The sequence below is a fragment of the Paroedura picta genome, unplaced genomic scaffold, assembly GCF_049243985.1.
Source record: "Paroedura picta isolate Pp20150507F unplaced genomic scaffold, Ppicta_v3.0 Ppicta_v3_sca19, whole genome shotgun sequence".
Classification (NCBI taxonomy): Eukaryota; Metazoa; Chordata; class Lepidosauria; order Squamata; family Gekkonidae; genus Paroedura; species Paroedura picta.
Genome location: NW_027518616.1, coordinates 5,182,814 through 5,326,992, shown reverse-complemented (window position 1 = coordinate 5,326,992; position 144,179 = coordinate 5,182,814).

Below are 144,179 nucleotides of genomic sequence, written 5' to 3'. Positions count from 1 at the left end.
CCCCCAAGTCTGTGGCCACCGCTTTGCGCACCAGTGGTTCCCGTAAAATACGCCAAATCCTATTCCGCCTGCTGCATCAGAATGAATTTGTAGGCATTCTCCTAAACAGAGTTGTGATTGCCAGATGGCCACACCGTTAAATTTGACCAAAAACTCACGCCAGATCTTGATATCTTCCTTTGTTTGTGCGTTTACCCGTATTCGATGATGCGGTTTTCTCATCCCTGCAGTTGAATGTGCCATTCGAGCGCAAAAAGCCCTGCCCGGCACAATCACTTTGCAGGCAAAATTTAAATGGCCTATTAAGGACTGCATTTCCTTTAACGTACATTTTTTTCTATGAAACATCTCATCCAATAGGCCCTGCAAAACCTCCAACTTACCCCGCGGCAACCTGGAAAGGCCTGCCTCGGAATCCAACTCAATTCCGAGGTAAGTCAAACAGGGAGACGGTCCTTCCGTTTTTTCCTCCGCGAGAGGGACCCCCAACTCGGCGGCCAATGCCTGAAACATGGCCAGGCGATCACCGCACGCCCGGGATTCGCGGGGCCCCACGAAAAGGAAGTCATCGAGATAGTGCGTGACTTCTCGAAAAGACCCCTTCTTCTTAACCGCCCATTCCAAGAATGTACTAAATGTCTCAAAGGCAGCGCATGCCACTGCGCACCCCATGGGCATGGCCTTATCGACGTACCACTTACCTTGGAAGCGCATCCCCAAAAGATTGAAGTCCTCGGGATGCACTGGGAGAAGCCGAAATGCGGATTTTATATCGCATTTGGCCATTAGGGCTCCCTTCCCGCAACCCCGAACTAATGACACTGCCTTGTCAAAAGGAGCGTAACGCACTGAACAGAGTTCTGGTGCGATCCCGTCGTTAACCGAACTGCCCCGGGGGTACGATAGATGCTGTATTAAGCGAAATTCCCCTGGGGCTTTCTTGGGTACCACTCCCAACGGAGATACCCGCAGGTTAGGGATGGGAGGAAAATCAAACGGCCCTGCAATGCGCCCTTCAGCGCATTCCTTTCTTAACTTCTGTGCCACCACCTCAGGCATTTCCCTTGCAGATCTGAGGTTATCACATTGGGTAACTGCCCGCTCCCCCACGTAGGGAATGCGAAAACCCAACTCAAACCCGTTCCGTAGATATTCCGCACCTTCTCTGTCTGGATAGTGCAGTAACCACTCGTTCAATTTTAATAAACTTACCGGAGAATGTGCCATGCAGGTAAGTGAGGGAACTGAGGTCTTACGAGGTTTTGGATGTGCCAGCAGGTGCAGTGGTTCCCGATCCCCCGTCCTTTTTCCCAGAGGATCGGGCCCCGCGAAAGGGCGCCTGGGAAGTGCCTCGTGTGCATGCCGGAAGCGCATGATTGCCACCGCATGCCTCGCATCTATGGTCAAAACGACACTTGCGCCTACGGCATCCCTTATTATTGTAGTCCCAGCATGGGAGCGAGGAAAAACGTCTGCCTTGCGTCCTCTGCTGTCCCTTTTCCCTTGGGCGACGGGCACTCGAGCCCACATATACCATCCAGGTATCTGTGTGCTTCAAGTCCCATCTGACGTCCTCGTTTTGTGAGGCCAGCTCACGGAACACTCGATCGTATTCCATGGCGGCCTCTTCTCCGGCCAGATCTTTTGCCTCCAAAATGTGGCACATGTAACGCCCCAAGTGCCACGCCCGTTCTGGGTAAGCACCCACAATCAATGTGAAGTACTCCCCGAAGCCCCTCATCCAGTTGTCGAAGGAATATTCAACTGGGGGAGATTCCCTCCTCCGTTTTTTATCCCTTCGGCTACCGGTGTCTCCCCCTTGGGTCTGCCCTTTTATCAAAGAAAAGAAATCGATAAAATACCCTTCCAGGGCTCTTTCCCGGATTTTCGCCGGCAAATGCACCCCCGGTGGCGCTTCATTCGCCCTGTACCTAACCGGGGGTGCTCTGGCCTTTTTTGGAATCCCGGCCTCGTCCAATAATCGCTCGGAATTCAAGCGGCGGTGGTTCATCCACTTTGGGATGCCGGGCACGTATGCCCCCTCTAACCAGTACCAGCCTTCCCGCCGGACAAAGTTACCCTCATCCCCAGAGGTGGACTCACCCGATGAGGGGCTGACCTGGACGGCTCTTTTTCGCTTGCTGCCCACCGAGCCGTGGTGCTGCCGTTCCTTGGCTTCAGCCTTCCTCAACGGCTTTGGTGACTCCTCTGGTGAAAGGCTTCCTGTATCACTTGAAGCCGCACCAAGATCAAGTCCTGTACTAAGCCCGCTTTTTTCTTTTTTCCTTGCCATATGTTCCACGGCGCGAGCATAACCCCTACAATAAGTGTCCAGTTGACTGGCTCTGGTAGATGATGCTCGCTTGCCGTGTGTTTGGAAAACCCCTTCAGAGCTGCTGCCACTCTGCATTGAAGCCTGCTCATCAGAGCTCGATGAAGCAGGACTGCCACCCCTCAGCTCCATAGCCGCCCTGCGAAGACTCCCTTTTGGGGCCTTGCTGCGGCTTGCGTTTTTGCTTCCCATCCTCTGATGACCACTGCTCTGCTCTACATGTGCTCTTTTATCTTTTCTAAGCGCCCTGGGGCTACTAGAACTATCGCTGGAGGATGCCTCGCTCAGCGTGTCCCCGGTTGCCTGTGCTCTGCCAGAAGCCCCTTTTTGAGGCCTCTTTACCATGCTGGCAAAGCGCTCTCCCGTGGCCCTCCGCCTGGACCCCTTGGAAGCCAGTAAGCTCCTGCCCCGATATTTTTCCGGGCTGGCCTTTTTGCCCCGAGAACTGCTGTTCCGGGGTTTCGGCTTGGACCCGGAGCGGTCCCTAGGCCTGCGGACTGGGCTCCTCCCCGTTCTACCTCCCCCCCGAGTGGGCCCAGTTCTGACCCGTGAGGCCGGTGTAACTGCCACCCAGGCCTCGCGCGCCTTTGACGCGCTTGCTCTGCGAGGGGTGCGGCCCTCTCGGCCCGCGCCGCCCTCGCCCCCGTCCGCCGCCGTCCGGGCTTGTCTCCCGGTCCTGCTGGCGGCTCGGCCTGAAGCGCCGCGTCGTCTCCCCGCCATTTTTTTTTTTTTTTAATCGCAGTAGCGAGGAGGAAGAATTCCACCCGCGAGCCTCTCGCCCCGAAAGCAACCTATAGAGGTAATTAGAGGCGTGAAATTGTCGGAGCCCTCAATAGCCCAATAGCTGGCCTACCGCGTCTCCCAACCGGCGAAGCCGAACGACCGTTCAACTCGTCGCCGTCTTGGCAAGAGGCGGGAAAGACACCCAGGCAGCGTCCTATATCAGACGCTCCTGGCCCCGCCTCCTGCCGCGCGCGCTGCGTTGCAGCGCGCGCGAGAAGCCTCCAGCTGGGCCCGCCCGTGCCGCCTCCTTACCCGCTCGCCCTCCACCCGCCAAATGGCGACCCGGGTAAGTCCCGGCCTCCTATTGTTTCGGGTGGGCGTTGTATTGGTTTTTCAGAAGTGTTAGACCTGTAAAAGAAAAATTTAAATGGTTGGGAAAGGCCATGGGATGTAGAAATATTTTTTTCACATTTTATTTCCTTTTAAAAACAGGTATATCAATAGGGATTTTCGTACGGATAAGTACCCAGTGAACGGTTCGTTTAGCTTTATATATTGTTCCGGGTGGGCATTGTATTGGTTTTTTGGAAGTGTTAGACCTGTAAGAGAAAATCTTAAATGGTTGGGAAAGGCCATGGGATGTAGAAATATTTTTTTCACATTTACTTCCTTGTAAAAACAGGTAAATCAATAGGGATTTTCGTACGGATATGTACCCAGTGAACGGTTCGTTTAGCTTTATATATTGTTCCGGGTGGGCGTTGTATTGGTTTTTCGGAAGCGTTAGACCTGTAAGAAAAAAATTTAAATGGTTGGGAAAGGCCATGGGATGTAGAAATATTTTTTTCACATTTTACTTCCTTGTAAAAACAGGAAAATCAATAGGGATTTTCGTACGGATAAGTACCCAATGAACCGTTCGTTTAGCTTTATATATTGTTCCGGGTGGGCGTTGTATTGGTTTTTCGGAAGTGTTAGACCTGTAAGAGAAAAATTTAAATGGTTGGGAAAGGCCATGGGATGTAGAAATATTTTTTTCACATTTACTTCCTTGTAAAAACAGGTAAATCAATAGGGTTTTTCGTACGGATAAGTACCCAGTGAACGGTTCGTTTAGCTTTATATATTGTTCCGGGTGGGCGTTGTATTGGTTTTTCGGAAGTGTTAGACCTGTAAGAGAAAAATTTAAATGGTTGGGAAAGGCCATGGGATGTAGAAATATTTTTTTCACATTTACTTCCTTGTAAAAACAGGTAAATCAATAGGGTTTTTCGTACGGATAAGTACCCAGTGAACCGTTCGTTTAGCTTTATATATTGTTCCGGGTGGGCGTTGTATTGGTTTTTCGGAAGTGTTAGACCTGTAAGAGAAAAATTTAAATGGTTGGGAAAGGCCATGGGACGTAGAAATATTTTTTTCACATTTACTTCCTTGTAAAAACAGGTAAATCAATAGGGATTTTCGTACGGATAAGTACCCAGTGAACGGTTCGTTTATCTTTATATATTCTTCCGGGTGGGCGTTGTATTAATTTTTCGGAAGTGTTAGACCTGTAAGAGAAAAATTTAAATGGTTGGGAAAGGCCATGGGATGTAGAAATATTTTTTTCACATTTACTTCCTTGTAAAAACAGGTAAATCAATAGGGTTTTACGTACGGATAAGTACCCAGTGAACCGTTCGTTTAGCTTTATATATTGTTCCGGGTGGGCGTTGTATTGTTTTTTCGGAAGTGTTAGACATGTAAGAGAAAAATTTAAATGGTTGGGAAAGGCCATGGGATGTAGAAATATTTTTTTCACATTTTACTTCCTTGTAAAAACAGGAAAATCAATAGGGATTTTCGTACGGATAAGTACCCAGTGAACCGTTCGTTTAGCTTTATATATTGTTCCGGGTGGGCGTTGTATTGGTTTTTCGGAAGTGTTAGACCTGTAAGAGAAAAATTTAAATGGTTGGGAAAGGCCATGGGATGTAGAAATATTTTTTTCACATTTACTTCCTTGTAAAAACAGGTAAATCAATAGGGTTTTTCGTACGGATAAGTACCCAGTGAACGGTTCGTTTAGCTTTATATATTGTTCCGGGTGGGCGTTGTATTGGTTTTTCAGAAGTGTTAGACCTGTAAGAGAAAAATTTAAATGGTTGGGAAAGGCCATGGGATGTAGAAATATTTTTTTCACATTTTATTTCCTTTTAAAAACAGGTAAATCAATAGGGATTTTCGTACGGATAAGTACCCAGTGAACGGTTCGTTTAGCTTTATATATTGTTCCGGGTGGGCGTTGTATTGGTTTTTTGGAAGTGTTAGACCTGTAAGAGAAAAATTTAAATGGTTGAGAAAGGCCATGGGATGTAGAAATATTTTTTTCACATTTTATTTCCTTTTAAAAACATGTAAATCAATAGGGTTTTTCGTACGGATAAGTACCCAGTGAACGGTTCGTTTAGCTTTATATATTGTTCCGGGTGGGCGTTGTATTGGTTTTTTGGAAGTGTTAGACCTGTAAGAGAAAAAATTTAAATGGTTGAGAAAGGCCATGGGATGTAGAAATATTTTTTTCACATTTTACTTCCTTATAAAAACAGGAAAATCAATAGGGATTTTCGTATGGATAAGTACCCAGTGAACGGTTCGTTTAGCTTTATATATTGTTCCGGGTGGGCGTTGTATTGGTTTTTCGGAAGTGTTAGACCTGTAAGAGAAAAATTTAAATGGTTGGGAAAGGCCATGGGATGTAGAAATATTTTTTTCACATTTACTTCCTTGTAAAAACAGGTAAATCAATAGGGTTTTTCGTACGGATAAGTACCCAGTGAACGGTTCGTTTAGCTTTATATATTGTTCCGGGTGGGCGTTGTATTGGTTTTTCAGAAGTGTTAGACCTGTAAAAGAAAAATTTAAATGGTTGGGAAAGGCCATGGGATGTAGAAATATTTTTTTCACATTTAATTCCTTTTAAAAACAGGTAAATCAATAGGGATTTTCGTACGGATAAGTACCCAGTGAACCGTTCGTTTAGCTTTATATATTGTTCCGGGTGGGCGTTGTATTGTTTTTTCGGAAGTGTTAGACCTGTAAGAGAAAAAATTAAATGGTTGGGAAAGGCCATGGGATGTAGAAATATTTTTTTCACATTTTACTTCCTTGTAAAAACAGGAAAATCAATAGGGATTTTCGTACGGATAAGTACCCAGTGAACGGTTCGTTTAGCTTTATATATTGTTTCGGGTGGGCGTTGTATTGGTTTTTCAGAAGTGTTAGACCTGTAAAAGAAAAATTTAAATGGTTGGGAAAGGCCATGGGATGTAGAAATATTTTTTTCACATTTTATTTCCTTTTAAAAACAGGTAAATCAATAGGGATTTTCGTACGGATAAGTACCCAGTGAACGGTTCGTTTAGCTTTATATATTGTTCCGGGTGGGCATTGTATTGGTTTTTTGGAAGTGTTAGACCTGTAAGAGAAAATCTTAAATGGTTGGGAAAGGCCATGGGATGTAGAAATATTTTTTTCACATTTACTTCCTTGTAAAAACAGGTAAATCAATAGGGTTTTTCGTACGGATAAGTACCCAGTGAACGGTTCGTTTAGCTTTATATATTGTTCCGGGTGGGCGTTGTATTGGTTTTTCAGAAGCGTTAGACCTGTAAGAGAAAAATTTAAATGGTTGGGAAAGGCCATGGGATGTAGAAATATTTTTTTCACATTTTACTTCCTTATAAAAACAGGAAAATCAATAGGGATTTTCGTACGGATATGTACCCAGTGAACGGTTCGTTTAGCTTTATATATTGTTCCGGGTGGGCGTTGTATTGGTTTTTCGGAAGCGTTAGACCTGTAAGAAAAAAATTTAAATGGTTGAGAAAGGCCATGGGATGTAGAAATATTTTTTTCACATTTACTTCCTTGTAAAAACAGGTAAATCAATAGGGTTTTTCGTACGGATAAGTACCCAGTGAACCGTTCGTTTAGCTTTATATATTGTTCCGGGTGGGCGTTGTATTGTTTTTTCGGAAGTGTTAGACCTGTAAGAGAAAAATTTAAATGGTTGGGAAAGGCCATGGGATGTAGAAATATTTTTTTTCACATTTTACTTCCTTGTAAATCAGGAAAATCAATAGGGATTTTCGTACGGATAAGTACCCAGTGAACCGTTCGTTTAGCTTTATATATTATTCCGGGTGGGCGGTGTTTTGGTTTTTCGGAAGTGTTAGACCTGTAAGAGAAAAATTTAAATGGTTGGGAAAGGCCATGGGATGTAGAAATATTTTTTTCACATTTTATTTCCTTGTAAAAACAGGTAAATCAATAGGGTTTTTCGTACGGATAAGTGCCCAGTGAACGGTTCGTTTAGCTTTATATATTGTTCCGGGTGGGCGTTGTATTGGTTTTTTGGAAGTGTTAGACCTGTAAGAGAAAATCTTAAATGGTTGGGAAAGGCCATGGGATGTAGAAATATTTTTTTCACATTTACTTCCTTGTAAAAACAGGTAAATCAATAGGGTTTTTCGTACGGATAAGTACCCAGTGAACGGTTCGTTTAGCTTTATATATTGTTCCGGGTGGGCGTTGTATTGGTTTTTCAGAAGCGTTAGACCTGTAAGAGAAAAATTTAAATGGTTGGGAAAGGCCATGGGATGTAGAAATATTTTTTTCACATTTTACTTCCTTATAAAAACAGGAAAATCAATAGGGATTTTCGTACGGATATGTACCCAGTGAACGGTTCGTTTAGCTTTATATATTGTTCCGGGTGGGCGTTGTATTGGTTTTTCGGAAGCGTTAGACCTGTAAGAAAAAAATTTAAATGGTTGAGAAAGGCCATGGGATGTAGAAATATTTTTTTCACATTTACTTCCTTGTAAAAACAGGTAAATCAATAGGGTTTTTCGTACGGATAAGTACCCAGTGAACCGTTCGTTTAGCTTTATATATTGTTCCGGGTGGGCGTTGTATTGTTTTTTCGGAAGTGTTAGACCTGTAAGAGAAAAATTTAAATGGTTGGGAAAGGCCATGGGATGTAGAAATATTTTTTTTCACATTTTACTTCCTTGTAAATCAGGAAAATCAATAGGGATTTTCGTACGGATAAGTACCCAGTGAACCGTTCGTTTAGCTTTATATATTATTCCGGGTGGGCGGTGTTTTGGTTTTTCGGAAGTGTTAGACCTGTAAGAGAAAAATTTAAATGGTTGGGAAAGGCCATGGGATGTAGAAATATTTTTTTCACATTTTATTTCCTTGTAAAAACAGGTAAATCAATAGGGTTTTTCGTACGGATAAGTGCCCAGTGAACGGTTCGTTTAGCTTTATATATTGTTCCGGGTGGGCGTTGTTTTGGTTTTTCAGAAGTGTTAGACCTGTAAGAGAAAAATTTAAATGGTTGGGAAAGGCCATGGGATGTAGAAATATTTTTTTCACATTTACTTCCTTGTAAAAACAGGTAAATCAATAGGGTTTTTCGTACGGATAAGTACCCAGTGAACGGTTCGTTTAGCTTTATATATTGTTCCGGGTGGGCGTTGTATTGGTTTTTCAGAAGCGTTAGACCTGTAAGAGAAAAATTTAAATGGTTGGGAAAGGCCATGGGATGTAGAAATATTTTTTTCACATTTTACTTCCTTATAAAAACAGGAAAATCAATAGGGATTTTCGTACGGATATGTACCCAGTGAACGGTTCGTTTAGCTTTATATATTGTTCCGGGTGGGCGTTGTATTGGTTTTTCGGAAGCGTTAGACCTGTAAGAAAAAAATTTAAATGGTTGAGAAAGGCCATGGGATGTAGAAATATTTTTTTCACATTTACTTCCTTGTAAAAACAGGTAAATCAATAGGGTTTTTCGTACGGATAAGTACCCAGTGAACCGTTCGTTTAGCTTTATATATTGTTCCGGGTGGGCGTTGTATTGTTTTTTCGGAAGTGTTAGACCTGTAAGAGAAAAATTTAAATGGTTGGGAAAGGCCATGGGATGTAGAAATATTTTTTTTCACATTTTACTTCCTTGTAAATCAGGAAAATCAATAGGGATTTTCGTACGGATAAGTACCCAGTGAACCGTTCGTTTAGCTTTATATATTATTCCGGGTGGGCGGTGTTTTGGTTTTTCGGAAGTGTTAGACCTGTAAGAGAAAAATTTAAATGGTTGGGAAAGGCCATGGGATGTAGAAATATTTTTTTCACATTTTATTTCCTTGTAAAAACAGGTAAATCAATAGGGTTTTTCGTACGGATAAGTGCCCAGTGAACGGTTCGTTTAGCTTTATATATTGTTCCGGGTGGGCGTTGTATTGGTTTTTTGGAAGTGTTAGACCTGTAAGAGAAAATCTTAAATGGTTGGGAAAGGCCATGGGATGTAGAAATATTTTTTTCACATTTACTTCCTTGTAAAAACAGGTAAATCAATAGGGTTTTTCGTACGGATAAGTACCCAGTGAACGGTTCGTTTAGCTTTATATATTGTTCCGGGTGGGCGTTGTATTGGTTTTTCAGAAGCGTTAGACCTGTAAGAGAAAAATTTAAATGGTTGGGAAAGGCCATGGGATGTAGAAATATTTTTTTCACATTTTACTTCCTTATAAAAACAGGAAAATCAATAGGGATTTTCGTACGGATATGTACCCAGTGAACGGTTCGTTTAGCTTTATATATTGTTCCGGGTGGGCGTTGTATTGGTTTTTCGGAAGCGTTAGACCTGTAAGAAAAAAATTTAAATGGTTGAGAAAGGCCATGGGATGTAGAAATATTTTTTTCACATTTACTTCCTTGTAAAAACAGGTAAATCAATAGGGTTTTTCGTACGGATAAGTACCCAGTGAACCGTTCGTTTAGCTTTATATATTGTTCCGGGTGGGCGTTGTATTGTTTTTTCGGAAGTGTTAGACCTGTAAGAGAAAAATTTAAATGGTTGGGAAAGGCCATGGGATGTAGAAATATTTTTTTTCACATTTTACTTCCTTGTAAATCAGGAAAATCAATAGGGATTTTCGTACGGATAAGTACCCAGTGAACCGTTCGTTTAGCTTTATATATTATTCCGGGTGGGCGGTGTTTTGGTTTTTCGGAAGTGTTAGACCTGTAAGAGAAAAATTTTAATGGTTGGGAAAGGCCATGGGATGTAGAAATATTTTTTTCACATTTTATTTCCTTGTAAAAACAGGTAAATCAATAGGGTTTTTCGTACGGATAAGTGCCCAGTGAACGGTTCGTTTAGCTTTATATATTGTTCCGGGTGGGCGTTGTTTTGGTTTTTCAGAAGTGTTAGACCTGTAAGAGAAAAATTTAAATGGTTGGGAAAGGCCATGTGATGTAGAAATATTTTTTTCACATATACTTCCTTGTAAAAACTGGTAAATCAATAGGGTTTTTCGTACGGATAAGTACCCAGTGAACGGTTCGTTTAGCTTTATATATTGTTCCGGGTGGGCGTTGTATTGGTTTTTCGGAAGTGTTAGACCTGTAAAAGAAAAATTTAAATGGTTGGGAAAGGCCATGGGATGTAGAAATATTTTTTTCACATTTACTTCCTTGTAAAAATAGGTAAATCAATAGGGATTTTCGTACGGATAAGTACCCAGTGAACCGTTCGTTTAGCTTTATATATTATTCCGGGTGGGCGGTGTTTTGGTTTTTCGGAAGTGTTAGACCTGTAAGAGAAAAATTTAAATGGTTGGGAAAGGCCATGGGATGTAGAAATATTTTTTTCACATTTTATTTCCTTGTAAAAACAGGTAAATCAATAGGGTTTTTCGTACGGATAAGTGCCCAGTGAACGGTTCGTTTAGCTTTATATATTGTTCCGGGTGGGCGTTGTATTGGTTTTTTGGAAGTGTTAGACCTGTAAGAGAAAATCTTAAATGGTTGGGAAAGGCCATGGGATGTAGAAATATTTTTTTCACATTTACTTCCTTGTAAAAACAGGTAAATCAATAGGGTTTTTCGTACGGATAAGTACCCAGTGAACGGTTCGTTTAGCTTTATATATTGTTCCGGGTGGGCGTTGTATTGGTTTTTCAGAAGCGTTAGACCTGTAAGAGAAAAATTTAAATGGTTGGGAAAGGCCATGGGATGTAGAAATATTTTTTTCACATTTTACTTCCTTATAAAAACAGGAAAATCAATAGGGATTTTCGTACGGATATGTACCCAGTGAACGGTTCGTTTAGCTTTATATATTGTTCCGGGTGGGCGTTGTATTGGTTTTTCGGAAGCGTTAGACCTGTAAGAAAAAAATTTAAATGGTTGAGAAAGGCCATGGGATGTAGAAATATTTTTTTCACATTTACTTCCTTGTAAAAACAGGTAAATCAATAGGGTTTTTCGTACGGATAAGTACCCAGTGAACCGTTCGTTTAGCTTTATATATTGTTCCGGGTGGGCGTTGTATTGTTTTTTCGGAAGTGTTAGACCTGTAAGAGAAAAATTTAAATGGTTGGGAAAGGCCATGGGATGTAGAAATATTTTTTTTCACATTTTACTTCCTTGTAAATCAGGAAAATCAATAGGGATTTTCGTACGGATAAGTACCCAGTGAACCGTTCGTTTAGCTTTATATATTATTCCGGGTGGGCGGTGTTTTGGTTTTTCGGAAGTGTTAGACCTGTAAGAGAAAAATTTAAATGGTTGGGAAAGGCCATGGGATGTAGAAATATTTTTTTCACATTTTATTTCCTTGTAAAAACAGGTAAATCAATAGGGTTTTTCGTACGGATAAGTGCCCAGTGAACGGTTCGTTTAGCTTTATATATTGTTCCGGGTGGGCGTTGTTTTGGTTTTTCAGAAGTGTTAGACCTGTAAGAGAAAAATTTAAATGGTTGGGAAAGGCCATGTGATGTAGAAATATTTTTTTCACATATACTTCCTTGTAAAAACTGGTAAATCAATAGGGTTTTTCGTACGGATAAGTACCCAGTGAACGGTTCGTTTAGCTTTATATATTGTTCCGGGTGGGCGTTGTATTGGTTTTTCGGAAGTGTTAGACCTGTAAAAGAAAAATTTAAATGGTTGGGAAAGGCCATGGGATGTAGAAATATTTTTTTCACATTTACTTCCTTGTAAAAATAGGTAAATCAATAGGGTTTTTCGTACGGATAAGTACCCAGTGAACGGTTCGTTTAGCTTTATATATTGTTCCGGGTGGGCGTTGTATTGGTTTTTCAGAAGTGTTAGACCTGTAAAAGAAAAATTTAAATGGTTGGGAAAGGCCATGGGATGTAGAAATATTTTTTTCACATTTTATTTCCTTTTAAAAACAGGTAAATCAATAGGGTTTTTCGTACGGATAAGTACCCAGTGAACGGTTCGTTTAGCTTTATATATTGTTCCGGGTGGGCGTTGTATTGGTTTTTCAGAAGCGTTAGACCTGTAAGAGAAAAATTTAAATGGTTGGGAAAGGCCATGGGATGTAGAAATATTTTTTTCACATTTTACTTCCTTATAAAAACAGGAAAATCAATAGGGATTTTCGTACGGATATGTACCCAGTGAACGGTTCGTTTAGCTTTATATATTGTTCCGGGTGGGCGTTGTATTGGTTTTTCGGAAGCGTTAGACCTGTAAGAAAAAAATTTAAATGGTTGAGAAAGGCCATGGGATGTAGAAATATTTTTTTCACATTTACTTCCTTGTAAAAACAGGTAAATCAATAGGGTTTTTCGTACGGATAAGTACCCAGTGAACCGTTCGTTTAGCTTTATATATTGTTCCGGGTGGGCGTTGTATTGTTTTTTCGGAAGTGTTAGACCTGTAAGAGAAAAATTTAAATGGTTGGGAAAGGCCATGGGATGTAGAAATATTTTTTTTCACATTTTACTTCCTTGTAAATCAGGAAAATCAATAGGGATTTTCGTACGGATAAGTACCCAGTGAACCGTTCGTTTAGCTTTATATATTATTCCGGGTGGGCGGTGTTTTGGTTTTTCGGAAGTGTTAGACCTGTAAGAGAAAAATTTAAATGGTTGGGAAAGGCCATGGGATGTAGAAATATTTTTTTCACATTTTATTTCCTTGTAAAAACAGGTAAATCAATAGGGTTTTTCGTACGGATAAGTGCCCAGTGAACGGTTCGTTTAGCTTTATATATTGTTCCGGGTGGGCGTTGTTTTGGTTTTTCAGAAGTGTTAGACCTGTAAGAGAAAAATTTAAATGGTTGGGAAAGGCCATGTGATGTAGAAATATTTTTTTCACATATACTTCCTTGTAAAAACTGGTAAATCAATAGGGTTTTTCGTACGGATAAGTACCCAGTGAACGGTTCGTTTAGCTTTATATATTGTTCCGGGTGGGCGTTGTATTGGTTTTTCGGAAGTGTTAGACCTGTAAAAGAAAAATTTAAATGGTTGGGAAAGGCCATGGGATGTAGAAATATTTTTTTCACATTTACTTCCTTGTAAAAATAGGTAAATCAATAGGGTTTTTCGTACGGATAAGTACCCAGTGAACGGTTCGTTTAGCTTTATATATTGTTCCGGGTGGGCGTTGTATTGGTTTTTCAGAAGTGTTAGACCTGTAAAAGAAAAATTTAAATGGTTGGGAAAGGCCATGGGATGTAGAAATATTTTTTTCACATTTTATTTCCTTTTAAAAACAGGTAAATCAATAGGGATTTTCGTACTGATAAGTACCCAGTGAACGGTTCGTTTAGCTTTATATATTGTTCCGGGTGGGCATTGTATTGGTTTTTTGGAAGTGTTAGACCTGTAAGAGAAAAATTTAAATGGTTGGGAAAGGCCATGGGATGTAGAAATATTTTTTTACATTTACTTCCTTGTAAAAACAGGTAAATCAATAGGGTTTTTCGTACGGATAAGTACCCAGTGAACGGTTCGTTTAGCTTTATATATTGTTACGGGTGGGCGTTGTATTGGTTTTTCAGAAGTGTTAGACCTGTAAAAGAAAAATTTAAATGGTTGGGAAAGGCCATGGGATGTAGAAATATTTTTTTCACATTTTATTTCCTTTTAAAAACAGGTAAATCAATAGGGATTTTCGTACGGATAAGTACCCAGTGAACGGTTCGTTTAGCTTTATATATTGTTCCGGGTGGGCGTTGTATTGGTTTTTTGGAAGTGTTAGACCTGTAAGAGAAAAATTTAAATGGTTGAGAAAGGCCATGGGATGTAGAAATATTTTTTTCACATTTTACTTCCTTATAAAAACAAGAAAATCAATAGGGATTTTCGTACGGATATGTACCCAGTGAACGGTTCGTTTAGCTTTATATATTGTTCCGGGTGGGCGTTGTATTGGTTTTTCGGAAGCGTTAGACCTGTAAGAAAAAAATTTAAATGGTTGGGAAAGGCCATGGGATGTAGAAATATTTTTTTCACATTTACTTCCTTGTAAAAACAGGTAAATCAATAGGGTTTTTCGTACGGATAAGTACCCAGTGAACGGTTCGTTTAGCTTTATATATTGTTCCGGGTGGGCGTTGTATTGGTTTTTCGGAAGTGTTAGACCTGTAAGAGAAAAATTTAAATGGTTGGGAAAGGCCATGGGATGTAGAAATATTTTTTTCACATTTACTTCCTTGTAAAAACAGGTAAATCAATAGGGTTTTTCATACGGATAAGTACCCAGTGAACGGTTCGTTTAGCTTTATATATTGTTCCGGGTGGGCGTTGTATTGGTTTTTCAGAAGTGTTAGACCTGTAAAAGAAAAATTTAAATGTTTGGGAAAGGCCATGGGATGTAGAAATATTTTTTTCACATTTTATTTCCTTTTAAAAACAGGTAAATCAATAGGGATTTTCGTACGGAGAAGTACCCAGTGAACGGTTCGTTTAGCTTTATATATTGTTCCGGGTGGGCGTTGTATTGGTTTTTTGGAAGTGTTAGACCTGTAAGAGAAAAATTTAAATGGTTGAGAAAGGCCATGGGATGTAGAAATATTTTTTTCACATTTTACTTCCTTATAAAAACAGGAAAATCAATAGGGATTTTCGTACGGATATGTACCCAGTGAACGGTTCGTTTAGATTTATATATTGTTCCGGGTGGGCGTTGTATTGGTTTTTCGGAAGCGTTAGACCTGTAAGAAAAAAATTTAAATGGTTGGGAAAGGCCATGGGATGTAGAAATATTTTTTTCACATTTTACTTCCTTGTAAAAACAGGAAAATCAATAGGGATTTTCGTACGGATAACTACCCAGTGAACCGTTCGTTTAGCTTTATATATTGTTCCGGGTGGGCGTTGTATTGGTTTTTCGGAAGTGTTAGACCTGTAAGAGAAAAATTTAAATGGTTGGCAAAGGCCATGGGATGTAGAAATATTTTTTTCACATTTACTTCCTTGTAAAAACAGGTAAATCAATAGGGTTTTTCGTACGGATAAGTACCCAGTGAACGGTTCGTTTAGCTTTATATATTGTTCCGGGTGGGCGTTGTATTGGTTTTTCGGAAGTGTTAGACCTGTAAGAGAAAAATTTAAATGGTTGGGAAAGGCCATGGGATGTAGAAATATTTTTTTCACATTTACTTCCTTGTAAAAACAGGTAAATCAATAGGGTTTTTCGTACGGATAAGTACCCAGTGAACGGTTCGTTTAGCTTTATATATTGTTCCGGGTGGGCGTTGTATTGGTTTTACAGAAGTGTTAGACCTGTAAAAGAAAAATTTAAATGGTTGGGAAAGGCCATGGGATGTAGAAATATTTTTTTCACATTTTATTTCCTTTTAAAAACAGGTAAATCAATAGGGATTTTCGTACGGATAAGTACCCAGTGAACGGTTCGTTTAGCTTTATATATTGTTCCGGGTGGGCGTTGTATTGGTTTTTTGGAAGTGTTAGACCTGTAAGAGAAAAATTTAAATGGCTGGGAAAGGCCATGGGATGTAGAAATATTTTTTTCACATTTACTTCCTTGTAAAAACAGGTAAATCAATAGGGTTTTTCGTACGGATAAGTACCCAGTGAACGGTTCGTTTAGCTTTATATATTGTTCCGGGTGGGCGTTGTATTGGTTTTTCAGAAGTGTTAGACCTGTAAGAGAAAAATTTAAATGGTTGGGAAAGGCCATGGGATGTAGAAATATTTTTTTCACATTTTATTTCCTTTTAAAAACAGGTAAATCAATAGGGATTTTCGTACGGATAATTACCCAGTGAACGGTTCGTTTAGCTTTATATATTGTTCCGGGTGGGCGTTGTATTGGTTTTTTGGAAGTGTTAGACCTGTAAGAGAAAAATTTAAATGGTTGGGAAAGGCCATGGGATGTAGAAATATTTTTTCACATTTTACTTCCTTATAAAAACAGGAAAATCAATAGGGATTTTCGTCCGGATATGTACCCAGTGAACGGTTCGTTTAGCTTTATATATTGTTCCGGGTGGGCGTTGTATTGGTTTTTCGGAAGTGTTAGACCTGTAAGAGAAAAATTTAAATGGTTGGGAAAGGCCATGGGATGTAGAAATATTTTTTTCACATTTACTTCCTTGTAAAAACAGGTAAATCAATAGGGTTTTTCGTATGGATAAGTACCCAGTGAACCGTTCGTTTAGCTTTATATATTGTTCCGGGTGGGCGTTGTATTGGTTTTTCGGAAGCGTTAGACCTGTAAGAAAAAAATTTAAATGGTTGGGAAAGGCCATGGGATGTAGAAATATTTTTTTCACATTTTACTTCCTTGTAAAAACAGGAAAATCAATAGGGATTTTCGTACGGATAAGTACCCAGTGAACCGTTCGTTTAGCTTTATATATTGTTCCGGGTGGGCGTTGTATTGGTTTTTCGGAAGTGTTAGACCTGTAAGAGAAAAATTTAAATGGTTGGGAAAGGCCATGGGATGTAGAAATATTTTTTTCACATTTACTTCCTTGTAAAAACAGGTAAATCAATAGGGTTTTTCGTATGGATAAGTACCCAGTGAACGGTTCGTTTAGCTTTATATATTGTTCCGGGTGGGCGTTGTATTGGTTTTTCGGAAGTGTTAGACCTGTAAGAGAAAAATTTAAATGGTTGGGAAAGGCCATGGGATGTAGAAATATTTTTTTCACATTTACTTCCTTGTAAAAACAGGTAAATCAATAGGGTTTTTCATACGGATAAGTACCCAGTGAACGGTTCGTTTAGCTTTATATATTGTTCCGGGTGGGCGTTGTATTGGCTTTTCAGAAGTGTTAGACCTGTAAAAGAAAAATTTAAATGTTTGGGAAAGGCCATGGGATGTAGAAATATTTTTTTCACATTTTATTTCCTTTTAAAAACAGGTAAATCTATAGGGATTTTCGTACGGATAAGTACCCAGTGAACGGTTCGTTTAGCTTTATATATTGTTCCGGGTGGGCGTTGTATTGGTTTTTTGGAAGTGTTAGACCTGTAAGAGAAAAATTTAAATGGTTGAGAAAGGCCATGGGATGTAGAAATATTTTTTTCACATTTTACTTCCTTATAAAAACAGGAAAATCAATAGGGATTTTCATACGGATATGTACCCAGTGAACGGTTCGTTTAGATTTATATATTGTTCGGGGTGGGCGTTGTATTGGTTTTTCGGAAGCGTTAGACCTGTAAGAAAAAAAATTAAATGGTTGGGAAAGGCCATGGGATGTAGAAATATTTTTTTCACATTTTACTTCCTTGTAAAAACAGGAAAATCAATAGGGATTTTCGTACGGATAAGTACCCAGTGAACCGTTCGTTTAGCTTTATATATTGTTCCGGGTGGGCGTTGTATTGGTTTTTCGGAAGTGTTAGACCTGTAAGAGAAAAATTTAAATGGTTGGGAAAGGCCATGGGATGTAGAAATATTTTTTTCACATTTACTTCCTTGTAAAAACAGGTAAATCAATAGGGTTTTTCGTACGGATAAGTACCCAGTGAACGGTTCGTTTAGCTTTATATATTGTTCCGGGTGGGCGTTGTATTGGTTTTTCGGAAGTGTTAGACCTGTAAGAGAAAAATTTAAATGGTTGGGAAAGGCCATGGGATGTAGAAATATTTTTTTCACATTTACTTCCTTGTAAAAACAGGTAAATCAATAGGGTTTTTCGTACGGATAAGTACCCAGTGAACGGTTCGTTTAGCTTTATATATTGTTCCGGGTGGGCGTTGTATTGGTTTTTCGGAAGTGTTAGACCTGTAAGAGAAAAATTTAAATGGTTGGGAAAGGCCATGGGATGTAGAAATATTTTTTTCACATTTACTTCCTTGTAAAAACAGGTAAATCAATAGGGTTTTTCGTACGGATAAGTACCCAGTGAACGGTTCGTTTAGCTTTATATATTGTTCCGGGTGGGCGTTGTATTGGTTTTACAGAAGTGTTAGACCTGTAAAAGAAAAATTTAAATGGTTGGGAAAGGCCATGGGATGTAGAAATATTTTTTTCACATTTTATTTCCTTTTAAAAACAGGTAAATCAATAGGGATTTTCGTACGGATAAGTACCCAGTGAACGGTTCGTTTAGCTTTATATATTGTTCCGGGTGGGCGTTGTATTGGTTTTTTGGAAGTGTTAGACCTGTAAGAGAAAAATTTAAATGGCTGGGAAAGGCCATGGGATGTAGAAATATTTTTTTCACATTTACTTCCTTGTAAAAACAGGTAAATCAATAGGGTTTTTCGTACGGATAAGTACCCAGTGAACGGTTCGTTTAGCTTTATATATTGTTCCGGGTGGGCGTTGTATTGGTTTTTCAGAAGTGTTAGACCTGTAAGAGAAAAATTTAAATGGTTGGGAAAGGCCATGGGATGTAGAAATATTTTTTTCACATTTTATTTCCTTTTAAAAACAGGTAAATCAATAGGGATTTTCGTACGGATAATTACCCAGTGAACGGTTCGTTTAGCTTTATATATTGTTCCGGGTGGGCGTTGTATTGGTTTTTTGGAAGTGTTAGACCTGTAAGAGAAAAATTTAAATGGTTGGCAAAGGCCATTGGATGTAGAAATATTTTTTCACATTTTACTTCCTTATAAAAACAGGAAAATCAATAGGGATTTTCGTCCGGATATGTACCCAGTGAACGGTTCGTTTAGCTTTATATATTGTTCCGGGTGGGCGTTGTATTGGTTTTTCGGAAGTGTTAGACCTGTAAGAGAAAAATTTTAAATGGTTGGGAAAGGCCATGGGATGTAGAAATATTTTTTTCACATTTTACTTCCTTGTAAAAACAGGAAAATCGATAGGGATTTTCATATGGATAAGTACCCAGTGAACGGTTCGTTTATCTTTATATATTCTTCCGGGTGGGCGTTGTATTGGTTTTTCGGAAGTGTTAGACCTGTAAGAGAAAAATTTAAATGGTTGGGAAAGGCCATAGGATGTAGAAATATTTTTTTCACATTTACTTCCTTGTAAAAACAGGTAAATCAATATGGTTTTTCGTACGGATAAGTACCCAGTGAACCGTTCGTTTAACTTTATATATTGTTCCGGGTGGGCGTTGTATTGTTTTTTCGGAAGTGTTAGACCTGTAAGAGAAAAAATTAAATGGTTGGGAAAGGCCATGGGATGTAGAAATATTTTTTTCACATTTTACTTCCTTGTAAAAACAGGAAAATCAATAGGGATTTTCGTACGGATAAGTACCCAGTGAACCGTTCGTTTAGCTTTATATATTGTTCCGGGTGGGCGTTGTTTTGGTTTTTCGGAAGTGTTAGACCTGTAAGAGAAAAATTTAAATGGTTGGGAAAGGCCATGGGATGTAGAAATATTTTTTTCACATTTACTTCCTTGTAAAAACAGGTAAATCAATAGGGTTTTTCGTACGGATAAGTAGCCAGTGAACGGTTCGTTTAGCTTTATATATTGGCAGGTAAGAGGGCAGTGTTGGCGGAATAAGGACGCGACACTGTTTAGTTTGGCTTAAATAGGCCACAGCTTTTTATTTCAACCTGCCTCCTTGAGGAGGGTTGGCACTGCCTGGAACAATGAGCCACCTAAGCAGCCAGCCGGCTGCTGCCCCACGAACCAGCAATAAGGAGCCCATCACTAATCCCCGCTGGGATACGGGTCTCCTTATGTGGCCCTGCTAAATGGGAGGCGACCCTGATGGGGGAGCCAAAGGGCGCAAACCTCCTTGGCATCCCCCGGAGTCGCCCGGTCAATAACGAGCCGCATTAACCTACCCCGCCGGGCAGGCCTGCTCGTGACTTACCACCCCTTTAAAGGGGTCCCAACCCTTGTGGGGAGACCGATCGCACACCGGCTCCCCACTAAACAGGCTCATTATCCAGTGCAGACCCCGCCACTGAACGGAAGTATTGACGTTCCCGCCAACCCCCGACCTCAGCTAACCACAAAAGGAGTGCACCTCTGATGTCGTGAAGCCATAAATCATGACCCCAATCAGAGAGGTGCACCCCGTCCGGGCGATAAAGAGCATCCAGCTGATTATCAATATCCGGATGCCATATCACTCTGCCCCCCAGTTGTAACATCAATTTAACGATAACGCGATTAACTTTACTCTTAACACGATTAATAACCGCGGGACGTTTTTCGCTCTTCCAACATTGCCGGCTCAACATTTCTGACCACATTAGCGTTGTGTTAGGGAGACGTTGATGCAGAATTTTTAAATCGTCGCACATAATGTTTATCAGACGTCGACCTGGCACTCCTGGAATATCGTTTTCCCCTAACTGGATGATCAAAACGTTGGGTGTCCCCCATCGAAAAACAGCTTGAGCAGCGACGTCCAGAAGCGAGCGCCATTTTAAGCCGCGGTGGCCGTTCCAAGTGAGCTGCAGGCTCTCCTCCAACCCGAGGTGACAGCCCCAACCGGTTGAATCGGCATACCGGCCGGCCCAATGGACCACGCTGTGCCCCAGCAATAAGACCGACCGCACCTGGGGCGATGTTCCTGGAACAAAAAACTGATCAGTCCAAGGCATTTGGGCGAACATAACATTTATAGACATTAGAGCGCCACCTCCCTAGATTACGAATCCTGGCAGGTGAAGCCCCATCCATGAATGCCTGTGTGGCCGCGCCGATTCTAAATGAGTGCGTTCCAAAATTTAAAGGGTTCATTCCCAATCGGATAAGACAAGCTTTCAAGATGGCGTGAAACTGAAAGCGAGAAAAATAAGACCCGTCCTTATGTACGAATAAAGGACCTCCGCATCCAGGACGGGCCTTCATATATTGTACCATCCACCATCTTGGGCATATGAATTTATTTTTGGACCTTTTAAGAAAAATGGAAGTGCCGCGGCCTGTTTTATCGGTCTTAGATTTTTGCAGCCACACTGAAATCCCGTCCCTAGATACTGAGACGTCTGTCAGCTGCACTGTATTGCACCCAGGGCCATGTCGAGATGGGGACACCAACTCCCCACAACGAAAGGCCCCAAAATAGGCCATAGTAAAGGCAGCCCCTGCTAAGGAAATCTCATAGTTATCAAAACAAACGTCTGTTAACCGTCTCAACAAATTTTTTAATAACTCCTTTGTTATAGGATGCCTAGCATCCTTGGTGGCCGGTTTTTCCCGCCTCCAACCCTTTATCGCTTGTAGGGCTAGAAATGATGAACTAGGGTCCCAACCCCCGATAAATTTGCTGAAAAAGGATAGTCCTGCCAGCTGAACGCGCATGGTTCTGGGGGACATGCCGGACTCCTTAAGGGAAACCAAATAACGTAATAAAAGGCTTTCCTTCATGGGCCAACGATCTCTGTGCCCTCTGGTGGCGGCAAACGCTCGAAATCTCCTTGCCGCTCCCTCATAAGCTCGACGTGTGGAGGCGGCCAATGACCCCAACGCGCCCTGGATAATCACTTGTTGCCAAGCTCCCAAAGTTCTTCCGGGAAGATGTCCGGATCTGGGTTTGCCTCGGGGGCCAGACGACGAAATCTCTCGTCCTGGAAACGAGAGAGGGCGTCGGCCACCTCGTTGTTGACCCCTGGCACATGTTTTGCGCGAAAGGTAATATTAAGCGAGAGACAGGTCAGCACTAGACGACGGACCACTCCCATGACCCGCATGGATTTTGAAGACAACTTGTTCACTATGAGAACCACGGCTTGGTTATCGCACCAAAATGTTACCTTCTTATCTTTAAAGTGCCGACCCCAAAGAACCACCGCCACTAAAATGGGAAACGCCTCCAAAAATGACAGGTCCCTGCGGACCTCCTCCCCCCAAGTCTGTGGCCACCGCTTTGCGCACCAGTGGTTCCCGTAAAATACGCCAAATCCTATTCCGCCTGCTGCATCAGAATGAATTTGTAGGCATTCTCCTAAACAGAGTTGTGATTGCCAGATGGCCACACCGTTAAATTTGACCAAAAACTCACGCCAGATCTTGATATCTTCCTTTGTTTGTGCGTTTACCCGTATTCGATGATGCGGTTTTCTCATCCCTGCAGTTGAATGTGCCATTCGAGCGCAAAAAGCCCTGCCCGGCACAATCACTTTGCAGGCAAAATTTAAATGGCCTATTAAGGACTGCATTTCCTTTAACGTACATTTTTTTCTATGAAACATCTCATCCAATAGGCCCTGCAAAACCTCCAACTTACCCCGCGGCAACCTGGAAAGGCCTGCCTCGGAATCCAACTCAATTCCGAGGTAAGTCAAACAGGGAGACGGTCCTTCCGTTTTTTCCTCCGCGAGAGGGACCCCCAACTCGGCGGCCAATGCCTGAAACATGGCCAGGCGATCACCGCACGCCCGGGATTCGCGGGGCCCCACGAAAAGGAAGTCATCGAGATAGTGCGTGACTTCTCGAAAAGACCCCTTCTTCTTAACCGCCCATTCCAAGAATGTACTAAATGTCTCAAAGGCAGCGCATGCCACTGCGCACCCCATGGGCATGGCCTTATCGACGTACCACTTACCTTGGAAGCGCATCCCCAAAAGATTGAAGTCCTCGGGATGCACTGGGAGAAGCCGAAATGCGGATTTTATATCGCATTTGGCCATTAGGGCTCCCTTCCCGCAACCCCGAACTAATGACACTGCCTTGTCAAAAGGAGCGTAACGCACTGAACAGAGTTCTGGTGCGATCCCGTCGTTAACCGAACTGCCCCGGGGGTACGATAGATGCTGTATTAAGCGAAATTCCCCTGGGGCTTTCTTGGGTACCACTCCCAACGGAGATACCCGCAGGTTAGGGATGGGAGGAAAATCAAACGGCCCTGCAATGCGCCCTTCAGCGCATTCCTTTCTTAACTTCTGTGCCACCACCTCAGGCATTTCCCTTGCAGATCTGAGGTTATCACATTGGGTAACTGCCCGCTCCCCCACGTAGGGAATGCGAAAACCCAACTCAAACCCGTTCCGTAGATATTCCGCACCTTCTCTGTCTGGATAGTGCAGTAACCACTCGTTCAATTTTAATAAACTTACCGGAGAATGTGCCATGCAGGTAAGTGAGGGAACTGAGGTCTTACGAGGTTTTGGATGTGCCAGCAGGTGCAGTGGTTCCCGATCCCCCGTCCTTTTTCCCAGAGGATCGGGCCCCGCGAAAGGGCGCCTGGGAAGTGCCTCGTGTGCATGCCGGAAGCGCATGATTGCCACCGCATGCCTCGCATCTATGGTCAAAACGACACTTGCGCCTACGGCATCCCTTATTATTGTAGTCCCAGCATGGGAGCGAGGAAAAACGTCTGCCTTGCGTCCTCTGCTGTCCCTTTTCCCTTGGGCGACGGGCACTCGAGCCCACATATACCATCCAGGTATCTGTGTGCTTCAAGTCCCATCTGACGTCCTCGTTTTGTGAGGCCAGCTCACGGAACACTCGATCGTATTCCATGGCGGCCTCTTCTCCGGCCAGATCTTTTGCCTCCAAAATGTGGCACATGTAACGCCCCAAGTGCCACGCCCGTTCTGGGTAAGCACCCACAATCAATGTGAAGTACTCCCCGAAGCCCCTCATCCAGTTGTCGAAGGAATATTCAACTGGGGGAGATTCCCTCCTCCGTTTTTTATCCCTTCGGCTACCGGTGTCTCCCCCTTGGGTCTGCCCTTTTATCAAAGAAAAGAAATCGATAAAATACCCTTCCAGGGCTCTTTCCCGGATTTTCGCCGGCAAATGCACCCCCGGTGGCGCTTCATTCGCCCTGTACCTAACCGGGGGTGCTCTGGCCTTTTTTGGAATCCCGGCCTCGTCCAATAATCGCTCGGAATTCAAGCGGCGGTGGTTCATCCACTTTGGGATGCCGGGCACGTATGCCCCCTCTAACCAGTACCAGCCTTCCCGCCGGACAAAGTTACCCTCATCCCCAGAGGTGGACTCACCCGATGAGGGGCTGACCTGGACGGCTCTTTTTCGCTTGCTGCCCACCGAGCCGTGGTGCTGCCGTTCCTTGGCTTCAGCCTTCCTCAACGGCTTTGGTGACTCCTCTGGTGAAAGGCTTCCTGTATCACTTGAAGCCGCACCAAGATCAAGTCCTGTACTAAGCCCGCTTTTTTCTTTTTTCCTTGCCATATGTTCCACGGCGCGAGCATAACCCCTACAATAAGTGTCCAGTTGACTGGCTCTGGTAGATGATGCTCGCTTGCCGTGTGTTTGGAAAACCCCTTCAGAGCTGCTGCCACTCTGCATTGAAGCCTGCTCATCAGAGCTCGATGAAGCAGGACTGCCACCCCTCAGCTCCATAGCCGCCCTGCGAAGACTCCCTTTTGGGGCCTTGCTGCGGCTTGCGTTTTTGCTTCCCATCCTCTGATGACCACTGCTCTGCTCTACATGTGCTCTTTTATCTTTTCTAAGCGCCCTGGGGCTACTAGAACTATCGCTGGAGGATGCCTCGCTCAGCGTGTCCCCGGTTGCCTGTGCTCTGCCAGAAGCCCCTTTTTGAGGCCTCTTTACCATGCTGGCAAAGCGCTCTCCCGTGGCCCTCCGCCTGGACCCCTTGGAAGCCAGTAAGCTCCTGCCCCGATATTTTTCCGGGCTGGCCTTTTTGCCCCGAGAACTGCTGTTCCGGGGTTTCGGCTTGGACCCGGAGCGGTCCCTAGGCCTGCGGACTGGGCTCCTCCCCGTTCTACCTCCCCCCCGAGTGGGCCCAGTTCTGACCCGTGAGGCCGGTGTAACTGCCACCCAGGCCTCGCGCGCCTTTGACGCGCTTGCTCTGCGAGGGGTGCGGCCCTCTCGGCCCGCGCCGCCCTCGCCCCCGTCCGCCGCCGTCCGGGCTTGTCTCCCGGTCCTGCTGGCGGCTCGGCCTGAAGCGCCGCGTCGTCTCCCCGCCATTTTTTTTTTTTTTTAATCGCAGTAGCGAGGAGGAAGAATTCCACCCGCGAGCCTCTCGCCCCGAAAGCAACCTATAGAGGTAATTAGAGGCGTGAAATTGTCGGAGCCCTCAATAGCCCAATAGCTGGCCTACCGCGTCTCCCAACCGGCGAAGCCGAACGACCGTTCAACTCGTCGCCGTCTTGGCAAGAGGCGGGAAAGACACCCAGGCAGCGTCCTATATCAGACGCTCCTGGCCCCGCCTCCTGCCGCGCGCGCTGCGTTGCAGCGCGCGCGAGAAGCCTCCAGCTGGGCCCGCCCGTGCCGCCTCCTTACCCGCTCGCCCTCCACCCGCCAAATGGCGACCCGGGTAAGTCCCGGCCTCCTATTGTTTCGGGTGGGCGTTGTATTGGTTTTTCAGAAGTGTTAGACCTGTAAAAGAAAAATTTAAATGGTTGGGAAAGGCCATGGGATGTAGAAATATTTTTTTCACATTTTATTTCCTTTTAAAAACAGGTATATCAATAGGGATTTTCGTACGGATAAGTACCCAGTGAACGGTTCGTTTAGCTTTATATATTGTTCCGGGTGGGCATTGTATTGGTTTTTTGGAAGTGTTAGACCTGTAAGAGAAAATCTTAAATGGTTGGGAAAGGCCATGGGATGTAGAAATATTTTTTTCACATTTACTTCCTTGTAAAAACAGGTAAATCAATAGGGATTTTCGTACGGATATGTACCCAGTGAACGGTTCGTTTAGCTTTATATATTGTTCCGGGTGGGCGTTGTATTGGTTTTTCGGAAGCGTTAGACCTGTAAGAAAAAAATTTAAATGGTTGGGAAAGGCCATGGGATGTAGAAATATTTTTTTCACATTTTACTTCCTTGTAAAAACAGGAAAATCAATAGGGATTTTCGTACGGATAAGTACCCAATGAACCGTTCGTTTAGCTTTATATATTGTTCCGGGTGGGCGTTGTATTGGTTTTTCGGAAGTGTTAGACCTGTAAGAGAAAAATTTAAATGGTTGGGAAAGGCCATGGGATGTAGAAATATTTTTTTCACATTTACTTCCTTGTAAAAACAGGTAAATCAATAGGGTTTTTCGTACGGATAAGTACCCAGTGAACGGTTCGTTTAGCTTTATATATTGTTCCGGGTGGGCGTTGTATTGGTTTTTCGGAAGTGTTAGACCTGTAAGAGAAAAATTTAAATGGTTGGGAAAGGCCATGGGATGTAGAAATATTTTTTTCACATTTACTTCCTTGTAAAAACAGGTAAATCAATAGGGTTTTTCGTACGGATAAGTACCCAGTGAACCGTTCGTTTAGCTTTATATATTGTTCCGGGTGGGCGTTGTATTGGTTTTTCGGAAGTGTTAGACCTGTAAGAGAAAAATTTAAATGGTTGGGAAAGGCCATGGGACGTAGAAATATTTTTTTCACATTTACTTCCTTGTAAAAACAGGTAAATCAATAGGGATTTTCGTACGGATAAGTACCCAGTGAACGGTTCGTTTATCTTTATATATTCTTCCGGGTGGGCGTTGTATTAATTTTTCGGAAGTGTTAGACCTGTAAGAGAAAAATTTAAATGGTTGGGAAAGGCCATGGGATGTAGAAATATTTTTTTCACATTTACTTCCTTGTAAAAACAGGTAAATCAATAGGGTTTTACGTACGGATAAGTACCCAGTGAACCGTTCGTTTAGCTTTATATATTGTTCCGGGTGGGCGTTGTATTGTTTTTTCGGAAGTGTTAGACATGTAAGAGAAAAATTTAAATGGTTGGGAAAGGCCATGGGATGTAGAAATATTTTTTTCACATTTTACTTCCTTGTAAAAACAGGAAAATCAATAGGGATTTTCGTACGGATAAGTACCCAGTGAACCGTTCGTTTAGCTTTATATATTGTTCCGGGTGGGCGTTGTATTGGTTTTTCGGAAGTGTTAGACCTGTAAGAGAAAAATTTAAATGGTTGGGAAAGGCCATGGGATGTAGAAATATTTTTTTCACATTTACTTCCTTGTAAAAACAGGTAAATCAATAGGGTTTTTCGTACGGATAAGTACCCAGTGAACGGTTCGTTTAGCTTTATATATTGTTCCGGGTGGGCGTTGTATTGGTTTTTCAGAAGTGTTAGACCTGTAAGAGAAAAATTTAAATGGTTGGGAAAGGCCATGGGATGTAGAAATATTTTTTTCACATTTTATTTCCTTTTAAAAACAGGTAAATCAATAGGGATTTTCGTACGGATAAGTACCCAGTGAACGGTTCGTTTAGCTTTATATATTGTTCCGGGTGGGCGTTGTATTGGTTTTTTGGAAGTGTTAGACCTGTAAGAGAAAAATTTAAATGGTTGAGAAAGGCCATGGGATGTAGAAATATTTTTTTCACATTTTATTTCCTTTTAAAAACATGTAAATCAATAGGGTTTTTCGTACGGATAAGTACCCAGTGAACGGTTCGTTTAGCTTTATATATTGTTCCGGGTGGGCGTTGTATTGGTTTTTTGGAAGTGTTAGACCTGTAAGAGAAAAAATTTAAATGGTTGAGAAAGGCCATGGGATGTAGAAATATTTTTTTCACATTTTACTTCCTTATAAAAACAGGAAAATCAATAGGGATTTTCGTATGGATAAGTACCCAGTGAACGGTTCGTTTAGCTTTATATATTGTTCCGGGTGGGCGTTGTATTGGTTTTTCGGAAGTGTTAGACCTGTAAGAGAAAAATTTAAATGGTTGGGAAAGGCCATGGGATGTAGAAATATTTTTTTCACATTTACTTCCTTGTAAAAACAGGTAAATCAATAGGGTTTTTCGTACGGATAAGTACCCAGTGAACGGTTCGTTTAGCTTTATATATTGTTCCGGGTGGGCGTTGTATTGGTTTTTCAGAAGTGTTAGACCTGTAAAAGAAAAATTTAAATGGTTGGGAAAGGCCATGGGATGTAGAAATATTTTTTTCACATTTAATTCCTTTTAAAAACAGGTAAATCAATAGGGATTTTCGTACGGATAAGTACCCAGTGAACCGTTCGTTTAGCTTTATATATTGTTCCGGGTGGGCGTTGTATTGTTTTTTCGGAAGTGTTAGACCTGTAAGAGAAAAAATTAAATGGTTGGGAAAGGCCATGGGATGTAGAAATATTTTTTTCACATTTTACTTCCTTGTAAAAACAGGAAAATCAATAGGGATTTTCGTACGGATAAGTACCCAGTGAACGGTTCGTTTAGCTTTATATATTGTTTCGGGTGGGCGTTGTATTGGTTTTTCAGAAGTGTTAGACCTGTAAAAGAAAAATTTAAATGGTTGGGAAAGGCCATGGGATGTAGAAATATTTTTTTCACATTTTATTTCCTTTTAAAAACAGGTAAATCAATAGGGATTTTCGTACGGATAAGTACCCAGTGAACGGTTCGTTTAGCTTTATATATTGTTCCGGGTGGGCATTGTATTGGTTTTTTGGAAGTGTTAGACCTGTAAGAGAAAATCTTAAATGGTTGGGAAAGGCCATGGGATGTAGAAATATTTTTTTCACATTTACTTCCTTGTAAAAACAGGTAAATCAATAGGGTTTTTCGTACGGATAAGTACCCAGTGAACGGTTCGTTTAGCTTTATATATTGTTCCGGGTGGGCGTTGTATTGGTTTTTCAGAAGCGTTAGACCTGTAAGAGAAAAATTTAAATGGTTGGGAAAGGCCATGGGATGTAGAAATATTTTTTTCACATTTTACTTCCTTATAAAAACAGGAAAATCAATAGGGATTTTCGTACGGATATGTACCCAGTGAACGGTTCGTTTAGCTTTATATATTGTTCCGGGTGGGCGTTGTATTGGTTTTTCGGAAGCGTTAGACCTGTAAGAAAAAAATTTAAATGGTTGAGAAAGGCCATGGGATGTAGAAATATTTTTTTCACATTTACTTCCTTGTAAAAACAGGTAAATCAATAGGGTTTTTCGTACGGATAAGTACCCAGTGAACCGTTCGTTTAGCTTTATATATTGTTCCGGGTGGGCGTTGTATTGTTTTTTCGGAAGTGTTAGACCTGTAAGAGAAAAATTTAAATGGTTGGGAAAGGCCATGGGATGTAGAAATATTTTTTTTCACATTTTACTTCCTTGTAAATCAGGAAAATCAATAGGGATTTTCGTACGGATAAGTACCCAGTGAACCGTTCGTTTAGCTTTATATATTATTCCGGGTGGGCGGTGTTTTGGTTTTTCGGAAGTGTTAGACCTGTAAGAGAAAAATTTAAATGGTTGGGAAAGGCCATGGGATGTAGAAATATTTTTTTCACATTTTATTTCCTTGTAAAAACAGGTAAATCAATAGGGTTTTTCGTACGGATAAGTGCCCAGTGAACGGTTCGTTTAGCTTTATATATTGTTCCGGGTGGGCGTTGTATTGGTTTTTTGGAAGTGTTAGACCTGTAAGAGAAAATCTTAAATGGTTGGGAAAGGCCATGGGATGTAGAAATATTTTTTTCACATTTACTTCCTTGTAAAAACAGGTAAATCAATAGGGTTTTTCGTACGGATAAGTACCCAGTGAACGGTTCGTTTAGCTTTATATATTGTTCCGGGTGGGCGTTGTATTGGTTTTTCAGAAGCGTTAGACCTGTAAGAGAAAAATTTAAATGGTTGGGAAAGGCCATGGGATGTAGAAATATTTTTTTCACATTTTACTTCCTTATAAAAACAGGAAAATCAATAGGGATTTTCGTACGGATATGTACCCAGTGAACGGTTCGTTTAGCTTTATATATTGTTCCGGGTGGGCGTTGTATTGGTTTTTCGGAAGCGTTAGACCTGTAAGAAAAAAATTTAAATGGTTGAGAAAGGCCATGGGATGTAGAAATATTTTTTTCACATTTACTTCCTTGTAAAAACAGGTAAATCAATAGGGTTTTTCGTACGGATAAGTACCCAGTGAACCGTTCGTTTAGCTTTATATATTGTTCCGGGTGGGCGTTGTATTGTTTTTTCGGAAGTGTTAGACCTGTAAGAGAAAAATTTAAATGGTTGGGAAAGGCCATGGGATGTAGAAATATTTTTTTTCACATTTTACTTCCTTGTAAATCAGGAAAATCAATAGGGATTTTCGTACGGATAAGTACCCAGTGAACCGTTCGTTTAGCTTTATATATTATTCCGGGTGGGCGGTGTTTTGGTTTTTCGGAAGTGTTAGACCTGTAAGAGAAAAATTTAAATGGTTGGGAAAGGCCATGGGATGTAGAAATATTTTTTTCACATTTTATTTCCTTGTAAAAACAGGTAAATCAATAGGGTTTTTCGTACGGATAAGTGCCCAGTGAACGGTTCGTTTAGCTTTATATATTGTTCCGGGTGGGCGTTGTTTTGGTTTTTCAGAAGTGTTAGACCTGTAAGAGAAAAATTTAAATGGTTGGGAAAGGCCATGGGATGTAGAAATATTTTTTTCACATTTACTTCCTTGTAAAAACAGGTAAATCAATAGGGTTTTTCGTACGGATAAGTACCCAGTGAACGGTTCGTTTAGCTTTATATATTGTTCCGGGTGGGCGTTGTATTGGTTTTTCAGAAGCGTTAGACCTGTAAGAGAAAAATTTAAATGGTTGGGAAAGGCCATGGGATGTAGAAATATTTTTTTCACATTTTACTTCCTTATAAAAACAGGAAAATCAATAGGGATTTTCGTACGGATATGTACCCAGTGAACGGTTCGTTTAGCTTTATATATTGTTCCGGGTGGGCGTTGTATTGGTTTTTCGGAAGCGTTAGACCTGTAAGAAAAAAATTTAAATGGTTGAGAAAGGCCATGGGATGTAGAAATATTTTTTTCACATTTACTTCCTTGTAAAAACAGGTAAATCAATAGGGTTTTTCGTACGGATAAGTACCCAGTGAACCGTTCGTTTAGCTTTATATATTGTTCCGGGTGGGCGTTGTATTGTTTTTTCGGAAGTGTTAGACCTGTAAGAGAAAAATTTAAATGGTTGGGAAAGGCCATGGGATGTAGAAATATTTTTTTTCACATTTTACTTCCTTGTAAATCAGGAAAATCAATAGGGATTTTCGTACGGATAAGTACCCAGTGAACCGTTCGTTTAGCTTTATATATTATTCCGGGTGGGCGGTGTTTTGGTTTTTCGGAAGTGTTAGACCTGTAAGAGAAAAATTTAAATGGTTGGGAAAGGCCATGGGATGTAGAAATATTTTTTTCACATTTTATTTCCTTGTAAAAACAGGTAAATCAATAGGGTTTTTCGTACGGATAAGTGCCCAGTGAACGGTTCGTTTAGCTTTATATATTGTTCCGGGTGGGCGTTGTATTGGTTTTTTGGAAGTGTTAGACCTGTAAGAGAAAATCTTAAATGGTTGGGAAAGGCCATGGGATGTAGAAATATTTTTTTCACATTTACTTCCTTGTAAAAACAGGTAAATCAATAGGGTTTTTCGTACGGATAAGTACCCAGTGAACGGTTCGTTTAGCTTTATATATTGTTCCGGGTGGGCGTTGTATTGGTTTTTCAGAAGCGTTAGACCTGTAAGAGAAAAATTTAAATGGTTGGGAAAGGCCATGGGATGTAGAAATATTTTTTTCACATTTTACTTCCTTATAAAAACAGGAAAATCAATAGGGATTTTCGTACGGATATGTACCCAGTGAACGGTTCGTTTAGCTTTATATATTGTTCCGGGTGGGCGTTGTATTGGTTTTTCGGAAGCGTTAGACCTGTAAGAAAAAAATTTAAATGGTTGAGAAAGGCCATGGGATGTAGAAATATTTTTTTCACATTTACTTCCTTGTAAAAACAGGTAAATCAATAGGGTTTTTCGTACGGATAAGTACCCAGTGAACCGTTCGTTTAGCTTTATATATTGTTCCGGGTGGGCGTTGTATTGTTTTTTCGGAAGTGTTAGACCTGTAAGAGAAAAATTTAAATGGTTGGGAAAGGCCATGGGATGTAGAAATATTTTTTTTCACATTTTACTTCCTTGTAAATCAGGAAAATCAATAGGGATTTTCGTACGGATAAGTACCCAGTGAACCGTTCGTTTAGCTTTATATATTATTCCGGGTGGGCGGTGTTTTGGTTTTTCGGAAGTGTTAGACCTGTAAGAGAAAAATTTAAATGGTTGGGAAAGGCCATGGGATGTAGAAATATTTTTTTCACATTTTATTTCCTTGTAAAAACAGGTAAATCAATAGGGTTTTTCGTACGGATAAGTGCCCAGTGAACGGTTCGTTTAGCTTTATATATTGTTCCGGGTGGGCGTTGTTTTGGTTTTTCAGAAGTGTTAGACCTGTAAGAGAAAAATTTAAATGGTTGGGAAAGGCCATGTGATGTAGAAATATTTTTTTCACATATACTTCCTTGTAAAAACTGGTAAATCAATAGGGTTTTTCGTACGGATAAGTACCCAGTGAACGGTTCGTTTAGCTTTATATATTGTTCCGGGTGGGCGTTGTATTGGTTTTTCGGAAGTGTTAGACCTGTAAAAGAAAAATTTAAATGGTTGGGAAAGGCCATGGGATGTAGAAATATTTTTTTCACATTTACTTCCTTGTAAAAATAGGTAAATCAATAGGGATTTTCGTACGGATAAGTACCCAGTGAACCGTTCGTTTAGCTTTATATATTATTCCGGGTGGGCGGTGTTTTGGTTTTTCGGAAGTGTTAGACCTGTAAGAGAAAAATTTAAATGGTTGGGAAAGGCCATGGGATGTAGAAATATTTTTTTCACATTTTATTTCCTTGTAAAAACAGGTAAATCAATAGGGTTTTTCGTACGGATAAGTGCCCAGTGAACGGTTCGTTTAGCTTTATATATTGTTCCGGGTGGGCGTTGTATTGGTTTTTTGGAAGTGTTAGACCTGTAAGAGAAAATCTTAAATGGTTGGGAAAGGCCATGGGATGTAGAAATATTTTTTTCACATTTACTTCCTTGTAAAAACAGGTAAATCAATAGGGTTTTTCGTACGGATAAGTACCCAGTGAACGGTTCGTTTAGCTTTATATATTGTTCCGGGTGGGCGTTGTATTGGTTTTTCAGAAGCGTTAGACCTGTAAGAGAAAAATTTAAATGGTTGGGAAAGGCCATGGGATGTAGAAATATTTTTTTCACATTTTACTTCCTTATAAAAACAGGAAAATCAATAGGGATTTTCGTACGGATATGTACCCAGTGAACGGTTCGTTTAGCTTTATATATTGTTCCGGGTGGGCGTTGTATTGGTTTTTCGGAAGCGTTAGACCTGTAAGAAAAAAATTTAAATGGTTGAGAAAGGCCATGGGATGTAGAAATATTTTTTTCACATTTACTTCCTTGTAAAAACAGGTAAATCAATAGGGTTTTTCGTACGGATAAGTACCCAGTGAACCGTTCGTTTAGCTTTATATATTGTTCCGGGTGGGCGTTGTATTGTTTTTTCGGAAGTGTTAGACCTGTAAGAGAAAAATTTAAATGGTTGGGAAAGGCCATGGGATGTAGAAATATTTTTTTTCACATTTTACTTCCTTGTAAATCAGGAAAATCAATAGGGATTTTCGTACGGATAAGTACCCAGTGAACCGTTCGTTTAGCTTTATATATTATTCCGGGTGGGCGGTGTTTTGGTTTTTCGGAAGTGTTAGACCTGTAAGAGAAAAATTTAAATGGTTGGGAAAGGCCATGGGATGTAGAAATATTTTTTTCACATTTTATTTCCTTGTAAAAACAGGTAAATCAATAGGGTTTTTCGTACGGATAAGTGCCCAGTGAACGGTTCGTTTAGCTTTATATATTGTTCCGGGTGGGCGTTGTTTTGGTTTTTCAGAAGTGTTAGACCTGTAAGAGAAAAATTTAAATGGTTGGGAAAGGCCATGTGATGTAGAAATATTTTTTTCACATATACTTCCTTGTAAAAACTGGTAAATCAATAGGGTTTTTCGTACGGATAAGTACCCAGTGAACGGTTCGTTTAGCTTTATATATTGTTCCGGGTGGGCGTTGTATTGGTTTTTCGGAAGTGTTAGACCTGTAAAAGAAAAATTTAAATGGTTGGGAAAGGCCATGGGATGTAGAAATATTTTTTTCACATTTACTTCCTTGTAAAAATAGGTAAATCAATAGGGTTTTTCGTACGGATAAGTACCCAGTGAACGGTTCGTTTAGCTTTATATATTGTTCCGGGTGGGCGTTGTATTGGTTTTTCAGAAGTGTTAGACCTGTAAAAGAAAAATTTAAATGGTTGGGAAAGGCCATGGGATGTAGAAATATTTTTTTCACATTTTATTTCCTTTTAAAAACAGGTAAATCAATAGGGTTTTTCGTACGGATAAGTACCCAGTGAACGGTTCGTTTAGCTTTATATATTGTTCCGGGTGGGCGTTGTATTGGTTTTTCAGAAGCGTTAGACCTGTAAGAGAAAAATTTAAATGGTTGGGAAAGGCCATGGGATGTAGAAATATTTTTTTCACATTTTACTTCCTTATAAAAACAGGAAAATCAATAGGGATTTTCGTACGGATATGTACCCAGTGAACGGTTCGTTTAGCTTTATATATTGTTCCGGGTGGGCGTTGTATTGGTTTTTCGGAAGCGTTAGACCTGTAAGAAAAAAATTTAAATGGTTGAGAAAGGCCATGGGATGTAGAAATATTTTTTTCACATTTACTTCCTTGTAAAAACAGGTAAATCAATAGGGTTTTTCGTACGGATAAGTACCCAGTGAACCGTTCGTTTAGCTTTATATATTGTTCCGGGTGGGCGTTGTATTGTTTTTTCGGAAGTGTTAGACCTGTAAGAGAAAAATTTAAATGGTTGGGAAAGGCCATGGGATGTAGAAATATTTTTTTTCACATTTTACTTCCTTGTAAATCAGGAAAATCAATAGGGATTTTCGTACGGATAAGTACCCAGTGAACCGTTCGTTTAGCTTTATATATTATTCCGGGTGGGCGGTGTTTTGGTTTTTCGGAAGTGTTAGACCTGTAAGAGAAAAATTTAAATGGTTGGGAAAGGCCATGGGATGTAGAAATATTTTTTTCACATTTTATTTCCTTGTAAAAACAGGTAAATCAATAGGGTTTTTCGTACGGATAAGTGCCCAGTGAACGGTTCGTTTAGCTTTATATATTGTTCCGGGTGGGCGTTGTTTTGGTTTTTCAGAAGTGTTAGACCTGTAAGAGAAAAATTTAAATGGTTGGGAAAGGCCATGTGATGTAGAAATATTTTTTTCACATATACTTCCTTGTAAAAACTGGTAAATCAATAGGGTTTTTCGTACGGATAAGTACCCAGTGAACGGTTCGTTTAGCTTTATATATTGTTCCGGGTGGGCGTTGTATTGGTTTTTCGGAAGTGTTAGACCTGTAAAAGAAAAATTTAAATGGTTGGGAAAGGCCATGGGATGTAGAAATATTTTTTTCACATTTACTTCCTTGTAAAAATAGGTAAATCAATAGGGTTTTTCGTACGGATAAGTACCCAGTGAACGGTTCGTTTAGCTTTATATATTGTTCCGGGTGGGCGTTGTATTGGTTTTTCAGAAGTGTTAGACCTGTAAAAGAAAAATTTAAATGGTTGGGAAAGGCCATGGGATGTAGAAATATTTTTTTCACATTTTATTTCCTTTTAAAAACAGGTAAATCAATAGGGATTTTCGTACTGATAAGTACCCAGTGAACGGTTCGTTTAGCTTTATATATTGTTCCGGGTGGGCATTGTATTGGTTTTTTGGAAGTGTTAGACCTGTAAGAGAAAAATTTAAATGGTTGGGAAAGGCCATGGGATGTAGAAATATTTTTTTACATTTACTTCCTTGTAAAAACAGGTAAATCAATAGGGTTTTTCGTACGGATAAGTACCCAGTGAACGGTTCGTTTAGCTTTATATATTGTTACGGGTGGGCGTTGTATTGGTTTTTCAGAAGTGTTAGACCTGTAAAAGAAAAATTTAAATGGTTGGGAAAGGCCATGGGATGTAGAAATATTTTTTTCACATTTTATTTCCTTTTAAAAACAGGTAAATCAATAGGGATTTTCGTACGGATAAGTACCCAGTGAACGGTTCGTTTAGCTTTATATATTGTTCCGGGTGGGCGTTGTATTGGTTTTTTGGAAGTGTTAGACCTGTAAGAGAAAAATTTAAATGGTTGAGAAAGGCCATGGGATGTAGAAATATTTTTTTCACATTTTACTTCCTTATAAAAACAAGAAAATCAATAGGGATTTTCGTACGGATATGTACCCAGTGAACGGTTCGTTTAGCTTTATATATTGTTCCGGGTGGGCGTTGTATTGGTTTTTCGGAAGCGTTAGACCTGTAAGAAAAAAATTTAAATGGTTGGGAAAGGCCATGGGATGTAGAAATATTTTTTTCACATTTACTTCCTTGTAAAAACAGGTAAATCAATAGGGTTTTTCGTACGGATAAGTACCCAGTGAACGGTTCGTTTAGCTTTATATATTGTTCCGGGTGGGCGTTGTATTGGTTTTTCGGAAGTGTTAGACCTGTAAGAGAAAAATTTAAATGGTTGGGAAAGGCCATGGGATGTAGAAATATTTTTTTCACATTTACTTCCTTGTAAAAACAGGTAAATCAATAGGGTTTTTCATACGGATAAGTACCCAGTGAACGGTTCGTTTAGCTTTATATATTGTTCCGGGTGGGCGTTGTATTGGTTTTTCAGAAGTGTTAGACCTGTAAAAGAAAAATTTAAATGTTTGGGAAAGGCCATGGGATGTAGAAATATTTTTTTCACATTTTATTTCCTTTTAAAAACAGGTAAATCAATAGGGATTTTCGTACGGAGAAGTACCCAGTGAACGGTTCGTTTAGCTTTATATATTGTTCCGGGTGGGCGTTGTATTGGTTTTTTGGAAGTGTTAGACCTGTAAGAGAAAAATTTAAATGGTTGAGAAAGGCCATGGGATGTAGAAATATTTTTTTCACATTTTACTTCCTTATAAAAACAGGAAAATCAATAGGGATTTTCGTACGGATATGTACCCAGTGAACGGTTCGTTTAGATTTATATATTGTTCCGGGTGGGCGTTGTATTGGTTTTTCGGAAGCGTTAGACCTGTAAGAAAAAAATTTAAATGGTTGGGAAAGGCCATGGGATGTAGAAATATTTTTTTCACATTTTACTTCCTTGTAAAAACAGGAAAATCAATAGGGATTTTCGTACGGATAACTACCCAGTGAACCGTTCGTTTAGCTTTATATATTGTTCCGGGTGGGCGTTGTATTGGTTTTTCGGAAGTGTTAGACCTGTAAGAGAAAAATTTAAATGGTTGGCAAAGGCCATGGGATGTAGAAATATTTTTTTCACATTTACTTCCTTGTAAAAACAGGTAAATCAATAGGGTTTTTCGTACGGATAAGTACCCAGTGAACGGTTCGTTTAGCTTTATATATTGTTCCGGGTGGGCGTTGTATTGGTTTTTCGGAAGTGTTAGACCTGTAAGAGAAAAATTTAAATGGTTGGGAAAGGCCATGGGATGTAGAAATATTTTTTTCACATTTACTTCCTTGTAAAAACAGGTAAATCAATAGGGTTTTTCGTACGGATAAGTACCCAGTGAACGGTTCGTTTAGCTTTATATATTGTTCCGGGTGGGCGTTGTATTGGTTTTACAGAAGTGTTAGACCTGTAAAAGAAAAATTTAAATGGTTGGGAAAGGCCATGGGATGTAGAAATATTTTTTTCACATTTTATTTCCTTTTAAAAACAGGTAAATCAATAGGGATTTTCGTACGGATAAGTACCCAGTGAACGGTTCGTTTAGCTTTATATATTGTTCCGGGTGGGCGTTGTATTGGTTTTTTGGAAGTGTTAGACCTGTAAGAGAAAAATTTAAATGGCTGGGAAAGGCCATGGGATGTAGAAATATTTTTTTCACATTTACTTCCTTGTAAAAACAGGTAAATCAATAGGGTTTTTCGTACGGATAAGTACCCAGTGAACGGTTCGTTTAGCTTTATATATTGTTCCGGGTGGGCGTTGTATTGGTTTTTCAGAAGTGTTAGACCTGTAAGAGAAAAATTTAAATGGTTGGGAAAGGCCATGGGATGTAGAAATATTTTTTTCACATTTTATTTCCTTTTAAAAACAGGTAAATCAATAGGGATTTTCGTACGGATAATTACCCAGTGAACGGTTCGTTTAGCTTTATATATTGTTCCGGGTGGGCGTTGTATTGGTTTTTTGGAAGTGTTAGACCTGTAAGAGAAAAATTTAAATGGTTGGGAAAGGCCATGGGATGTAGAAATATTTTTTCACATTTTACTTCCTTATAAAAACAGGAAAATCAATAGGGATTTTCGTCCGGATATGTACCCAGTGAACGGTTCGTTTAGCTTTATATATTGTTCCGGGTGGGCGTTGTATTGGTTTTTCGGAAGTGTTAGACCTGTAAGAGAAAAATTTAAATGGTTGGGAAAGGCCATGGGATGTAGAAATATTTTTTTCACATTTACTTCCTTGTAAAAACAGGTAAATCAATAGGGTTTTTCGTATGGATAAGTACCCAGTGAACCGTTCGTTTAGCTTTATATATTGTTCCGGGTGGGCGTTGTATTGGTTTTTCGGAAGCGTTAGACCTGTAAGAAAAAAATTTAAATGGTTGGGAAAGGCCATGGGATGTAGAAATATTTTTTTCACATTTTACTTCCTTGTAAAAACAGGAAAATCAATAGGGATTTTCGTACGGATAAGTACCCAGTGAACCGTTCGTTTAGCTTTATATATTGTTCCGGGTGGGCGTTGTATTGGTTTTTCGGAAGTGTTAGACCTGTAAGAGAAAAATTTAAATGGTTGGGAAAGGCCATGGGATGTAGAAATATTTTTTTCACATTTACTTCCTTGTAAAAACAGGTAAATCAATAGGGTTTTTCGTATGGATAAGTACCCAGTGAACGGTTCGTTTAGCTTTATATATTGTTCCGGGTGGGCGTTGTATTGGTTTTTCGGAAGTGTTAGACCTGTAAGAGAAAAATTTAAATGGTTGGGAAAGGCCATGGGATGTAGAAATATTTTTTTCACATTTACTTCCTTGTAAAAACAGGTAAATCAATAGGGTTTTTCATACGGATAAGTACCCAGTGAACGGTTCGTTTAGCTTTATATATTGTTCCGGGTGGGCGTTGTATTGGCTTTTCAGAAGTGTTAGACCTGTAAAAGAAAAATTTAAATGTTTGGGAAAGGCCATGGGATGTAGAAATATTTTTTTCACATTTTATTTCCTTTTAAAAACAGGTAAATCTATAGGGATTTTCGTACGGATAAGTACCCAGTGAACGGTTCGTTTAGCTTTATATATTGTTCCGGGTGGGCGTTGTATTGGTTTTTTGGAAGTGTTAGACCTGTAAGAGAAAAATTTAAATGGTTGAGAAAGGCCATGGGATGTAGAAATATTTTTTTCACATTTTACTTCCTTATAAAAACAGGAAAATCAATAGGGATTTTCATACGGATATGTACCCAGTGAACGGTTCGTTTAGATTTATATATTGTTCGGGGTGGGCGTTGTATTGGTTTTTCGGAAGCGTTAGACCTGTAAGAAAAAAAATTAAATGGTTGGGAAAGGCCATGGGATGTAGAAATATTTTTTTCACATTTTACTTCCTTGTAAAAACAGGAAAATCAATAGGGATTTTCGTACGGATAAGTACCCAGTGAACCGTTCGTTTAGCTTTATATATTGTTCCGGGTGGGCGTTGTATTGGTTTTTCGGAAGTGTTAGACCTGTAAGAGAAAAATTTAAATGGTTGGGAAAGGCCATGGGATGTAGAAATATTTTTTTCACATTTACTTCCTTGTAAAAACAGGTAAATCAATAGGGTTTTTCGTACGGATAAGTACCCAGTGAACGGTTCGTTTAGCTTTATATATTGTTCCGGGTGGGCGTTGTATTGGTTTTTCGGAAGTGTTAGACCTGTAAGAGAAAAATTTAAATGGTTGGGAAAGGCCATGGGATGTAGAAATATTTTTTTCACATTTACTTCCTTGTAAAAACAGGTAAATCAATAGGGTTTTTCGTACGGATAAGTACCCAGTGAACGGTTCGTTTAGCTTTATATATTGTTCCGGGTGGGCGTTGTATTGGTTTTTCGGAAGTGTTAGACCTGTAAGAGAAAAATTTAAATGGTTGGGAAAGGCCATGGGATGTAGAAATATTTTTTTCACATTTACTTCCTTGTAAAAACAGGTAAATCAATAGGGTTTTTCGTACGGATAAGTACCCAGTGAACGGTTCGTTTAGCTTTATATATTGTTCCGGGTGGGCGTTGTATTGGTTTTACAGAAGTGTTAGACCTGTAAAAGAAAAATTTAAATGGTTGGGAAAGGCCATGGGATGTAGAAATATTTTTTTCACATTTTATTTCCTTTTAAAAACAGGTAAATCAATAGGGATTTTCGTACGGATAAGTACCCAGTGAACGGTTCGTTTAGCTTTATATATTGTTCCGGGTGGGCGTTGTATTGGTTTTTTGGAAGTGTTAGACCTGTAAGAGAAAAATTTAAATGGCTGGGAAAGGCCATGGGATGTAGAAATATTTTTTTCACATTTACTTCCTTGTAAAAACAGGTAAATCAATAGGGTTTTTCGTACGGATAAGTACCCAGTGAACGGTTCGTTTAGCTTTATATATTGTTCCGGGTGGGCGTTGTATTGGTTTTTCAGAAGTGTTAGACCTGTAAGAGAAAAATTTAAATGGTTGGGAAAGGCCATGGGATGTAGAAATATTTTTTTCACATTTTATTTCCTTTTAAAAACAGGTAAATCAATAGGGATTTTCGTACGGATAATTACCCAGTGAACGGTTCGTTTAGCTTTATATATTGTTCCGGGTGGGCGTTGTATTGGTTTTTTGGAAGTGTTAGACCTGTAAGAGAAAAATTTAAATGGTTGGCAAAGGCCATTGGATGTAGAAATATTTTTTCACATTTTACTTCCTTATAAAAACAGGAAAATCAATAGGGATTTTCGTCCGGATATGTACCCAGTGAACGGTTCGTTTAGCTTTATATATTGTTCCGGGTGGGCGTTGTATTGGTTTTTCGGAAGTGTTAGACCTGTAAGAGAAAAATTTTAAATGGTTGGGAAAGGCCATGGGATGTAGAAATATTTTTTTCACATTTTACTTCCTTGTAAAAACAGGAAAATCGATAGGGATTTTCATATGGATAAGTACCCAGTGAACGGTTCGTTTATCTTTATATATTCTTCCGGGTGGGCGTTGTATTGGTTTTTCGGAAGTGTTAGACCTGTAAGAGAAAAATTTAAATGGTTGGGAAAGGCCATAGGATGTAGAAATATTTTTTTCACATTTACTTCCTTGTAAAAACAGGTAAATCAATATGGTTTTTCGTACGGATAAGTACCCAGTGAACCGTTCGTTTAACTTTATATATTGTTCCGGGTGGGCGTTGTATTGTTTTTTCGGAAGTGTTAGACCTGTAAGAGAAAAAATTAAATGGTTGGGAAAGGCCATGGGATGTAGAAATATTTTTTTCACATTTTACTTCCTTGTAAAAACAGGAAAATCAATAGGGATTTTCGTACGGATAAGTACCCAGTGAACCGTTCGTTTAGCTTTATATATTGTTCCGGGTGGGCGTTGTTTTGGTTTTTCGGAAGTGTTAGACCTGTAAGAGAAAAATTTAAATGGTTGGGAAAGGCCATGGGATGTAGAAATATTTTTTTCACATTTACTTCCTTGTAAAAACAGGTAAATCAATAGGGTTTTTCGTACGGATAAGTAGCCAGTGAACGGTTCGTTTAGCTTTATATATTGGCAGGTAAGAGGGCAGTGTTGGCGGAATAAGGACGCGACACTGTTTAGTTTGGCTTAAATAGGCCACAGCTTTTTATTTCAACCTGCCTCCTTGAGGAGGGTTGGCACTGCCTGGAACAATGAGCCACCTAAGCAGCCAGCCGGCTGCTGCCCCACGAACCAGCAATAAGGAGCCCATCACTAATCCCCGCTGGGATACGGGTCTCCTTATGTGGCCCTGCTAAATGGGAGGCGACCCTGATGGGGGAGCCAAAGGGCGCAAACCTCCTTGGCATCCCCCGGAGTCGCCCGGTCAATAACGAGCCGCATTAACCTACCCCGCCGGGCAGGCCTGCTCGTGACTTACCACCCCTTTAAAGGGGTCCCAACCCTTGTGGGGAGACCGATCGCACACCGGCTCCCCACTAAACAGGCTCATTATCCAGTGCAGACCCCGCCACTGAACGGAAGTATTGACGTTCCCGCCAACCCCCGACCTCAGCTAACCACAAAAGGAGTGCACCTCTGATGTCGTGAAGCCATAAATCATGACCCCAATCAGAGAGGTGCACCCCGTCCGGGCGATAAAGAGCATCCAGCTGATTATCAATATCCGGATGCCATATCACTCTGCCCCCCAGTTGTAACATCAATTTAACGATAACGCGATTAACTTTACTCTTAACACGATTAATAACCGCGGGACGTTTTTCGCTCTTCCAACATTGCCGGCTCAACATTTCTGACCACATTAGCGTTGTGTTAGGGAGACGTTGATGCAGAATTTTTAAATCGTCGCACATAATGTTTATCAGACGTCGACCTGGCACTCCTGGAATATCGTTTTCCCCTAACTGGATGATCAAAACGTTGGGTGTCCCCCATCGAAAAACAGCTTGAGCAGCGACGTCCAGAAGCGAGCGCCATTTTAAGCCGCGGTGGCCGTTCCAAGTGAGCTGCAGGCTCTCCTCCAACCCGAGGTGACAGCCCCAACCGGTTGAATCGGCATACCGGCCGGCCCAATGGACCACGCTGTGCCCCAGCAATAAGACCGACCGCACCTGGGGCGATGTTCCTGGAACAAAAAACTGATCAGTCCAAGGCATTTGGGCGAACATAACATTTATAGACATTAGAGCGCCACCTCCCTAGATTACGAATCCTGGCAGGTGAAGCCCCATCCATGAATGCCTGTGTGGCCGCGCCGATTCTAAATGAGTGCGTTCCAAAATTTAAAGGGTTCATTCCCAATCGGATAAGACAAGCTTTCAAGATGGCGTGAAACTGAAAGCGAGAAAAATAAGACCCGTCCTTATGTACGAATAAAGGACCTCCGCATCCAGGACGGGCCTTCATATATTGTACCATCCACCATCTTGGGCATATGAATTTATTTTTGGACCTTTTAAGAAAAATGGAAGTGCCGCGGCCTGTTTTATCGGTCTTAGATTTTTGCAGCCACACTGAAATCCCGTCCCTAGATACTGAGACGTCTGTCAGCTGCACTGTATTGCACCCAGGGCCATGTCGAGATGGGGACACCAACTCCCCACAACGAAAGGCCCCAAAATAGGCCATAGTAAAGGCAGCCCCTGCTAAGGAAATCTCATAGTTATCAAAACAAACGTCTGTTAACCGTCTCAACAAATTTTTTAATAACTCCTTTGTTATAGGATGCCTAGCATCCTTGGTGGCCGGTTTTTCCCGCCTCCAACCCTTTATCGCTTGTAGGGCTAGAAATGATGAACTAGGGTCCCAACCCCCGATAAATTTGCTGAAAAAGGATAGTCCTGCCAGCTGAACGCGCATGGTTCTGGGGGACATGCCGGACTCCTTAAGGGAAACCAAATAACGTAATAAAAGGCTTTCCTTCATGGGCCAACGATCTCTGTGCCCTCTGGTGGCGGCAAACGCTCGAAATCTCCTTGCCGCTCCCTCATAAGCTCGACGTGTGGAGGCGGCCAATGACCCCAACGCGCCCTGGATAATCACTTGTTGCCAAGCTCCCAAAGTTCTTCCGGGAAGATGTCCGGATCTGGGTTTGCCTCGGGGGCCAGACGACGAAATCTCTCGTCCTGGAAACGAGAGAGGGCGTCGGCCACCTCGTTGTTGACCCCTGGCACATGTTTTGCGCGAAAGGTAATATTAAGCGAGAGACAGGTCAGCACTAGACGACGGACCACTCCCATGACCCGCATGGATTTTGAAGACAACTTGTTCACTATGAGAACCACGGCTTGGTTATCGCACCAAAATGTTACCTTCTTATCTTTAAAGTGCCGACCCCAAAGAACCACCGCCACTAAAATGGGAAACGCCTCCAAAAATGACAGGTCCCTGCGGACCTCCTCCCCCCAAGTCTGTGGCCACCGCTTTGCGCACCAGTGGTTCCCGTAAAATACGCCAAATCCTATTCCGCCTGCTGCATCAGAATGAATTTGTAGGCATTCTCCTAAACAGAGTTGTGATTGCCAGATGGCCACACCGTTAAATTTGACCAAAAACTCACGCCAGATCTTGATATCTTCCTTTGTTTGTGCGTTTACCCGTATTCGATGATGCGGTTTTCTCATCCCTGCAGTTGAATGTGCCATTCGAGCGCAAAAAGCCCTGCCCGGCACAATCACTTTGCAGGCAAAATTTAAATGGCCTATTAAGGACTGCATTTCCTTTAACGTACATTTTTTTCTATGAAACATCTCATCCAATAGGCCCTGCAAAACCTCCAACTTACCCCGCGGCAACCTGGAAAGGCCTGCCTCGGAATCCAACTCAATTCCGAGGTAAGTCAAACAGGGAGACGGTCCTTCCGTTTTTTCCTCCGCGAGAGGGACCCCCAACTCGGCGGCCAATGCCTGAAACATGGCCAGGCGATCACCGCACGCCCGGGATTCGCGGGGCCCCACGAAAAGGAAGTCATCGAGATAGTGCGTGACTTCTCGAAAAGACCCCTTCTTCTTAACCGCCCATTCCAAGAATGTACTAAATGTCTCAAAGGCAGCGCATGCCACTGCGCACCCCATGGGCATGGCCTTATCGACGTACCACTTACCTTGGAAGCGCATCCCCAAAAGATTGAAGTCCTCGGGATGCACTGGGAGAAGCCGAAATGCGGATTTTATATCGCATTTGGCCATTAGGGCTCCCTTCCCGCAACCCCGAACTAATGACACTGCCTTGTCAAAAGGAGCGTAACGCACTGAACAGAGTTCTGGTGCGATCCCGTCGTTAACCGAACTGCCCCGGGGGTACGATAGATGCTGTATTAAGCGAAATTCCCCTGGGGCTTTCTTGGGTACCACTCCCAACGGAGATACCCGCAGGTTAGGGATGGGAGGAAAATCAAACGGCCCTGCAATGCGCCCTTCAGCGCATTCCTTTCTTAACTTCTGTGCCACCACCTCAGGCATTTCCCTTGCAGATCTGAGGTTATCACATTGGGTAACTGCCCGCTCCCCCACGTAGGGAATGCGAAAACCCAACTCAAACCCGTTCCGTAGATATTCCGCACCTTCTCTGTCTGGATAGTGCAGTAACCACTCGTTCAATTTTAATAAACTTACCGGAGAATGTGCCATGCAGGTAAGTGAGGGAACTGAGGTCTTACGAGGTTTTGGATGTGCCAGCAGGTGCAGTGGTTCCCGATCCCCCGTCCTTTTTCCCAGAGGATCGGGCCCCGCGAAAGGGCGCCTGGGAAGTGCCTCGTGTGCATGCCGGAAGCGCATGATTGCCACCGCATGCCTCGCATCTATGGTCAAAACGACACTTGCGCCTACGGCATCCCTTATTATTGTAGTCCCAGCATGGGAGCGAGGAAAAACGTCTGCCTTGCGTCCTCTGCTGTCCCTTTTCCCTTGGGCGACGGGCACTCGAGCCCACATATACCATCCAGGTATCTGTGTGCTTCAAGTCCCATCTGACGTCCTCGTTTTGTGAGGCCAGCTCACGGAACACTCGATCGTATTCCATGGCGGCCTCTTCTCCGGCCAGATCTTTTGCCTCCAAAATGTGGCACATGTAACGCCCCAAGTGCCACGCCCGTTCTGGGTAAGCACCCACAATCAATGTGAAGTACTCCCCGAAGCCCCTCATCCAGTTGTCGAAGGAATATTCAACTGGGGGAGATTCCCTCCTCCGTTTTTTATCCCTTCGGCTACCGGTGTCTCCCCCTTGGGTCTGCCCTTTTATCAAAGAAAAGAAATCGATAAAATACCCTTCCAGGGCTCTTTCCCGGATTTTCGCCGGCAAATGCACCCCCGGTGGCGCTTCATTCGCCCTGTACCTAACCGGGGGTGCTCTGGCCTTTTTTGGAATCCCGGCCTCGTCCAATAATCGCTCGGAATTCAAGCGGCGGTGGTTCATCCACTTTGGGATGCCGGGCACGTATGCCCCCTCTAACCAGTACCAGCCTTCCCGCCGGACAAAGTTACCCTCATCCCCAGAGGTGGACTCACCCGATGAGGGGCTGACCTGGACGGCTCTTTTTCGCTTGCTGCCCACCGAGCCGTGGTGCTGCCGTTCCTTGGCTTCAGCCTTCCTCAACGGCTTTGGTGACTCCTCTGGTGAAAGGCTTCCTGTATCACTTGAAGCCGCACCAAGATCAAGTCCTGTACTAAGCCCGCTTTTTTCTTTTTTCCTTGCCATATGTTCCACGGCGCGAGCATAACCCCTACAATAAGTGTCCAGTTGACTGGCTCTGGTAGATGATGCTCGCTTGCCGTGTGTTTGGAAAACCCCTTCAGAGCTGCTGCCACTCTGCATTGAAGCCTGCTCATCAGAGCTCGATGAAGCAGGACTGCCACCCCTCAGCTCCATAGCCGCCCTGCGAAGACTCCCTTTTGGGGCCTTGCTGCGGCTTGCGTTTTTGCTTCCCATCCTCTGATGACCACTGCTCTGCTCTACATGTGCTCTTTTATCTTTTCTAAGCGCCCTGGGGCTACTAGAACTATCGCTGGAGGATGCCTCGCTCAGCGTGTCCCCGGTTGCCTGTGCTCTGCCAGAAGCCCCTTTTTGAGGCCTCTTTACCATGCTGGCAAAGCGCTCTCCCGTGGCCCTCCGCCTGGACCCCTTGGAAGCCAGTAAGCTCCTGCCCCGATATTTTTCCGGGCTGGCCTTTTTGCCCCGAGAACTGCTGTTCCGGGGTTTCGGCTTGGACCCGGAGCGGTCCCTAGGCCTGCGGACTGGGCTCCTCCCCGTTCTACCTCCCCCCCGAGTGGGCCCAGTTCTGACCCGTGAGGCCGGTGTAACTGCCACATAGGCCTCGCGCGCCTTTGACGCGCTTGCTCTGCGAGGGGTGCGGCCCTCTCGGCCCGCGCCGCCCTCGCCCCCGTCCGCCGCCGTCCGGGCTTGTCTCCCGGTCCTGCTGGCGGCTCGGCCTGAAGCGCCGCGTCGTCTCCCCGCCATTTTTTTTTTTTTTAATCGCAGTAGCGAGGAGGAAGAATTCCACCCGCGAGCCTCTCGCCCCGAAAGCAACCTATAGAGGTAATTAGAGGCGTGAAATTGTCGGAGCCCTCAATAGCCCAATAGCTGGCCTACCGCGTCTCCCAACCGGCGAAGCCGAACGACCGTTCAACTCGTCGCCGTCTTGGCAAGAGGCGGGAAAGACACCCAGGCAGCGTCCTATATCAGACGCTCCTGGCCCCGCCTCCTGCCGCGCGCGCTGCGTTGCAGCGCGCGCGAGAAGCCTCCAGCTGGGCCCGCCCGTGCCGCCTCCTTACCCGCTCGCCCTCCACCCGCCAAATGGCGACCCGGGTAAGTCCCGGCCTCCTATTGTTTCGGGTGGGCGTTGTATTGGTTTTTCAGAAGTGTTAGACCTGTAAAAGAAAAATTTAAATGGTTGGGAAAGGCCATGGGATGTAGAAATATTTTTTTCACATTTTATTTCCTTTTAAAAACAGGTATATCAATAGGGATTTTCGTACGGATAAGTACCCAGTGAACGGTTCGTTTAGCTTTATATATTGTTCCGGGTGGGCATTGTATTGGTTTTTTGGAAGTGTTAGACCTGTAAGAGAAAATCTTAAATGGTTGGGAAAGGCCATGGGATGTAGAAATATTTTTTTCACATTTACTTCCTTGTAAAAACAGGTAAATCAATAGGGATTTTCGTACGGATATGTACCCAGTGAACGGTTCGTTTAGCTTTATATATTGTTCCGGGTGGGCGTTGTATTGGTTTTTCGGAAGCGTTAGACCTGTAAGAAAAAAATTTAAATGGTTGGGAAAGGCCATGGGATGTAGAAATATTTTTTTCACATTTTACTTCCTTGTAAAAACAGGAAAATCAATAGGGATTTTCGTACGGATAAGTACCCAATGAACCGTTCGTTTAGCTTTATATATTGTTCCGGGTGGCGTTGTATTGGTTTTTCGGAAGTGTTAGACCTGTAAGAGAAAAATTTAAATGGTTGGGAAAGGCCATGGGATGTAGAAATATTTTTTTCACATTTACTTCCTTGTAAAAACAGGTAAATCAATAGGGTTTTTCGTACGGATAAGTACCCAGTGAACGGTTCGTTTAGCTTTATATATTGTTCCGGGTGGGCGTTGTATTGGTTTTTCGGAAGTGTTAGACCTGTAAGAGAAAAATTTAAATGGTTGGGAAAGGCCATGGGATGTAGAAATATTTTTTTCACATTTACTTCCTTGTAAAAACAGGTAAATCAATAGGGTTTTTCGTACGGATAAGTACCCAGTGAACGGTTCGTTTAGCTTTATATATTGTTCCGGGTGGGCGTTGTATTGGTTTTTCAGAAGTGTTAGACCTGTAAAAGAAAAATTTAAATGTTTGGGAAAGGCCATGGGATGTAGAAATATTTTTTTCACATTTTATTTCCTTTTAAAAACAGGTAAATCAATAGGGATTTTCGTACGGATAAGTACCCAGTGAACGGTTCGTTTAGCTTTATATATTGTTCCGGGTGGGCGTTGTATTGGTTTTTTGGAAGTGTTAGACCTGTAAGAGAAAAATTTAAATGGTTGAGAAAGGCCATGGGATGTAGAAATATTTTTTTCACATTTTACTTCCTTGTAAATCAGGAAAATCAATAGGGATTTTCGTACGGATAAGTACCCAGTGAACCGTTCGTTTAGCTTTATATATTGTTCCGGGTGGGCGTTGTATTGGTTTTTCGGAAGTGTTAGACCTGTAAGAGAAAAATTTAAATGGTTGGGAAAGGCCATGGGATGTAGAAATATTTTTTTCACATTTACTTCCTTGTAAAAACAGGTAAATCAATAGGGTTTTTCGTACGGATAAGTACCCAGTGAACGGTTCGTTTAGCTTTATATATTGTTCCGGGTGGGCGTTGTATTGGTTTTTCGGAAGTGTTAGACCTGTAAGAGAAAAATTTAAATGGTTGGGAAAGGCCATGGGATGTAGAAATATTTTTTTCACATTTACTTCCTTGTAAAAACAGGTAAATCAATAGGGATTTTCGTACGGATAAGTACCCAGTGAACGGTTCGTTTAGCTTTATATATTGTTCCGGGTGGGCGTTGTATTGGTTTTTTGGAAGTGTTAGACCTGTAAGAGAAAAATTTAAATGGCTGGGAAAGGCCATGGGATGTAGAAATATTTTTTTCACATTTACTTCCTTGTAAAAACAGGTAAATCAATAGGGTTTTTCGTACGGATAAGTACCCAGTGAACGGTTCGTTTAGCTTTATATATTGTTCCGGGTGGGCGTTGTATTGGTTTTTCAGAAGTGTTAGACCTGTAAGAGAAAAATTTAAATGGTTGGGAAAGGCCATGGGATGTAGAAATATTTTTTTCACATTTACTTCCTTGTAAAAACAGGTAAATCAATAGGGTTTTTCGTACGGATAAGTACCCAGTGAACGGTTCGTTTAGCTTTATATATTGTTCCGGGTGGGCGTTGTATTGGTTTTTCGGAAGTGTTAGACCTGTAAGAGAAAAATTTAAATGGTTGGGAAAGGCCATGGGATGTAGAAATATTTTTTTCACATTTACTTCCTTGTAAAAACAGGTAAATCAATAGGGATTTTCGTACGGATAAGTACCCAGTGAACGGTTCGTTTAGCTTTATATATTGTTCCGGGTGGGCGTTGTATTGGTTTTTTGGAAGTGTTAGACCTGTAAGAGAAAAATTTAAATGGCTGGGAAAGGCCATGGGATGTAGAAATATTTTTTTCACATTTACTTCCTTGTAAAAACAGGTAAATCAATAGGGTTTTTCGTACGGATAAGTACCCAGTGAACGGTTCGTTTAGCTTTATATATTGTTCCGGGTGGGCGTTGTATTGGTTTTTCAGAAGTGTTAGACCTGTAAGAGAAAAATTTAAATGGTTGGGAAAGGCCATGGGATATAGAAATATTTTTTTCACATTTTATTTCCTTTTAAAAACAGGTAAATCAATAGGGATTTTCGTACGGATAATTACCCAGTGAACGGTTCGTTTAGCTTTATATATTGTTCCGGGTGGGCGTTGTATTGGTTTTTTGGAAGTGTTAGACCTGTAAGAGAAAAATTTAAATGGTTGGGAAAGGCCATGGGATGTAGAAATATTTTTTCACATTTTACTTCCTTATAAAAACAGGAAAATCAATAGGGATTTTCCTCCGGATATGTACCCAGTGAACGGTTCGTTTAGCTTTATATATTGTTCCGGGTGGGCGTTGTATTGGTTTTTCGGAAGCGTTAGACCTGTAAGAAAAAAATTTAAATGGTTGGGAAAGGCCATGGGATGTAGAAATATTTTTTTCACATTTTACTTCCTTGTAAAAACAGGAAAATCAATAGGGATTTTCGTACGGATAAGTACCCAATGAACCGTTCGTTTAGCTTTATATATTGTTCCGGGTGGGCGTTGTATTGGTTTTTCGGAAGTGTTAGACCTGTAAGAGAAAAATTTAAATGGTTGGGAAAGGCCATGGGATGTAGAAATATTTTTTTCACATTTACTTCCTTGTAAAAACAGGTAAATCAATAGGGTTTTTCGTACGGATAAGTACCCAGTGAACGGTTCGTTTAGCTTTATATATTGTTCCGGGTGGGCGTTGTATTGGTTTTTCGGAAGTGTTAGACCTGTAAGAGAAAAATTTAAATGGTTGGGAAAGGCCATGGGATGTAGAAATATTTTTTTCACATTTACTTCCTTGTAAAAACAGGTAAATCAATAGGGTTTTTCGTACGGATAAGTACCCAGTGAACGGTTCGTTTAGCTTTATATATTGTTCCGGGTGGGCGTTGTATTGGTTTTTCAGAAGTGTTAGACCTGTAAAAGAAAAATTTAAATGTTTGGGAAAGGCCATGGGATGTAGAAATATTTTTTTCACATTTTATTTCCTTTTAAAAACAGGTAAATCAATAGGGATTTTCGTACGGATAAGTACCCAGTGAACGGTTCGTTTAGCTTTATATATTGTTCCGGGTGGGCGTTGTATTGGTTTTTTGGAAGTGTTAGACCTGTAAGAGAAAAATTTAAATGGTTGAGAAAGGCCATGGGATGTAGAAATATTTTTTTCACATTTTACTTCCTTGTAAATCAGGAAAATCAATAGGGATTTTCGTACGGATAAGTACCCAGTGAACCGTTCGTTTAGCTTTATATATTGTTCCGGGTGGGCGTTGTATTGGTTTTTCGGAAGTGTTAGACCTGTAAGAGAAAAATTTAAATGGTTGGGAAAGGCCATGGGATGTAGAAATATTTTTTTCACATTTACTTCCTTGTAAAAACAGGTAAATCAATAGGGTTTTTCGTACGGATAAGTACCCAGTGAACGGTTCGTTTAGCTTTATATATTGTTCCGGGTGGGCGTTGTATTGGTTTTTCGGAAGTGTTAGACCTGTAAGAGAAAAATTTAAATGGTTGGGAAAGGCCATGGGATGTAGAAATATTTTTTTCACATTTACTTCCTTGTAAAAACAGGTAAATCAATAGGGTTTTTCGTACGGATAAGTACCCAGTGAACGGTTCGTTTAGCTTTATATATTGTTCCGGGTGGGCGTTGTATTGGTTTTTCGGAAGTGTTAGACCTGTAAGAGAAAAATTTAAATGGTTGGGAAAGGCCATGGGATGTAGAAATATTTTTTTCACATTTACTTCCTTGTAAAAACAGGTAAATCAATAGGGTTTTTCGTACGGATAAGTACCCAGTGAACGGTTCGTTTAGCTTTATATATTGTTCCGGGTGGGCGTTGTATTGGTTTTTCAGAAGTGTTAGACCTGTAAAAGAAAAATTTAAATGGTTGGGAAAGGCCATGGGATGTAGAAATATTTTTTTCACATTTTATTTCCTTTTAAAAACAGGTAAATCAATAGGGATTTTCGTACGGATAAGTACCCAGTGAACGGTTCGTTTAGCTTTATATATTGTTCCGGGTGGGCGTTGTATTGGTTTTTTGGAAGTGTTAGACCTGTAAGAGAAAAATTTAAATGGCTGGGAAAGGCCATGGGATGTAGAAATATTTTTTTCACATTTACTTCCTTGTAAAAACAGGTAAATCAATAGGGTTTTTCGTACGGATAAGTACCCAGTGAACGGTTCGTTTAGCTTTATATATTGTTCCGGGTGGGCGTTGTATTGGTTTTTCAGAAGTGTTAGACCTGTAAGAGAAAAATTTAAATGGTTGGGAAAGGCCATGGGATATAGAAATATTTTTTTCACATTTTATTTCCTTTTAAAAACAGGTAAATCAATAGGGATTTTCGTACGGATAATTACCCAGTGAACGGTTCGTTTAGCTTTATATATTGTTCCGGGTGGGCGTTGTATTGGTTTTTTGGAAGTGTTAGACCTGTAAGAGAAAAATTTAAATGGTTGGGAAAGGCCATGGGATGTAGAAATATTTTTTCACATTTTACTTCCTTATAAAAACAGGAAAATCAATAGGGATTTTCGTCCGGATATGTACCCAGTGAACGGTTCGTTTAGCTTTATATATTGTTCCGGGTGGGCGTTGTATTGGTTTTTCGGAAGTGTTAGACCTGTAAGAGAAAAATTTAAATGGTTGGGAAAGGCCATGGGATGTAGAAATATTTTTTTCACATTTACTTCCTTGTAAAAACAGGTAAATCAATAGGGTTTTTCGTACGGATAAGTACCCAGTGAACCGTTCGTTTAGCTTTATATATTGTTCCAGGTGGGCGTTGTATTGTTTTTTCGGAAGTGTTAGACCTGTAAGAGAAAAATTTAAATGGTTGGGAACGGCCATGGGATGTAGAAATATTTTTTTCACATTTTAATTCCTTGTAAAAACAGGAAAATCAATAGGGATTTTCGTACGGATAAGTACCCAGTGAACGGTTCGTTTAGCTTTATATATTGTTCCGGGTGGGCGTTGTATTGGTTTTTTGGAAGTGTTAGACCTGTAAGAGAAAAATTTAAATGGTTGAGAAAGGCCATGGGATGTAGAAATATTTTTTTCACATTTTATTTCCTTTTAAAAACAGGTAAATCAATAGGGATTTTCGTACGGATAAGTACCCAGTGAACGGTTCGTTTAGCTTTATATATTGTTCCGGGTGGGCGTTGTATTGGTTTTTTGGAAGTGTTAGACCTGTAAGAGAAAAATTTAAATGGTTGAGAAAGGCCATGGGATGTAGAAATATTTTTTTCACATTTTACTTCCTTATAAAAACAGGAAAATCAATAGGGATTTTCGTACGGATATGTACCCATTGAACGGTTCGTTTAGCTTTATATATTGTTCCGGGTGGGCGTTGTATTGGTTTTTCGGAAGCGTTAGACCTGTAAGAAAAAAATTTAAATGGTTGGGAAAGGCCATGGGATGTAGAAATATTTTTTTCACATTTTACTTCCTTGTAAAAACAGGAAAATCGATAGGGATTTTCGTACGGATAAGTACCCAGTGAACCGTTCGTTTAGCTTTATATATTGTTCCGGGTGGGCGTTGTTTTGGTTTTTCGGAAGTGTTAGACCTGTAAGAGAAAAATTTTAAATGGTTGGGAAAGGCCATGGGATGTAGAAATATTTTTTTCACATTTTACTTCCTTGTAAAAACAGGAAAATCGATAGGGATTTTCATATGGATAAGTACCCAGTGAACGGTTCGTTTATCTTTATATATTCTTCCGGGTGGGCGTTGTATTGGTTTTTCGGAAGTGTTAGACCTGTAAGAGAAAAATTTAAATGGTTGGGAAAGGCCATGGGATGTAGAAATATTTTTTTCACATTTACTTCCTTGTAAAAACAGGTAAATCAATATGGTTTTTCGTACGGATAAGTACCCAGTGAACCGTTCGTTTAGCTTTATATATTGTTCCGGGTGGGCGTTGTATTGTTTTTTTGGAAGTGTTAGACCTGTAAGAGAAAAAATTAAATGGTTGGGAAAGGCCATGGGATGTAGAAATATTTTTTTCACATTTTACTTCCTTGTAAAAACAGGAAAATGAATAGGGATTTTCGTACGGATAAGTACCCAGTGAACCGTTCGTTTAGCTTTATATATTGTTCTGGGTGGGCGTTGTTTTGGTTTTTCGGAAGTGTTAGACCTGTAAGAGAAAAATTTAAATGGTTGGGAAAGGCCATGGGATGTAGAAATATTTTTTTCACATTTTATTTCCTTGTAAAAACAGGTAAATCAATAGGGTTTTTCGTACGGATAAGTGCCCAGTGAACGGTTCGTTTAGCTTTATATATTGTTCCGGGCGGGCGTTGTATTGGTTTTTCGGAAGTCTTAGACCTGTAAGAGAAAAATTTAAATGGTTGGGAAAGGCCATGGGATGTAGAAATATTTTTTTCACATTTACTTCCTTGTAAAAACAGGTAAATCAATAGGGTTTTTCGTATGGATAAGTAGCCAGTGAACGGTTCGTTTAGCTTTATATATTGTTTCGGGTGGGCGTTGTATTGGTTTTTCAGAAGTGTTAGACCTGTAAAAGAAAAATTTAAATGGTTGGGAAAGGCCATGGGATGTAGAAATATTTTTTTCACATTTTATTTCCTTTTAAAAACAGGTAAATCAATAGGGATTTTCGTACGGATAAGTACCCAGTGAACGGTTCGTTTAGCTTTATATATTGTTCCGGGTGGGCATTGTATTGGTTTTTTGGAAGTGTTAGACCTGTAAGAGAAAATCTTAAATGGTTGGGAAAGGCCATGGGATGTAGAAATATTTTTTTCACATTTACTTCCTTGTAAAAACAGGTAAATCAATAGGGTTTTTCGTGCGGATAAGTACCCAGTGAACGGTTCGTTTAGCTTTATATATTGTTCCGGGTGGGCGTTGTATTGGTTTTTCAGAAGTGTTAGACCTGTAAGAGAAAAATTTAAATGGTTGGGAAAGGCCATGGGATGTAGAAATATTTTTTTCACATTTTACTTCCTTATAAAAACAGGAAAATCAATAGGGATTTTCGTACGGATATGTACCCAGTGAACGGTTCGTTTAGCTTTATATATTGTTCCGGGTGGGCGTTGTATTGGTTTTTCGGAAGCGTTATACCTGTAAGAAAAAAATTTAAATGGTTGGGAAAGGCCATGGGATGTAGAAATATTTTTTTCACATTTACTTCCTTGTAAAAACAGGTAAATCAATAGGGTTTTTCGTACGGATAAGTACCCAGTGAACGGTTCGTTTAGCTTTATATATTGTTCCGGGTGGGCGTTGTATTGGTTTTTCAGAAGTGTTAGACCTGTAAAAGAAAAATTTAAATGGTTGGGAAAGGCCATGGGATGTAGAAATATTTTTTTCACATTTTACTTCCTTGTAAAAACAGGAAAATCGATAGGTATTTTCATACGGATAAGTACCCAGTGAACGGTTCGTTTATCTTTATATATTCTTCCGGGTGGGCGTTGTATTGGTTTTTCGGAAGTGTTAGACCTGTAAGAGAAAAATTTAAATGGTTGGGAAAGGCCATGGGATGTAGAAATATTTTTTTCACATTTACTTCCTTGTAAAAACAGGTAAATCAATAGGGTTTTTCGTACGGATAAGTACCCAGTGAACCGTTCGTTTAGCTTTATATATTGTTCCGGGTGGGCGTTGTATTGTTTTTTCGGAAGTGTTAGACCTGTAAGAGAAAAATTTAAATGGTTGGGAAAGGCCATGGGATGTAGAAATATTTTTTTTCACATTTTACTTCCTTGTAAAAACAGGAAAATCAATAGGGATTTTCGTACGGATAAGTACCCAGTGAACCGTTCGTTTAGCTTTATATATTGTTCCGGGTGGGCGTTGTTTTGGTTTTTCGGAAGTGTTAGACCTGTAAGAGAAAAATTTAAATGGTTGAGAAAGGCCATGGGATGTAGAAATATTTTTTTCACATTTTACTTCCTTATAAAAACAGGAAAATCAATAGGGATTTTCGTACGGATATGTACCCAGTGAACGGTTCGTTTAGCTTTATATATTGTTCCGGGTGGGCATTGTATTGGTTTTTCGGAAGCGTTAGACCTGTAAGAAAAAAATTTAAATGGTTGGGAAAGGCCATGGGATGTAGAAATATTTTTTTCACATTTTACTTCCTTGTAAAAACAGGAAAATCAATAGGGATTTTCGTACGGATAAGTACCCAGTGAACCGTTCGTTTAGCTTTATATATTGTTCCGGGTGGGCGTTGTATTGGTTTTTCAGAAGCGTTAGACCTGTAAGAGAAAAATTTAAATGGTTGGGAAAGGCCATGGGATGTAGAAATATTTTTTTCACATTTTACTTCCTTATAAAAACAGGAAAATCAATAGGGATTTTCGTACGGATATGTACCCAGTGAACGGTTCGTTTAGCTTTATATATTGTTCCGGGTGGGCGTTGTATTGGTTTTTCGGAAGCGTTATACCTGTAAGAAAAAAATTTAAATGGTTGGGAAAGGCCATGGGATGTAGAAATATTTTTTTCACATTTACTTCCTTGTAAAAACAGGTAAATCAATAGGGTTTTTCGTACGGATAAGTACCCAGTGAACGGTTCGTTTAGCTTTATATATTGTTCCGGGTGGGCGTTGTATTGGTTTTTCAGAAGTGTTAGACCTGTAAAAGAAAAATTTAAATGGTTGGGAAAGGCCATGGGATGTAGAAATATTTTTTTCACATTTTACTTCCTTGTAAAAACAGGAAAATCGATAGGTATTTTCATACGGATAAGTACCCAGTGAACGGTTCGTTTATCTTTATATATTCTTCCGGGTGGGCGTTGTATTGGTTTTTCGGAAGTGTTAGACCTGTAAGAGAAAAATTTAAATGGTTGGGAAAGGCCATGGGATGTAGAAATATTTTTTTCACATTTACTTCCTTGTAAAAACAGGTAAATCAATAGGGTTTTTCGTACGGATAAGTACCCAGTGAACCGTTCGTTTAGCTTTATATATTGTTCCGGGTGGGCGTTGTATTGTTTTTTCGGAAGTGTTAGACCTGTAAGAGAAAAATTTAAACGGTTGGGAAAGGCCATGGGATGTAGAAATATTTTTTTTCACATTTTACTTCCTTGTAAAAACAGGAAAATCAATAGGGATTTTCGTACGGATAAGTACCCAGTGAACCGTTCGTTTAGCTTTATATATTGTTCCGGGTGGGCGTTGTTTTGGTTTTTCGGAAGTGTTAGACCTGTAAGAGAAAAATTTAAATGGTTGAGAAAGGCCATGGGATGTAGAAATATTTTTTTCACATTTTACTTCCTTATAAAAACAGGAAAATCAATAGGGATTTTCGTACGGATATGTACCCAGTGAACGGTTCGTTTAGCTTTATATATTGTTCCGGGTGGGCATTGTATTGGTTTTTCGGAAGCGTTAGACCTGTAAGAAAAAAATTTAAATGGTTGGGAAAGGCCATGGGATGTAGAAATATTTTTTTCACATTTTACTTCCTTGTAAAAACAGGAAAATCAATAGGGATTTTCGTACGGATAAGTACCCAGTGAACCGTTCGTTTAGCTTTATATATTGTTCCGGGTGGGCGTTGTATTGGTTTTTCGGAAGCGTTAGACCTGTAAGAAAAAAATTTAAATGGTTGGGAAAGGCCATGGGATGTAGAAATATTTTTTTCACATTTTACTTCCTTGTAAAAACAGGAAAATCAATAGGGATTTTCGTACGGATAAGTACCCAGTGAACCGTTCGTTTAGCTTTATATATTGTTCCGGGTGGGCGTTGTTTTGGTTTTTCGGAAGTGTTAGACCTGTAAGAGAAAAATTTTAAATGGTTGGGAAAGGCCATGGGATGTAGAAATATTTTTTTCACATTTTACTTCCTTGTAAAAACAGGAAAATCGATAGGGATTTTCATATGGATAAGTACCCAGTGAACGGTTCGTTTATCTTTATATATTCTTCCGGGTGGGCGTTGTATTGGTTTTTCGGAAGTGTTAGACCTGTAAGAGAAAAATTTAAATGGTTGGGAAAGGCCATGGGATGTAGAAATATTTTTTTCACATTTACTTCCTTGTAAAAACAGGTAAATCAATAGGGTTTTTCGTACGGATAAGTACCCAGTGAACCATTCGTTTAGCTTTATATATTGTTCCGGGTGGGCGTTGTATTGTTTTTTCGGAAGTGTTAGACCTGTAAGAGAAAAATTTAAATGGTTGGGAAAGGCCATGGGATGTAGAAATATTTTTTTTCACATTTTACTTCCTTGTAAAAACAGGAAAATCAATAGGGATTTTCGTACGGATAAGTACCCAGTGAACCGTTCGTTTAGCTTTATATATTGTTCCGGGTGGGCGTTGTTTTGGTTTTTCGGAAGTGTTAGACCTGTAAGAGAAAAATTTAAATGGTTGAGAAAGGGCATGGGATGTAGAAATATTTTTTTCACATTTTACTTCCTTATAAAAACAGGAAAATCAATAGGGATTTTCGTACGGATATGTACCCAGTGAACGGTTCGTTTAGCTTTATATATTGTTCCGGGTGGGCATTGTATTGGTTTTTCGGAAGCGTTAGACTTGTAAGAAAAAAATTTAAATGGTTGGAAAAGGCCATGGGATGTAGAAATATTTTTTTCACATTTTACTTCCTTGTAAAAACAGGAAAATCAATAGGGATTTTCGTACTGATAAGTACCCAGTGAACCGTTCGTTTAGCTTTATATATTGTTCCGGGTGGGTGTTGTATTGGTTTTCTGGAAGTGTTAGACCTGTAAGAGAAAAATTTAAATGGTTGAGAAAGGCCATGGGATGTAGAAATATTTTTTTCACATTTTACTTCCTTATAAAAACAGGAAAATCAATAGGGATTTTCGTACGGATATGTACCCAGTGAACGGTTCGTTTAGCTTTATATATTGTTCCGGGTGGGCGTTGTATTGGTTTTTCGGAAGCGTTAGACCTGTAAGAAAAAAATTTAAATGGTTGGGAAAGGCCATGGGATGTAGAAATATTTTTTTCACATTTTACTTCCTTGTAAAAACAGGAAAATCAATAGGGATTTTCGTACGGATAAGTACCCAGTGAACCGTTCGTTTAGCTTTATATATTGTTCCGGGTGGGTTTTGTTTTGGTTTTTCGGAAGTGTTAGACCTGTAAGAGAAAAATTTTAAATGGTTTGGAAAGGCCATGGGATGTAGAAATATTTTTTTCACATTTTACTTCCTTGTAAAAACAGGAAAATCGATACGGATTTTCATATGGATAAGTACCCAGTGAACGGTTCGTTTATCTTTATATATTCTTCCGGGTGGGCGTTGTATTGGTTTTTCGGAAGTGTTAGACCTGTAAGAGAAAAATTTAAATGGTTGGGAAAGGCCATGGGATGTAGAAATATTTTTTTCACATTTACTTCCTTGTAAAAACAGGTAAATCAATAGGGTTTTTCGTACGGATAAGTACCCAGTGAACCGTTCGTTTAGCTTTATATATTGTTCCGGGTGGGCGTTGTATTGGTTTTTTGGAAGTGTTAGACCTGTAAAAGAAAAATTTAAATGGTTGGGAAAGGCCATGGGATGTAGAAATATTTTTTTCACATTTACTTCCTTGTAAAAACAGGTAAATCAATAGGGTTTTTCGTACGGATAAGTACCCAGTGAACGGTTCGTTTAGCTTTATATATTGTTCCGGGTGGGCGTTGTATTGGTTTTTCAGAAGTGTTAGACCTGTAAGAGAAAAATTTAAATGGTTGGGAAAGGCCATGGGATGTAGAAATATTTTTTTCACATTTTACTTCCTTGTAAAAACAGGAAAATCAATAGGGATTTTCGTACGGATAAGTACCCAGTGAACCGTTCGTTTAGCTTTATATATTGTTCCGGGTGGGCGTTGTTATGGTTTTTCGGAAGTGTTAGACCTTTAAGAGAAAAATTTAAATGGTTGGGAAAGGCCATGGGATGTAGAAATATTTTTTTCACATTTACTTCCTTGTAAAAACAGGTAAATCAATAGGGTTTTTCGTACGGATAAGTACCCAGTGAACGGTTCGTTTAGCTTTATATATTGTTCCGGGTGGGCGTTGTATTGGTTTTTCAGAAGTTTTAGACCTGTAAAAGAAAAATTTAAATGGTTGGGAAAGGCCATGGGATGTAGAAATATTTTTTTCACATTTTACTTCCTTGTAAAAACAGGAAAATCGATAGGTATTTTCATACGGATAAGTACCCAGTGAACGGTTCGTTTATCTTTATATATTCTTCCGGGTGGGCGTTGTATTGGTTTTTCGGAAGTGTTAGACCTGTAAGAGAAAAATTTAAATGGTTGGGAAAGGCCATGGGATGTAGAAATATTTTTTTCACATTTACTTCCTTGTAAAAACAGGTAAATCAATAGGGTTTTTCGTACGGATAAGTACCCAGTGAACCGTTCGTTTAGCTTTATATATTGTTCCGGGTGGGCGTTGTATTGTTTTTTCGGAAGTGTTAGACCTGTAAGAGAAAAATTTAAATGGTTGGGAAAGGCCATGGGATGTAGAAATATTTTTTTTCACATTTTACTTCCTTGTAAAAACAGGAAAATCAATAGGGATTTTCGTACGGATAAGTACCCAGTGAACCGTTCGTTTAGCTTTATATATTGTTCCGGGTGGGCGTTGTTTTGGTTTTTCGGAAGTGTTAGACCTGTAAGAGAAAAATTTAAATGGTTGGGAAAGGCCATGGGATGTAGAAATATTTTTTTCACATTTACTTCCTTGTAAAAATAGGTAAATCAATAGGGTTTTTCATACGGATAAGTACCCAGTGAACTGTTCGTTTAGCTTTATATATTGTTCCGGGTGGGCGTTGTATTGGTTTTTCAGAAGTGTTAGACCTGTAAGAGAAAAATTTAAATGGTTGGGAAAGGCCATGGGATGTAGAAATATTTTTTTCACATATACTTCCTTGTAAAAACAGGTAAATCAATAGGGTTTTTCGTACGGATAAGTACCCAGTGAACGGTTCGTTTAGCTTTATATATTGTTCCGGGTGGGCGTTGTATTGGTTTTTCGGAAGTGTTAGACCTGTAAGAGAAAAATTTAAATGGTTGGGAAAGGCCATGGGATGTAGAAATATTTTTTTCACATTTACTTCCTTGTAAAAACAGGTAAATCAATAGGGTTTTTCGTACGGATAAGTACCCAGTGAACCGTTCGTTTAGCTTTATATATTGTTCCGGGTGGGCGTTGTATTGGTTTTTCGGAAGCGTTAGACCTGTAAAAGAAAAATTTAAATGGTTGGGAAAGGCCATGGGATGTAGAAATATTTTTTTCACATTTTACTTCCTTGTAAAAACAGGAAAATCGATAGGTATTTTCATACGGATAAGTACCCAGTGAACGGTTCGTTTATCTTTATATATTCTTCCGGGTGGGCGTTGTATTGGTTTTTCGGAAGTGTTAGACCTGTAAGAGAAAAATTTAAATGGTTGGGAAAGGCCATGGGATGTAGAAATATTTTTTTCACATTTACTTCCTTGTAAAAACAGGTAAATCAATAGGGTTTTTCGTACGGATAAGTACCCAGTGAACCGTTCGTTTAGCTTTATATATTGTTCCGGGTGGGCGTTGTATTGTTTTTTCGGAAGTGTTAGACCTGTAAGAGAAAAATTTAAATGGTTGGGAAAGGCCATGGGATGTAGAAATATTTTTTTTCACATTTTACTTCCTTGTAAAAACAGGAAAATCAATAGGGATTTTCGTACGGATAAGTACCCAGTGAACCGTTCGTTTAGCTTTATATATTGTTCCGGGTGGGCGTTGTTTTGGTTTTTCGTAAGTGTTAGACCTGTAAGAGAAAAATTTAAATGGTTGGGAAAGGCCATGGGATGTAGAAATATTTTTTTCACATTTACTTCCTTGTAAAAATAGGTAAATCAATAGGGTTTTTCATACGGATAAGTACCCAGTGAACTGTTCGTTTAGCTTTATATATTGTTCCGGGTGGGCGTTGTATTGGTTTTTCAGAAGTGTTAGACCTGTAAGAGAAAAATTTAAATGGTTGGGAAAGGCCATGGGATGTAGAAATATTTTTTTCACAATTTACTTCCTTGTAAAAACAGGAAAATCAATAGGGATTTTCGTACGGATATGTACCCAGTGAACGGTTCGTTTAGCTTTATATATTGTTCCGGATGGGCGTTGTATTGGTTTTTCGGAAGCGTTAGACCTGTAAGAAAAAAATTTAAATGGTTGGGAAAGGCCATGGGATGTAGAAATATTTTTTTCACATTTTACTTCCTTGTAAAAACAGGAAAATCAATAGGGATTTTCGTACGGATAAGTACCCAGTGAACCGTCCGTTTATCTTTATATATTCTTCCGGGTGGGCGTTGTATTGGTTTTTCGGAAGTGTTAGACCTGTAAGAGAAAAATTTAAATGGTTGGGAAAGGCCATGGGATGTAGAAATATTTTTTTCACATTTACTTCCTTGTAAAAACAGGTAAATCAATAGGGTTTTTCGTACGGATAAGTACCCAGTGAACCGTTCGTTTAGCTTTATATATTGTTCCGGGTGGGCGTTGTATTGTTTTTTCGGAAGTGTTAGACCTGTAAGAGAAAAATTTAAATGGTTGGGAAAGGCCATGGGATGTAGAAATATTTTTTTTCACATTTTACTTCCTTGTAAAAACAGGAAAATCAATAGGGATTTTCGTACGGATAAGTACCCAGTGAACCGTTCGTTTAGCTTTATATATTGTTCCGGGTGGGCGTTGTTTTGGTTTTTCGGAAGTGTTAGACCTGTAAGAGAAAAATTTAAATGGTTGGGAAAGGCCATGGGATGTAGAAATATTTTTTTCACATTTACTTCCTTGTAAAAATAGGTAAATCAATAGGGTTTTTCATACGGATAAGTACCCAGTGAACTGTTCGTTTAGCTTTATATATTGTTCCGGGTGGGCGTTGTATTGGTTTTTCAGAAGTGTTAGACCTGTAAGAGAAAAATTTAAATGGTTGGGAAAGGCCATGGGATGTAGAAATATTTTTTTCACAATTTACTTCCTTGTAAAAACAGGAAAATCAATAGGGATTTTCGTACGGATATGTACCCAGTGAACGGTTCGTTTAGCTTTATATATTGTTCCGGGTGGGCGTTGTATTGGTTTTTCGGAAGCGTTAGACCTGTAAGAAAAAAATTTAAATGGTTGGGAAAGGCCATGGGATGTAGAAATATTTTTTTCACATTTTACTTCCTTGTAAAAACAGGAAAATCAATAGGGATTTTCGTACGGATAAGTACCCAGTGAACCGTTCGTTTAGCTTTATATATTGTTCTGGGTGGGCGTTGTTTTGGTTTTTCGGAAGTGTTAGACCTGTAAGAGAAAAATTTAAATGGTTGGGAAAGGCCATGGGATGTAGAAATATTTTTTTCACATTTTACTTCCTTGTAAAAGCAGGAAAATCGATAGGGATTTTCATACGGATAAGTACCCAGTGAACGGTTCATTTATCTTTATATATTGTTCCGGGTGGGCGTTGTATTGGTTTTTAGGAAGTGTTAGACCTGTAAGAGAAAAATTTAAATGGTTGGGAAAGGCCATGGGATGTAGAAATATTTTTTTCACATTTACTTCCTTGTAAAAACAGGTAAATCAATAGGGTTTTTCGTACGGATAAGTACCCAGTGAACCGTTCGTTTAGCTTTATATATTGTTCCGGGTGGGCGTTGTATTGTTTTTTCGGAAGTGTTAGACCTGTAAGAGAAAAATTTAAATGGTTGGGAAAGGCCATGGGATGTAGAAATATTTTTTTCACATTTTACTTCCTTATAAAAACAGGAAAATCAATAGGGATTTTCGTACGGATAAGTACCCAGTGAACCGTTCGTTTAGCTTTATATATTGTTCCGGGTGGGCGTTGTTTTGGTTTTTCGGAAGTGTTAGACCTCTAAGAGAAAAATTTAAACGGTTGGGAAAGGCCATGGGATGTAGAAATATTTTTTTCACATTTTATTTCCTTGTAAAAACAGGTAAATCAATAGGGTTTTTCGTACGGATAAGTGCCCAGTGAACGGTTCGTTTAGCTTTATATATTGTTCCGGGTGGGCGTTGTTTTGGTTTTTCAGAAGTATTAGACCTGTAAGAGAAAAATTTAAATGGTTGGGAAAGGCCATGGGATGTAGAAATATTTTTTTCACATATACTTCCTTGTAAAAACAGGTAAATCAATAGGGTTTTTCGTACGGATAAGTACCCAGTGAACGGTTCGTTTAGCTTTATATATTGTTCCGGGTGGGCGTTGTATTGGTTTTTCGGAAGTGTTAGACCTGTAAGAGAAAAATTTAAATGGTTGGGAAAGGCCATGGGATGTAGAAATATTTTTTTCACATTTACTTCCTTGTAATAACAGGTAAATCAATAGGGTTTTTGGTACGGATAAGTACCCAGTGAACGGTTCGTTTAGCTTTATATATTGTTCCGGGTGGGCGTTGTATTGGTTTTTCAGAAGTGTTAGACCTGTAAAAGAAAAATTTAAATGGTTGGGAAAGGCCATGGGATGTAGAAATATTTTTTTCACATTTTATTTCCTTTTAAAAACAGGTAAATCAATAGGGATTTTCGTACGGATAAGTACCCAGTGAACGGTTCGTTTAGCTTTATATATTGTTCCGGGTGGGCGTTGTATTGGTTTTTTGGAAGTGTTAGACCTGTAAGAGAAAAATTTAAATGGCTGGGAAAGGCCATGGGATGTAGAAATATTTTTTTCACATTTACTTCCTTGTAAAAACAGGTAAATCAATAGGGTTTTTCGTACGGATATGTACCCAGTGAACGGTTCGTTTAGCTTTATATATTGTTCCGGGTGGGCGTTGTATTGGTTTTTCGGAAGCGTTAGACCTGTAAGAAAAAAATTTAAATGGTTGGGAAAGGCCATGGGATGTAGAAATATTTTTTTCACATTTTACTTCCTTATAAAAACAGGAAAATCAATAGGGATTTTCGTACGGATATGTACCCAGTGAACGGTTCGTTTAGCTTTATATATTGTTCCGGGTGGGCGTTGTATTGGTTTTTCGGAAGTGTTAGACCTGTAAGAAAAAAATTTAAATGGTTGGGAAAGGCCATGGGATGTAGAAATATTTTTTTCACATTTTACTTCCTTGTAAAAACAGGAAAATCAATAGGGATTTTCGTACGGATAAGTACCCAGTGAACCGTTCGTTTAGCTTTATATATTGTTCCGGTTGGGCGTTGTTTTGGTTTTTCAGAAGTGTTAGACCTGTAAGAGAAAAATTTAAATGGTTGGGAAAGGCCATGGGATGTAGAAATATTTTTTTCACATATACTTCCTTGTAAAAACAGGTAAATCAATAGGGTTTTTCGTACGGATAAGTACCCAGTGAACGGTCCGTTTAGCTTTATATATTGTTCCGGGTGGGCGTTGTATTGGTTTTTCGGAAGTGTTAGACCTGTAAGAGAAAAATTTAAATGGTTGGGAAAGGCCATGGGATGTAGAAATATTTTTTTCACATTTACTTCCTTGTAAAAATAGGTAAATCAATAGGGTTTTTCGTACGGATAAGTACCCAGTGAACGGTTCGTTTAGCTTTATATATTGTTCCGGGTGGGCGTTGTATTGGTTTTTCGGAAGTGTTAGACCTGTAAGAGAAAAATTTAAATGGTTGGGAAAGGCCATGGGTTGTAGAAATATTTTTTTCACATTTACTTCCTTGTAAAAACAGGTAAATCAATAGGGTTTTTCGTACGGATAAGTACCCAGTGAACGGTTCGTTTAGCTTTATATATTGTTCCGGGTGGGCGTTGTATTGGTTTTTCAGAAGTGTTAGACCTGTAAAAGAAAAATTTAAATGGTTGGGAAAGGCCATGGGATGTAGAAATATTTTTTTCACATTTTATTTCCTTTTAAAAACAGGTAAATCAATAGGGATTTTCGTAGTAATAAGTACCCAGTGAACGGTTCGTTTAGCTTTATATATTGTTCCGGGTGGGCGTTGTATTGGTTTTTTGGAAGTGTTAGACCTGTAAGAGAAAAATTTAAATGGCTGGGAAAGGCCATGGGATGTAGAAATATTTTTTTCACATTTACTTCCTTGTAAAAACAGGTAAATCAATAGGGTTTTTCGTACGGATAAGTACCCAGTGAACGGTTCGTTTAGCTTTATATATTGTTCCGGGTGGGCGTTGTATTGTTTTTTCAGAAGTGTTAGACCTGTAAGAGAAAAATTTAAATGGTTGGGAAAGGCCATGGGATGTAGAAATATTTTTTTCACATTTTATTTCCTTTTAAAAACAGGTAAATCAATAGGGATTTTCGTACGGATAAGTACCCAGTGAACGGTTCGTTTAGCTTTATATATTGTTCCGGGTGGGTGTTGTATTGGTTTTTTGAAAGTGTTAGACCTATAAGAGAAAAATTTAAATGGTTGGGAAATGCCATGGGATGTAGAAATATTTTTTTCACATTTACTTCCTTGTAAAAACAAGTAAATCAATAGGGTTTTTCGTACGGATAAGTACCCAGTGAACGGTTCGTTTAGCTTTAAAAATTGTTCCTGGTGGGCGTTGTATTGGTTTTTCAGAAGTGTTAGACCTGTAAAAGAAAAATTTAAATGGTTGGGAAAGGCCATGGGATGTAGAAATATTTTTTTCACATTTTATTTCCTTTTAAAAACAGGTAAATCAATAGGGATTTTCGTACGGATAAGTACCCAGTGAACGGTTCGTTTAGCTTTATATATTGTTCCGGGTGGGCGTTGTATTGGTTTTTTGGAAGTGTTAGACCTGTAAGAGAAAAATTTAAATGGCTGGGAAAGGCCATGGGATGTAGAAATATTTTTTTCACATTTACTTCCTTGTAAAAACAGGTAAATCAATAGGGTTTTTCGTACGGATAAGTACCCAGTGAACGGTTCGTTTAGCTTTATATATTGTTCCGGGTGGGCGTTGTATTGGTTTTTCAGAAGTGTTAGACCTGTAAGAGAAAAATTTAAATGGTTGGGAAAGGCCATGGGATGTAGAAATATTTTTTTCACATTTTATTTCCTTTTAAAAACAGGTAAATCAATAGGGATTTTCGTACGGATAAGTACCCAGTGAACGGTTCGTTTAGCTTTATATATTGTTCCGGGTGGGCGTTGTATTGGTTTTTTGAAAGTGTTAGACCTATAAGAGAAAAATTTAAATGGTTGGGAAATGCCATGGGATGTAGAAATATTTTTTTCACATTTACTTCCTTGTAAAAACAGGTAAATCAATAGGGTTTTTCGTACGGATAAGTACCCAGTGAACGGTTCGTTTAGCTTTATATATTGTTCCGGGTGGGCGTTGTATTGGTTTTTCAGAAGTGTTAGACCTGTAAAAGAAAAATTTAAATGGTTGGGAAAGGCCATGGGATGTAGAAATATTTTTTTCACATTTTATTTCCTTTTAAAAACAGGTAAATCAATAGGGATTTTCGTACGGATAAGTACCCAGTGAACGGTTCGTTTAGCTTTATATATTGTTCCGGGTGGGCGTTGTATTGGTTTTTTGGAAGTGTTAGACCTGTAAGAGAAAAATTTAAATGGCTGGGAAAGGCCATGGGATGTAGAAATATTTTTTTCACATTTACTTCCTTGTAAAAAAAGGTAAATCAATAGGGTTTTTCGTACGGATAAGTACCCAGTGAACGGTTCGTTTAGCTTTATATATTGTTCCGGGTGGGCGTTGTATTGGTTTTTCAGAAGTGTTAGACCTGTAAGAGAAAAATTTAAATGGTTGGGAAAGGCCATGGGATGTAGAAATATTTTTTTCACATTTTATTTCCTTTTAAAAACAGGTAAATCAATAGGGATTTTCGTACGGATAATTACCCAGTGAACGGTTCGTTTAGCTTTATATATTGTTCCGGGTGGGCGTTGTATTGGTTTTTTGGAAGTGTTAGACCTGTAAGAGAAAAATTTAAATGGTTGGGAAAGGCCATGGGATGTAGAAATATTTTTTTCACATTTTACTTCCTTATAAAAACAGGAAAATCAATAGGGTTTTTCGTACGGATAAGTGCCCAGTGAACGGTTTGTTTAGCTTTATACATTGTTCCGGGTGGGCGTTGTATTGTTTTTTCGGAAGTGTTAGACCTTTAAGAGAAAAATTTAAATGGCTGGGAAAGGCCATGGGATGTAGAAATATTTTTTTCACATTTTACTTCCTTGTAAAAACAGGAAAATCGATAGGGATTTTCATACGGATAAGTACCCAGTGAACGGTTCGTTTATATTTATATATTCTTCCGGGTGGGCGTTGTATTGGTTTTTCGGAAGTGTTAGACCTGTAACAGAAAAATTTAAATGGTTGGGAAAGGCCATGGGATGTAGAAATATTTTTTTCACATTTACTTCCTTGTAAAAACAGGTAAATCAATAGGGTTTTTCGTAAGGATAAGTACCCAGTGAACGGTTCGTTTAGCTTTATATATTGTTCCGGGTGGGCGTTGTATTGGTTTTTCAGAAGTGTTAGACCTGTAAAAGAAAAATTTAAATGGTTGGGAAAGGCCATGGGATGTAGAAATATTTTTTTCACATTTTATTTCCTTTTAAAAACAGGTAAATCAATACGGATTTTCGTACGGATAAGTACCCAGTGAACGGTTCGTTTAGCTTTATATATTGTTCCGGGTGGGCGTTGTATTGGTTTTTTGGAAGTGTTAGACCTGTAAGAGAAAAATTTAAATGGCTGGGAAAGGCCATGGGATGTAGAAATATTTTTTTCACATTTACTTCCTTGTAAAAACAGGTAAATCAATAGGGTTTTTCGTACGGATAAGTACCCAGTGAACGGTTCGTTTAGCTTTATATATTGTTCCGGGTGGGCGTTGTATTGGTTTTTCAGAAGTGTTAGACCTGTAAGAGAAAAATTTAAATGGTTGGGAAAGGCCATGGGATGTAGAAATATTTTTTTCACATTTTATTTCCTTTTAAAAACAGGTAAATCAATAGGGATTTTCGTACGGATAAGTACCCAGTGAACGGTTCGTTTAGCTTTATATATTGTTCCGGGTTGGCATTGTATTGGTTTTTGGGAAGTGTTAGACCTGTAAGAGAAAAATTTAAATGGTTGGGAAAGGCCATGGGATGGTGAAATATTTTTTTCACATTTACTTCCTTGTAAAAACAGGTAAATCAATAGGGTTTTTCGTACGGATAAGTACCCAGTGAACCGTTCGTTTAGCTTTATATATTGTTCCGGATGGGCGTTGTATTGTTTTTTCGGAAGTGTTAGACCTGTAAGAGAAAGATTTAAATGGTTGGGAAAGGCCATGGGATGTAGAAATATTTTTTTCACATTTTACTTCCTTATAAAAACAGGAAAATCAATAGGGATTTTCGTACGGATAAGTACCCAGTGAACCGTTCGTTTAGCTTTATATATTGTTCCGGGTGGGCGTTGTTTTGGTTTTTCGGAAGTGTTAGACCTGTAAGAGAAAAATTTAAATGGTTGGGAAAGGCCATGGGATGTAGAAATATTTTTTTCACATTTTATTTCCTTGTAAAAACAGGTAAATCAATAGGGTTTTTCGTACGGATAAGTGCCCAGTGTACGGTTCGTTTAGCTTTATATATTGTTCCGGGTGGGCGTTGTTTTGGTTTTTCAGAAGTGTTAGACCTGTAAGAGAAAAATTTAAATGGTTGGGAAAGGCCATGGGATGTAGAAATATTTTTTTCACATTTTATTTCCTTTTAAAAACAGGTAAATCAATAGGGATTTTCGTACGGATAAGTACCCAGTGAACGGTTCGTTTAGCTTTATATATTGTTCCGGGTTGGCATTGTATTGGTTTTTTGGAAGTGTTAGACCTGTAAGAGAAAAATTTAAATGGTTGGGAAAGGCCATGGGATGGTGAAATATTTTTTTCACATTTACTTCCTTGTAAAAACAGGTAAATCAATAGGGTTTTTCGTACGGATAAGTACCCAGTGAACCGTTCGTTTAGCTTTATATATTGTTCCGGATGGGCGTTGTATTGTTTTTTCGGAAGTGTTAGACCTGTAAGAGAAAGATTTAAATGGTTGGGAAAGGCCATGGGATGTAGAAATATTTTTTTCACATTTTACTTCCTTATAAAAACAGGAAAATCAATAGGGATTTTCGTACGGATAAGTACCCAGTGAACCGTTCGTTTAGCTTTATATATTGTTCCGGGTGGGCGTTGTTTTGGTTTTTCGGAAGTGTTAGACCTGTAAGAGAAAAATTTAAATGGTTGGGAAAGGCCATGGGATGTAGAAATATTTTTTTCACATTTTATTTCCTTGTAAAAACAGGTAAATCAATAGGGTTTTTCGTACGGATAAGTGCCCAGTGAACGGTTCGTTTAGCTTTATATATTGTTCCGGGTGGGCGTTGTTTTGGTTTTTCAGAAGTGTTAGACCTGTAAGAGAAAAATTTAAATGGTTGGGAAAGGCCATGGGATGTAGAAATATTTTTTTCACATATACTTCCTTGTAAAAACAGGTAAATCAATAGGGTTTTTCGTACGGATAAGTGCCCAGTGAACGGTTCGTTTAGCTTTATATATTGTTCCGGGTGGGCGTTGTATTGGTTTTTCGGAAGTGTTAGACCTGTAAGAGAAAAATTTAAATGGTTGGGAAAGGCCATGGGTTGTAGAAATTTTTTTTTCACATTTACTTCCTTGTAAAAACAGGTAAATCAATAGGGTTTTTCGTACGGATAAGTACCCAGTGAACGGTTCGTTTAGCTTTATATATTGTTCCGGGTGGGCGTTGTATTGGTTTTTCAGAAGTGTTAGACCTGTAAAAGAAAAATTTAAATGGTTGGGAAAGGCCATGGGATGTAGAAATATTTTTTTCACATTTTATTTCCTTTTAAAAACAGGTAAATCAATAGGGATTTTCGTAGTGATAAGTACCCAGTGAACGGTTCGTTTAGCTTTATATATTGTTCCGGGTGGGCGTTGTATTGGTTTTTTGGAAGTGTTAGACCTGTAAGAGAAAAATTTAAATGGCTGGGAAAGGCCATGGGATGTAGAAATATTTTTTTCACATTTACTTCCTTGTAAAAACAGGTAAATCAATAGGGTTTTTCGTACGGATAAGTACCCAGTGAACGGTTCGTTTAGCTTTATATATTGTTCCGGGTGGGCGTTGTATTGGTTTTTCAGAAGTGTTAGAGCTGTAAGAGAAAAATTTAAATGGTTGGGAAAGGCCATGGGATGTAGAAATATTTTTTTCACATTTTATTTCCTTTTAAAAACAGGTAAATCAATAGGGATTTTTGTACGGATAACTACCCAGTGAACGGTTCGTTTATATTTATATATTCTTCCGGGTGGGCGTTGTATTGGTTTTTCAGAAGTGTTAGACCTGTAAGAGAAAAATTTAAATGGTTGGGAAAGGCCATGGGATGTAGAAATATTTTTTTCACATTTACTTCCTTGTAAAAACAGGTAAATCAATAGGGCTTTTCGTACGGATAAGTACCTAGTGAACGGTTCGTTTAGCTTTATATATTGTTCCGGGTGGGCGTTGTATTGTTTTTTCAGAAGTGTTAGACCTGTAAGAGAAAAATTTAAATGGTTGGGAAAGGCCATGGGATGTAGAAATATTTTTTTCACATTTTATTTCCTTTTAAAAACAGGTAAATCAATAGGGATTTTCGTACGGATAAGTACCCAGTGAACGGTTCGTTTAGCTTTATATATTGTTCCGGGTGGGCGTTGTATTGGTTTTTTGAAAGTGTTAGACCTATAAGAGAAAAATTTAAATGGTTGGGAAATGCCATGGGATGTAGAAATATTTTTTTCACATTTACTTCCTTGTAAAAACAGGTAAATCAATAGGGTTTTTCGTACGGATAAGTACCCAGTGAACGGTTCGTTTAGCTTTATATATTGTTCCGGGTGGGCGTTGTATTGGTTTTTCAGAAGTGTTAGACCTGTAAAAGAAAAATTTAAATGGTTGGGAAAGGCCATGGGATGTAGAAATATTTTTTTCACATTTTATTTCCTTTTAAAAACAGGTAAATCAATAGGGATTTTCGTACGGATAAGTACCCAGTGAACGGTTCGTTTAGCTTTATATATTGTTCCGGGTGGGCGTTGTATTGGTTTTTTGGAAGTGTTAGACCTGTAAGAGAAAAATTTAAATGGCTGGGAAAGGCCATGGGATGTAGAAATATTTTTTTCACATTTACTTCCTTGTAAAAACAGGTAAATCAATAGGGTTTTTCGTACGGATAAGTATCCAGTGAACGGTTCGTTTAGCTTTATATATTGTTCCGGGTGGGCGTTGTATTGGTTTTTCAGAAGTGTTAGACCTGTAAGAGAAAAATTTAAATGGTTGGGAAAGGCCATGGGATGTAGAAATATTTTTTTCACATTTTATTTCCTTTTAAAAACAGGTAAATCAATAGGGATTTTCGTACGGATAAGTACCCAGTGAACGGTTCGTTTAGCTTTATATATTGTTCCGGGTGGGCGTTGTATTGGTTTTTTGAAAGTGTTAGACCTATAAGAGAAAAATTTAAATGGTTGGGAAATGCCATGGGATGTAGAAATATTTTTTTCACATTTACTTCCTTGTAAAAACAGGTAAATCAATAGGGTTTTTCGTACGGATAAGTACCCAGTGAACGGTTCGTTTAGCTTTATATATTGTTCCGGGTGGGCGTTGTATTGGTTTTTCAGAAGTGTTAGACCTGTAAAAGAAAAATTTAAATGGTTGGGAAAGGCCATGGGATGTAGAAATATTTTTTTCACATTTTATTTCCTTTTAAAAACAGGTAAATCAATAGGGATTTTCGTACGGATAAGTACCCAGTGAACGGTTCGTTTAGCTTTATATATTGTTCCGGGTGGGCGTTGTATTGGTTTTTTGGAAGTGTTAGACCTGTAAGAGAAAAATTTAAATGGCTGGGAAAGGCCATGGGATGTAGAAATATTTTTTTCACATTTACTTCCTTGTAAAAACAGGTAAATCAATAGGGTTTTTCGTACGGATAAGTACCCAGTGAACGGTTCGTTTAGCTTTATATATTGTTCCGGGTGGGCGTTGTATTGGTTTTTCAGAAGTGTTAGACCTGTAAGAGAAAAATTTAAATGGTTGGGAAAGGCCATGGGATGTAGAAATATTTTTTTCACATTTTATTTCCTTTTAAAAACAGGTAAATCAATAGGGATTTTCGTACGGATAATTACCCAGTGAACGGTTCGTTTAGCTTTATATATTGTTCCGGGTGGGCGTTGTATTGGTTTTTTGGAAGTGTTAGACCTGTAAGAGAAAAATTTAAATGGTTGGGAAAGGCCATGGGATGTAGAAATATTTTTTTCACATTTTACTTCCTTATAAAAACAGGAAAATCAATAGGGTTTTTCGTACGGATAAGTGCCCAGTGAACGGTTTGTTTAGCTTTATACATTGTTCCGGGTGGGCGTTGTATTGTTTTTTCGGAAGTGTTAGACCTTTAAGAGAAAAATTTAAATGGTTGGGAAAGGCCATGGGATGTAGAAATATTTTTTTCACATTTTACTTCCTTGTAAAAACAGGAAAATCGATAGGGATTTTCATACGGATAAGTACCCAGTGAACGGTTCGTTTATATTTATATATTCTTCCGGGTGGGCGTTGTATTGGTTTTTCGGAAGTGTTAGACCTGTAACAGAAAAATTTAAATGGTTGGGAAAGGCCATGGGATGTAGAAATATTTTTTTCACATTTACTTCCTTGTAAAAACAGGTAAATCAATAGGGTTTTTCGTAAGGATAAGTACCCAGTGAACGGTTCGTTTAGCTTTATATATTGTTCCGGGTGGGCGTTGTATTGGTTTTTCAGAAGTGTTAGACCTGTAAAAGAAAAATTTAAATGGTTGGGAAAGGCCATGGGATGTAGAAATATTTTTTTCACATTTTATTTCCTTTTAAAAACAGGTAAATCAATAGGGATTTTCGTACGGATAAGTACCCAGTGAACGGTTCGTTTAGCTTTATATATTGTTCCGGGTGGGCGTTGTATTGGTTTTTTGGAAGTGTTAGACCTGTAAGAGAAAAATTTAAATGGCTGGGAAAGGCCATGGGATGTAGAAATATTTTTTTCACATTTACTTCCTTGTAAAAACAGGTAAATCAATAGGGTTTTTCGTACGGATAAGTACCCAGTGAACGGTTCGTTTAGCTTTATATATTGTTCCGGGTGGGCGTTGTATTGGTTTTTTGAAAGTGTTAGACCTATAAGAGAAAAATTTAAATGGTTGGGAAATGCCATGGGATGTAGAAATATTTTTTTCACATTTACTTCCTTGTAAAAACAGGTAAATCAATAGGGTTTTTCGTACGGATAAGTACCCAGTGAACGGTTCGTTTAGCTTTATATATTGTTCCGGGTGGGCGTTGTATTGGTTTTTCAGAAGTGTTAGACCTGTAAAAGAAAAATTTAAATGGTTGGGAAAGGCCATGGGATGTAGAAATATTTTTTTCACATTTTATTTCCTTTTAAAAACAGGTAAATCAATAGGGATTTTCGTACGGATAAGTACCCAGTGAACGGTTCGTTTAGCTTTATATATTGTTCCGGGTGGGCGTTGTATTGGTTTTTTGGAAGTGTTAGACCTGTAAGAGAAAAATTTAAATGGCTGGGAAAGGCCATGGGATGTAGAAATATTTTTTTCACATTTACTTCCTTGTAAAAACAGGTAAATCAATAGGGTTTTTCGTACGGATAAGTACCCAGTGAACGGTTCGTTTAGCTTTATATATTGTTCCGGGTGGGCGTTGTATTGGTTTTTCAGAAGTGTTAGACCTGTAAGAGAAAAATTTAAATGGTTGGGAAAGGCCATGGGATGTAGAAATATTTTTTTCACATTTTATTTCCTTTTAAAAACAGGTAAATCAATAGGGATTTTCGTACGGATAATTACCCAGTGAACGGTTCGTTTAGCTTTATATATTGTTCCGGGTGGGCGTTGTATTGGTTTTTTGGAAGTGTTAGACCTGTAAGAGAAAAATTTAAATGGTTGGGAAAGGCCATGGGATGTAGAAATATTTTTTTCACATTTTACTTCCTTATAAAAACAGGAAAATCAATAGGGTTTTTCGTACGGATAAGTGCCCAGTGAACGGTTTGTTTAGCTTTATACATTGTTCCGGGTGGGCGTTGTATTGTTTTTTCGGAAGTGTTAGACCTTTAAGAGAAAAATTTAAATGGTTGGGAAAGGCCATGGGATGTAGAAATATTTTTTTCACATTTTACTTCCTTGTAAAAACAGGAAAATCGATAGGGATTTTCATACGGATAAGTACCCAGTGAACGGTTCGTTTATATTTATATATTCTTCCGGGTGGGCGTTGTATTGGTTTTTCGGAAGTGTTAGACCTGTAACAGAAAAATTTAAATGGTTGGGAAAGGCCATGGGATGTAGAAATATTTTTTTCACATTTACTTCCTTGTAAAAACAGGTAAATCAATAGGGTTTTTCGTAAGGATAAGTACCCAGTGAACGGTTCGTTTAGCTTTATATATTGTTCCGGGTGGGCGTTGTATTGGTTTTTCAGAAGTGTTAGACCTGTAAAAGAAAAATTTAAATGGTTGGGAAAGGCCATGGGATGTAGAAATATTTTTTTCACATTTTATTTCCTTTTAAAAACAGGTAAATCAATAGGGATTTTCGTACGGATAAGTACCCAGTGAACGGTTCGTTTAGCTTTATATATTGTTCCGGGTGGGCGTTGTATTGGTTTTTTGGAAGTGTTAGACCTGTAAGAGAAAAATTTAAATGGCTGGGAAAGGCCATGGGATGTAGAAATATTTTTTTCACATTTACTTCCTTGTAAAAACAGGTAAATCAATAGGGTTTTTCGTACGGATAAGTACCCAGTGAACGGTTCGTTTAGCTTTATATATTGTTCCGGGTGGGCGTTGTATTGGTTTTTCAGAAGTGTTAGACCTGTAAGAGAAAAATTTAAATGGTTGGGAAAGGCCATGGGATGTAGAAATATTTTTTTCACATTTTATTTCCTTTTAAAAACAGGTAAATCAATAGGGATTTTCGTACGGATAATTACCCAGTGAACGGTTCGTTTAGCTTTATATATTGTTCCGGGTGGGCGTTGTATTGGTTTTTTGGAAGTGTTAGACCTGTAAGAGAAAAATTTAAATGGTTGGGAAAGGCCATGGGATGTAGAAATATTTTTTTCACATTTTACTTCCTTATAAAAACAGGAAAATCAATAGGGTTTTTCGTACGGATAAGTGCCCAGTGAACGGTTTGTTTAGCTTTATACATTGTTCCGGGTGGGCGTTGTATTGTTTTTTCGGAAGTGTTAGACCTGTAAGAGAAAAATTTAAATGGTTGGGAAAGGCCATGGGATGTAGAAATATTTTTTTCACATTTACTTCCTTGTAAAAACAGGTAAATCAATAGGGTTTTTCGTACGGATAAGTACCCAGTGAACCGTTCGTTTAGCTTTATATATTGTTCCGGGTGGGCGTTGTATTGGTTTTTCGGAAGTGTTAGACATGTAACAGAAAAATTTAAATGGTTGGGAAAGGCCATGGGATGTAGAAATATTTTTTTCACATTTACTTCCTTGTAAAAACAGGTAAATCAATAGGGTTTTTCGTAAGGATAAGTACCCAGTGAACGGTTCGTTTAGCTTTATATATTGTTCCGGGTGGGCGTTGTATTGGTTTTTCAGAAGTGTTAGACCTGTAAAAGAAAAATTTAAATGGTTGGGAAAGGCCATGGGATGTAGAAATATTTTTTTCACATTTTATTTCCTTTTAAAAACAGGTAAATCAATAGGGATTTTCGTACGGATAAGTACCCAGTGAACGGTTCGTTTAGCTTTATATATTGTTCCGGGTGGGCGTTGTATTGGTTTTTTGGAAGTGTTAGAACTGTAAGAGAAAAATTTAAATGGCTGGGAAAGGCCATGGGATGTAGAAATATTTTTTTCACATTTACTTCCTTGTAAAAACAGGTAAATCAATAGGGTTTTTCGTACGGATAAGTACCCAGTGAACGGTTCGTTTAGCTTTATATATTGTTCCGGGTGGGCGTTGTATTGGTTTTTCGGAAGTGTTAGACCTGTAACAGAAAAATTTAAATGGTTGGGAAAGGCCATGGGATGTAGAAATATTTTTTTCACATTTACTTCCTTGTAAAAACAGGTAAATCAATAGGGTTTTTCGTAAGGATAAGTACCCAGTGAACGGTTCGTTTAGCTTTATATATTGTTCCGGGTGGGCGTTGTATTGGTTTTTCAGAAGTGTTAGACCTGTAAAAGAAAATTTTAAATGGTTGGGAAAGGCCATGGGATGTAGAAATATTTTTTTCACATTTTATTTCCTTTTAAAAACAGGTAAATCAATAGGGATTTTCGTACGGATAAGTACCCAGTGAACGGTTCGTTTAGCTTTATATATTGTTCCGGGTGGGCGTTGTATTGGTTTTTTGGAAGTGTTAGACCTGTAAGAGAAAAATTTAAATGGCTGGGAAAGGCCATGGGATGTAGAAATATTTTTTTCACATTTACTTCCTTGTAAAAACAGGTAAATCAATAGGGTTTTTCGTACGGATAAGTACCCAGTGAACGGTTCGTTTAGCTTTATATATTGTTCCAGGTGGGCGTTGTATTGGTTTTTCAGAAGTGTTAGACCTGTAAGAGAAAAATTTAAATGGTTGGGAAAGGCCATGGGATGTAGAAATATTTTTTTCACATTTTATTTCCTTTTAAAAACAGGTAAATCAATAGGGATTTTCGTACGGATAATTACCCAGTGAACGGTTCGTTTAGCTTTATATATTGTTCCGGGTGGGCGTTGTATTGGTTTTTTGGAAGTGTTAGACCTGTAAGAGAAAAATTTAAATGGTTGGGAAAGGCCATGGGATGTAGAAATATTTTTTTCACATTTTACTTCCTTATAAAAACAGGAAAATCAATAGGGTTTTTCGTACGGATAAGTGCCCAGTGAACGGTTTGTTTAGCTTTATACATTGTTCCGGGTGGGCGTTGTATTGTTTTTTCGGAAGTGTTAGACCTGTAAGAGAAAAATTTAAATGGTTGGGAAAGGCCATGGGATGTAGAAATATTTTTTTCACATTTACTTCCTTGTAAAAACAGGTAAATCAATAGGGTTTTTCGTACGGATAAGTACCCAGTGAACCGTTCGTTTAGCTTTATATATTGTTCCGGGTGGGCGTTGTTTTGGTTTTTCGGAAGTGTTAGACCTGTAAGAAAAAAATTTAAATGGTTGGGAAATGCCATGGGATGTAGAAATATTTTTTTCACATTTACTTCCTTGTAAAAACAGGTAAATCAATAGGGTTTTTCGTACGGATAAGTACCCAGTGAACGGTTCGTTTAGCTTTATATATTGTTCCGGGTGGGCGTTGTATTGGTTTTTCGGAAGTGTTAGACCTGTAAGAGAAAAATTTAAATGGTTGGGAAAGGCCATGGGATGTAGAAATATTTTTTTCACATTTACTTCCTTGTAAAAACAGGTAAATCAATAGGGTTTTTCGTACGGATAAGTACCCAGTGAACGGTTCGTTTAGCTTTATATATTGTTCCGGGTGGGCGTTGTATTGGTTTTTCAGAAGTGTTAGACCTGTAAAAGAAAAATTGAAATGGTTGGGAAAGGCCATGGGATGTAGAAATATTTTTTTCACATTTTATTTCCTTTTAAAAACAGGTAAATCAATAGGGATTTTCGTACGGATAAGAACCCAGTGAACGGTTCGTTTAGCTTTATATATTGTTCCGGGTGGGCGTTGTATTGGTTTTTTGGAAGTGTTAGACCTGTAAGAGAAAAATTTAAATGGCTGGGAAAGGCCATGGGATGTAGAAATATTTTTTTCACATTTACTTCCTTGTAAAAACAGGTAAATCAATAGGGTTTTTCGTACGGATAAGTACCCAGTGAACGGTTCGTTTAGCTTTATATATTGTTCCGGGTGGGCGTTGTATTGGTTTTTCAGAAGTGTTAGACCTGTAAGAGAAAAATTTAAATGGTTGGGAAAGGCCATGGGATGTAGAAATATTTTTTTCACATTTTATTTCCTTTTAAAAACAGGTAAATCAATAGGGATTTTCGTACGGATAATTACCCAGTTAACGGTTCGTTTAGCTTTATATATTGTTCCGGGTGGGGGTTGTATTGGTTTTTTGGAAGTGTTAGACCTGTAAGAGAAAAATTTAAGTGGTTGGGAAAGGCCATGGGATGTAGAAATATTTTTTTCACATTTTACTTCCTTATAAAAACAGGAAAATCAATAGGGTTTTTCGTACGGATAAGTGCCCAGTGAACGGTTTGTTTAGCTTTATACATTGTTCCGGGTGGGCGTTGTATTGTTTTTTCGGAAGTGTTAGACCTGTAAGAGAAAAATTTAAATGGCTGGGAAAGGCCATGGGATGTAGAAATATTTTTTTCACATTTACTTCCTTGTAAAAACAGGTAAATCAATAGGGTTTTTCGTACGGATAAGTACCCAGTGAACGGTTCGTTTAGCTTTATATATTGTTCCAGGTGGGCGTTGTATTGGTTTTTCAGAAGTGTTAGACCTGTAAGAGAAAAATTTAAATGGTTGGGAAAGGCCATGGGATGTAGAAATATTTTTTTCACATTTTATTTCCTTTTAAAAACAGGTAAATCAATAGGGATTTTCGTACGGATAATTACCCAGTGAACGGTTCGTTTAGCTTTATATATTGTTCCGGGTGGGCGTTGTATTGGTTTTTTGGAAGTGTTAGACCTGTAAGAGAAAAATTTAAATGGTTGGGAAAGGCCATGGGATGTAGAAATATTTTTTTCACATTTTACTTCCTTATAAAAACAGGAAAATCAATAGGGTTTTTCGTACGGATAAGTGCCCAGTGAACGGTTTGTTTAGCTTTATACATTGTTCCGGGTGGGCGTTGTATTGTTTTTTCGGAAGTGTTAGACCTGTAAGAGAAAAATTTAAATGGTTGGGAAAGGCCATGGGATGTAGAAATATTTTTTTCACATTTACTTCCTTGTAAAAACAGGTAAATCAATAGGGTTTTTCGTACGGATAAGTACCCAGTGAACCGTTCGTTTAGCTTTATATATTGTTCCGGGTGGGCGGTGTTTTGGTTTTTCGGAAGTGTTAGACCTGTAAGAAAAAAATTTAAATGGTTGGGAAATGCCATGGGATGTAGAAATATTTTTTTCACATTTACTTCCTTGTAAAAACAGGTAAATCAATAGGGTTTTTCGTACGGATAAGTACCCAGTGAACGGTTCGTTTAGCTTTATATATTGTTCCGGGTGGGCGTTGTATTGGTTTTTCGGAAGTGTTAGACCTGTAAGAGAAAAATTTAAATGGTTGGGAAAGGCCATGGGATGTAGAAATATTTTTTTCACATTTACTTCCTTGTAAAAACAGGTAAATCAATAGGGTTTTTCGTACGGATAAGTACCCAGTGAACGGTTCGTTTAGCTTTATATATTGTTCCGGGTGGGCGTTGTATTGGTTTTTCAGAAGTGTTAGACCTGTAAAAGAAAAATTGAAATGGTTGGGAAAGGCCATGGGATGTAGAAATATTTTTTTCACATTTTATTTCCTTTTAAAAACAGGTAAATCAATAGGGATTTTCGTACGGATAAGAACCCAGTGAACGGTTCGTTTAGCTTTATATATTGTTCCGGGTGGGCGTTGTATTGGTTTTTTGGAAGTGTTAGACCTGTAAGAGAAAAATTTAAATGGCTGGGAAAGGCCATGGGATGTAGAAATATTTTTTTCACATTTACTTCCTTGTAAAAACAGGTAAATCAATAGGGTTTTTCGTACGGATAAGTACCCAGTGAACGGTTCGTTTAGCTTTATATATTGTTCCGGGTGGGCGTTGTATTGGTTTTTCAGAAGTGTTAGACCTGTAAGAGAAAAATTTAAATGGTTGGGAAAGGCCATGGGATGTAGAAATATTTTTTTCACATTTTATTTCCTTTTAAAAACAGGTAAATCAATAGGGATTTTCGTACGGATAATTACCCAGTTAACGGTTCGTTTAGCTTTATATATTGTTCCGGGTGGGGGTTGTATTGGTTTTTTGGAAGTGTTAGACCTGTAAGAGAAAAATTTAAGTGGTTGGGAAAGGCCATGGGATGTAGAAATATTTTTTTCACATTTTACTTCCTTATAAAAACAGGAAAATCAATAGGGTTTTTCGTACGGATAAGTGCCCAGTGAACGGTTTGTTTAGCTTTATACATTGTTCCGGGTGGGCGTTGTATTGTTTTTTCGGAAGTGTTAGACCTTTAAGAGAAAAATTTAAATGGTTGGGAAAGGCCATGGGATGTAGAAATATTTTTTTCACATTTTACTTCCTTGTAAAAACAGGTAAATCAATAGGGTATTTCGTACGGATAAGTGCCCAGTGAACGGTTCGTTTAGCTTTATATATTGTTCCGGGTGGGCGTTGTATTGGTTTTTCGGAAGTGTTAGACCTGTAAGAGAAAAATTTAAATGGTTTGGAAAGGCCATGGGATGTAGAAATATTTTTTCACATTTTACTTCCTTGTAAAAACAGGAAAATCCATAGGGATTTTTGTACGGATAAGTACCCAGTGAACGGTTCGTTTAGCTTTATATATTGTTCCTGGTGGGCGTTGTTTTGGTTTTTCGGAAGTGGTAGACCTGTAAGAGAAAAATTTAAATGGTTGGGAAAGGCCATGGGATGTAGAAATATTTTTTTCACATTTACGTCCTTGTAAGAACAGGTAAATCAATAGGGTTTTTCGTACGAATAAGTGCCCAGTGAACGGTTCGTTTAGCTTTATATATTGTTCTGGGTTGGCGTTGTTTTGGTTCTTCAGAAGTGTTAGACCTGTAAGAGAAAAATTTAAATGGTTGGGAAAGGCCATGGGATGTAGAAATATTTTTTTCACATTTTATTTCCTTTTAAAAACAGGTAAATCAATAGGGATTTTCGTACGGATATGTACCCAGTGAACGGTTCGTTTAGCTTTATATATTGTTCCGGGTGGGCGTTGTATTGGTTTTTCGGAAGCGTTAGACCTGTAAGAAAAAAATTTAAATGGTTGGGAAAGGCCATGGGATGTAGAAATATTTTTTTCACATTTTATTTCCTTGTAAAAACAGGTAAATCAATAGGGTATTTCGTACGGATAAGTGCCCAGTGAACGGTTCGTTTAGCTTTATACATTGTTCCGGGTGGGCGTTGTATTGTTTTTTCGGAAGTGTTAGACCTGTAAGAGAAAAATTTAAATGGTTGGGAAAGGCCATGGGATGTAGAAATATTTTTTTCACATTTTACTTCCTTGTAAAAACAGGAAAATCGATAGGGATTTTCATACGGATAAGTACCCAGTGAACGGTTCGTTTATCTTTATATATTCTTCCGGGTGGGCGTTGTATTAATTTTTCGGAAGTGTTAGACCTGTAAGAGAAAAATTTAAATGGTTGGGAAAGGCCATGGGATGTAGAAATATTTTTTTCACATTTACTTCCTTGTAAAAACAGGTAAATCAATAGGGTTTTACGTACGGATAAGTACCCAGTGAACCGTTCGTTTAGCTTTATATATTGTTCCGGGTGGGCGTTGTATTGTTTTTTCGGAAGTGTTAGACCTGTAAGAGAAAAATTTAAATGGTTGGGAAAGGCCATGGGATGTAGAAATATTTTTTTCACATTTTACTTCCTTGTAAAAACAGGAAAATCAATAGGGATTTTCGTACGGATAAGTACCCAGTGAACCGTTCGTTTAGCTTTATATATTGTTCCGGGTGGGCGTTGTATTGGTTTTTCGGAAGTGTTAGACCTGTAAGAGAAAAATTTAAATGGTTGGGAAAGGCCATGGGACGTAGAAATATTTTTTTCACATTTATTCCTTGTAAAAACAGGTAAATCAATAGGGATTTTCGTACGGATAAGTACCCAGTGAACGGTTCGTTTATCTTTATATATTCTTCCGGGTGGGCGTTGTATTAATTTTTCGGAAGTGTTAGACCTGTAAGAGAAAAATTTAAATGGTTGGGAAAGGCCATGGGATGTAGAAATATTTTTTTCACATTTACTTCCTTGTAAAAACAGGTAAATCAATAGGGTTTTACGTACGGATAAGTACCCAGTGAACCGTTCGTTTAGCTTTATATATTCTTCCGGGTGGGCGTTGTATTGTTTTTTCGGAAGTGTTAGACCTGTAAGAGAAAAATTTAAATGGTTGGGAAAGGCCATGGGATGTAGAAATATTTTTTTCACATTTTACTTCCTTGTAAAAACAGGAAAATCAATAGGGATTTTCGTACGGATAAGTACCCAGTGAACCGTTCGTTTAGCTTTATATATTGTTCCGGGTGGGCGTTGTATTGGTTTTTCGGAAGTGTTAGACCTGTAAGAGAAAAATTTAAATGGTTGGGAAAGGCCATGGGATGTAGAAATATTTTTTTCACATTTACTTCCTTGTAAAAACAGGTAAATCAATAGGGTTTTTCGTACGGATAAGTACCCAGTGAACGGTTCGTTTAGCTTTATATATTGTTCCGGGTGGGCGTTGTATTGGTTTTTCAGAAGTGTTAGACCTGTAAGAGAAAAATTTAAATGGTTGGGAAAGGCCATGGGATGTAGAAATATTTTTTTCACATTTTATTTCCTTTTAAAAACAGGTAAATCAATAGGGATTTTCGTACGGATAAGTACCCAGTGAACGGTTCGTTTAGCTTTATATATTGTTCCGGGTGGGCGTTGTATTGGTTTTTTGGAAGTGTTAGACCTGTAAGAGAAAAATTTAAATGGTTGGGAAAGGCCATGGGATGTAGAAATATTTTTTTCACATTTTACTTCCTTATAAAAACGGGAAAATCAATAGGGATTTTCGTACGGATATGTACCCAGCGAACGGTTCGTTTAGCTTTATATATTGTTCCGGGTGGGCGTTGTATTGGTTTTTCGGAAGCGTTAGACCTGTAAGAAAAAAATTTAAATGGTTGGGAAAGGCCATGGGATGTAGAAATATTTTTTTCACATTTTATTTCCTTGTAAAAACAGGTAAATCAATAGGGTATTTCGTACGGATAAGTGCCCAGTGAACGGTTCGTTTAGCTTTATACATTGTTCCGGGTGGGCGTTGTATTGTTTTTTCGGAAGTGTTAGACCTGTAAGAGAAAAATTTAAATGGTTGGGAAAGGCCATGGGATGTAGAAATATTTTTTTCACATTTTACTTCCTTGTAAAAACAGGAAAATCGATAGGGATTTTCATACGGATAAGTACCCAGTGAACGGTTCGTTTATCTTTATATATTGTTCCGGGTGGGCGTTGTATTAATTTTTCGGAAGTGTTAGACCTGTAAGAGAAAAATTTAAATGGTTGGGAAAGGCCATGGGATGTAGAAATATTTTTTTCACATTTACTTCCTTGTAAAAACAGGTAAATCAATAGGGTTTTACGTACGGATAAGTACCCAGTGAACCGTTCGTTTAGCTTTATATATTGTTCCGGGTGGGCGTTGTATTGTTTTTTCGGAAGTGTTAGACCTGTGAGAGAAAAATTTAAATGGTTGGGAAAGGCCATGGGATGTAGAAATATTTTTTTCACATTTTACTTCCTTGTAAAAACAGGAAAATCAATAGGGATTTTCGTACGGATAAGTACCCAGTGAACCGTTCGTTTAGCTTTATATATTGTTCCGGGTGGGCGTTGTTTTGGTTTTTCGGAAGTGGTAGACCTGTAAGAGAAAAATTTAAATGGTTGGGAAAGGCCATGGGATGTAGAAATATTTTTTTTACACATTTACGTCCTTGTAAAAACAGGTAAGTCAATAGGGTTTTTCGTACGAATAAGTGCCCAGTGAACGGTTCGTTTAGCTTTATATATTGTTCTGGGTTGGCGTTGTTTTGGTTTTTCGGAAGTGTTAGACCTGTAAGAGAAAAATTTAAATGGCTGGGAAAGGCCATGGGATGTAGAAATATTTTTTTCACATTTTACGTCCTTGTAAAAACAGGAAAATCGATAGGGATTTTCGTACGGATAAGTGCCCAGTGAACGTTGCATTTAGCTTTATATATTGTTCCAGGTGGGCGTTGTATTGGTTTTTCGCAAGTGTTAGACGTGTAAGAGAAAAATTTAAATGTTTGGGAAAGGCCATGGGATGTAGAAATATTTTTTTCACATTTACTTCCTTGTAAAAACAGGTAAATCAATAGGGATTTTCATACGGATAAGTACCCAGTGAACGGTTCGTTTAGCTTTATATATTCTTCCGGGTGAGCGTTGTATTAATTTTTCGGAAGTGTTAGACCTGTAAGAGAAAAATTTAAATGGTTGGGAAAGGCCATGGGATGTAGAAATATTTTTTTCACATTTACTTCCTTGTAAAAACAGGTAAATCAATAGGGTTTTACGTACGGATAAGTACCCAGTGAACCGTTCGTTTAGCTTTATATATTGTTCCGGGTGGGCGTTGTATTGTTTTTTCGGAAGTGTTAGACCTGTAAGAGAAAAATTTAAATGGTTGGGAAAGGCCATGGGATGTAGAAATATTTTTTTCACATTTTACTTCCTTGTAAAAACAGGAAAATCAATAGGGATTTTCGTACGGATAAGTACCCAGTGAACCGTTCGTTTAGCTTTATATATTGTTCCGGGTGAGCGTTGTATTAATTTTTCGGAAGTGTTAGACCTGTAAGAGAAAAATTTAAATGGTTGGGAAAGGCCATGGGATGTAGAAATATTTTTTTCACATTTACTTCCTTGTAAAAACAGGTAAATCAATAGGGTTTTACGTACGGATAAGTACCCAGTGAACCGTTCGTTTAGCTTTATATATTGTTCCGGGTGGGCGTTGTATTGTTTTTTCGGAAGTGTTAGACCTGTGAGAGAAAAATTTAAATGGTTGGGAAAGGCCATGGGATGTAGAAATATTTTTTTCACATTTTACTTCCTTGTAAAAACAGGAAAATCAATAGGGATTTTCGTACGGATAAGTACCCAGTGAACCGTTCGTTTAGCTTTATATATTGTTCCGGGTGGGCGTTGTTTTGGTTTTTCGGAAGTGTTAGAACTGTAAGAGAAAAATTTAAATGGTTGGGAAAGGCCATGGGATGTAGAAATATTTTTTTCACATTTTATTTCCTTGTAAAAACAGGTAAACCAATAGGGTTTTACGTACGAATAAGTGCCCAGTGAACGGTTCGTTTAGCTTTATATATTGTTCCTGGTGGGCGTTGTTTTGGTTTTTCGGAAGTGGTAGACCTGTAAGAGAAAAATTTAAATGGTTGGGAAAGGCCATGGGATGTAGAAATATTTTTTTTACACATTTACGTCCTTGTAAAAACAGGTAAATCAATAGGGTTTTTCGTACGAATAAGTGCCCAGTGAACGGTTCGTTTAGCTTTATATATTGTTCTGGGTTGGCGTTGTTTTGGTTTTTCGGAAGTGTTAGACCTGTAAGAGAAAAATTTAAATGGCTGGGAAAGGCCATGGGATGTAGAAATATTTTTTTCACATTTTACTTCCTTGTAAAAACAGGAAAATCGATAGGGATGTTCGGACGGATATGTACCTAGTGAACGGTTCGTTTAGCTTTATATATTGTTCCGGGTGGGCGTTGTATTGTTTTTTCGGAAGCGTTAGACCTGTAAGAAAAAAATTTAAATGGTTGGGATAGGCCATGGGATGTAGAAATATTTTTTTCACATTTTACTTCCTTGTAAAAACAGGAAAATCAATAGGGATTTTCGTACGGATAAGTACCCAGTGAACCGTTCGTTTAGCTTTATATATTGTTCCGGGTGGGTTTTGTTTTGGTTTTTCGGAAGTGTTAGACCTGTAAGAGAAAAATTTTAAATAGTTTGGAAAGGCCATGGGATGTAGAAATATTTTTTTCACATTTTACTTCCTTGTAAAAACAGGAAAATCAATAGGGATTTTCGTACGGATAAGTACCCAGTGAACCGTTCGTTTAGCTTTATATATTGTTCCGGGTGGGCGTTGTTTTGGTTTTTCGGAAGTGTTAGAACTGTAAGAGAAAAATTTAAATGGTTGGGAAAGGCCATGGGATGTAGAAATATTTTTTTCACATTTTATTTCCTTGTAAAAACAGGTAAATCAATAGGGTTTTACGTACGAATAAGTGCCCAGTGAACGGTTCGTTTAGCTTTATATATTGTTCCTGGTGGGCGTTGTTTTGGTTTTTCGGAAGTGGTAGACCTGTAAGAGAAAAATTTAAATGGTTGGGAAAGGCCATGGGATGTAGAAATATTTTTTTTACACATTTACGTCCTTGTAAAAACAGGTAAATCAATAGGGTTTTTCGTACGAATAAGTGCCCAGTGAACGGTTCGTTTAGCTTTATATATTGTTCTGGGTTGGCGTTGTTTTGGTTTTTCGGAAGTGTTAGACCTGTAAGAGAAAAATTTAAATGGCTGGGAAAGGCCATGGGATGTAGAAATATTTTTTTCACATTTTACGTCCTTGTAAAAACAGGAAAATCGATAGGGATGTTCGGACGGATATGTACCTAGTGAACGGTTCGTTTAGCTTTATATATTGTTCCGGGTGGGCGTTGTATTGTTTTTTCGGAAGTGTTAGACCTGTGAGAGAAAAATTTAAATGGTTGGGAAAGGCCATGGGATGTAGAAATATTTTTTTCACATTTTACTTCCTTGTAAAAACAGGAAAATCAATAGGGATTTTCGTACGGATAAGTACCCAGTGAACCGTTCGTTTAGCTTTATATATTGTTCCGGGTGGGCGTTGTTTTGGTTTTTCGGAAGTGTTAGAACTGTAAGAGAAAAATTTAAATGGTTGGGAAAGGCCATGGGATGTAGAAATATTTTTTTCACATTTTATTTCCTTGTAAAAACAGGTAAATCAATAGGGTTTTACGTACGAATAAGTGCCCAGTGAACGGTTCGTTTAGCTTTATATATTGTTCCTGGTGGGCGTTGTTTTGGTTTTTCGGAAGTGGTAGACCTGTAAGAGAAAAATTTAAATGGTTGGGAAAGGCCATGGGATGTAGAAATATTTTTTTTACACATTTACGTCCTTGTAAAAACAGGTAAATCAATAGGGTTTTTCGTACGAATAAGTGCCCAGTGAACGGTTCGTTTAGCTTTATATATTGTTCTGGGTTGGCGTTGTTTTGGTTTTTCGGAAGTGTTAGACCTGTAAGAGAAAAATTTAAATGGCTGGGAAAGGCCATGGGATGTAGAAATATTTTTTTCACATTTTACTTCCTTGTAAAAACAGGAAAATCGATAGGGATGTTCGGACGGATATGTACCTAGTGAACGGTTCGTTTAGCTTTATATATTGTTCCGGGTGGGCGTTGTATTGGTTTTTCGGAAGCGTTAGACCTGTAAGAAAAAAATTTAAATGGTTGGGAAAGGCCATGGGATGTAGAAATATTTTTTTCACATTTTACTTCCTTGTAAAAACAGGAAAATCAATAGGGATTTTCGTACGGATAAGTACCCAGTGAACCGTTCGTTTAGCTTTATATATTGTTCCGGGTGGGTTTTGTTTTGGTTTTTCGGAAGTGTTAGACCTGTAAGAGAAAAATTTTAAATAGTTTGGAAAGGCCATGGGATGTAGAAATATTTTTTTCACATTTTACTTCCTTGTAAAAACAGGAAAATCAATAGGGATTTTCGTACGGATAAGTACCCAGTGAACCGTTCGTTTAGCTTTATATATTGTTCCGGGTGGGCGTTGTTTTGGTTTTTCGGAAGTGTTAGAACTGTAAGAGAAAAATTTAAATGGTTGGGAAAGGCCATGGGATGTAGAAATATTTTTTTCACATTTTATTTCCTTGTAAAAACAGGTAAATCAATAGGGTTTTACGTACGAATAAGTGCCCAGTGAACGGTTCGTTTAGCTTTATATATTGTTCCTGGTGGGCGTTGTTTTGGTTTTTCGGAAGTGGTAGACCTGTAAGAGAAAAATTTAAATGGTTGGGAAAGGCCATGGGATGTAGAAATATTTTTTTTACACATTTACGTCCTTGTAAAAACAGGTAAATCAATAGGGTTTTTCGTACGAATAAGTGCCCAGTGAACGGTTCGTTTAGCTTTATATATTGTTCTGGGTTGGCGTTGTTTTGGTTTTTCGGAAGTGTTAGACCTGTAAGAGAAAAATTTAAATGGCTGGGAAAGGCCATGGGATGTAGAAATATTTTTTTCACATTTTACGTCCTTGTAAAAACAGGAAAATCGATAGGGATGTTCGGACGGATATGTACCTAGTGAACGGTTCGTTTAGCTTTATATATTGTTCCGGGTGGGCGTTGTATTGGTTTTTCGGAAGCGTTAGACCTGTAAGAAAAAAATTTAAATGGTTGGGAAAGGCCATGGGATGTAGAAATATTTTTTTCACATTTTACTTCCTTGTAAAAACAGGAAAATCAATAGGGATTTTCGTACGGATAAGTACCCAGTGAACCGTTCGTTTAGCTTTATATATTGTTCCGGGTGGGTTTTGTTTTGGTTTTTCGGAAGTGTTAGACCTGTAAGAGAAAAATTTTAAATGGTTTGGAAAGGCCATGGGATGTAGAAATATTTTTTTCACATTTTACTTCCTTGTAAAAACAGGAAAATCGATACGGATTTTCATATGGATAAGTACCCAGTGAACGGTTCGTTTATCTTTATATATTCTTCCGGGTGGGCGTTGTATTGGTTTTTCGGAAGTGTTAGACCTGTAAGAGAAAAATTTAAATGGTTGGGAAAGGCCATGGGATGTAGAAATATTTTTTTCACATTTACTTCCTTGTAAAAACAGGTAAATCAATAGGGTTTTTCGTACGGATAAGTACCCAGTGAACCGTTCGTTTAGCTTTATATATTGTTCCGGGTGTGCGTTGTATTGGTTTTTTGGAAGTGTTAGACCTGTAAAAGAAAAATTTAAATGGTTGGGAAAGGCCATGGGATGTAGAAATATTTTTTTCACATTTACTTCCTTGTAAAAACAGGTAAATCAATAGGGTTTTTCGTACGGATAAGTACCCAGTGAACGGTTCGTTTAGCTTTATATATTGTTCCGGGTGGGCGTTGTATTGGTTTTTCAGAAGTGTTAGACCTGTAAGAGAAAAATTTAAATGGTTGGGAAAGGCCATGGGATGTAGAAATATTTTTTTCACATTTTACTTCCTTGTAAAAACAGGAAAATCAATAGGGATTTTCGTACGGATAAGTACCCAGTGAACCGTTCGTTTAGCTTTATATATTGTTCCGGGTGGGCGTTGTTATGGTTTTTCGGAAGTGTTAGACCTGTAAGAGAAAAATTTAAATGGTTGGGAAAGGCCATGGGATGTAGAAATATTTTTTTCACATTTACTTCCTTGTAAAAACAGGTAAATCAATAGGGTTTTTCGTACGGATAAGTACCCAGTGAACGGTTCGTTTAGCTTTATATATTGTTCCGGGTGGGCGTTGTATTGGTTTTTCAGAAGTTTTAGACCTGTAAAAGAAAAATTTAAATGGTTGGGAAAGGCCATGGGATGTAGAAATATTTTTTTCACATTTTACTTCCTTGTAAAAACAGGAAAATCGATAGGTATTTTCATACGGATAAGTACCCAGTGAACGGTTCGTTTATCTTTATATATTCTTCCGGGTGGGCGTTGTATTGGTTTTTCGGAAGTGTTAGACCTGTAAGAGAAAAATTTAAATGGTTGGGAAAGGCCATGGGATGTAGAAATATTTTTTTCACATTTACTTCCTTGTAAAAACAGGTAAATCAATAGGGTTTTTCGTACGGATAAGTACCCAGTGAACCGTTCGTTTAGCTTTATATATTGTTCCGGGTGGGCGTTGTATTGTTTTTTCGGAAGTGTTAGACCTGTAAGAGAAAAATTTAAATGGTTGGGAAAGGCCATGGGATGTAGAAATATTTTTTTTCACATTTTACTTCCTTGTAAAAACAGGAAAATCAATAGGGATTTTCGTACGGATAAGTACCCAGTGAACCGTTCGTTTAGCTTTATATATTGTTCCGGGTGGGCGTTGTTTTGGTTTTTCGGAAGTGTTAGACCTGTAAGAGAAAAATTTAAATGGTTGGGAAAGGCCATGGGATGTAGAAATATTTTTTTCACATTTACTTCCTTGTAAAAATAGGTAAATCAATAGGGTTTTTCATACGGATAAGTACCCAGTGAACTGTTCGTTTAGCTTTATATATTGTTCCGGGTGGGCGTTGTATTGGTTTTTCAGAAGTGTTAGACCTGTAAGAGAAAAATTTAAATGGTTGGGAAAGGCCATGGGATGTAGAAATATTTTTTTTCACATTTTACTTCCTTGTAAAAACAGGAAAATCAATAGGGATTTTCGTACGGATAAGTACCCAGTGAACCGTTCGTTTAGCTTTATATATTGTTCCGGGTGGGCGTTGTTTTGGTTTTTCGGAAGTGTTAGACCTGTAAGAGAAAAATTTAAATGGTTGGGAAAGGCCATGGGATGTAGAAATATTTTTTTCACATTTACTTCCTTGTAAAAATAGGTAAATCAATAGGGTTTTTCATACGGATAAGTACCCAGTGAACTGTTCGTTTAGCTTTATATATTGTTCCGGGTGGGCGTTGTATTGGTTTTTCAGAAGTGTTAGACCTGTAAGAGAAAAATTTAAATGGTTGGGAAAGGCCATGGGATGTAGAAATATTTTTTTCACATATACTTCCTTGTAAAAACAGGTAAATCAATAGGGTTTTTCGTACGGATAAGTACCCAGTGAACCGTTCGTTTAGCTTTATATATTGTTCCGGGTGGGCGTTGTATTGGTTTTTCGGAAGCGTTAGACCTGTAAAAGAAAAATTTAAATGGTTGGGAAAGGCCATGGGATGTAGAAATATTTTTTTCACATTTTACTTCCTTGTAAAAACAGGAAAATCGATAGGTATTTTCATACGGATAAGTACCCAGTGAACGGTTCGTTTATCTTTATATATTCTTCCGGGTGGGCGTTGTATTGGTTTTTCGGAAGTGTTAGACCTGTAAGAGAAAAATTTAAATGGTTGGGAAAGGCCATGGGATGTAGAAATATTTTTTTCACATTTACTTCCTTGTAAAAACAGGTAAATCAATAGGGTTTTTCGTACGGATAAGTACCCAGTGAACCGTTCGTTTAGCTTTATATATTGTTCCGGGTGGGCGTTGTATTGTTTTTTCGGAAGTGTTAGACCTGTAAGAGAAAAATTTAAATGGTTGGGAAAGGCCATGGGATGTAGAAATATTTTTTTTCACATTTTACTTCCTTGTAAAAACAGGAAAATCAATAGGGATTTTCGTACGGATAAGTACCCAGTGAACCGTTCGTTTAGCTTTATATATTGTTCCGGGTGGGCGTTGTTTTGGTTTTTCGTAAGTGTTAGACCTGTAAGAGAAAAATTTAAATGGTTGGGAAAGGCCATGGGATGTAGAAATATTTTTTTCACATTTACTTCCTTGTAAAAATAGGTAAATCAATAGGGTTTTTCATACGGATAAGTACCCAGTGAACTGTTCGTTTAGCTTTATATATTGTTCCGGGTGGGCGTTGTATTGGTTTTTCAGAAGTGTTAGACCTGTAAGAGAAAAATTTAAATGGTTGGGAAAGGCCATGGGATGTAGAAATATTTTTTTCACAATTTACTTCCTTGTAAAAACAGGAAAATCAATAGGGATTTTCGTACGGATATGTACCCAGTGAACGGTTCGTTTAGCTTTATATATTGTTCCGGGTGGGCGTTGTATTGGTTTTTCGGAAGCGTTAGACCTGTAAGAAAAAAATTTAAATGGTTGGGAAAGGCCATGGGATGTAGAAATATTTTTTTCACATTTTACTTCCTTGTAAAAACAGGAAAATCAATAGGGATTTTCGTACGGATAAGTACCCAGTGAACCGTCCGTTTATCTTTATATATTCTTCCGGGTGGGCGTTGTATTGGTTTTTCGGAAGTGTTAGACCTGTAAGAGAAAAATTTAAATGGTTGGGAAAGGCCATGGGATGTAGAAATATTTTTTTCACATTTACTTCCTTGTAAAAACAGGTAAATCAATAGGGTTTTTCGTACGGATAAGTACCCAGTGAACCGTTCGTTTAGCTTTATATATTGTTCCGGGTGGGCGTTGTATTGTTTTTTCGGAAGTGTTAGACCTGTAAGAGAAAAATTTAAATGGTTGGGAAAGGCCATGGGATGTAGAAATATTTTTTTTCACATTTTACTTCCTTGTAAAAACAGGAAAATCAATAGGGATTTTCGTACGGATAAGTACCCAGTGAACCGTTCGTTTAGCTTTATATATTGTTCCGGGTGGGCGTTGTTTTGGTTTTTCGGAAGTGTTAGACCTGTAAGAGAAAAATTTAAATGGTTGGGAAAGGCCATGGGATGTAGAAATATTTTTTTCACATTTACTTCCTTGTAAAAATAGGTAAATCAATAGGGTTTTTCATACGGATAAGTACCCAGTGAACTGTTCGTTTAGCTTTATATATTGTTCCGGGTGGGCGTTGTATTGGTTTTTCAGAAGTGTTAGACCTGTAAGAGAAAAATTTAAATGGTTGGGAAAGGCCATGGGATGTAGAAATATTTTTTTCACAATTTACTTCCTTGTAAAAACAGGAAAATCAATAGGGATTTTCGTACGGATATGTACCCAGTGAACGGTTCGTTTAGCTTTATATATTGTTCCGGGTGGGCGTTGTATTGGTTTTTCGGAAGCGTTAGACCTGTAAGAAAAAAATTTAAATGGTTGGGAAAGGCCATGGGATGTAGAAATATTTTTTTCACATTTTACTTCCTTGTAAAAACAGGAAAATCAATAGGGATTTTCGTACGGATAAGTACCCAGTGAACCGTTCGTTTAGCTTTATATATTGTTCTGGGTGGGCGTTGTTTTGGTTTTTCGGAAGTGTTAGACCTGTAAGAGAAAAATTTAAATGGTTGGGAAAGGCCATGGGATGTAGAAATATTTTTTTCACATTTTACTTCCTTGTAAAAACAGGAAAATCGATAGGGATTTTCATACGGATAAGTACCCAGTGAACGGTTCATTTATCTTTATATATTGTTCCGGGTGGGCGTTGTATTGGTTTTTCGGAAGTGTTAGACCTGTAAGAGAAAAATTTAAATGGTTGGGAAAGGCCATGGGATGTAGAAATATTTTTTTCACATTTACTTCCTTGTAAAAACAGGTAAATCAATAGGGTTTTTCGTACGGATAAGTACCCAGTGAACCGTTCGTTTAGCTTTATATATTGTTCTGGGTTGGCGTTGTTTTGGTTTTTCGGAAGTGTTAGACCTGTAAGAGAAAAATTTAAATGGCTGGGAAAGGCCATGGGATGTAGAAATATTTTTTTCACATTTTACGTCCTTGTAAAAACAGGAAAATCGATAGGGATTTTCGTACGGATAAGTGCCCAGTGAACGTTGCATTTAGCTTTATATATTGTTCCAGGTGGGCGTTGTATTGGTTTTTCGCAAGTGTTAGACGTGTAAGAGAAAAATTTAAATGTTTGGGAAAGGCCATGGGATGTAGAAATATTTTTTTCACATTTACTTCCTTGTAAAAACAGGTAAATCAATAGGGATTTTCATACGGATAAGTACCCAGTGAACGGTTCGTTTAGCTTTATATATTCTTCCGGGTGAGCGTTGTATTAATTTTTCGGAAGTGTTAGACCTGTAAGAGAAAAATTTAAATGGTTGGGAAAGGCCATGGGATGTAGAAATATTTTTTTCACATTTACTTCCTTGTAAAAACAGGTAAATCAATAGGGTTTTACGTACGGATAAGTACCCAGTGAACCGTTCGTTTAGCTTTATATATTGTTCCGGGTGGGCGTTGTATTGTTTTTTCGGAAGTGTTAGACCTGTAAGAGAAAAATTTAAATGGTTGGGAAAGGCCATGGGATGTAGAAATATTTTTTTCACATTTTACTTCCTTGTAAAAACAGGAAAATCAATAGGGATTTTCGTACGGATAAGTACCCAGTGAACCGTTCGTTTAGCTTTATATATTGTTCCGGGTGAGCGTTGTATTAATTTTTCGGAAGTGTTAGACCTGTAAGAGAAAAATTTAAATGGTTGGGAAAGGCCATGGGATGTAGAAATATTTTTTTCACATTTACTTCCTTGTAAAAACAGGTAAATCAATAGGGTTTTACGTACGGATAAGTACCCAGTGAACCGTTCGTTTAGCTTTATATATTGTTCCGGGTGGGCGTTGTATTGTTTTTTCGGAAGTGTTAGACCTGTGAGAGAAAAATTTAAATGGTTGGGAAAGGCCATGGGATGTAGAAATATTTTTTTCACATTTTACTTCCTTGTAAAAACAGGAAAATCAATAGGGATTTTCGTACGGATAAGTACCCAGTGAACCGTTCGTTTAGCTTTATATATTGTTCCGGGTGGGCGTTGTTTTGGTTTTTCGGAAGTGTTAGAACTGTAAGAGAAAAATTTAAATGGTTGGGAAAGGCCATGGGATGTAGAAATATTTTTTTCACATTTTATTTCCTTGTAAAAACAGGTAAACCAATAGGGTTTTACGTACGAATAAGTGCCCAGTGAACGGTTCGTTTAGCTTTATATATTGTTCCTGGTGGGCGTTGTTTTGGTTTTTCGGAAGTGGTAGACCTGTAAGAGAAAAATTTAAATGGTTGGGAAAGGCCATGGGATGTAGAAATATTTTTTTTACACATTTACGTCCTTGTAAAAACAGGTAAATCAATAGGGTTTTTCGTACGAATAAGTGCCCAGTGAACGGTTCGTTTAGCTTTATATATTGTTCTGGGTTGGCGTTGTTTTGGTTTTTCGGAAGTGTTAGACCTGTAAGAGAAAAATTTAAATGGCTGGGAAAGGCCATGGGATGTAGAAATATTTTTTTCACATTTTACTTCCTTGTAAAAACAGGAAAATCGATAGGGATGTTCGGACGGATATGTACCTAGTGAACGGTTCGTTTAGCTTTATATATTGTTCCGGGTGGGCGTTGTATTGGTTTTTCGGAAGCGTTAGACCTGTAAGAAAAAAATTTAAATGGTTGGGAAAGGCCATGGGATGTAGAAATATTTTTTTCACATTTTACTTCCTTGTAAAAACAGGAAAATCAATAGGGATTTTCGTACGGATAAGTACCCAGTGAACCGTTCGTTTAGCTTTATATATTGTTCCGGGTGGGTTTTGTTTTGGTTTTTCGGAAGTGTTAGACCTGTAAGAGAAAAATTTTAAATAGTTTGGAAAGGCCATGGGATGTAGAAATATTTTTTTCACATTTTACTTCCTTGTAAAAACAGGAAAATCAATAGGGATTTTCGTACGGATAAGTACCCAGTGAACCGTTCGTTTAGCTTTATATATTGTTCCGGGTGGGCGTTGTTTTGGTTTTTCGGAAGTGTTAGAACTGTAAGAGAAAAATTTAAATGGTTGGGAAAGGCCATGGGATGTAGAAATATTTTTTTCACATTTTATTTCCTTGTAAAAACAGGTAAATCAATAGGGTTTTACGTACGAATAAGTGCCCAGTGAACGGTTCGTTTAGCTTTATATATTGTTCCTGGTGGGCGTTGTTTTGGTTTTTCGGAAGTGGTAGACCTGTAAGAGAAAAATTTAAATGGTTGGGAAAGGCCATGGGATGTAGAAATATTTTTTTTACACATTTACGTCCTTGTAAAAACAGGTAAATCAATAGGGTTTTTCGTACGAATAAGTGCCCAGTGAACGGTTCGTTTAGCTTTATATATTGTTCTGGGTTGGCGTTGTTTTGGTTTTTCGGAAGTGTTAGACCTGTAAGAGAAAAATTTAAATGGCTGGGAAAGGCCATGGGATGTAGAAATATTTTTTTCACATTTTACGTCCTTGTAAAAACAGGAAAATCGATAGGGATGTTCGGACGGATATGTACCTAGTGAACGGTTCGTTTAGCTTTATATATTGTTCCGGGTGGGCGTTGTATTGTTTTTTCGGAAGTGTTAGACCTGTGAGAGAAAAATTTAAATGGTTGGGAAAGGCCATGGGATGTAGAAATATTTTTTTCACATTTTACTTCCTTGTAAAAACAGGAAAATCAATAGGGATTTTCGTACGGATAAGTACCCAGTGAACCGTTCGTTTAGCTTTATATATTGTTCCGGGTGGGCGTTGTTTTGGTTTTTCGGAAGTGTTAGAACTGTAAGAGAAAAATTTAAATGGTTGGGAAAGGCCATGGGATGTAGAAATATTTTTTTCACATTTTATTTCCTTGTAAAAACAGGTAAATCAATAGGGTTTTACGTACGAATAAGTGCCCAGTGAACGGTTCGTTTAGCTTTATATATTGTTCCTGGTGGGCGTTGTTTTGGTTTTTCGGAAGTGGTAGACCTGTAAGAGAAAAATTTAAATGGTTGGGAAAGGCCATGGGATGTAGAAATATTTTTTTTACACATTTACGTCCTTGTAAAAACAGGTAAATCAATAGGGTTTTTCGTACGAATAAGTGCCCAGTGAACGGTTCGTTTAGCTTTATATATTGTTCTGGGTTGGCGTTGTTTTGGTTTTTCGGAAGTGTTAGACCTGTAAGAGAAAAATTTAAATGGCTGGGAAAGGCCATGGGATGTAGAAATATTTTTTTCACATTTTACTTCCTTGTAAAAACAGGAAAATCGATAGGGATGTTCGGACGGATATGTACCTAGTGAACGGTTCGTTTAGCTTTATATATTGTTCCGGGTGGGCGTTGTATTGGTTTTTCGGAAGCGTTAGACCTGTAAGAAAAAAATTTAAATGGTTGGGAAAGGCCATGGGATGTAGAAATATTTTTTTCACATTTTACTTCCTTGTAAAAACAGGAAAATCAATAGGGATTTTCGTACGGATAAGTACCCAGTGAACCGTTCGTTTAGCTTTATATATTGTTCCGGGTGGGTTTTGTTTTGGTTTTTCGGAAGTGTTAGACCTGTAAGAGAAAAATTTTAAATAGTTTGGAAAGGCCATGGGATGTAGAAATATTTTTTTCACATTTTACTTCCTTGTAAAAACAGGAAAATCAATAGGGATTTTCGTACGGATAAGTACCCAGTGAACCGTTCGTTTAGCTTTATATATTGTTCCGGGTGGGCGTTGTTTTGGTTTTTCGGAAGTGTTAGAACTGTAAGAGAAAAATTTAAATGGTTGGGAAAGGCCATGGGATGTAGAAATATTTTTTTCACATTTTATTTCCTTGTAAAAACAGGTAAATCAATAGGGTTTTACGTACGAATAAGTGCCCAGTGAACGGTTCGTTTAGCTTTATATATTGTTCCTGGTGGGCGTTGTTTTGGTTTTTCGGAAGTGGTAGACCTGTAAGAGAAAAATTTAAATGGTTGGGAAAGGCCATGGGATGTAGAAATATTTTTTTTACACATTTACGTCCTTGTAAAAACAGGTAAATCAATAGGGTTTTTCGTACGAATAAGTGCCCAGTGAACGGTTCGTTTAGCTTTATATATTGTTCTGGGTTGGCGTTGTTTTGGTTTTTCGGAAGTGTTAGACCTGTAAGAGAAAAATTTAAATGGCTGGGAAAGGCCATGGGATGTAGAAATATTTTTTTCACATTTTACGTCCTTGTAAAAACAGGAAAATCGATAGGGATGTTCGGACGGATATGTACCTAGTGAACGGTTCGTTTAGCTTTATATATTGTTCCGGGTGGGCGTTGTATTGGTTTTTCGGAAGCGTTAGACCTGTAAGAAAAAAATTTAAATGGTTGGGAAAGGCCATGGGATGTAGAAATATTTTTTTCACATTTTACTTCCTTGTAAAAACAGGAAAATCAATAGGGATTTTCGTACGGATAAGTACCCAGTGAACCGTTCGTTTAGCTTTATATATTGTTCCGGGTGGGTTTTGTTTTGGTTTTTCGGAAGTGTTAGACCTGTAAGAGAAAAATTTTAAATGGTTTGGAAAGGCCATGGGATGTAGAAATATTTTTTTCACATTTTACTTCCTTGTAAAAACAGGAAAATCGATACGGATTTTCATATGGATAAGTACCCAGTGAACGGTTCGTTTATCTTTATATATTCTTCCGGGTGGGCGTTGTATTGGTTTTTCGGAAGTGTTAGACCTGTAAGAGAAAAATTTAAATGGTTGGGAAAGGCCATGGGATGTAGAAATATTTTTTTCACATTTACTTCCTTGTAAAAACAGGTAAATCAATAGGGTTTTTCGTACGGATAAGTACCCAGTGAACCGTTCGTTTAGCTTTATATATTGTTCCGGGTGTGCGTTGTATTGGTTTTTTGGAAGTGTTAGACCTGTAAAAGAAAAATTTAAATGGTTGGGAAAGGCCATGGGATGTAGAAATATTTTTTTCACATTTACTTCCTTGTAAAAACAGGTAAATCAATAGGGTTTTTCGTACGGATAAGTACCCAGTGAACGGTTCGTTTAGCTTTATATATTGTTCCGGGTGGGCGTTGTATTGGTTTTTCAGAAGTGTTAGACCTGTAAGAGAAAAATTTAAATGGTTGGGAAAGGCCATGGGATGTAGAAATATTTTTTTCACATTTTACTTCCTTGTAAAAACAGGAAAATCAATAGGGATTTTCGTACGGATAAGTACCCAGTGAACCGTTCGTTTAGCTTTATATATTGTTCCGGGTGGGCGTTGTTATGGTTTTTCGGAAGTGTTAGACCTGTAAGAGAAAAATTTAAATGGTTGGGAAAGGCCATGGGATGTAGAAATATTTTTTTCACATTTACTTCCTTGTAAAAACAGGTAAATCAATAGGGTTTTTCGTACGGATAAGTACCCAGTGAACGGTTCGTTTAGCTTTATATATTGTTCCGGGTGGGCGTTGTATTGGTTTTTCAGAAGTTTTAGACCTGTAAAAGAAAAATTTAAATGGTTGGGAAAGGCCATGGGATGTAGAAATATTTTTTTCACATATACTTCCTTGTAAAAACAGGTAAATCAATAGGGTTTTTCGTACGGATAAGTACCCAGTGAACGGTTCGTTTAGCTTTATATATTGTTCCGGGTGGGCGTTGTATTGGTTTTTCGGAAGTGTTAGACCTGTAAGAGAAAAATTTAAATGGTTGGGAAAGGCCATGGGATGTAGAAATATTTTTTTCACATTTACTTCCTTGTAAAAACAGGTAAATCAATAGGGTTTTTCGTACGGATAAGTACCCAGTGAACCGTTCGTTTAGCTTTATATATTGTTCCGGGTGGGCGTTGTATTGGTTTTTCGGAAGCGTTAGACCTGTAAAAGAAAAATTTAAATGGTTGGGAAAGGCCATGGGATGTAGAAATATTTTTTTCACATTTTACTTCCTTGTAAAAACAGGAAAATCGATAGGTATTTTCATACGGATAAGTACCCAGTGAACGGTTCGTTTATCTTTATATATTCTTCCGGGTGGGCGTTGTATTGGTTTTTCGGAAGTGTTAGACCTGTAAGAGAAAAATTTAAATGGTTGGGAAAGGCCATGGGATGTAGAAATATTTTTTTCACATTTACTTCCTTGTAAAAACAGGTAAATCAATAGGGTTTTTCGTACGGATAAGTACCCAGTGAACCGTTCGTTTAGCTTTATATATTGTTCCGGGTGGGCGTTGTATTGTTTTTTCGGAAGTGTTAGACCTGTAAGAGAAAAATTTAAATGGTTGGGAAAGGCCATGGGATGTAGAAATATTTTTTTTCACATTTTACTTCCTTGTAAAAACAGGAAAATCAATAGGGATTTTCGTACGGATAAGTACCCAGTGAACCGTTCGTTTAGCTTTATATATTGTTCCGGGTGGGCGTTGTTTTGGTTTTTCGGAAGTGTTAGACCTGTAAGAGAAAAATTTAAATGGTTGGGAAAGGCCATGGGATGTAGAAATATTTTTTTCACATTTACTTCCTTGTAAAAACAGGTAAATCAATAGGGTTTTTCATACGGATAAGTACCCAGTGAACTGTTCGTTTAGCTTTATATATTGTTCCGGGTGGGCGTTGTATTGGTTTTTCAGAAGTGTTAGACCTGTAAGAGAAAAATTTAAATGGTTGGGAAAGGCCATGGGATGTAGAAATATTTTTTTCACAATTTACTTCCTTGTAAAAACAGGAAAATCAATAGGGATTTTCGTACGGATATGTACCCAGTGAACGGTTCGTTTAGCTTTATATATTGTTCCGGGTGGGCGTTGTATTGGTTTTTCGGAAGCGTTAGACCTGTAAGAAAAAAATTTAAATGGTTGGGAAAGGCCATGGGATGTAGAAATATTTTTTTCACATTTTACTTCCTTGTAAAAACAGGAAAATCAATAGGGATTTTCGTACGGATAAGTACCCAGTGAACCGTCCGTTTATCTTTATATATTCTTCCGGGTGGGCGTTGTATTGGTTTTTCGGAAGCGTTAGACCTGTAAGAGAAAAATTTAAATGGTTGGGAAAGGCCATGGGATGTAGAAATATTTTTTTCACATTTACTTCCTTGTAAAAACAGGTAAATCAATAGGGTTTTTCGTACGGATAAGTACCCAGTGAACCGTTCGTTTAGCTTTATATATTGTTCCGGGTGGGCGTTGTATTGTTTTTTCGGAAGTGTTAGACCTGTAAGAGAAAAATTTAAATGGTTGGGAAAGGCCATGGGATGTAGAAATATTTTTTTTCACATTTTACTTCCTTGTAAAAACAGGAAAATCAATAGGGATTTTCGTACGGATAAGTACCCAGTGAACCGTTCGTTTAGCTTTATATATTGTTCCGGGTGGGCGTTGTTTTGGTTTTTCGGAAGTGTTAGACCTGTAAGAGAAAAATTTAAATGGTTGGGAAAGGCCATGGGATGTAGAAATATTTTTTTCACATTTACTTCCTTGTAAAAATAGGTAAATCAATAGGGTTTTTCATACGGATAAGTACCCAGTGAACCGTTCGTTTAGCTTTATATATTGTTCCGGGTGGGCGTTGTATTGGTTTTTCAGAAGTGTTAGACCTGTAAGAGAAAAATTTAAATGGTTGGGAAAGGCCATGGGATGTAGAAATATTTTTTTCACAATTTACTTCCTTGTAAAAACAGGAAAATCAATAGGGATTTTCGTACGGATATGTACCCAGTGAACGGTTCGTTTAGCTTTATATATTGTTCCGGGTGGGCGTTGTATTGGTTTTTCGGAAGCGTTAGACCTGTAAGAAAAAAATTTAAATGGTTGGGAAAGGCCATGGGATGTAGAAATATTTTTTTCACATTTTACTTCCTTGTAAAAACAGGAAAATCAATAGGGATTTTCGTACGGATAAGTACCCAGTGAACCGTTCGTTTAGCTTTATATATTGTTCTGGGTGGGCGTTGTTTTGGTTTTTCGGAAGCGTTAGACCTGTAAGAGAAAAATTTAAATGGTTGGGAAAGGCCATGGGATGTAGAAATATTTTTTTCACATTTTACTTCCTTGTAAAAACAGGAAAATCGATAGGGATTTTCATACGGATAAGTACCCAGTGAACGGTTCATTTATCTTTATATATTGTTCCGGGTGGGCGTTGTATTGGTTTTTCGGAAGTGTTAGACCTGTAAGAGAAAAATTTAAATGGTTGGGAAAGGCCATGGGATGTAGAAATATTTTTTTCACATTTACTTCCTTGTAAAAACAGGTAAATCAATAGGGTTTTTCGTACGGATAAGTACCCAGTGAACCGTTCGTTTAGCTTTATATATTGTTCCGGGTGGGCGTTGTATTGTTTTTTCGGAAGTGTTAGACCTGTAAGAGAAAAATTTAAATGGTTGGGAAAGGCCATGGGATGTAGAAATATTTTTTTCACATTTTACTTCCTTATAAAAACAGGAAAATCAATAGGGATTTTCGTACGGATAAGTACCCAGTGAACCGTTCGTTTAGCTTTATATATTGTTCCGGGTGGGCGTTGTTTTGGTTTTTCGGAAGTGTTAGACCTCTAAGAGAAAAATTTAAACGGTTGGGAAAGGCCATGGGATGTAGAAATATTTTTTTCACATTTTATTTCCTTGTAAAAACAGGTAAATCAATAGGGTTTTTCGTACGGATAAGTGCCCAGTGAACGGTTCGTTTAGCTTTATATATTGTTCCGGGTGGGCGTTGTTTTGGTTTTTCAGAAGTATTAGACCTGTAAGAGAAAAATTTAAATGGTTGGGAAAGGCCATGGGATGTAGAAATATTTTTTTCACATATACTTCCTTGTAAAAACAGGTAAATCAATAGGGTTTTTCGTACGGATAAGTACCCAGTGAACGGTTCGTTTAGCTTTATATATTGTTCCGGGTGGGCGTTGTATTGGTTTTTCGGAAGTGTTAGACCTGTAAGAGAAAAATTTAAATGGTTGGGAAAGGCCATGGGATGTAGAAATATTTTTTTCACATTTACTTCCTTGTAATAACAGGTAAATCAATAGGGTTTTTGGTACGGATAAGTACCCAGTGAACGGTTCGTTTAGCTTTATATATTGTTCCGGGTGGGCGTTGTATTGGTTTTTCAGAAGTGTTAGACCTGTAAAAGAAAAATTTAAATGGTTGGGAAAGGCCATGGGATGTAGAAATATTTTTTTCACATTTTATTTCCTTTTAAAAACAGGTAAATCAATAGGGATTTTCGTACGGATAAGTACCCAGTGAACGGTTCGTTTAGCTTTATATATTGTTCCGGGTGGGCGTTGTATTGGTTTTTTGGAAGTGTTAGACCTGTAAGAGAAAAATTTAAATGGCTGGGAAAGGCCATGGGATGTAGAAATATTTTTTTCACATTTACTTCCTTGTAAAAACAGGTAAATCAATAGGGTTTTTCGTACGGATATGTACCCAGTGAACGGTTCGTTTAGCTTTATATATTGTTCCGGGTGGGCGTTGTATTGGTTTTTCGGAAGCGTTAGACCTGTAAGAAAAAAATTTAAATGGTTGGGAAAGGCCATGGGATGTAGAAATATTTTTTTCACATTTTACTTCCTTATAAAAACAGGAAAATCAATAGGGATTTTCGTACGGATATGTACCCAGTGAACGGTTCGTTTAGCTTTATATATTGTTCCGGGTGGGCGTTGTATTGGTTTTTCGGAAGTGTTAGACCTGTAAGAAAAAAATTTAAATGGTTGGGAAAGGCCATGGGATGTAGAAATATTTTTTTCACATTTTACTTCCTTGTAAAAACAGGAAAATCAATAGGGATTTTCGTACGGATAAGTACCCAGTGAACCGTTCGTTTAGCTTTATATATTGTTCCGGTTGGGCGTTGTTTTGTTAGACCTGTAAGAGAAAAATTTAAATGGTTGGGAAAGGCCATGGGATGTAGAAATATTTTTTTCACATATACTTCCTTGTAAAAACAGGTAAATCAATAGGGTTTTTCGTACGGATAAGTACCCAGTGAACGGTCCGTTTAGCTTTATATATTGTTCCGGGTGGGCGTTGTATTGGTTTTTCGGAAGTGTTAGACCTGTAAGAGAAAAATTTAAATGGTTGGGAAAGGCCATGGGATGTAGAAATATTTTTTTCACATTTACTTCCTTGTAAAAATAGGTAAATCAATAGGGTTTTTCGTACGGATAAGTACCCAGTGAACGGTTCGTTTAGCTTTATATATTGTTCCGGGTGGGCGTTGTATTGGTTTTTCGGAAGTGTTAGACCTGTAAGAGAAAAATTTAAATGGTTGGGAAAGGCCATGGGTTGTAGAAATATTTTTTTCACATTTACTTCCTTGTAAAAACAGGTAAATCAATAGGGTTTTTCGTACGGATAAGTACCCAGTGAACGGTTCGTTTAGCTTTATATATTGTTCCGGGTGGGCGTTGTATTGGTTTTTCAGAAGTGTTAGACCTGTAAAAGAAAAATTTAAATGGTTGGGAAAGGCCATGGGATGTAGAAATATTTTTTTCACATTTTATTTCCTTTTAAAAACAGGTAAATCAATAGGGATTTTCGTAGTAATAAGTACCCAGTGAACGGTTCGTTTAGCTTTATATATTGTTCCGGGTGGGGGTTGTATTGGTTTTTTGGAAGTGTTAGACCTGTAAGAGAAAAATTTAAATGGCTGGGAAAGGCCATGGGATGTAGAAATATTTTTTTCACATTTACTTCCTTGTAAAAACAGGTAAATCAATAGGGTTTTTCGTACGGATAAGTACCCAGTGAACGGTTCGTTTAGCTTTATATATTGTTCCGGGTGGGCGTTGTATTGTTTTTTCAGAAGTGTTAGACCTGTAAGAGAAAAATTTAAATGGTTGGGAAAGGCCATGGGATGTAGAAATATTTTTTTCACATTTTATTTCCTTTTAAAAACAGGTAAATCAATAGGGATTTTCGTACGGATAAGTACCCAGTGAACGGTTCGTTTAGCTTTATATATTGTTCCGGGTGGGCGTTGTATTGGTTTTTTGAAAGTGTTAGACCTATAAGAGAAAAATTTAAATGGTTGGGAAATGCCATGGGATGTAGAAATATTTTTTTCACATTTACTTCCTTGTAAAAACAGGTAAATCAATAGGGTTTTTCGTACGGATAAGTACCCAGTGAACGGTTCGTTTAGCTTTAAAAATTGTTCCTGGTGGGCGTTGTATTGGTTTTTCAGAAGTGTTAGACCTGTAAAAGAAAAATTTAAATGGTTGGGAAAGGCCATGGGATGTAGAAATATTGTTTTCACATTTTATTTCCTTTTAAAAACAGGTAAATCAATAGGGATTTTCGTACGGATAAGTACCCAGTGAACGGTTCGTTTAGCTTTATATATTGTTCCGGGTGGGCGTTGTATTGGTTTTTTGGAAGTGTTAGACCTGTAAGAGAAAAATTTAAATGGCTGGGAAAGGCCATGGGATGTAGAAATATTTTTTTCACATTTACTTCCTTGTAAAAACAGGTAAATCAATAGGGTTTTTCGTACGGATAAGTACCCAGTGAACGGTTCGTTTAGCTTTATATATTGTTCCGGGTGGGCGTTGTATTGGTTTTTCAGAAGTGTTAGACCTGTAAGAGAAAAATTTAAATGGTTGGGAAAGGCCATGGGATGTAGAAATATTTTTTTCACATTTTATTTCCTTTTAAAAACAGGTAAATCAATAGGGATTTTCGTACGGATAAGTACCCAGTGAACGGTTCGTTTAGCTTTATATATTGTTCCGGGTGGGCGTTGTATTGGTTTTTTGAAAGTGTTAGACCTATAAGAGAAAAATTTAAATGGTTGGGAAATGCCATGGGATGTAGAAATATTTTTTTCACATTTACTTCCTTGTAAAAACAGGTAAATCAATAGGGTTTTTCGTACGGATAAGTACCCAGTGAACGGTTCGTTTAGCTTTATATATTGTTCCGGGTGGGCGTTGTATTGGTTTTTCAGAAGTGTTAGACCTGTAAAAGAAAAATTTAAATGGTTGGGAAAGGCCATGGGATGTAGAAATATTTTTTTCACATTTTATTTCCTTTTAAAAACAGGTAAATCAATAGGGATTTTCGTACGGATAAGTACCCAGTGAACGGTTCGTTTAGCTTTATATATTGTTCCGGGTGGGCGTTGTATTGGTTTTTTGGAAGTGTTAGACCTGTAAGAGAAAAATTTAAATGGCTGGGAAAGGCCATGGGATGTAGAAATATTTTTTTCACATTTACTTCCTTGTAAAAAAAGGTAAATCAATAGGGTTTTTCGTACGGATAAGTACCCAGTGAACGGTTCGTTTAGCTTTATATATTGTTCCGGGTGGGCGTTGTATTGGTTTTTTAGAAGTGTTAGACCTGTAAGAGAAAAATTTAAATGGTTGGGAAAGGCCATGGGATGTAGAAATATTTTTTTCACATTTTATTTCCTTTTAAAAACAGGTAAATCAATAGGGATTTTCGTACGGATAATTACCCAGTGAACGGTTCGTTTAGCTTTATATATTGTTCCGGGTGGGCGTTGTATTGGTTTTTTGGAAGTGTTAGACCTGTAAGAGAAAAATTTAAATGGTTGGGAAAGGCCATGGGATGTAGAAATATTTTTTTCACATTTTACTTCCTTATAAAAACAGGAAAATCAATAGGGTTTTTCGTACGGATAAGTGCCCAGTGAACGGTTTGTTTAGCTTTATACATTGTTCCGGGTGGGCGTTGTATTGTTTTTTCGGAAGTGTTAGACCTTTAAGAGAAAAATTTAAATGGCTGGGAAAGGCCATGGGATGTAGAAATATTTTTTTCACATTTTACTTCCTTGTAAAAACAGGAAAATCGATAGGGATTTTCATACGGATAAGTACCCAGTGAACGGTTCGTTTATATTTATATATTCTTCCGGGTGGGCGTTGTATTGGTTTTTCGGAAGTGTTAGACCTGTAACAGAAAAATTTAAATGGTTGGGAAAGGCCATGGGATGTAGAAATATTTTTTTCACATTTACTTCCTTGTAAAAACAGGTAAATCAATAGGGTTTTTCGTAAGGATAAGTACCCAGTGAACGGTTCGTTTAGCTTTATATATTGTTCCGGGTGGGCGTTGTATTGGTTTTTCAGAAGTGTTAGACCTGTAAAAGAAAAATTTAAATGGTTGGGAAAGGCCATGGGATGTAGAAATATTTTTTTCACATTTTATTTCCTTTTAAAAACAGGTAAATCAATACGGATTTTCGTACGGATAAGTACCCAGTGAACGGTTCGTTTAGCTTTATATATTGTTCCGGGTGGGCGTTGTATTGGTTTTTTGGAAGTGTTAGACCTGTAAGAGAAAAATTTAAATGGCTGGGAAAGGCCATGGGATGTAGAAATATTTTTTTCACATTTACTTCCTTGTAAAAACAGGTAAATCAATAGGGTTTTTCGTACGGATAAGTACCCAGTGAACGGTTCGTTTAGCTTTATATATTGTTCCGGGTGGGCGTTGTATTGGTTTTTCAGAAGTGTTAGACCTGTAAGAGAAAAATTTAAATGGTTGGGAAAGGCCATGGGATGTAGAAATATTTTTTTCACATTTTATTTCCTTTTAAAAACAGGTAAATCAATAGGGTTTTTCGTACGGATAAGTACCCAGTGAACGGTTCGTTTAGCTTTATATATTGTTCCGGGTGGGCGTTGTATTGGTTTTTCGGAAGTGTTAGACCTGTAAGAGAAAAATTTAAATGGTTGGGAAAGGCCATGGGATGTAGAAATATTTTTTTCACATTTACTTCCTTGTAATAACAGGTAAATCAATAGGGTTTTTGGTACGGATAAGTACCCAGTGAACGGTTCGTTTAGCTTTATATATTGTTCCGGGTGGGCGTTGTATTGGTTTTTCAGAAGTGTTAGACCTGTAAAAGAAAAATTTAAATGGTTGGGAAAGGCCATGGGATGTAGAAATATTTTTTTCACATTTTATTTCCTTTTAAAAACAGGTAAATCAATAGGGATTTTCGTACGGATAAGTACCCAGTGAACGGTTCGTTTAGCTTTATATATTGTTCCGGGTGGGCGTTGTATTGGTTTTTTGGAAGTGTTAGACCTGTAAGAGAAAAATTTAAATGGCTGGGAAAGGCCATGGGATGTAGAAATATTTTTTTCACATTTACTTCCTTGTAAAAACAGGTAAATCAATAGGGTTTTTCGTACGGATATGTACCCAGTGAACGGTTCGTTTAGCTTTATATATTGTTCCGGGTGGGCGTTGTATTGGTTTTTCGGAAGCGTTAGACCTGTAAGAAAAAAATTTAAATGGTTGGGAAAGGCCATGGGATGTAGAAATATTTTTTTCACATTTTACTTCCTTATAAAAACAGGAAAATCAATAGGGATTTTCGTACGGATATGTACCCAGTGAACGGTTCGTTTAGCTTTATATATTGTTCCGGGTGGGCGTTGTATTGGTTTTTCGGAAGTGTTAGACCTGTAAGAAAAAAATTTAAATGGTTGGGAAAGGCCATGGGATGTAGAAATATTTTTTTCACATTTTACTTCCTTGTAAAAACAGGAAAATCAATAGGGATTTTCGTACGGATAAGTACCCAGTGAACCGTTCGTTTAGCTTTATATATTGTTCCGGTTGGGCGTTGTTTTGTTAGACCTGTAAGAGAAAAATTTAAATGGTTGGGAAAGGCCATGGGATGTAGAAATATTTTTTTCACATATACTTCCTTGTAAAAACAGGTAAATCAATAGGGTTTTTCGTACGGATAAGTACCCAGTGAACGGTCCGTTTAGCTTTATATATTGTTCCGGGTGGGCGTTGTATTGGTTTTTCGGAAGTGTTAGACCTGTAAGAGAAAAATTTAAATGGTTGGGAAAGGCCATGGGATGTAGAAATATTTTTTTCACATTTACTTCCTTGTAAAAATAGGTAAATCAATAGGGTTTTTCGTACGGATAAGTACCCAGTGAACGGTTCGTTTAGCTTTATATATTGTTCCGGGTGGGCGTTGTATTGGTTTTTCGGAAGTGTTAGACCTGTAAGAGAAAAATTTAAATGGTTGGGAAAGGCCATGGGTTGTAGAAATATTTTTTTCACATTTACTTCCTTGTAAAAACAGGTAAATCAATAGGGTTTTTCGTACGGATAAGTACCCAGTGAACGGTTCGTTTAGCTTTATATATTGTTCCGGGTGGGCGTTGTATTGGTTTTTCAGAAGTGTTAGACCTGTAAAAGAAAAATTTAAATGGTTGGGAAAGGCCATGGGATGTAGAAATATTTTTTTCACATTTTATTTCCTTTTAAAAACAGGTAAATCAATAGGGATTTTCGTAGTAATAAGTACCCAGTGAACGGTTCGTTTAGCTTTATATATTGTTCCGGGTGGGGGTTGTATTGGTTTTTTGGAAGTGTTAGACCTGTAAGAGAAAAATTTAAATGGCTGGGAAAGGCCATGGGATGTAGAAATATTTTTTTCACATTTACTTCCTTGTAAAAACAGGTAAATCAATAGGGTTTTTCGTACGGATAAGTACCCAGTGAACGGTTCGTTTAGCTTTATATATTGTTCCGGGTGGGCGTTGTATTGTTTTTTCAGAAGTGTTAGACCTGTAAGAGAAAAATTTAAATGGTTGGGAAAGGCCATGGGATGTAGAAATATTTTTTTCACATTTTATTTCCTTTTAAAAACAGGTAAATCAATAGGGATTTTCGTACGGATAAGTACCCAGTGAACGGTTCGTTTAGCTTTATATATTGTTCCGGGTGGGCGTTGTATTGGTTTTTTGAAAGTGTTAGACCTATAAGAGAAAAATTTAAATGGTTGGGAAATGCCATGGGATGTAGAAATATTTTTTTCACATTTACTTCCTTGTAAAAACAGGTAAATCAATAGGGTTTTTCGTACGGATAAGTACCCAGTGAACGGTTCGTTTAGCTTTAAAAATTGTTCCTGGTGGGCGTTGTATTGGTTTTTCAGAAGTGTTAGACCTGTAAAAGAAAAATTTAAATGGTTGGGAAAGGCCATGGGATGTAGAAATATTGTTTTCACATTTTATTTCCTTTTAAAAACAGGTAAATCAATAGGGATTTTCGTACGGATAAGTACCCAGTGAACGGTTCGTTTAGCTTTATATATTGTTCCGGGTGGGCGTTGTATTGGTTTTTTGGAAGTGTTAGACCTGTAAGAGAAAAATTTAAATGGCTGGGAAAGGCCATGGGATGTAGAAATATTTTTTTCACATTTACTTCCTTGTAAAAACAGGTAAATCAATAGGGTTTTTCGTACGGATAAGTACCCAGTGAACGGTTCGTTTAGCTTTATATATTGTTCCGGGTGGGCGTTGTATTGGTTTTTCAGAAGTGTTAGACCTGTAAGAGAAAAATTTAAATGGTTGGGAAAGGCCATGGGATGTAGAAATATTTTTTTCACATTTTATTTCCTTTTAAAAACAGGTAAATCAATAGGGATTTTCGTACGGATAAGTACCCAGTGAACGGTTCGTTTAGCTTTATATATTGTTCCGGGTGGGCGTTGTATTGGTTTTTTGAAAGTGTTAGACCTATAAGAGAAAAATTTAAATGGTTGGGAAATGCCATGGGATGTAGAAATATTTTTTTCACATTTACTTCCTTGTAAAAACAGGTAAATCAATAGGGTTTTTCGTACGGATAAGTACCCAGTGAACGGTTCGTTTAGCTTTATATATTGTTCCGGGTGGGCGTTGTATTGGTTTTTCAGAAGTGTTAGACCTGTAAAAGAAAAATTTAAATGGTTGGGAAAGGCCATGGGATGTAGAAATATTTTTTTCACATTTTATTTCCTTTTAAAAACAGGTAAATCAATAGGGATTTTCGTACGGATAAGTACCCAGTGAACGGTTCGTTTAGCTTTATATATTGTTCCGGGTGGGCGTTGTATTGGTTTTTTGGAAGTGTTAGACCTGTAAGAGAAAAATTTAAATGGCTGGGAAAGGCCATGGGATGTAGAAATATTTTTTTCACATTTACTTCCTTGTAAAAAAAGGTAAATCAATAGGGTTTTTCGTACGGATAAGTACCCAGTGAACGGTTCGTTTAGCTTTATATATTGTTCCGGGTGGGCGTTGTATTGGTTTTTTAGAAGTGTTAGACCTGTAAGAGAAAAATTTAAATGGTTGGGAAAGGCCATGGGATGTAGAAATATTTTTTTCACATTTTATTTCCTTTTAAAAACAGGTAAATCAATAGGGATTTTCGTACGGATAATTACCCAGTGAACGGTTCGTTTAGCTTTATATATTGTTCCGGGTGGGCGTTGTATTGGTTTTTTGGAAGTGTTAGACCTGTAAGAGAAAAATTTAAATGGTTGGGAAAGGCCATGGGATGTAGAAATATTTTTTTCACATTTTACTTCCTTATAAAAACAGGAAAATCAATAGGGTTTTTCGTACGGATAAGTGCCCAGTGAACGGTTTGTTTAGCTTTATACATTGTTCCGGGTGGGCGTTGTATTGTTTTTTCGGAAGTGTTAGACCTTTAAGAGAAAAATTTAAATGGCTGGGAAAGGCCATGGGATGTAGAAATATTTTTTTCACATTTTACTTCCTTGTAAAAACAGGAAAATCGATAGGGATTTTCATACGGATAAGTACCCAGTGAACGGTTCGTTTATATTTATATATTCTTCCGGGTGGGCGTTGTATTGGTTTTTCGGAAGTGTTAGACCTGTAACAGAAAAATTTAAATGGTTGGGAAAGGCCATGGGATGTAGAAATATTTTTTTCACATTTACTTCCTTGTAAAAACAGGTAAATCAATAGGGTTTTTCGTAAGGATAAGTACCCAGTGAACGGTTCGTTTAGCTTTATATATTGTTCCGGGTGGGCGTTGTATTGGTTTTTCAGAAGTGTTAGACCTGTAAAAGAAAAATTTAAATGGTTGGGAAAGGCCATGGGATGTAGAAATATTTTTTTCACATTTTATTTCCTTTTAAAAACAGGTAAATCAATACGGATTTTCGTACGGATAAGTACCCAGTGAACGGTTCGTTTAGCTTTATATATTGTTCCGGGTGGGCGTTGTATTGGTTTTTTGGAAGTGTTAGACCTGTAAGAGAAAAATTTAAATGGCTGGGAAAGGCCATGGGATGTAGAAATATTTTTTTCACATTTACTTCCTTGTAAAAACAGGTAAATCAATAGGGTTTTTCGTACGGATAAGTACCCAGTGAACGGTTCGTTTAGCTTTATATATTGTTCCGGGTGGGCGTTGTATTGGTTTTTCAGAAGTGTTAGACCTGTAAGAGAAAAATTTAAATGGTTGGGAAAGGCCATGGGATGTAGAAATATTTTTTTCACATTTTATTTCCTTTTAAAAACAGGTAAATCAATAGGGATTTTCGTACGGATAAGTACCCAGTGAACGGTTCGTTTAGCTTTATATATTGTTCCGGGTTGGCATTGTATTGGTTTTTTGGAAGTGTTAGACCTGTAAGAGAAAAATTTAAATGGTTGGGAAAGGCCATGGGATGGTGAAATATTTTTTTCACATTTACTTCCTTGTAAAAACAGGTAAATCAATAGGGTTTTTCGTACGGATAAGTACCCAGTGAACCGTTCGTTTAGCTTTATATATTGTTCCGGATGGGCGTTGTATTGTTTTTTCGGAAGTGTTAGACCTGTAAGAGAAAGATTTAAATGGTTGGGAAAGGCCATGGGATGTAGAAATATTTTTTTCACATTTTACTTCCTTATAAAAACAGGAAAATCAATAGGGATTTTCGTACGGATAAGTACCCAGTGAACCGTTCGTTTAGCTTTATATATTGTTCCGGGTGGGCGTTGTTTTGGTTTTTCGGAAGTGTTAGACCTGTAAGAGAAAAATTTAAATGGTTGGGAAAGGCCATGGGATGTAGAAATATTTTTTTCACATTTTATTTCCTTGTAAAAACAGGTAAATCAATAGGGTTTTTCGTACGGATAAGTGCCCAGTGAACGGTTCGTTTAGCTTTATATATTGTTCCGGGTGGGCGTTGTTTTGGTTTTTCAGAAGTGTTAGACCTGTAAGAGAAAAATTTAAATGGTTGGGAAAGGCCATGGGATGTAGAAATATTTTTTTCACATATACTTCCTTGTAAAAACAGGTAAATCAATAGGGTTTTTCGTACGGATAAGTGCCCAGTGAACGGTTCGTTTAGCTTTATATATTGTTCCGGGTGGGCGTTGTATTGGTTTTTCGGAAGTGTTAGACCTGTAAGAGAAAAATTTAAATGGTTGGGAAAGGCCATGGGTTGTAGAAATATTTTTTTCACATTTACTTCCTTGTAAAAACAGGTAAATCAATAGGGTTTTTCGTACGGATAAGTACCCAGTGAACGGTTCGTTTAGCTTTATATATTGTTCCGGGTGGGCGTTGTATTGGTTTTTCAGAAGTGTTAGACCTGTAAAAGAAAAATTTAAATGGTTGGGAAAGGCCATGGGATGTAGAAATATTTTTTTCACATTTTATTTCCTTTTAAAAACAGGTAAATCAATAGGGATTTTCGTAGTGATAAGTACCCAGTGAACGGTTCGTTTAGCTTTATATATTGTTCCGGGTGGGCGTTGTATTGGTTTTTTGGAAGTGTTAGACCTGTAAGAGAAAAATTTAAATGGCTGGGAAAGGCCATGGGATGTAGAAATATTTTTTTCACATTTACTTCCTTGTAAAAACAGGTAAATCAATAGGGTTTTTCGTACGGATAAGTACCCAGTGAACGGTTCGTTTAGCTTTATATATTGTTCCGGGTGGGCGTTGTATTGGTTTTTCAGAAGTGTTAGAGCTGTAAGAGAAAAATTTAAATGGTTGGGAAAGGCCATGGGATGTAGAAATATTTTTTTCACATTTTATTTCCTTTTAAAAACAGGTAAATCAATAGGGATTTTTGTACGGATAACTACCCAGTGAACGGTTCGTTTATATTTATATATTCTTCCGGGTGGGCGTTGTATTGGTTTTTCAGAAGTGTTAGACCTGTAAGAGAAAAATTTAAATGGTTGGGAAAGGCCATGGGATGTAGAAATATTTTTTTCACATTTACTTCCTTGTAAAAACAGGTAAATCAATAGGGCTTTTCGTACGGATAAGTACCTAGTGAACGGTTCGTTTAGCTTTATATATTGTTCCGGGTGGGCGTTGTATTGTTTTTTCAGAAGTGTTAGACCTGTAAGAGAAAAATTTAAATGGTTGGGAAAGGCCATGGGATGTAGAAATATTTTTTTCACATTTTATTTCCTTTTAAAAACAGGTAAATCAATAGGGATTTTCGTACGGATAAGTACCCAGTGAACGGTTCGTTTAGCTTTATATATTGTTCCGGGTGGGCGTTGTATTGGTTTTTTGAAAGTGTTAGACCTATAAGAGAAAAATTTAAATGGTTGGGAAATGCCATGGGATGTAGAAATATTTTTTTCACATTTACTTCCTTGTAAAAACAGGTAAATCAATAGGGTTTTTCGTACGGATAAGTACCCAGTGAACGGTTCGTTTAGCTTTATATATTGTTCCGGGTGGGCGTTGTATTGGTTTTTCAGAAGTGTTAGACCTGTAAAAGAAAAATTTAAATGGTTGGGAAAGGCCATGGGATGTAGAAATATTTTTTTCACATTTTATTTCCTTTTAAAAACAGGTAAATCAATAGGGATTTTCGTACGGATAAGTACCCAGTGAACGGTTCGTTTAGCTTTATATATTGTTCCGGGTGGGCGTTGTATTGGTTTTTTGGAAGTGTTAGACCTGTAAGAGAAAAATTTAAATGGCTGGGAAAGGCCATGGGATGTAGAAATATTTTTTTCACTTTTACTTCCTTGTAAAAACAGGTAAATCAATAGGGTTTTTCGTACGGATAAGTACCCAGTGAACGGTTCGTTTAGCTTTATATATTGTTCCGGGTGGGCGTTGTATTGGTTTTTCAGAAGTGTTAGACCTGTAAGAGAAAAATTTAAATGGTTGGGAAAGGCCATGGGATGTAGAAATATTTTTTTCACATTTTATTTCCTTTTAAAAACAGGTAAATCAATAGGGATTTTCGTACGGATAAGTACCCAGTGAACGGTTCGTTTAGCTTTATATATTGTTCCGGGTGGGCGTTGTATTGGTTTTTTGAAAGTGTTAGACCTATAAGAGAAAAATTTAAATGGTTGGGAAGTGCCATGGGATGTAGAAATATTTTTTTCACATTTACTTCCTTGTAAAAACAGGTAAATCAATAGGGTTTTTCGTACGGATAAGTACCCAGTGAACGGTTCGTTTAGCTTTATATATTGTTCCGGGTGGGCGTTGTATTGGTTTTTCAGAAGTGTTAGACCTGTAAAAGAAAAATTTAAATGGTTGGGAAAGGCCATGGGATGTAGAAATATTTTTTTCACATTTTATTTCCTTTTAAAAACAGGTAAATCAATAGGGATTTTCGTACGGATAAGTACCCAGTGAACGGTTCGTTTAGCTTTATATATTGTTCCGGGTGGGCGTTGTATTGGTTTTTTGGAAGTGTTAGACCTGTAAGAGAAAAATTTAAATGGCTGGGAAAGGCCATGGGATGTAGAAATATTTTTTTCACATTTACTTCCTTGTAAAAACAGGTAAATCAATAGGGTTTTTCGTACGGATAAGTACCCAGTGAACGGTTCGTTTAGCTTTATATATTGTTCCGGGTGGGCGTTGTATTGGTTTTTCAGAAGTGTTAGACCTGTAAGAGAAAAATTTAAATGGTTGGGAAAGGCCATGGGATGTAGAAATATTTTTTTCACATTTTATTTCCTTTTAAAAACAGGTAAATCAATAGGGATTTTCGTACGGATAATTACCCAGTGAACGGTTCGTTTAGCTTTATATATTGTTCCGGGTGGGCGTTGTATTGGTTTTTTGGAAGTGTTAGACCTGTAAGAGAAAAATTTAAATGGTTGGGAAAGGCCATGGGATGTAGAAATATTTTTTTCACATTTTACTTCCTTATAAAAACAGGAAAATCAATAGGGTTTTTCGTACGGATAAGTGCCCAGTGAACGGTTTGTTTAGCTTTATACATTGTTCCGGGTGGGCGTTGTATTGTTTTTTCGGAAGTGTTAGACCTTTAAGAGAAAAATTTAAATGGTTGGGAAAGGCCATGGGATGTAGAAATATTTTTTTCACATTTTACTTGCTTGTAAAAACAGGAAAATCGATAGGGATTTTCATACGGATAAGTACCCAGTGAACGGTTCGTTTATATTTATATATTCTTCCGGGTGGGCATTGTATTGGTTTTTCGGAAGTGTTAGACCTGTAACAGAAAAATTTAAATGGTTGGGAAAGGCCATGGGATGTAGAAATATTTTTTTCACATTTACTTCCTTGTAAAAACAGGTAAATCAATAGGGTTTTTCGTAAGGATAAGTACCCAGTGAACGGTTCGTTTAGCTTTATATATTGTTCCGGGTGGGCGTTGTATTGGTTTTTCAGAAGTGTTAGACCTGTAAAAGAAAAATTTAAATGGTTGGGAAAGGCCATGGGATGTAGAAATATTTTTTTCACATTTTATTTCCTTTTAAAAACAGGTAAATCAATAGGGATTTTCGTACGGATAAGTACCCAGTGAACGGTTCGTTTAGCTTTATATATTGTTCCGGGTGGGCGTTGTATTGGTTTTTTGGAAGTGTTAGACCTGTAAGAGAAAAATTTAAATGGCTGGGAAAGGCCATGGGATGTAGAAATATTTTTTTCACATTTACTTCCTTGTAAAAACAGGTAAATCAATAGGGTTTTTCGTACGGATAAGTACCCAGTGAACGGTTCGTTTAGCTTTATATATTGTTCCGGGTGGGCGTTGTATTGGTTTTTCAGAAGTGTTAGACCTGTAAGAGAAAAATTTAAATGGTTGGGAAAGGCCATGGGATGTAGAAATATTTTTTTCACATTTTATTTCCTTTTAAAAACAGGTAAATCAATAGGGATTTTCGTACGGATAATTACCCAGTGAACGGTTCGTTTAGCTTTATATATTGTTCTGGGTGGGCGTTGTATTGGTTTTTTGGAAGTGTTAGACCTGTAAGAGAAAAATTTAAATGGTTGGGAAAGGCCATGGGATGTAGAAATATTTTTTTCACATTTTACTTCCTTATAAAAACAGGAAAATCAATAGGGTTTTTCGTACGGATAAGTGCCCAGTGAACGGTTTGTTTAGCTTTATACATTGTTCCGGGTGGGCGTTGTATTGTTTTTTCGGAAGTGTTAGACCTGTAAGAGAAAAATTTAAATGGTTGGGAAAGGCCATGGGATGTAGAAATATTTTTTTCACATTTACTTCCTTGTAAAAACAGGTAAATCAATAGGGTTTTTCGTACGGATAAGTACCCAGTGAACCGTTCGTTTAGCTTTATATATTGTTCCGGGTGGGCGTTGTATTGGTTTTTCGGAAGTGTTAGACATGTAACAGAAAAATTTAAATGGTTGGGAAAGGCCATGGGATGTAGAAATATTTTTTTCACATTTACTTCCTTGTAAAAACAGGTAAATCAATAGGGTTTTTCGTAAGGATAAGTACCCAGTGAACGGTTCGTTTAGCTTTATATATTGTTCCGGGTGGGCGTTGTATTGGTTTTTCAGAAGTGTTAGACCTGTAAAAGAAAAATTTAAATGGTTGGGAAAGGCCATGGGATGTAGAAATATTTTTTTCACATTTTATTTCCTTTTAAAAACAGGTAAATCAATAGGGATTTTCGTACGGATAAGTACCCAGTGAACGGTTCGTTTAGCTTTATATATTGTTCCGGGTGGGCGTTGTATTGGTTTTTTGGAAGTGTTAGAACTGTAAGAGAAAAATTTAAATGGCTGGGAAAGGCCATGGGATGTAGAAATATTTTTTTCACATTTACTTCCTTGTAAAAACAGGTAAATCAATAGGGTTTTTCGTACGGATAAGTACCCAGTGAACCGTTCGTTTAGCTTTATATATTGTTCCGGGTGGGCGTTGTATTGGTTTTTCGGAAGTGTTAGACCTGTAACAGAAAAATTTAAATGGTTGGGAAAGGCCATGGGATGTAGAAATATTTTTTTCACATTTACTTCCTTGTAAAAACAGGTAAATCAATAGGGTTTTTCGTAAGGATAAGTACCCAGTGAACGGTTCGTTTAGCTTTATATATTGTTCCGGGTGGGCGTTGTATTGGTTTTTCAGAAGTGTTAGACCTGTAAAAGAAAATTTAAATGTTTGGGAAAGGCCATGGGATGTAGAAATATTTTTTTCACATTTACTTCCTTGTAAAAACAGGTAAATCAATAGGGTTTTTCGTAAGGATAAGTACCCAGTGAACGGTTCGTTTAGCTTTATATATTGTTCCGGGTGGGCGTTGTATTGGTTTTTCAGAAGTGTTAGACCTGTAAGAGAAAAATTTAAATGGTTGGGAAAGGCCATGGGATGTAGAAATATTTTTTTCACATTTTATTTCCTTTTAAAAACAGGTAAATCAATAGGGATTTTCGTACGGATAATTACCCAGTGAACGGTTCGTTTAGCTTTATATATTGTTCCGGGTGGGCGTTGTATTGGTTTTTTGGAAGTGTTAGACCTGTAAGAGAAAAATTTAAATGGTTGGGAAAGGCCATGGGATGTAGAAATATTTTTTTCACATTTTACTTCCTTATAAAAACAGGAAAATCAATAGGGTTTTTCGTACGGATAAGTGCCCAGTGAACGGTTTGTTTAGCTTTATACATTGTTCCGGGTGGGCGTTGTATTGTTTTTTCGGAAGTGTTAGACCTGTAAGAGAAAAATTTAAATGGTTGGGAAAGGCCATGGGATGTAGAAATATTTTTTTCACATTTACTTCCTTGTAAAAACAGGTAAATCAATAGGGTTTTTCGTACGGATAAGTACCCAGTGAACCGTTCGTTTAGCTTTATATATTGTTCCGGGTGGGCGTTGTTTTGGTTTTTCGGAAGTGTTAGACCTGTAAGAAAAAAATTTAAATGGTTGGGAAATGCCATGGGATGTAGAAATATTTTTTTCACATTTACTTCCTTGTAAAAACAGGTAAATCAATAGGGTTTTTCGTACGGATAAGTACCCAGTGAACGGTTCGTTTAGCTTTATATATTGTTCCGGGTGGGCGTTGTATTGGTTTTTCGGAAGTGTTAGACCTGTAAGAGAAAAATTTAAATGGTTGGGAAAGGCCATGGGATGTAGAAATATTTTTTTCACATTTACTTCCTTGTAAAAACAGGTAAATCAATAGGGTTTTTCGTACGGATAAGTACCCAGTGAACGGTTCGTTTAGCTTTATATATTGTTCCGGGTGGGCGTTGTATTGGTTTTTCAGAAGTGTTAGACCTGTAAAAGAAAAATTGAAATGGTTGGGAAAGGCCATGGGATGTAGAAATATTTTTTTCACATTTTATTTCCTTTTAAAAACAGGTAAATCAATAGGGATTTTCGTACGGATAAGAACCCAGTGAACGGTTCGTTTAGCTTTATATATTGTTCCGGGTGGGCGTTGTATTGGTTTTTTGGAAGTGTTAGACCTGTAAGAGAAAAATTTAAATGGCTGGGAAAGGCCATGGGATGTAGAAATATTTTTTTCACATTTACTTCCTTGTAAAAACAGGTAAATCAATAGGGTTTTTCGTACGGATAAGTACCCAGTGAACGGTTCGTTTAGCTTTATATATTGTTCCGGGTGGGCGTTGTATTGGTTTTTCAGAAGTGTTAGACCTGTAAGAGAAAAATTTAAATGGTTGGGAAAGGCCATGGGATGTAGAAATATTTTTTTCACATTTTATTTCCTTTTAAAAACAGGTAAATCAATAGGGATTTTCGTACGGATAATTACCCAGTTAACGGTTCGTTTAGCTTTATATATTGTTCCGGGTGGGGGTTGTATTGGTTTTTTGGAAGTGTTAGACCTGTAAGAGAAAAATTTAAGTGGTTGGGAAAGGCCATGGGATGTAGAAATATTTTTTTCACATTTTACTTCCTTATAAAAACAGGAAAATCAATAGGGTTTTTCGTACGGATAAGTGCCCAGTGAACGGTTTGTTTAGCTTTATACATTGTTCCGGGTGGGCGTTGTATTGTTTTTTCGGAAGTGTTAGACCTTTAAGAGAAAAATTTAAATGGTTGGGAAAGGCCATGGGATGTAGAAATATTTTTTTCACATTTTACTTCCTTGTAAAAACAGGTAAATCAATAGGGTATTTCGTACGGATAAGTGCCCAGTGAACGGTTCGTTTAGCTTTATATATTGTTCCGGGTGGGCGTTGTATTGGTTTTTCGGAAGTGTTAGACCTGTAAGAGAAAAATTTAAATGGTTTGGAAAGGCCATGGGATGTAGAAATATTTTTTCACATTTTACTTCCTTGTAAAAACAGGAAAATCCATAGGGATTTTTGTACGGATAAGTACCCAGTGAACGGTTCGTTTAGCTTTATATATTGTTCCTGGTGGGCGTTGTTTTGGTTTTTCGGAAGTGGTAGACCTGTAAGAGAAAAATTTAAATGGTTGGGAAAGGCCATGGGATGTAGAAATATTTTTTTCACATTTACGTCCTTGTAAGAACAGGTAAATCAATAGGGATTTTCGTACGGATATGTACCCAGTGAACGGTTCGTTTAGCTTTATATATTGTTCCGGGTGGGCGTTGTATTGGTTTTTTGGAAGTGTTAGACCTGTAAGAGAAAAATTTAAATGGTTGGGAAAGGCCATGGGATGTAGAAATATTTTTTTCACATTTTACTTCCTTATAAAAACAGGAAAATCAATAGGGATTTTCGTACGGATATGTACCCAGTGAACGGTTCGTTTAGCTTTATATATTGTTCCGGGTGGGCGTTGTATTGGTTTTTCGGAAGCGTTAGACCTGTAAGAAAAAAATTTAAATGGTTGGGAAAGGCCATGGGATGTAGAAATATTTTTTTCACATTTTATTTCCTTGTAAAAACAGGTAAATCAATAGGGTATTTCGTACGGATAAGTGCCCAGTGAACGGTTCGTTTAGCTTTATACATTGTTCCGGGTGGGCGTTGTATTGTTTTTTCGGAAGTGTTAGACCTGTAAGAGAAAAATTTAAATGGTTGGGAAAGGCCATGGGATGTAGAAATATTTTTTTCACATTTTACTTCCTTGTAAAAACAGGAAAATCGATAGGGATTTTCATACGGATAAGTACCCAGTGAACGGTTCGTTTATCTTTATATATTCTTCCGGGTGGGCGTTGTATTAATTTTTCGGAAGTGTTAGACCTGTAAGAGAAAAATTTAAATGGTTGGGAAAGGCCATGGGATGTAGAAATATTTTTTTCACATTTACTTCCTTGTAAAAACAGGTAAATCAATAGGGTTTTACGTACGGATAAGTACCCAGTGAACCGTTCGTTTAGCTTTATATATTGTTCCGGGTGGGCGTTGTATTGTTTTTTCGGAAGTGTTAGACCTGTAAGAGAAAAATTTAAATGGTTGGGAAAGGCCATGGGATGTAGAAATATTTTTTTCACATTTTACTTCCTTGTAAAAACAGGAAAATCAATAGGGATTTTCGTACGGATAAGTACCCAGTGAACCGTTCGTTTAGCTTTATATATTGTTCCGGGTGGGCGTTGTATTGGTTTTTCGGAAGTGTTAGACCTGTAAGAGAAAAATTTAAATGGTTGGGAAAGGCCATGGGACGTAGAAATATTTTTTTCACATTTATTCCTTGTAAAAACAGGTAAATCAATAGGGATTTTCGTACGGATAAGTACCCAGTGAACGGTTCGTTTATCTTTATATATTCTTCCGGGTGGGCGTTGTATTAATTTTTCGGAAGTGTTAGACCTGTAAGAGAAAAATTTAAATGGTTGGGAAAGGCCATGGGATGTAGAAATATTTTTTTCACATTTACTTCCTTGTAAAAACAGGTAAATCAATAGGGTTTTACGTACGGATAAGTACCCAGTGAACCGTTCGTTTAGCTTTATATATTCTTCCGGGTGGGCGTTGTATTGTTTTTTCGGAAGTGTTAGACCTGTAAGAGAAAAATTTAAATGGTTGGGAAAGGCCATGGGATGTAGAAATATTTTTTTCACATTTTACTTCCTTGTAAAAACAGGAAAATCGATAGGGATTTTCGTACGGATAAGTGCCCAGTGAACGTTGCATTTAGCTTTATATATTGTTCCAGGTGGGCGTTGTATTGGTTTTTCGCAAGTGTTAGACGTGTAAGAGAAAAATTTAAATGTTTGGGAAAGGCCATGGGATGTAGAAATATTTTTTTCACATTTACTTCCTTGTAAAAACAGGTAAATCAATAGGGATTTTCATACGGATAAGTACCCAGTGAACGGTTCGTTTAGCTTTATATATTCTTCCGGGTGAGCGTTGTATTAATTTTTCGGAAGTGTTAGACCTGTAAGAGAAAAATTTAAATGGTTGGGAAAGGCCATGGGATGTAGAAATATTTTTTTCACATTTACTTCCTTGTAAAAACAGGTAAATCAATAGGGTTTTACGTACGGATAAGTACCCAGTGAACCGTTCGTTTAGCTTTATATATTGTTCCGGGTGGGCGTTGTATTGTTTTTTCGGAAGTGTTAGACCTGTAAGAGAAAAATTTAAATGGTTGGGAAAGGCCATGGGATGTAGAAATATTTTTTTCACATTTTACTTCCTTGTAAAAACAGGAAAATCAATAGGGATTTTCGTACGGATAAGTACCCAGTGAACCGTTCGTTTAGCTTTATATATTGTTCCGGGTGAGCGTTGTATTAATTTTTCGGAAGTGTTAGACCTGTAAGAGAAAAATTTAAATGGTTGGGAAAGGCCATGGGATGTAGAAATATTTTTTTCACATTTACTTCCTTGTAAAAACAGGTAAATCAATAGGGTTTTACGTACGGATAAGTACCCAGTGAACCGTTCGTTTAGCTTTATATATTGTTCCGGGTGGGCGTTGTATTGTTTTTTCGGAAGTGTTAGACCTGTGAGAGAAAAATTTAAATGGTTGGGAAAGGCCATGGGATGTAGAAATATTTTTTTCACATTTTACTTCCTTGTAAAAACAGGAAAATCAATAGGGATTTTCGTACGGATAAGTACCCAGTGAACCGTTCGTTTAGCTTTATATATTGTTCCGGGTGGGCGTTGTTTTGGTTTTTCGGAAGTGTTAGAACTGTAAGAGAAAAATTTAAATGGTTGGGAAAGGCCATGGGATGTAGAAATATTTTTTTCACATTTTATTTCCTTGTAAAAACAGGTAAATCAATAGGGTTTTACGTACGAATAAGTGCCCAGTGAACGGTTCGTTTAGCTTTATATATTGTTCCTGGTGGGCGTTGTTTTGGTTTTTCGGAAGTGGTAGACCTGTAAGAGAAAAATTTAAATGGTTGGGAAAGGCCATGGGATGTAGAAATATTTTTTTTACACATTTACGTCCTTGTAAAAACAGGTAAATCAATAGGGTTTTTCGTACGAATAAGTGCCCAGTGAACGGTTCGTTTAGCTTTATATATTGTTCTGGGTTGGCGTTGTTTTGGTTTTTCGGAAGTGTTAGACCTGTAAGAGAAAAATTTAAATGGCTGGGAAAGGCCATGGGATGTAGAAATATTTTTTTCACATTTTACGTCCTTGTAAAAACAGGAAAATCGATAGGGATTTTCGTACGGATAAGTGCCCAGTGAACGTTGCATTTAGCTTTATATATTGTTCCAGGTGGGCGTTGTATTAATTTTTCGGAAGTGTTAGACCTGTAAGAGAAAAATTTAAATGGTTGGGAAAGGCCATGGGATGTAGAAATATTTTTTTCACATTTACTTCCTTGTAAAAACAGGTAAATCAATAGGGTTTTACATACGGATAAGTACCCAGTGAACCATTCGTTTAGCTTTATATATTGTTCCGGGTGGGCGTTGTCTTGTTTTTTCGGAAGTGTTAGACCTGTAAGAGAAAAATTTAAATGGTTGGGAAAGGCCATGGGATGTAGAAATAATTTTTTCACATTTACTTCCTTGTAAAAACAGGAAAATCAATAGGGTTTCTCGTACGGATAAGTACATAGTGAACGGTTCGTTTATCTTTATATATTGTTCGGGGTGGGCGTTGTATTGGATTTTCGGAAGTGTTAGACATGTAAAAGAAAAATTTAAATGGTTGGGAAAGGCCATGGGATGTAGAAATATTTTTTTCACATTTACTTCCTTGTAAAAACAGGTAAATCAATAGGGTTTTTCGTACGGATAAGTACCCAGTGAACGGTTCGTTTAGCTTTATATATTGTTCCGGGTGGGCGTTGTATTGGTTTTTCGGAAGTGTTAGACCTGTAAGAGAAAAATTTAAATGGTTGGGAAAGGCCATGGGATGTAGAAATATTTTTTTCACATTTACTTCCTTGTAAAAACAGGTAAATCAATAGGGTTTTTCGTACGGATAAGTACCCAGTGAATGGTTCGTTTAGCTTTATATATTGTTCCGGGTGGGCGTTGTATTGGTTTTTCAGAAGTGTTAGACCTGTAAGAGAAAAATTTAAATGGTTGGGAAAGGCCATGGGATGTAGAAATATTTTTTTCACATTTTACTTCCTTGTAAAAACAGGAAAATCAATAGGGATTTTCGTACGGATATGTACCCAGTGAACGGTTCGTTTAGCTTTATATATTGTTCTGGGTGGGCGTTGTATTGGTTTTTCGGAAGCGTTAGACCTGTAAGAAAAAAATTTAAATGGTTGGGAAAGGCCATGGGATGTAGAAATATTTTTTTCACATTTTACTTTCTTGTAAAAACAGGAAAATCAATAGGGATTTTCGTACGGATAAGTACCCAGTGAACCGTTCGTTTAGCTTTATATATTGTTCCGGGTGGTCGTTGTTTTGGTTTTTCGGAAGTGTTAGACCTGTAAGAGAAAAATTTAAATGGTTGGGAAAGGCCATGGGATGTAGAAATATTTTTTTCACATTTTACTTCCTTGTAAAAACAGGAAAATCAATAGGGATTTTCGTACGGATAAGTACCCAGTGAACCGTTCGTTTAGCTTTATATATTGTTCCGGGTGGTCGTTGTTTTGGTTTTTCGGAAGTGTTAGATCTGTAAGAGAAAAATTTAAATGGTTGGGAAAGGCCATGGGATGTAGAAATATTTTTTTCACATTTACTTCCTTGTAAAAACAGGTAAATCAATAGGGTTTTTCGTACGGATAAGTACCCAGTGAACGGTTCGTTTAGCTTTATATATTGTTCCGGGTGGGCGTTGTATTGGTTTTTCAGAAGTGTTAGACCTGTAAAAGAAATATTTAAATGGTTGGGAAAGGCCATGGGATGTAGAAATATTTTTTTCACATTTTATTTCCTTTTAAAAACAGGTAAATCAATAGGGATTTTCGTACGGATAAGTACCCAGTGAACGGTTCATTTAGCTTTATATATTGTTCCGGGTGGGCATTGTATTGGTTTTTTGGAAGTGTTAGACCTGTAAGAGAAAAGATTAAATGGTTGGGAAAGGCCATGGGATGTAGAAATATTTTTTTCACATTTACTTCCTTGTAAAAACAGGTAAATCAATAGGGTTTTTCGTACGGATAAGTACCCAGTGAACGGTTCGTTTAGCTTTATATATTGTTCCGGGTGGTCGTTGTTTTGGTTTTTCGGAAGTGTTAGATCTGTAAGAGAAAAATTTAAATGGTTGGGAAAGGCCATGGGATGTAGAAATATTTTTTTCACATTTACTTCCTTGTAAAAACAGGTAAATCAATAGGGTTTTTCGTACGGATAAGTACCCAGTGAACGGTTCGTTTAGCTTTATATAGTGTTCCGGGTGGGCGTTGTATTGGTTTTTCAGAAGTGTTAGACCTGTAAAAGAAAAATTTAAATGGTTGGGAAAGGCCATGGGATGTAGAAATATTTTTTTCACATTTTATTTCCTTTTAAAAACAGGTAAATCAATAGGGATTTTCGTACGGATAAGTACCCAGTGAACGGTTCATTTAGCTTTATATATTGTTCCGGGTGGGCATTGTATTGGTTTTTTGGAAGTGTTAGACCTGTAAGAGAAAAATTTAAATGGTTGGGAAAGGCCATGGGATGTAGAAATATTTTTTTCACATTTACTTCCTTGTAAAAACAGGTAAATCAATAGGGTTTTTCGTACGGATAAGTACCCAGTGAACGGTTCGTTTAGCTTTATATATTGTTCCAGGTGGGCGTTGTATTGGTTTTTCAAAAGTGTTAGACCTGTAAGAGAAAAATTTAAATGGTTGGGAAAGGCCATGGGATGTAGAAATATTTTTTTCACATTTTACTTCCTTATAAAAACAGGAAAATCAATAGGGATTTTCGTACGGATATGTACCCAGTGAACGGTTCGTTTAGCTTTATATGTTGTTCTGGGTGGGCGTTGTATTGGTTTTTCGGAAGCGTTAGACGTGTAAGAAAAAAATTTAAATGGTTGGGAAAGGCCATGGGATGTAGAAATATTTTTTTCACATATTACTTCCTTGTAAAAACAGGAAAATCAATAGGGATTTGCGTACGGATAAGTACCCAGTGAACCGTTCGTTTAGCTTTATATATTGTTCCGGGTGGTCGTTGTTTTGGTTTTTCGGAAGTGTTAGATCTGTAAGAGAAAAATTTAAATGGTTGGGAAAGGCCATGGGATGTAGAAATATTTTTTTCACATTTACTTCCTTGTAAAAACAGGTAAATCAAAATGGTTTTTCGTACGGATAAGTACCCAGTGAACGGTTCGTTTAGCTTTATATATTGTTCCGGGTGGGCGTTGTATTGGTTTTTCAGAAGTGTTAGACCTGTAAAAGAAATATTTAAATGGTTGGGAAAGGCCATGGGATGTAGAAATATTTTTTTCACATTTTACTTCCTTGTAAAAACAGGAAAATCGATAGGTATTTTCATACGGATAAGTACCCAGTGAACCGTTCGTTTAGCTTTATATATTGTTCCGGGTGGGTGTTGTATTGTTTTTTCGGAAGTGTTAGACCTGTAAGAGAAAAATTTAAATGGTTGGGAAAGGCCATGGGATGTAGAAATATTTTTTTTCACATTTTACTTCCTTGTAAAAACAGGAAAATCAATAGGGATTTTCGTACGGATAAGTACCCAGTGAACGGTTCGTTTAGCTTTATATATTGTTCCGGGTGGGCGTTGTATTGGTTTTTCAGAAGTGTTAGACCTGTAAGAGAAAAATTTAAATGGTTGGGAAAGGCCATGGGATGTAGAAATATTTTTTTCACATTTACTTCCTTGTAAAAACAGGTAAATCAATAGGGTTTTTCGTACGGATAAGTACCCAGTGAACGGTTCGTTTAGCTTTATATATTGTTTCGGGTGGGCGTTGTATTGGTTTTTCAGAAGTGTTAGACCTGTAAAAGAAAAATTTAAATGGTTGGGAAAGGCCATGGGATGTAGAAATATTTTTTTCACATTTTATTTCCTTTTAAAAACAGGTAAATCAATAGGGATTTTCGTACGGATAAGTACCCAGTGAACGGTTCATTTAGCTTTATATATTGTTCCGGGTGGGCATTGTATTGGTTTTTTGGAAGTGTTAGACCTGTAAGAGAAAAATTTAAATGGTTGGGAAAGGCCATGGGATGTAGAAATATTTTTTTCACATTTACTTCCTTGTAAAAACAGGTAAATCAATAGGGTTTTTCGTACGGATAAGTACCCAGTGAACGGTTCGTTTAGCTTTATATATTGTTCCGGGTGGGCGTTGTATTGGTTTTTCAGAAGTGTTAGACCTGTAAGAGAAAAATTTAAATGGTTGGGAAAGGCCATGGGATGTAGAAATATTTTTTTCACATTTTACTTCCTTATAAAAACAGGAAAATCAATAGGGATTTTCGTACGGATATGTACCCAGTGAACGGTTCGTTTAGCTTTATATATTGTTCTGGGTGGGCGTTGTATTGGTTTTTCGGAAGCGTTAGACCTGTAAGAAAAAAATTTAAATGGTTGGGAAAGGCCATGGGATGTAGAAATATTTTTTTCACATTTTACTTCCTTGTAAAAACAGGAAAATCAATAGGGATTTGCGTACGGATAAGTACCCAGTGAACCGTTCGTTTAGCTTTATATATTGTTCCGGGTGGTCGTTGTTTTGGTTTTTCGGAAGTGTTAGATCTGTAAGAGAAAAATTTAAATGGTTGGGAAAGGCCATGGGATGTAGAAATATTTTTTTCACATTTACTTCCTTGTAAAAACAGGTAAATCAAAATGGTTTTTCGTACGGATAAGTACCCAGTGAACGGTTCGTTTAGCTTTATATATTGTTCCGGGTGGGCGTTGTATTGGTTTTTCAGAAGTGTTAGACCTGTAAAAGAAATATTTAAATGGTTGGGAAAGGCCATGGGATGTAGAAATATTTTTTTCACATTTTACTTCCTTGTAAAAACAGGAAAATCGATAGGTATTTTCATACGGATAAGTACCCAGTGAACCGTTCGTTTAGCTTTATATATTGTTCCGGGTGGGTGTTGTATTGTTTTTTCGGAAGTGTTAGACCTGTAAGAGAAAAATTTAAATGGTTGGGAAAGGCCATGGGATGTAGAAATATTTTTTTTCACATTTTACTTCCTTGTAAAAACAGGAAAATCAATAGGGATTTTCGTACGGATAAGTACCCAGTGAACGGTTCGTTTAGCTTTATATATTGTTCCGGGTGGGCGTTGTATTGGTTTTTCAGAAGTGTTAGACCTGTAAGAGAAAAATTTAAATGGTTGGGAAAGGCCATGGGATGTAGAAATATTTTTTTCACATTTTACTTCCTTATAAAAACAGGAAAATCAATAGGGATTTTCGTACGGATAAGTACCCAGTGAACGGTTCGTTTAGCTTTATATATTGTTCCGGGTGGGCGTTGTATTGGTTTTTCGGAAGTGTTAGACCTGTAAGAGAAAAATTTAAATGGTTGGGAAAGGCCATGGGATGTAGAAATATTTTTTTCACATTTACTTCCTTGTAAAAACAGGTAAATCAATAGGGTTTTTCGTACGGATAAGTACCCAGTGAACGGTTCGTTTAGCTTTATATATTGTTCCGGGTGGGCGTTGTATTGGTTTTTCAGAAGTGTTAGACCTGTAAAAGAAAAATTTAAATGGTTGGGAAAGGCCATGGGATGTAGAAATATTTTTTTCACATTTTATTTCCTTTTAAAAACAGGTAAATCAATAGGGATTTTCGTACGGATAAGTACCCAGTGAACGGTTCGTTTAGCTTTATATATTGTTCCGGGTGGGCGTTGTATTGGTTTTTTGGAAGTGTTAGACCTGTAAGAGAAAAATTTAAATGGCTGGGAAAGGCCATGGGATGTAGAAATATTTTTTTCACATTTACTTCCTTGTAAAAACAGGTAAATCAATAGGGTTTTTCGTACGGAAAAGTCCCCAGTGAACGGTTCGTTTAGCTTTATATATTGTTCCGGGTGGGCGTTGTATTGGTTTTTCAGAAGTGTTAGACCTGTAAGAGAAAAATTTAAATGGTTGGGAAAGGCCATGGGATGTAGAAATATTTTTTTCACATTTTATTTCCTTTTAAAAACAGGTAAATCAATAGGGATTTTCGTACGGATAATTACCCAGTGAACGGTTCGTTTAGCTTTATATATTGTTCCGGGTGGGCGTTGTATTGGTTTTTTGGAAGTGTTAGACCTGTAAGAGAAAAATTTAAATGGTTGGGAAAGGCCATGGGATGTAGAAATATTTTTTCACATTTTACTTCCTTATAAAAACAGGAAAATCAATAGGGATTTTCGTACGGATATGTACCCAGTGAACGGTTCGTTTAGCTTTATATATTGTCCCGGGTGGGCGTTGTATTGGTTTTTCGGAAGTGTTAGACCTGTAAGAGAAAAATTTAAATGGTTGGGAAAGGCCATGGGATGTAGAAATATTTTTTTCACATTTACTTCCTTGTAAAAACAGGTAAATCAATAGGGTTTTTCGTACGGAGAAGTACCCAGTGAACCGTTCGTTTAGCTTTATATATTGTTCCGGGTGGGCGTTGTATTGTTTTTTCGGAAGTGTTAGACCTGTAAGAGAAAAATTTAAATGGTTGGGAACGGCCATGGGATGTAGAAATATTTTTTTCACATTTTACTTCCTTGTAAAAACAGGAAAATCAATAGGGATTTTCGTACGGATAAGTACCCAGTGAACGGTTCGTTTAGCTTTATATATTGTTCCGGGTGGGCGTTGTATTGGTTTTTTGGAAGTGTTAGACCTGTAAGAGAAAAATTTAAATGGTTGGGAAAGGCCATGGGATGTAGAAATATTTTTTTCACATTTTATTTCCTTTTAAAAACAGGTAAATCAATAGGGATTTTCGTACGGATAAGTACCCAGTGAACGGTTCGTTTAGCTTTATATATTGTTCCGGGTGGGCGTTGTATTGGTTTTTTGGAAGTGTTAGACCTGTAAGAGAAAAATTTAAATGGTTGAGAAAGGCCATGGGATGTAGAAATATTTTTTTCACATTTTATTTCCTTTTAAAAACAGGTAAATCAATAGGGATTTTCGTACGGATAAGTACCCAGTGAACGGTTCGTTTAGCTTTATATATTGTTCCGGGTGGGCGTTGTATTGGTTTTTTGGAAGTGTTATACCTGTAAGAGAAAAATTTAAATGGTTGAGAAAGGCCATGGGATGTAGAAATATTTTTTTCACATTTTACTTCCTTATAAAAACAGGAAAATCAATAGGGATTTTCGTACGGATATGTACCCAGTGAACCGTTCGTTTAGCTTTATATATTGTTCCGCGTGGGCGTTGTTTTGGTTTTTCGGAAGTGTTAGACCTGTAAGAGAAAAATTTTAAATGGTTGGGAAAGACCATGGGATGTAGAAATATTTTTTTCACATTTTACTTCCTTGTAAAAACAGGAAAATCGATAGGGATTTTCATATGGATAAGTACCCAGTGAACGGTTCGTTTAGCTTTATATATTCTTCCGGGTGGGCGTTGTATTGGTTTTTCGAAAGTGTTAGACCTGTAAGAGAAAAATTTAAATGGTTGGGAAAGGCCATGGGATGTAGAAATATTTTTTTCACATTTACTTCCTTGTAAAAACAGGTAAATCAATATGGTTTTTCGTACGGATAAGTACCCAGTGAACCGTTCGTTTAGCTTTATATATTGTTCCGGGTGGGCGTTGTATTGTTTTTTCAGAAGTGTTAGACCTGTAAGAGAAAAAATTAAATGGTTGGGAAAGGCCATGGGATGTAGAAATATTTTTTTCACATTTTACTTCCTTGTAAAAACAGGAAAATCAATAGGGATTTTCGTACGGATAAGTACCCAGTGAACCATTCGTTTAGCTTTATATATTGTTCCGGGTGGGCGTTGTTTTGGTTTTTCGGAAGTGTTAGACCTGTAAGAGAAAAATTTAAATGGTTGGGAAAGGCCATGGGATGTAGAAATATTTTTTTCACATTTTATTTCCTTGTAAAAACAGGTAAATCAATAGGGTTTTTCGTACGGATAAGTGCCCAGTGAACGGTTCGTTTAGCTTTATATATTGTTCCGGGTGGGCGTTGTATTGGTTTTTCGGAAGTGTTAGACCTGTAAGAGAAAAATTTAAATGGTTGGGAAAGGCCATGGGATGTAGAAATATTTTTTTCACATTTACTTCCTTGTAAAAACAGGTAAATCAATAGGGTTTTTCGTACGGATAAGTACCCAGTTGACGGTTTGTTTAGCTTTATATATTGTTTCGGGTGGGCGTTGTATTGGTTTTTCAGAAGTGTTAGACCTGTAAAAGAAAAATTTAAATGGTTGGGAAAGGCCATGGGATATAGAAATATTTTTTTCACATTTTATTTCCTTTTAAAAACAGGTAAATCAATAGGGATTTTCGTACGGATAAGTACCCAGTGAACGGTTCGTTTAGCTTTATATATTGTTCCGGGTGGGCATTGTATTGGTTTTTTGGAAGTGTTAGACCTGTAAGAGAAAATCTTAAATGGTTGGGAAAGGCCATGGGATGTAGAAATATTTTTTCACATTTACTTCCTTGTAAAAACAGGTAAATCAATAGGGTTTTTCGTACGGATAAGTACCCAGTGAACGGTTCGTTTAGGTTTATATATTGTTCCGGGTGGGCGTTGTATTGTTTTTTCGGAAGTGTTAGACCTGTAAGAGAAAAATTTAAATGGTTGGGAAAGGCCATGGGATGTAGAAATATTTTTTTCACATTTACTTCCTTGTAAAAACTGGTAAATCAATAGGGTTTTTCGTACGGATAAGTACCCAGTGAACCGTTCGTTTAGCTTTATATATTGTTCCGGGTGGGCGTTGTATTGTTTTTTCGGAAGTGTTAGACCTGTAAGAGAAAAATTTAAATGGTTGGGAACGGCCATGGGATGTAGAAATATTTTTTTCACATTTTACTTCCTTGTAAAAACAGGAAAATCAATAGGGATTTTCGTACGGATAAGTACCCAGTGAACGGTTCGTTTAGCTTTATATATTGTTCCGGGTGGGCGTTGTATTGGTTTTTTGGAAGTGTTAGACCTGTAAGAGAAAAAATTAAATGGTTGGGAAAGGCCATGGGATGTAGAAATATTTTTTTCACATTTTACTTCCTTGTAAAAACAGGAAAATCAATAGGGATTTTCGTACGGATAAGTACCCAGTGAACCATTCGTTTAGCTTTATATATTGTTCCGGGTGGGCGTTGTTTTGGTTTTTCGGAAGTGTTAGACCTGTAAGAGAAAAATTTAAATGGTTGGGAAAGGCCATGGGATGTAGAAATATTTTTTTCACATTTTATTTCCTTGTAAAAACAGGTAAATCAATAGGGTTTTTCGTACGGATAAGTGCCCAGTGAACGGTTCGTTTAGCTTTATATATTGTTCCGGGTGGGCGTTGTATTGGTTTTTCGGAAGTGTTAGACCTGTAAGAGAAAAATTTAAATGGTTGGGAAAGGCCATGGGATGTAGAAATATTTTTTTCACATTTACTTCCTTGTAAAAACAGGTAAATCAATAGGGTTTTTCGTACGGATAAGTACCCAGTTGACGGTTTGTTTAGCTTTATATATTGTTTCGGGTGGGCGTTGTATTGGTTTTTCAGAAGTGTTAGACCTGTAAAAGAAAAATTTAAATGGTTGGGAAAGGCCATGGGATATAGAAATATTTTTTTCACATTTTATTTCCTTTTAAAAACAGGTAAATCAATAGGGATTTTCGTACGGATAAGTACCCAGTGAACGGTTCGTTTAGCTTTATATATTGTTCCGGGTGGGCATTGTATTGGTTTTTTGGAAGTGTTAGACCTGTAAGAGAAAATCTTAAATGGTTGGGAAAGGCCATGGGATGTAGAAATATTTTTTCACATTTACTTCCTTGTAAAAACAGGTAAATCAATAGGGTTTTTCGTACGGATAAGTACCCAGTGAACGGTTCGTTTAGCTTTATATATTGTTCCGGGTGGGCGTTGTATTGTTTTTTCGGAAGTGTTAGACTTGTAAGAGAAAAATTTAAATGGTTGGGAAAGGCCATGGGATGTAGAAATATTTTTTTCACATTTACTTCCTTGTAAAAACTGGTAAATCAATAGGGTTTTTCGTACGGATAAGTACCCAGTGAACCGTTCGTTTAGCTTTATATATTGTTCCGGGTGGGCGTTGTATTGTTTTTTCGGAAGTGTTAGACCTGTAAGAGAAAAATTTAAATGGTTGGGAACGGCCATGGGATGTAGAAATATTTTTTTCACATTTTACTTCCTTGTAAAAACAGGAAAATCAATAGGGATTTTCGTACGGATAAGTACCCAGTGAACGGTTCGTTTAGCTTTATATATTGTTCCGGGTGGGCGTTGTATTGGTTTTTTGGAAGTGTTAGACCTGTAAGAGAAAAATTTAAATGGTTGGGAAAGGCCATGGGATGTAGAAATATTTTTTTCACATTTTATTTCCTTTTAAAAACAGGTAAATCAATAGGGATTTTCGTACGGATAAGTACCCAGTGAACGGTTCGTTTAGCTTTATATATTGTTCCAGGTGGGCGTTGTATTGGTTTTTTGGAAGTGTTAGACCTGTAAGAGAAAAATTTAAATGGTTGAGAAAGGCCATGGGATGTAGAAATATTTTTTTCACATTTTATTTCCTTTTAAAAACAGGTAAATCAATAGGGATTTTCGTACGGATAAGTACCCAGTGAACGGTTCGTTTAGTTTTATATATTGTTCCGGGTGGGCGTTGTATTGGTTTTTTGGAAGTGTTAGACCTGTAAGAGAAAAATTTAAATGGTTGAGAAAGGCCATGGGATGTAGAAATATTTTTTTCACATTTTACTTCCTTGTAAAAACAGGAAAACCAATAGGGATTTTCGTACGGATAAGTACCCAGTGAACCGTTCATTTAGCTTTATATATTGTTCCGGGTGGCGTTGTTTTGGTTTTTCGGAAGTGTTAGACCTGTAAGAGAAAAATTTTAAATGGTTGGGAAAGACCATGGGATGTAGAAATATTTTTTTCACATTTTACTTCCTTGTAAAAACAGGAAAACCAATAGGGATTTTCGTACGGATAAGTACCCAGTGAACCGTTCATTTAGCTTTATATATTGTTCCGGGTGGGCGTTGTTTTGGTTTTTCGGAAGTGTTAGACCTGTAAGAGAAAAATTTTAAATGGTTGGGAAAGACCATGGGATGTAGAAATATTTTTTTCACATTTTACTTCCTTATAAAAATAGGAAAATCAATAGGTTTTTTCGTATGGATAAGTACCCAGTGAACGGTTCGTTTAGCTTTATATATTGTTCCGGGTGGGCGTTGTATTGGTTTTTCGGAAGTGTTAGACCTGTAAGAGAAAAATTTAAATGGTTGGGAAAGGCCATGGGATGTAGAAATATTTTTTTCACATTTACTTCCTTGTAAAAACAGGTAAATCAATAGGGTTTTTCGTACGGATAAGTACCCAGTGAACGGTTCGTTTAGCTTTATATATTGTTCCGGGTGGGCGTTGTATTGGTTTTTCAGAAGTGTTAGACCTGTAAAAGAAAAATTTAAATGGTTGGGAAAGGCCATGGGATGTAGAAATATTTTTTTCACATTTAATTCCTTTTAAAAACAGGTAAATCAATAGGGATTTTCGTACGGATAAGTACCCAGTGAACGGTTCGTTTAGCTTTATATATTGTTCCGGGTGGGCGTTGTATTGGTTTTTTGGAAGTGTTAGACCTGTAAGAGAAAAATTTAAATGGCTGGGAAAGGCCATGGGATGTAGAAATATTTTTTTCACATATACTTCCTTGTAAAAACAGGTAAATCAATATGGTTTTTCGTACGGATAAGTACCCAGTGAACCGTTCGTTTAGCTTTATATATTGTTCCGGGTGGGCGTTGTATTGTTTTTTCGGAAGTGTTAGACCTGTAAGAGAAAAAATTAAATGGTTGGGAAAGGCCATGGGATGTAGAAATATTTTTTTCACATTTTACTTCCTTGTAAAAACAGGAAAATCAATAGGGATTTTCGTACGGATAAGTACCCAGTGAACCGTTCGTTTAGCTTTATATATTGTTCTGGGTGGGCGTTGTATTGGTTTTTCGGAAGTGTTAGACCTGTAAGAGAAAAATTTAAATGGTTGGGAAAGGCCATGGGATGTAGAAATATTTTTTTCACATTTACTTCCTTGTAAAAACAGGTAAATCAATAGGGTTTTTCGTATGGATAAGTACCCAGTGAACGGTTCGTTTAGCTTTATATATTGTTTCGGGTGTGCGTTGTATTGGTTTTTCAGAAGTGTTAGACCTGTAAAAGAAAAATTTAAATGGTTGGGAAAGGCCATGGGATGTAGAAATATTTTTTTCACATTTTATTTCCTTTTAAAAACAGGTAAATCAATAGGGATTTTCGTACGGATAAGTACCCAGTGAACGGTTCGTTTAGCTTTATATATTGTTCCGGGTGGGCATTGTATTGGTTTTTTGGAAGTGTTAGACCTGTAAGAGAAAATCTTAAATGGTTGGGAAAGGCCATGGGATGTAGAAATATTTTTTTCACATTTACTTCCTTGTAAAAACAGGTAAATCAATAGGGTTTTTCGTACGGATAAGTACCCAGTGAACGGTTCGTTTAGCTTTATATATTGTTCCGGGTGGGCGTTGTATTGGTTTTTCAGAAGCGTTAGCCCTGTAAGAGAAAAATTTAAATGGTTGGGAAAGGCCATGGGATGTAGAAATATTTTTTTCACATTTTACTTCCTTATAAAAACAGGAAAATCAATAGGGATTTTCGTACGGATATGTACCCAGTGAACGGTTCGTTTAGCTTTATATATTGTTCCGGGTGGGCGTTGTATTGGTTTTTCGGAAGCGTTAGACCTGTAAGAAAAAAATTTAAATGGTTGGGAAAGGCCATGGGATGTAGAAATATTTTTTTCACATTTACTTCCTTGTAAAAACAGGTAAATCAATAGGGTTTTTCGTACGGATAAGTACCCAGTGAACGGTTCGTTTAGCTTTATATATTGTTCCGGGTGGGCGTTGTATTGTTTTTTCGGAAGTGTTAGACCTGTAAGAGAAAAATTTAAATGGTTGGGAAAGGCCATGGGATGTAGAAATATTTTTTTTCACATTTTACTTCCTTGTAAATCAGGAAAATCAATAGGGATTTTCGTACGGATAAGTACCCAGTGAACCGTTCGTTTAGCTTTATATATTATTCCGGGTGGGCGGTGTTTTGGTTTTTCGGAAGTGTTAGACCTGTAAGAGAAAAATTTAAATGGTTGGGAAAGGCCATGGGATGTAGAAATATTTTTTTCACATTTTATTTCCTTGTAAAAACAGGTAAATCAATAGGGTTTTTCGTACGGATAAGTGCCCAGTGAACGGTTCGTTTAGCTTTATATATTGTTCCGGGTGGGCGTTGTTTTGGTTTTTCAGAAGTGTTAGACCTGTAAGAGAAAAATTTAAATGGTTGGGAAAGGCCATGTGATGTAGAAATATTTTTTTCACATATACTTCCTTGTAAAAACTGGTAAATCAATAGGGTTTTTCGTACGGATAAGTACCCAGTGAACGGTTCGTTTAGCTTTATATATTGTTCCGGGTGGGCGTTGTATTGGTTTTTCGGAAGTGTTAGACCTGTAAGAGAAAAATTTAAATGGTTGGGAAAGGCCATGGGATGTAGAAATATTTTTTTCACATTTACTTCCTTGTAAAAATAGGTAAATCAATAGGGTTTTTCGTACGGATAAGTACCCAGTGAACGGTTCGTTTAGCTTTATATATTGTTCCGGGTGGGCGTTGTATTGGTTTTTCAGAAGTGTTAGACCTGTAAGAGAAAAATTTAAATGGTTGGGAAAGGCGATGTGATGTAGAAATATTTTTTTCACATTTTACTTCCTTGTAAAAACAGGTAAATCAATAGGGTTTTTCGTACGGATATGTACCCAGTGAACCGTTCGTTTAGCTTTATATATTGTTCGGGGTGGGCGTTGTATTGGATTTTCGGAAGTGTTAGACCTGTAAGAGAAAAATTTAAATGGTTGGGAAAGGCCATGGGATGTAGAAATATTTTTTTCACATTTTATTTCCTTTTAAAAACAGGTAAATCAATAGGGATTTTCGTACGGATAAGTACCCAGTGAACGGTTCGTTTATCTTTATATATTGTTCCGGGTGGGCGTTGTATTGGTTTTTTGAAAGTGTTAGACCTGTAAGAGAAAAATTTAAATGGTTGGGAAAGGCCATGGGATGTAGAAATATTTTTTTCACATTTACTTCCTTGTAAAAACAGGTAAATCAATAGGGTTTTTCGTACGGATAAGTACCCAGTGAACGGTTCGTTTAGCTTTATATATTGTTCCGGGTGGGCGTTGTATTGGTTTTTCGGAAGTGTTAGACCTGTAAGAAAAAAATTTAAATGGTTGGGAAAGGCCATGGGATGTAGAAATATTTTTTTTACATTTTATTTCCTTGTAAAAACAGGTAAATCAATAGGGTTTTTCGTACGGATAAGTGCCCAGTGAACGGTTTGTTTAGCTTTATACATTGTTCCGGGTGGGCATTGTATTGTTTTTTCGGAAGTGTTAGACCTGTAAGAGAAAAATTTGAATGGTTGGGAAAGGCCATGGGATGTAGAAATATTTTTTTCACATTTTACTTCCTTGTAAAAACAGGAAAATCGATAGGGATTTTCGTACGGATAATTACCCAGTGAACGGTTCGTTTAGCTTTATATATTGTTCCGGGTGGGCGTTGTATTGGTTTTTTGGAAGTGTTAGACATGTAAGAGAAAAATTTAAATGGTTGGGAAAGGCCATGGGATGTAGAAATATTTTTTTCACATTTTACTTCCTTATAAAAACAGGAAAATCAATAGGGATTTTCGTACGGATATGTACGCAGTGAACGGTTCGTTTAGCTTTATATATTGTTCCGGGTGGGCGTTGCATTGGTTTTTCGGAAGCGTTAGACCTGTAAGAAAAAAATTTAAATGGTTGGGAAAGGCCATGGGATGTGGAAATTTTTTTTTCACCTTTTATTTCCTTGTAAAAACAGGTAAATCAATAGGGTTTTTCGTACGGATAAGTACCCAGTGAACGGTTCGTTTAGCTTTATATATTGTTCCGGGTGGGCGTTGTATTGGTTTTTCAGAAGTGTTAGACCTGTAAGAGAAAAATTTAAATTTTTGGGAAAGGCCATGGGATGTAGAAATATTTTTTTCACATTTTACTTCCTTGTAAAAACAGGAAAATCGATAGGGATTTTCATACGGATAAGTACCCAGTGAACGGTTCGTTTATATTTATATATTCTTCCGGGGGGGCGTTGTATTGGTTTTTCGGAAGTGTTAGACCTGTAAGAGAAAAATTTAAATGGTTGGGAAAGGCCATGGGATGTAGAAATATTTTTTTCACATTTACTTCCTTGTAACAACAGGTAAATCAATAGGGTTTTTCGTACGGATAAGTACCCAGTGAACCGTTCGTTTAGCTTTATATATTGTTCCGGGTGGGCGTTGTATTGTTTTTTCGGAAGTGTTAGACCTGTAAGAGAAAAATTTAAATGGTTGGGAAAGGCCATGGGATGTAGAAATATTTTTTTCACATTTACTTCCTTGTAAAAACAGGTAAATCAATAGGGTTTTTCATATGGATAAGTACCCAGTGAACGGTTCGTTTAGCTTTATACATTGTTCCGGGTGGGCGTTGTATTGGTTTTTCAGAAGTGTTAGACCTGTAAGAGAAAAATTTAAATGGTTGGGAAAGGCCATGGGATGTAGAAATATTTTTTTCACATTTTACTTCCTTGTAAAAACAGGAAAATCGATAGGGATTTTCGTACGGATAAGTACCCAGTGAACGGTTCGTTTAGCTTTATATATTGTTCCGGGTGGGCGTTGTATTGGTTTTTCGCAAGTGTTAGACCTGTAAGAGAAAAATTTAAATGGTTGGGAAAGACCATGGGATGTAGAAATATTTTTTTCACATTTTATTTCCTTTTAAAAACAGGTAAATCAATAGGGATTTTCGTACGGATAAGTACCCAGTGAACGGTTCGTTTAGCTTTATATATTGTTCCGGGTGGGCGTTGTATTGGTTTTTCGGAAGTGTTAGACCTGTAAGAGAAAAATTTAAATGGTTGGGAAAGGCCATGGGATGTAGAAATATTTTTTTCACATTTTATTTCCTTGTAAAAACAGGTAAATCAATAGGGTTTTTCGTACGGATAAGTGCCCAGTGAACGGTTTGTTTAGCTTTATACATTGTTCCGGGTGGGCGTTGTATTGTTTTTTCGGAAGTGTTAGACCTGTAAGAGAAAAATTTAAATGGTTGGGAAAGGCCATGGGATGTAGAAATATTTTTTTCACATTTACTTCCTTGTAAAAACAGGTAAATCAATAGGGTTTTTCGTACGGATAAGTACCCAGTGAACGGTTCGTTTAGCTTTATACATTGTTCCGGGTGGGCGTTGTATTGTTTTTTCGGAAGTGTTAGACCTGTAAGAGAAAAATTTAAATGGTTGGGAAAGGCCATGGGATGTAGAAATATTTTTTTCACATTTACTTCCTTGTAAAAACAGGTAAATCAATAGGGTTTTTCGTACGGATAAGTACCCAGTGAACGGTTCGTTTAGCTTTATATATTGTTCCGGGTGGGCGTTGTATTGGTTTTTCAGAAGTGTTAGACCTGTAAGAGAAAAATTTAAATGGTTGGGAAAGGCCATGGGATGTAGAAATATTTTTTTCACATTTTACTTCCTTGTAAAAACAGGAAAATCAATAGGGATTTTCGTACGGATATGTACCCAGTGAACGGTTCGTTTAGCTTTATATATTGTTCCGGGTGGGCGTTGTATTGGTTTTTCGCAAGTGTTAGACCTGTAAGAGAAAAATTTAAATGGTTGGGAAAGACCATGGGATGTAGAAATATTTTTTTCACATTTTATTTCCTTTTAAAAACAGGTAAATCAATAGGGATTTTCGTACGGATAAGTACCCAGTGAACGGTTCGTTTAGCTTTATATATTGTTCCGGGTGGGCGTTGTATTGGTTTTTCGGAAGTGTTAGACCTGTAAGAGAAAAATTTAAATGGTTGGGAAAGGCCATGGGATGTAGAAATATTTTTTTCACATTTTATTTCCTTGTAAAAACAGGTAAATCAATAGGGTTTTTCGTACGGATAAGTGCCCAGTGAACGGTTTGTTTAGCTTTATACATTGTTCCGGGTGGGCGTTGTATTGTTTTTTCGGAAGTGTTAGACCTGTAAGAGAAAAATTTAAATGGTTGGGAAAGGCCATGGGATGTAGAAATATTTTTTTCACATTTACTTCCTTGTAAAAACAGGTAAATCAATAGGGTTTTTCGTACGGATAAGTACCCAGTGAACGGTTCGTTTAGCTTTATATATTGTTCCGGGTGGGCGTTGTATTGGTTTTTCAGAAGTGTTAGACCTGTAAGAGAAAAATTTAAATGGTTGGGAAAGGCCATGGGATGTAGAAATATTTTTTTCACATTTTACTTCCTTGTAAAAACAGGAAAATCGATAGGGATTTTCATACGGATAAGTACCCAGTGAACGGTTCGTTTATATTTATATATTCTTCCGGGGGGGCGTTGTATTGGTTTTTCGGAAGTGTTAGACCTGTAAGAGAAAAATTTAAATGGTTGGGAAAGGCCATGGGATGTAGAAATATTTTTTTCACATTTACTTCCTTGTAACAACAGGTAAATCAATAGGGTTTTTCGTACGGATAAGTACCCAGTGAACCGTTCGTTTATCTTTATATATTCTTCCGGGTGGGTGTTGTATTGTTTTTTCGGAAGTGTTAGACCTGTAAGAGAAAAATTTAAATGGTTGGGAAAGGCCATGGGATGTAGAAATATTCTTTTCACATTTTACTTCCTTGTAAAAACAGGAAAATCAATAGGGTTTTTCGTACGGATAAGTGCCCAGTGAACGGTTCGTTTAGCTTTATATATTGTTCCGGGTGGGCGTTGTATTGGTTTTTCAGAAGTGTTAGACCTGTAAGAGAAAAATTTAAATGGTTGGGAAAGGCGATGGGATGTAGAAATATTTTTTTCACATTTTACTTCCTTGTAAAAACAGGTAAATCAATAGGGTTTTTCGTACGGATAAGTACCCAGTGAACCGTTCGTTTAGCTTTATATATTGTTCGGGGTGGGCGTTGTATTGGATTTTCGGAAGTGTTAGACCTGTAAGAGAAAAATTTAAATGGTTGGGAAAGGCCATGGGATGTAGAAATATTTTTTTCACATTTTATTTCCTTGTAAAAACAGGTAAATCAATAGGGATTTTCGTACGGATAAGTACCCAGTGAACGGTTCGTTTAGCTTTATATATTGTTCCGGGTGGGCGTTGTATTGGTTTTTTGAAAGTGTTAGACCTGTAAGAGAAAAATTTAAATGGTTGGGAAAGGCCATGGGATGTAGAAATATTTTTTTCACATTTACTTCCTTGTAAAAACAGGTAAATCAATAGGGTTTTTCGTACGGATAAGTACCCAGTGAACGGTTCGTTTAGCTTTATATATTGTTCCGGGTGGGCGTTGTATTGGTTTTTCGGAAGCGTTAGACCTGTAAGAAAAAAATTTAAATGGTTGGGAAAGGCCATGGGATGTAGAAATATTTTTTTTACATTTTATTTCCTTGTAAAAACAGGTAAATCAATAGGGTTTTTCGTACGGATAAGTGCCCAGTGAACGGTTTGTTTAGCTTTATACATTGTTCCGGGTGGGCGTTGTATTGTTTTTTCGGAAGTGTTAGACCTGTAAGAGAAAAATTTGAATGGTTGGGAAAGGCCATGGGATGTAGAAATATTTTTTTCACATTTTACTTCCTTGTAAAAACAGGAAAATCGATAGGGATTTTCGTACGGATAATTACCCAGTGAACGGTTCGTTTAGCTTTATATATTGTTCCGGGTGGGCGTTGTATTGGTTTTTTGGAAGTGTTAGACATGTAAGAGAAAAATTTAAATGGTTGGGAAAGGCCATGGGATGTAGAAATATTTTTTTCACATTTTACTTCCTTATAAAAACAGGAAAATCAATAGGGATTTTCGTACGGATATGTACGCAGTGAACGGTTCGTTTAGCTTTATATATTGTTCCGGGTGGGCGTTGCATTGGTTTTTCGGAAGCGTTAGACCTGTAAGAAAAAAATTTAAATGGTTGGGAAAGGCCATGGGATGTGGAAATTTTTTTTTCACCTTTTATTTCCTTGTAAAAACAGGTAAATCAATAGGGTTTTTCGTACGGATAAGTGCCCAGTGAACGGTTTGTTTAGCTTTATACATTGTTCCGGGTGGGCGTTGTATTGTTTTTTCGGAAGTGTTAGACCTGTAAGAGAAAAATTTAAATGGTTGGGAAAGGCCATGGGATGTAGAAATATTTTTTTCACATTTTACTTCCTTGTAAAAACAGGAAAATCGATAGGGATTTTCGTACGGATAAGTACCCAGTGAACGGTTCGTTTAGCTTTATATATTGTTCAGGGTGGGCGTTGTATTGGTTTTTTGGAAGTGTTAGACCTGTAAGAGAAAAATTTAAATGGTTGGGAAAGGCCATGGGATGTAGAAATATTTTTTTCACATTTTACTTCCTTATAAAAACAGGAAAATCAATAGGGATTTTCGTACGGATATGTACCCAGTGAACGGTTCGTTTAGCTTTATATATTGTTCCGGGTGGGCGTTGTATTGGTTTTTTGGAAGTGTTAGACCTGTAAGAGAAAAATTTAAATCGTTGGGAAAGGCCATGGGATGTAGAAATATTTTTTTCACATTTTACTTCCTTGTAAAAACAGGAAAATGGATAGGGATTTTCGTACGGATAAGTACCCAGTGAACGGTTCGTTTAGCTTTATATATTGTTCAGGGTGGGCGTTGTATTGGTTTTTTGGAAGTGTTAGACCTGTAAGAGAAAAATTTAAATGGTTGGGAAAGGCCATGGGATGTAGAAATATTTTTTTCACATTTTACTTCCTTATAAAAACAGGAAAATCAATAGGGATTTTCGTACGGATATGTACCCAGTGAACGGTTCGTTTAGCTTTATATATTGTTCCGGGTGGGCGTTGTATTGGTTTTTTGGAAGTGTTAGACCTGTAAGAGAAAAATTTAAATGGTTGGGAAAGACCATGGGATGTAGAAATATTTTTTTCACATTTTACTTCCTTATAAAACAGGAAAATCAATAGGGATTTTCGTACGGATATGTACCCAGTGAACGGTTCGTTTATATTTATATATTCTTCCGGGGGGGCGTTGTATTGGTTTTTCGGAAGTGTTAGACCTGTAAG